The sequence below is a fragment of the Miscanthus floridulus genome, chromosome 16, assembly GCF_019320115.1.
Source record: "Miscanthus floridulus cultivar M001 chromosome 16, ASM1932011v1, whole genome shotgun sequence".
Classification (NCBI taxonomy): domain Eukaryota; kingdom Viridiplantae; phylum Streptophyta; class Magnoliopsida; order Poales; family Poaceae; genus Miscanthus; species Miscanthus floridulus.
Window position 1 is genome coordinate 25,494 of NC_089595.1, and position 121,896 is coordinate 147,389.

At 46.7% G+C, this 121,896-nt stretch overlaps 5 protein-coding genes and 1 pseudogene across 6 annotated transcripts; 2 read left to right on the forward strand and 4 right to left on the reverse strand.

The window, feature by feature from the left end:
- Positions 1–63,749: 63,749 nt before the first annotated feature.
- LOC136512935 (large ribosomal subunit protein eL13z-like) lies at positions 63,750–67,013 on the reverse strand. The gene is made up of 5 exons (XM_066506939.1): positions 66,852–67,013; positions 66,327–66,460; positions 65,583–65,716; positions 65,003–65,161; positions 63,750–64,182 (listed from the first exon to the last, which is right to left on the reverse strand). The coding sequence occupies exons 2-5, from the start codon at positions 66,433–66,435 to the stop codon at positions 63,958–63,960; spliced, it is 627 nt and encodes a 208-aa protein (XP_066363036.1). The 5' UTR covers positions 66,436–66,460; positions 66,852–67,013; the 3' UTR covers positions 63,750–63,957.
- Positions 67,014–69,728: 2,715 nt separating this feature from the next.
- Positions 69,729–70,412, reverse strand: LOC136514224 (small polypeptide DEVIL 8-like). The gene has a single exon (XM_066508201.1). It carries the CDS (start codon positions 70,308–70,310, stop codon positions 70,032–70,034), a length of 279 nt encoding a protein of 92 aa, XP_066364298.1. The 5' UTR covers positions 70,311–70,412; the 3' UTR covers positions 69,729–70,031.
- A 7,952-nt stretch (positions 70,413–78,364) lies between these two features.
- LOC136513547 (uncharacterized) lies at positions 78,365–79,186 on the forward strand. The gene has a single exon (XM_066507527.1). It carries the CDS (start codon positions 78,365–78,367, stop codon positions 79,184–79,186), a length of 822 nt encoding a protein of 273 aa, XP_066363624.1.
- Positions 79,187–81,230: 2,044 nt separating this feature from the next.
- Positions 81,231–84,830, reverse strand: LOC136511960 (E3 ubiquitin-protein ligase At1g63170-like; annotated as a pseudogene).
- Positions 84,831–87,722: 2,892 nt separating this feature from the next.
- On the reverse strand, positions 87,723–92,170 carry LOC136511903 (pre-mRNA splicing factor SR-like 1). Of its 2 annotated transcripts, XM_066505917.1 has the most exons (6): positions 91,949–92,170; positions 90,715–91,066; positions 90,208–90,288; positions 89,593–89,664; positions 89,322–89,450; positions 87,723–88,719 (listed from the first exon to the last, which is right to left on the reverse strand). In XM_066505917.1, the coding sequence occupies exons 2-6, from the start codon at positions 91,000–91,002 to the stop codon at positions 87,898–87,900; spliced, it is 1,392 nt and encodes a 463-aa protein (XP_066362014.1). In that variant the 5' UTR covers positions 91,003–91,066; positions 91,949–92,170; the 3' UTR covers positions 87,723–87,897. The 2 variants fall into 2 exon arrangements, with proteins under 2 accessions (XP_066362014.1, XP_066362015.1); XM_066505918.1 differs by lacking the exon at positions 89,322–89,450.
- A 19,273-nt stretch (positions 92,171–111,443) lies between these two features.
- Positions 111,444–119,502, forward strand: LOC136513012 (auxin-responsive protein IAA1-like). The gene is made up of 5 exons (XM_066507013.1): positions 111,444–112,043; positions 112,150–112,340; positions 112,419–112,533; positions 119,060–119,122; positions 119,243–119,502. Exons 1-4 carry the CDS (start codon positions 111,832–111,834, stop codon positions 119,106–119,108), a joined length of 567 nt encoding a protein of 188 aa, XP_066363110.1. The 5' UTR covers positions 111,444–111,831; the 3' UTR covers positions 119,109–119,122; positions 119,243–119,502.
- Positions 119,503–121,896: the final 2,394 nt, after the last annotated feature.

Here is a 121,896-nt window from a genome sequence, read left to right on the forward strand (position 1 = left end):
GACTTTTATGAGTGGTAGATGTTATCAAAACATGGCTACTGCACAAATTTCACATGCTTAGGTTTTATAATTTAATTACTATGAAAAAGACAAATCTTAATTATCAATAAACATGTAAGACCAAGATAAATATGAAACTCAATATTTAACACAAATGCATGGCCATATTATATGTTATTATGGTAGCACAACATCATACAAAGGTAGAGGAACAATATTTTTCATGTTTACACCTTCATAAAACTTATAACTTATTTAAAACCATTTCTCAAGCACTAAACAAGTTAAATCAATAAATCAATCATACTGTATCCAATGATCATGAAATTTTTACCACAACACACATATAGCATCAGTAGCCTACCATAAAAATTTCACATCATTTGGAGCACCACAACTATAGATATGAATTTATTCCTATAAAACCCTAATTAAATAAGTCCAGATATCATATTATGACTACTGCGTATATCTACTCACAAGGATTCCAAAACATCTTCATTTTCTATTTTATGATTTTCTATGATTTACTATGTATTTTCAAAATTTTAGCCGATTAAAAGCAATAAAAGAAAAGATAAAGAAAAACACTTTTGCATCGGGAACCCTGAACTTTCTAGGAATCAAATAAGTCCAGATCTAAAAAATCCTTCTCTCTAACGCTTTTGCATCTGGAACCAAGAATTAGTTTCTATTTCCTTTTCCTTCCCTTCTCTTCCATAGATCAAGCAGAGCACGGCACAGGAGGCTATCGGGGTCGGCCGATGGAGGTTGATTCCAGCGGTGGCTCGGCCGACAACGAAAGTTGTAGGGCCCCAGCTGGCCCAGCACTGGGCGCACCCATGGAGGGGGCTTGGCTTGGCCGAAGACGTAGCGTGAAGGGCCGGCCGCTTGCCTGCACGGCCGTCCAAAGCGGCATCGACAGCGGCGACGCTTCAACGATGACGGTGGCTGGGAAAGCAACGGCGTAGGAGCTTCTTGGATAGGCAGAGAGAATAGGGTGGTCGGCTAGGGCCGAGGTGGCACATAGGCAAGACATAAGCGATGGCAGGGAGCTCTGCTCCAGCGTCCATGGCAGTCACGACCGCGCTCAGCGCATGCGGGCGGGCAGAGGGGCGTGAAAGGGAGCTCGAGTGGGCAAGAGTGAGCGAGGATGAGGTAGAGAGGGAGCTAGGAGCTTTGCTACCATCCCACGTGCGAGAGGGAGAGGGAGCAACGTAGGAGCACATGCAGCAATGGTGGGGTGTGCTCTCACGCATGGAGGACGCATGGGCATTTCATTAGATAGCTGGTGGTCGATGGAGTGCCTAACTTCGGGTCCCAAAAACCGCATATTCCGAGAAGATTCGTACCTTAACCCCTGTATCAAGTTTGTTGCTCTCTTGATGGTCTACAGGTTTGCTTAAGTTGCCATGGTTGTTAGGGCTATGGATCAGCAGGTAATTAGGCCCTAGGTTGACACTATCAGCGGCTCAACAGCGATCATAAATGGAGATCAAAGCTCAGTCAAACCTGAGTTAACTTGCTCCAAACTTTTCCAAGTTCTCCATTGAATTAAGTCCAACCTATATTTTTGGACCAAATCAAGTTGCTTAACAAAATCACGAGAATGCAACTTGCCAACCTAATTGCTACTAATCCAAGATTTAGAATATTTCTAAGTTTAAAAACAGCCACAGATTTGATATTCCAGCACCTATTTGACTTGCTTACAAATTGATTTGGCTCTTGGTCCAAGAACAAAGTTTGTAGCACTCCACTTAGACTTTGACTTTGCTTAAAGGTCAAACTTTATAACTTGTTTCCAAACTGTTATTTAACCTTGGTCAAAGCGGTATCAAGATAAACCTTGGAATTAGGGTTTTCGACCGATTGAGGCATTTTCTTGACATTTGCTCGACATGAACCTTTCATGACTTTTGTTGTAGAGTTCAATTAGAGTCATTTGGGAAAGGTAGAAAGGTTTGGTCAACATCCCATGTTCCCATTCACCTGATGAAGCAATTCAAGAAAGGTTATAACTTATCATTCCATGTGACTTCTTGGCTCCAAACTTCATGAAAATTTTCCAATAGTCAATGTAGATGGAAATAGATGTGAGGCACATGAAAGGGTCACCTTCAACATTACTCAAGCCTACATTTGAAAAGGGTCAACATATAAGCAAGGTGTATTGTCCAAGTTCAAGTTGGGACTCAATTTCATAGATTTGACCTCAGCACTTCCATCACCACTTCAAAGATTTTAGACTAGAGCTCTCAATCATCACTTGACATAACTTACTTGAGCCCAAACTCGTTGCTTAACTTGTCACTAACACCCAGGGTGTTATAGCACCTACCACAATTCCAGTGTCTATGATCTCTAAGCACACAATGGCTATGTCACTACACTAAGTTACTGTGCTCTCAAAGACTAACAAAAGAGCCACACTAACCACTAGACCCGACACAAGCTTGCTCTCAAAAATAATTACACTAAAGAGCGAAGCAACACTAGAAATGTAAATGCAAGGTAGGGAATGTGATGATTATACCATCATGTAGAGGAATTGAGCCAATTAGAATGATGGAGCCAATCAATCACAATGAATACCAAGAAATCCTTGGACAAGATGACACAAGATATTTACCGAGGTTCACTTGCTTGTCGGCCAGCTAGTCCTTGTTGTGGCGATTCACTCACTTGGAGGTTCGTGCGCTAATTGGCATCACACGCCAAACCCTCAATAGGGTGCCGCACAACCAACATAAGATGAGGATCACACAAGCCATGAGCAATCCACTAGAGTACCTTTTGGCTCTCCACTAGGGAGAGGTCAAGAATCCTCACAATCACTACGATCGGAGCCGGAGACAATCACCAACCTTCACTCGATGATCCTCGCTGCACTAAGTTGTCTAGGTGGTGGCAATCACCAAGAGCAATAAGCAAACCCCATAGCGAAACATGAATACCAAGTGCCTCTAGATGCAATCACTCAAGCAATGCACTTGGATTCACTCCTAATCTCATAAAGATGATGAATCAATGAATGAGTTGAGTGGGAGGGCTATGGCTAAGCTCACAAGGTTGCTATGTCAATGCAAATGGCGAAGAGGGTGAGCTTGAGCCGACCATGGGGCTTTGTTTACACCAAAATTTGGGAGAAGAGCACGGGAACTCATAGGCTTCCAAGATTGTGCTAATCAAGAAATTGATTGAGTAGGAATTGATATCTGTCGGGTCGAATGCGACGCTAGGATCAGTTCTCTCCAAATGACGTTAGTAGATAACGATCACGAGATATGATTGGCATCGAGAAGATACATATCGGACTCTACAAAAAGGGAAAGATTAGAGTCCAAGTTACCTTAAAATAGGAATGTTCTCTTCATACCAAAAATTGTACTGAGTCATACTCGAGTAGGATTTATTTTTAGGCTCTGAGTATAAATACCAAACCCTGGCTATTGTAAAAAAACAACAATCAACCTAATATACAAGTCATTTACTTTTTTGGCTCCAGCCACCCCTTAGCAGTAGGAGTAGAGTAGATCTCGGCGAGTTCTTCAGCAAGTACGGCTACATCGATCCGGTCGACCTCCACTGCGACTCTGGTATAAGTTAGCTATCGATTCTTGCCTAGTTCAAGTATGGCTGCATCGATCCGGTCGACCCCCACTACATGAACTAGATCAAGGTCAAGTATTCGGCTCTACCTTAGAATGGCAGTCTTTGTTAGATTCATTAAGTTACCGATATTGCTTATTGCTTTCATTATTTATCTAAATTATAGCAATATCACTCTACCCGATTGGGATTGATCTAGATCGGCCTTATATCCTGTTTAGCCTATTGTTTGTTAATCTAAAACTGATCTAATCTGTACATTAAATGATGAGTTATGTTTTATCGGCTGTTTTACATCAATCTTGATCGTGCATAGCGTGCGGTTAAAACATGTTGCGTCTTGAGTAGATTTATTGGCTAGCGAAAACCGTTCCATGGCCCTTTATCACGGCCTATGTGATTCTGCCTCACACCCTACTATTAGCACCATGGAGTGGGGATCGTTATTCAGTAGGTCTATTCCTGATAAGGCATGACTTTAACTGTGCGCTATGCCTGAATCGGTTGTTTTAGCCGATATTGAGTGCTTTTACGAACAGTTCGCATCACGAGACTGTTGAAGTAAAGAAAGGCTGAAGGATGTGTTAGCCCCATGATCTTATTATTATATTATGGCCTGCATGATTCTGCCTCATGCCCCACTGATATTAGTAATGAGTTAGGGTCGTCGAGTCTGTTGTTATTTCTATGGCCTGCATGATTTTGCCTCATGCCCCCCTGGTCATAGCGATAGATGAGATCTACCATGTTCATTAGATTTATCTTTATTAAACGGTTAAATGGTGTTGAATTGTTTCTTTATATAAAAAGGAGTTCGATTGCTTGTAATCATTGGCTCAGCATAAACCAATCATTGTTGACATCTTATTGCCATTGAATAATATCTTCTCAAATAACGACATTTATCTTAAATGATAACCGATTCTTCTTATACAACCCAATGAGCTTTAACCAATTTATTCTCATGAATATGCTGGAATCAACTATTTAGTCGATCTCCTTTCATATCGGCTCTCAGAGCCGCACATTTGGGACTATCTGGCAACACTGGCAAGTTCTGCCCTTAATTACTGATAAGCTTTCTCTCCTTGTCAATTACAGGGTCAAATTGACTGGCACATCTCGCGAGGAGTGTGCAGGATTGACCATCCCTGCGCTGAAGCTAGGTGGATCTACAGCTCCATCGAGCAGACCCTTCTAGCTTGCTACGTGTGTCCTTGGCATGGGACAAAAATTCTATGTCGACACATGTTTCTGGCACGCCCGGTGGGACCCCACAATCATCATGGCGGTTCACAACAACAACGGCATCCTTATGCTGCATTATGAAGATCTACCTGATGGGGATAAGGGTATCATCAGCAAAGCTATAGAAGAGTTTCAGAACAAATATTTGTTGTCCTACACCAAAACATGTGACAACACAATTGTTCAGAAATTTCCGCTATCAAGAGTTCTACTATACGGGTAGACAGATATGACTGAAGATGAAGACATGTGTTTCTTTAAGGAAGTTGTAGACAAATCTATTCGTGATGCCATAACGAAGCTTTAATGGACATATTCCTCAATGCCATGAGAGAGGCGATTCATGGATTTCTAGTTGGTCAAGGCGAACCGGCTTATTACAACATTCTAGATCCATCGGCCCTAGGGACTAATCAAGTCAGTATCAGCCATCAAGAAGCAGCACCAGCTGCTAATGGTGATGTCCAGACAGTTCAGGGTTCATCTAAACAGGCTCAAGGAACTACTATGAATCAGATATAGTACAATCCTAGACCGTCAGTACAACATGTGCAATAGCCGGTGGGGCAAAGTCAAAACCAAGTGATCAATTTTGGCACATCAGGCCACATACCGTCGTTGGCTCAAAAAATAGAACCATCAATTCAAAGGATTCATAGGGATATAGATCCTTATGTCTACAATCAGAGACTTCAAGCAGCAAGCCAGCAAAGGACCCAGTAGATCGAGATCCACAAGGGTATCACTATGGCACGGATTATAACACCCTTCACATGATGCCAAATCTAGGATACCAAGGCACATGAGATTTCAATCCACAGATGGGTCAGCAGGTGCAAAGAAATCCAAATCCACAAGCTGATGAATTACTGCTGAGGGTGACCGAGATGATGAAGAATCAGTTCGGTCTGAAGCCAAAAGGGCTGACCTTTTCATACAAACGCCCATATCTAAAATGGTATGATTTGGTCGCTCTTCCAACAAATTATAGGCTCCCAGAATTTGCTAAGTTCACTGGTCAAGACAGTACAAGCACGATAGAACATATCAGTTGGTGTTTTGAGTAAACACCAATGAGTAAATTTGTGTTATTGCACGTCTGGCCCGAATGGTGTGCTGAAAAGACACAAGGTTTATACTGGTTCAGGCAGAATGTCCCTACGTCTAGCTCATGGCTGCTGCTCATGTTATTAGCACCAAAAAGTTTGTAGTAGGGGTTACAAACAGGCGAGAGAGGGACAATTTCCAAGTCTCTGATGGAAAGGTCGAATGGATGCTAAGAGCTTGGTTGCTGCTCAGCTATGTGTGATGTGATGCGTGATGTGTTAAATCGATCCCCATAGTGGGGTGCCCTGCCTACCCTTTTATAGGCCAAGGGGGAGCAGGGATTACAGATGGGAGAAAGAAGAAAAACCAGAGGCAAAGGAAGACCTTCAAAGATGCTAGGTCTACCTTTCCTCTGTGCCTACCCCGCTAACATGGTAGGCGATGCCAGGGATAGCTCCATGCTAGGTGCATGTCTGCTAATCCTAATAGGGCCGTGCTAGGCATCTGTCTGCTGATAATGCCATGTTCTGGCATTATCAGCAAGTTATCACGTCTGATCCCACCTCGGTGGACCAGGGTGTTGATCTATGGCCCTACAGGGAGCAGACATCGCAGTGACCGCACATCCATTACTGTAGGTGATGCGAGTTTCCTCTTGGACCATAGTGGTTGTCGTATGCTTCTGTCAGGATCCGTGCCCAAGGGCAAATGGTGGCGCCCACAATACTGTAAGACAAATGTCGGCGCCTACAACACTATTTGGACTCTGACATGCCTAGAAGGTCTCAAAGGGCCCTTCTAGTCATATTCTGATGGTACTATTCTGCAAGCATGCAGGGTATGGTCCTTGGTGTTGTGGTTGACTTGAGTGCCCTGCCTTAGCTGCGTGCGTATTTATGAAGGAGCGGCGCGTAGATGTCGGGCGATGCGGAGGCAGCCCTCGAACGTCGGGCAAGGCGAAGCCAGCCCCTAGAAGTAAGGTGAGGCAGAGCCAGCCCTCAGACGTCGGGCGAGTGGGTGTGGTGGAGTCAGCCCTCAGACATCGGGCGAGGCGAAGCCAGCCCTCGGGGGTCAGGCGAGACAGAGTCTGCCCTCAGACGTCGGGCGAGGCAAAGCTGGCCCTCGAATGTCAGGCGAGGCAGAGCTAGCCCCTAGACATCGGGCAAGGTGGAGCCAGCCCTTATATGTTGGGCGAGGCAGAGCCGGCTCTCATATGTTAGGCGAGGCATAGTCCGTCCTCAAACGTCGAGCGAGGTGGAGTTATCCCTCAAACGTCAAGCGAGGTGGAGCTAGCCCTCGGGGGTCAGGCGAGACAGAGTTTGCCCTTAGATGTCGAGCGAGGCGGAGCCAGCCCTCAGACATCAGGTGAGGCAGAGTCTGCCCTCAGACATCGGGCGAGGTAGAGTTAGCCCGTAGACATCGGGCGAGGTGGAGCCAGCCCTCAGGGGTCGGGCGAGACGGAGTCTACCCTCAGATGTCGAGCGAGGCAGAGCTAGCCCTTGGGAGTCAGCCTAAGGCAGAGTCAACCCTCAAGGGTCGGGCGAGATGGGGCCTATGGCCACACCACCCATCGAGGCAGAGCCCACCCTCGAGGGTCAGACAAGGCAGGGCCCAAGGTTTTGGTGGATGGACAAAAAGAGCCCGACAAGCAGTGTAGTCAAGCTCTTGATCACGTGGATGAATCAATGTTGACTATCATTAGCTCCTCCTCCTTGGGTACCCTAATATTGGTCCCCAATAGTAGCCCCTGAGTCCCCAGGCGATTCGAGTAGAATTGCCTGGGGGATTTTTTGACTTGCCAACGGGTGCGCACGAGCGCACCTAGTGGGTGTAGCCCTCGAGCATGCGGAGGAGTAGGATACTCCTTCGGAGGGTTTTCCAAAAGAGAGGATTCTAAGAGCCCTGGCCCTCTATTGTTGCCCACGGCATGCCCTAAAGATGGTGTTTTCTTCTTCACCGAGGTCAGACCCTTCGTGGGTACGGTCATGAGATTTGGTGGTTGTTTAGCTGGATAGTTTGATTGGGGTCCTGGTATCCTGTTTGCAGAGATTCGGTCTAAGAAAGCCTGACTGAGACTTAATCGTGGGCCGAGATGCCCGTGGCGCTCGTGCGCCTGGGAGCTGGCCTCTAGTGGGGCCTAGCTCTTTCCACCCTTTGTTGTAGGGGTGTTTGGAGTGTCTATTGGATCCATTAATGGGCCAACCATCAGACTCCTAGGCCCAGATGGGCCGTAGATGCACCTTTGATCCATATTCCTTTTACTCATAACGAGTCCCAGTCCACCCAGGGAGGCGAAACGTCCGGCGAGTTTCCTGGAGGAAAGGATAGGGATTGTGTGCGAGTATCTCATGGTGTGACATTGTGGTAGATGGTGGGAGGCATGGAGATCTAGGCAGATGGTTGGTTTCCTCGCATCCATTGCCCCTACAAAACCAAAGGGTTTGCCCCCAGGGTTTCATACTTTGCCTCCTTGCCTTCGCATCTGCAACCTCTACCGCCAATCGCCTAAGTTCTCCGCATCCATGTCTTAGCCACCATCGAGTTCACATCCACCCACCCCATCTTCTAATGGAGTCGTGGTGCCATTCTGATGTCACCCTCCAGCGCATGGAGGGCCTTATCCACCATGGCCTTCTCTACGCATGGACCGCCACTAAGGAGTGGCGGCTGCCCAGTGAGGAGGACGTACCGTTGCCACCCGACAGCTACGTCGTCTCGTTCATGTGTTTCCATAAGTGGGGGCTTGTGACCCCTGCTCACAAATTTCTCTGAGGGTAGCTACACTACTACCAAATCGAGTTGCAGCACCTCAATCCAAATGAAATCCAGCACATGGTGGCATTTGTCGCCCTGTGTGAGGGATTCCTGCTGATTATTCCCCACTTTGATCTATGATGGTACTTCTTTGCTGCCACTCTTTAGAAGAAATGGGAGAAGAAGTAGGAGCTGAGCACGCCGATGGGATGCGCCGGCATCCAACTCTGAAACAACCGGGTCAGTGAATTCTCACCAATGCATTTGTCAACCTCCAACAAGGGGTGGCATTCGCATTGGTTCTACCTCAAGAACGACGCAGCTGCCCTCCTGCTAGAGTTCACTGGGCGCCTAGTCAAAGAGGTCTCAGGCTCATGGAGGAAGTGGGGCATCCTAGAGAAGGACAAGAAGAAGATCTGAAACCACCTCATCACCATTCGGGTCCTGAAGGAGAGGGGCTTGAAGGGGTCGAGCATCATCGGCACCTACCACGCGAGGAGGGTGGTGCCACTGATGAGGCGGGCGCTTCCCCTATATGTGATGGTGCCTGGAGCATCATTCGATGGGACGGTGCTTGCTGAGGGGGTGCTCTCCCCCTCCGAAGCGGCACAGCGCATCAAGGAGGCGATGGAGTCTTGCTAGGATAGCACGGGCGCCCCCCTTGATTTTGTGTACCTAGTGCCGGGTCACCCCCTCGATGCGGCCGGAGCCCGGATACATCGTCCTGGTAAGTTTTCCCTTCCTCATACCTTCTCTTTAGTTGAACTCCTGACCCCTTGATACTGACATTAAGATTGGGGGATCAGCTGAGGGACCTCATCCTCAAGGATCACTCGGTTCCATTGCCGAGGGATCCGGCCATGAGGGCGGCGAACCGTGCTGAGGCCGAGCGGCAGAGGAAGGCGAAGGAGGATGAGAGGAAGAAGCAGCGGAAGCTGCTAGCACAGGAGCGAGGGGAGGAAACTAATAGTGACGATGATGATGATGACAAAGATGATGAGGAGGTAGTCGATGACACCAAGCGTGATGGCCTAGAGAGCGAGGACATGCTGACATGTACCCACTCATCTTTACAGGGGTCGGGACCTTTCCTGTTTTATGGAGACAGGCCGGACCGTTGGCCCGCCCTCAGAACAAGCAGGGGTGGGCGGATCCGCCGCCGCGCCCAAGGTGCCAGCGGAGGGGGGTGGCCCCACCACCATACCTCAAGACCAAGCAGGGGCGGGCAGATCTATCGCCATGCCTGAGGTGCCTATAGAGGGGGTGGCTTTGCTGCCATGCCCCAAGAGCCAACAGGGGTGGGCGGATCTGCCGTCGCGCTCAAGGTGCCGATGGAGGAGGGTGGCTCCGCTATCGCAACCCCTGATGCAAGGGAGGCAAGCCCCTCTGCCTAGGAGCAGGGGCGGTCTCAAAATGGCCCTGCCCCAATGAGGTAGAGCAAAGACCTAGGGGTTCATCCCCCAAACATGTCCTCCACCCAACAGCGCCGATATAAGTCATTGAGTCCTCTGTTTTCTCTATTTTTCTCTATTTTTAGTGTGACTTATGCCTTTTATTTCTTGCAGCGTTTTGAGATGGGGCAACTTTTTGGTGCTGGCGCCCAAGAAGAACGTTGCCCTCCAGGCGAGGCGGCGGCCGTCGGTCGACGTTGCACCCATTTTGGGCGGGAGCGATGCCGATGGCCTGTGGTGACGCCCGTACCCTTGGTGAGACAAGTGGACGTGGGGGCTTGAAGGGTGCCCTCATAGGTCACTGAAGAACCGATGATGGAGGCGGTGCCGCTACCGATGATGGGTCGGTCGGAGCTTCCGACCGCGCTCATGGTGCCGACCACTGCGGGTGCGATGTAGGTGGACGAGGCCCCGCCAACACATGCAGAGGTGGTGGCGGCCGTGATAGGTGGGCCACAGCCAGATGCCACCATGGCGGCACCCGAGGCAGTGGTGCGACCTACACCTCTGGTGGCCCAAATGATGGCGCTCGACATGGGCCGGACAGAGGGGGACACGGCCGAGGGGTCCCTGGGCATTGTGGTGGTGGTGGAGAGGACCAGCGGGGAGTCACTCCTAGCCCTAACATTGGGAGGTAGCCACTCTCCTGATCGGGGTGAGCCTCTGCTCTAGTGGACAGATCCATAAGACCCAACATCGACACTCTTCGCCCTCGATGATGCTGTTGAGAGCATGGAGCGGGAGAGTCTCAATGAGGGGATTTCGGCCATGCTTGAAGCTCAAAACTAGGCTAGGGGTGCCCTGCATGATGTCGTCGTTCCCATTGGCTAGGTATTCAGTTAATCTTGCCATTCTCACTCTTCTTTCTTCATGTATTTTTGTGTTCTAACCATCATCTTTTTTCAGTCCCTTATCGCTCACAGCCGGGAGAAATCCCGGTTCCTTCACGAGCAGAAGGAGAGCTAGGACCACCTCATTGAAGAGGCCCGACTGCATGGGGAGGTGACTACCTAGCTTGTTGCTACCCAACAGAGGGTGGCCGAGCTAACTCCCCTAGCCAAGGAGGCGGCTAGTCTCTGGCTACGGGAGGCTGAGGCCCGTCGGCATAAGGAGGAAACCGAGAAGGCGTTCGAGGCCCTATCGGCGAGGGTGCAACAAGATGAGGAGGAGGACACCAGAGTTAGGTGGGAGTGAGACCAACTGCTCCAAAGGGACGCTGAGACCTACCAGCAGATCATGTCCTTCTGGCCGAGGCTGAGAAGTTCACCGCCCTGGCATAGAGGGTGAGTCAGGATGTCGAGGCGGTTGCCCGACTGCGCAAGTAGTGAGACAAGCTGCTCTAGACCACAGGGAGGCTCTGCTCGGAGCATAGCATGTCCCACGAGGAGCATGACTAGGCTGTCCGAGAGCGTGATGAGGCACAGCGGAGGATCGGCTCCCTCTAGGCCGAGCTTAGAACCACGATGACCCAGAGACTGGAGGCCAAGAGCGTCTCTACCGAGCTAGCCATGGAGCTTGCCGAGGCATGGAGGAACCTTCAAGCGGAGAGTGATGAGCATAATCTCCTGAGCACTACCCTCAGAGTGGTCTGCGATGACCTAGAGGTGGTGTGGTCGGAGGGGACCAGCTCGCTTGCGGCCTGTGCTGTAGATATCATGGCGTGGGTGCGCCAACTTGAGCGAGAAGCTCTTCGCGTCAGGATCACCCAAGCCTTTGTGATTGCTCGTTCACATTACATGGATAGCATTGACTTGGAGATGATGATCCTTGGTTTCGCACCTGGCTATGAAGCCTCCAAGCTGGATGAGATAGAGATGGCGGTGGCTCATCTTGCGCGGGACCTAGCGGACAGAGTTGAAGACATAGTTCTCCCCCCGAGGGGCTAGTTAGTCAAATAGGTTGGATGCATGTTATGGTAATTTGTGAACAAGCGTCGACCCTTAAGTATCGCAAAAACAATTTCATTATTTCATTTCGTTTGATTAAACTTGTTTTCTTCCACTTTTGTATGTGAAAAAAGGGGTTAACGTATTCCAACCCTTCCATTTGTTAAGACCATAGGGCCTGAGGTGTAAGAGCAAAACTTCGATCGCGCTGGTGAGCAAAGACACCGTAGCCACCAAGGCGTAAGCTTTTTGTAGTCTGACCAGGGATGCTCAGTTGCTCATTTCCACAAACCTTGCCGCTAGGCTTAGCATGAGGAAGAGGTCTGATGCGGCAACTATTTTAGAAAAGGTGTACTTATACCTTTATCAGCCCTGAGCGAGATCCAACCCTTTGGCGTTGCTGGGGTCAGAATGTCACTAAAAATTGAGGAGAGGATAGTGAAACTTAGTAGGATAAAGCATCTCTTGTATTTGCACGTACCCCCTCCCTAGGATCTTAGCTATCATTCTACGATCGTGCGTTCGGTCTCCTCGCAAGTCCAACTTTCCTTGAGCCCCTGTGCATAGCGGGGATTTGGTCGAGGGTCGACTCATTTTTTGTGACTATCGCCCCGTCCGTAGTTTCCACAATTGGAGGGGTTGAGTTAATTCCACTTGCCTCAATGGCTCGAGTGACATGCTTGGTAAGCTCGCTAATGGGCATGTTCGAACAGAATCTGGTTCCGTCACTTGCGACAGGGTCAGCAAAGCCCTTGTGTGGCATTCCGTTGCTCCTTAACCCACCTTCCAGCAGATTCCCCCTCAATGGGGACTCTATGGGCTCGGCTGGAGGTTTGGATCGAACGAGAAGGTTGAGATGACCTTGTTCGCTTCTATGTGGGACGGGTAAAGGCCACTGGGGCTCATCTGTGTTTTCCCCTAGCTTTTGTTCGACGCGAGGCGGCCTCAGGCTCTTCACGAGCTAGCCTTCGAACCCCGTTCTCTTGATCTAGGATCAAGTGGCTTGAGCCCTTGAGCCCCGTGGGGTTTGGTAGGGGTCGGCCATGTTTCATGCATCACCCATCCTCAGTTTCCACAACCAGAGAGGCTGAGCTAACGACACTTGCCTCGATGGCTCGAGTGTCATGCTCGGCGAGCTCGCTAACGGGCACGTTCGATTGGAATCTAGGTCCGTCATTCACTGACGGGGTCGATAGAACCCTCATGTGGCATTCCACTACTTCTTAACCCGCCTCCCGACAGATGCCCGAGTCATTTGATAGGTTCAGGTGGCCCGTTGGCCTCTCCTCGATGGAGATTCTGTGGGCTTGGCTCGAGGTTAGAATCAAACGAGAAAGGTCAAGATGTCCCTGTCCACTTCTGAGCGGGGTCGGGCAAGGCCGCTGGGGCTCATCTTGGTTTTTCTCCCCTGGCTCTGTTTGACGCGAGGCGGCCTTGAGGCCTTTGCGGGCTAGCCTTCAAACTTTGGTCAGTCGCCGCTCATTGTCGAATAAGACAACTACCACTTTGTGACACGACGCGAAGCATTGTGATGCAGCAATTTCATATGCAATGCTTGAATGTATGAGATGAATGTATGTATGATTGAATGAATGAATGTATGAAGAAATAGTGGGGTCAATAATGTTACCTCAAGGGCATGAGTGATAGGTTCTAGGAGTTCTTACCGGATGTGTCCGCGTGGGGTTCGGGTCTGACGTTCATGACAGGGAAGGTGTAACCTGCATGAGCCTCCCATTCTTCCGTATCTGTCATTCGGCAGTGGCCCAAGCCGTTTAATCGACTTGGGTGACCTGACAGCATCTCCTTGATGGAGATTCCATAGGTAGGCCCTCCATACCCTTCCCAAGAAGGTGGAGGTTAAGGTTTGGAGTGTGGAGACAAAGATTTTGATCATGCTGGTGGGCAAAAATGCCGTAGCCGCTGGGGCGTAGGGTCCTAGCGGTCCGACCAGGTTTACTCAAAGTTTGCGCTCACACACCTTGCCTCTAGTTTTTAAACATAAGGAGGGGTCAGGCAAAGAGAATGTCTAGCGAATAGACAATTCCACCAGCCCCCGAGCGATGTCCGATCCCCTGTCATTGCTAGGGTCGGAGGCTCGGTATCGAAATTAATACGTAAAGTAAGTAAGGGTGCTTATCTTTCGGCGGTGGCTTGGAGTCGTTCGATCGACCTGGGCACCGGTTTTACCTCGATGGTAAGAGTGATGGGTTTGGAAAACCTCCATCGGATATGAGCGTGATCCAGTCTGCTCCTTACCCATTTCTCGTTAGTGGCCAAGCCATCCGATCAACTCGTGTTACCTGTTGAGACAAGTTTTTCCTATGGAAATAGAGAATGAGGACATCCTATGCAAGAATTTAGTTTAGGCAGATAAGCCAAGTGACGAGAACTTGTTATAGATGGACAAGCTTTTGAATTTTGGTGTAGCAAATGATCTCTTGGCTCTTCTCCCCTTTTTGCATAAAGAGTTAGTGTGTTCCGACCCTTTTCGTTGTTAAGGTCATAAAATCTTGGAGTGTGGGCGAGCCAATTCTAATTACCCTGGTGAGCAGAGATACTGTAGCCACTAGGGCATGGGTATCCTATAGTCTGACCAGTTATACTCAGAGCTTTCTCCCGTAAACCTAGCTCCTAAGTCCTAACATAAAAGGGGGGCAAGCATAGAAAATGTTTGCCGGATAAATATGCTCATATCAGTCCCTGAGTGAGATCCAACCCCTTGCCATTGCTAGGGTTGGATGTCACTGAAAAATCAGGGAGTTGGATAACAAAACTAATAAGAGAAAGTGTGCGTTTATTAAGGAAAAAAGCGACATAGCTGCTCGCTATTCCAGGCATTGGTGAAGATTTCGCCGTTGATGGTCTTGAGCTTGTAGGCGCCTGGACGGAGTATCTCTACAACCATGTACGGTCCCTCCCACGGCAGGGAGAGCTTGTGGCAGTCCTTGTTGCTCTGTATGAGGTGGAGGACCAAGTCTCCGACATTGAAGGCTCGACCCCGCACTCATCGGTTGTGGTACCGTCGTAATGCCTATTGGTACTTGGCCGAGCAGAGGAGGGCAACATCACGCGCTTCGTCCAGCTGGTCCATGGTGTCCTCGTGGGATGCCTTGGCTCCCTGTTCATCATGCGCCCTAATCCTTGGCACCCCATAGTCAAGGTCGGTTGGGAGGATGGCCTCATGACCGTAGACCATTGTAAGCATCTAGGCCCCTAGTTGGGTTTCGGTGATTAATGACAATACAAGATTACTATGACTAACGTGTGTTTTGCAGAGGCAATTAAGTTAGGTCATGGTAATGGATATCAATTGGGCAATCAAGGTTGTCATGCCCCTACAATGGAAATCGTTTTGGTTTTCAAAGGATGGACGACAAGGTTCAGGATGACTAGTTCTAAGTGTCGATTGGAGTTGGAGTGACACTTAGAGTAGTTTAGGACTTTATTTTTCCTTTGGACGTACTATTAAGGGGGGTATGGACGGGTAGCTTGACCTAGGTGAGTCTAGTGAGTTAGGTGTGGTGCACACTTGTTAAAACTAGCACTAGGTAGCTCCACAACAGCCCTATGATCCTATGGAGCAAACTTCATTCACATATGTTCGAGAGTTGGAAGTGAATGGAGGGTCAAATGCTGACCGGACGCTGGCTCCGGTGCGACCGGACGCTGGCCGTAGGGTCCGGTCAGTTCATTTGATCAAGAGACTACGTTTGGTGCGACTGGATGCTGGAGAGGTCAAATGACCGGACGCTGATGTCCAGCATCCGGTCGACTCCAGTAAGGTTCTAGAGAAGGGAATCTGCGACCAGACGCGTCCGGTCAGTGCTGACCGGACCCTGGGGGTTCAGCATCTGGTCGAGTACAGTAAGGTTCCAGTGAGGGTTTAATGCGACCGAACGCGTCCGGTCAGTGGTGATCGGACCCTTCCAGCGTCGGGTCAACACATTATCACTGGAATGCGGGTTGAACTAACCGGAGCATCCGGTCAACATGACCGGAGCGTCCGGTCACCCCGCAGAAGCTCATAACGGTTTGTTTTTCAGGCTGCCTTATAAATAGAAGCTCCACTCGTGTGTGGAGTCACTTTTGCTCATTCCAACAGCTGAGAAACACGTTTGTGAGTGCCAAGAAGAGCAAGGTCCTAGTGAGGTGATTGAGATTTGAGAATCCAAGAGAGTAGCCTCATTAGTGAATCAAGAGTAGCCAAGTGTGCATCCATCTTCTCATTAGGCTTCGCGTGGTCAAGTGAGAGTTCATGCTTGTTACTCTTGGTGATCGCCATCACCTAGACGGCTTGGTGGTGATTGGGAGCTTGGTGATCACCCGGTGGAGCTTGTGGGTGACCCAACTCAAGTTGTGAGCGGCTTTGGGTGATTCGCCATGACGGAGTGTCGAAGAATCAACCCGTAGAGAGCACTTGATCCTTGCGCAGATCAAGGGGAGCTACACCCTTGCGCGAGTGCTCCGACGAGGACTAGTGGGGAGTGGTGACTCTCTGATACCTTGGCAAAACATCGCCGCGTTCCTCTCTCTCTCTATTTACTTTGAGCATTTACTTTGAGCAATTCAATACTTGTCTTTACATTCATAGAATTGCCATACTAGAGTAAGTTTGGAACATAGGTTGCAAGTCCGTTGTGCGTTAGTTTAATAGAAACACTTTTCTAGGCACAAGGGGTTAATTGGGCTAACCTTAGGATTTGATTATTGCAAGAAAATTTAGAATTAGCCCAATTCACCCCCCCCCCCCTCTTGGGCATCTTGATCCTTTCAATTAGTATCGGATCCTTGTGCTCATGTTTTTAAGCTTAACCGCTTAGAGCAAGATGTCTCACGGGGATGGACCTCCTTCTATCTTTGAGGGAGATGACTTTCCATATTGGAAAATCCGCATGGAGGCGTACTTAGAAGCTCTAGACGTTGGTATTCTTAGAGCTGCCTCACAAGGCTTCCCAAAACCTCGGGATGCTACTAACTTACAAGGCGATGAGGTTAATTATGAAAAATGGAATGCAAAGGCTCGCAACACCATCTTTAGAGGCCTTTGCAAAGATGTGTTCAACCGCGTAAGGAACCACAAAGACGCCCATGCACTATAGTTGGATGTTTGTGCGCTCCATGAGGGAACCAAGAGTGAGCATGAGGAACACTATCATCTTGTGATTAAAAAGCTAAATTCATTTGAGATGCTTCCCAAAGAATGTGCTAATGAGATGTATTCACGTTTGAATGTTCTTGTAGAGGAAGTCAATGGGCTTGGACTTACTCAAATGTCACCATCCGACATTGTGAGAAAGATATTGAGTGTCCTCCCTATTGACAAATATGGGCATATTGTGACCGTGCTACACCAAGGTGATCTTTCCACCGCTACACTGACACAAATCTTGGGAAAGATAAATGCTCATGAGATGTACATGCACATCACGCCACAAGATGGCTCATCCTCTACCAAGAAGAAAGAGAAATACTTAGCATTCTGGTGAAGAAGATGAAGATGAAAATCTTGCTCTCATGGTGAAGAAAGCCGCCAAGATGCTAAAAAAGCTAAACAAGAGTGGCATCAAGTTCGACGGCAAGAAGAAGAAGTTCTTCACAAGCTCTAGAAGAAAGCCAATCTCTGAAATGGATTGCTTCAATTCTGGTGAACTTGGTCATCTAGCACATCAATGCCCCAAGCCCAAGAAAGGCAAGTTCAAGAACAAGAACAAGGGCAAGAAAGATGACTCATGTAATGAAGATGAAGATGAGAAGAAGAAGAACAAGCCATACAAGAAGAGAGATGGCAAAAAGAGGGACTTCCACAAGAAGAAGAAGAGTGGAAAGGCCTACATCATCGGTGATTGGCTCACGGACATTGATTCATCTAGTGGATCATCCGATGATGATAGTGACAATGAGAAGGTGGCTGCCATTGCTATTGACCTTTCATCTTCACCGCCACCATCGCCATCATCCTCTACACACCTATGCCTTATGGCCAAGGGTGAATGCAAGGTAACTAAGAATGATGATAGTAGTGATGATGATCAAGCTAGTGATGATGATAGCGATAGCGATGATGATGATTCACCTTCATATGATGATCTTGTCAAAATACTAAGAAAATACACTAAGATCATTAGAAAGAGTAGAGCTACAAATGAAAAGCTTGATGCTAAAAATGATTCACTCTTAGCAAAGTGTGACACATTAGAAAAGGCTAATGATGAGCTTAGAGAAACTAATGATGCTATATCATCCAAACTCAAGGAGCTCAAATCTTCTAAGAAAGAGCTTAAAGATAAACATGATAAACTTGAGTGGGTGCACAATGAGCTCATCACTAGCCACAACAAGCTAAAAGATGAATATACAACTCTTAAGATCAATCATGATACTCTTGTTATTGCTCAAGAATTTTTACCAAATGAGCCACATGATGCTACTAACCATGTTGTTAAGATTGATATAGCTACATCATGTGATGATTTGATTGATGAGAGCATTGAGAAAGGATCTAGTGGCAAAGGCAAGCAAGTGGTTGAGTGCAATGACTATGATGAATATGTCAAGCTCAAGAACACAAATGAAAAGCTCATGAAAGATCTTGAAGAAATGAAAAGCCACAACACCATTGTGCTAGAAACTCTTGATCATGACAAAGAGTTGATCCTTGAGAATGAGAAGCTCAAGGAAGAAAACAAGAAGCTCAAGGATGAGAAGAAAGATGATGCTCTAAAGGAAGAAAATAAGAAGCTCAAGTTGGAGAAAGAGCATCTCAAGATTGGGTTGAGCAAGTTTGCTAGAGGCAAGCACCTCCAAAGTGAGCTACTCATGAACACCGTCATGAAGATGGATAGAAGTGGCGTTGGATATGTGGCAAGTGTAGAGAAGAAGAAGGCTCAAGTTCAACAACAACAATCAAAGCCAAAGCCAAAGCCAAAGAGATGTTTTGAGTGTGGACAAGAAGGCCACTTTGCTCATGAGTGCCAAACTCCACCGCCACAACCCTTGCCCAAGCATGCTAGACCCTTTGCCTTCAATGCTCACTACATGCTTAGAAAGGACTCTAGTGGGAAGATGAAAGTCATGTTCTTAGGACCCCCTAACAAGAATAGGCCTAAGAAGATTTGGGTGGCTAAGTCACTTGTTGAGAAGGTGAAGGGCCCTCAACAAGTTTGGATTCCTAAAGCTTGAATCTCTTGTGTGTAGGTGAACTACAAGACCGGTGGAAGTCATTGGGTTATTGATAGTGGTTGCACTCAACATATGACCGATGATCCTCGTATGTTCACCTCACTAGATGAAGAGGTAGATGGACAAGAGAAAATAACATTTGGAGATAACTCAAAGGGCAAGGTTAAAGGATTGGGCAAAGTGGCAATATCAAATGATCATTCCATCTCTAAAGTGCTCTATGTTGCTTCATTGAGCTTCAACTTGCTATCCGTTGGACAATTATGTGATCTTGGCTTCCAATGCTTGTTCACCGAGAAGGAGGTTGTTGTATCCAAGGTAGATGATAATCAAGTGATATTCAATGGATTTAGATACAACAACTTATATCTAGTGGACTTTACCTCCAAAGATGCAAATTTGAAGACTTGCCTATTCACCAAAACAACACTTGGGTGGCTATGGCATAGAAGACTTGCTTATGTTGGGATGAGCTCACTCAAGAAACTTATGAAGAATGATTTGGTAAGAGGGTTGAAGGATGTGAAGTTTGAAAAGGACAAGCTTTGTAGTGCATGTTAAGCCGGCAAGCAAGTTGCAAATACTCATCCAACCAAAGCTTTCATGTCAACCACAAGAGTGTTAGAACTCCTACACATGGATTTATTTGGACCAACAACATATAAGAGTTTGGGAGGAAATCTCTATTGTCTTGTGATTGTTGATGACTATTCAAGGTATACATGGGTATTCTTCCTTCATGACAAATCCGAAGTTGCGTCTTGCTTCAAGAAGTTTGCCAAGAGAGCTCAAAATGAATTTGAAGTGAAGCTCAAGAAGATAAGAAGTGACAATGGAAAAGAATTTGACAACACAAACATTGAAGCTTATTGTGATGAAGTTGGGATCAAGCATGAAGTCTCCGCAACTTATACTCCTCAACAAAATGGTATAGTTGAGAGGAAGAACTGGACTTTGATCACTCTTGCAAGGACAATGCTAGATGAGTACAATACCCCCCAAAGCTCTATGGGCGGAAGCAATCAACACCGCATGCTATGCATCAAACCGCCTATTCCTTCAAAAGTTCCTTGGCAAGACACCTTATGAGTTGCTCAATGGGAAGAAGCCGGACGTCTCCTTCTTTAGGGTGTTTGGTTGCAAATGCTACATCTACAAGAAGCGGCAACACCTAGGGAAGTTCCAAAGACATTGTGATATTGGTTTTCTTGTTGGTTACTCATCAAAGTCCAAAGCATATAGAGTATTTAATCATGCCACCGGCTTGGTTGAAGAAACATATGATGTGGAATTTGATGAATCTAATGGCTCCCAAGGAGCACATGAGAATCTTGATGATGTAGGTGATGAACCATTGAGGGAGGCTATGAAGAACATTCCGGTTGGAGACATCAAGCCAAAAGATGATGAAGATGATGTACAAGTCATTGATCAACCTTCTTCATCAAGTGTGCCACAAGATGGTGAAAAAGATGAGAGAGTAGAAAATGAAGATACTCATATCTCCCATGAGCAAATGGTGGTACAAGCACAAGATGTTGATGCTCCACAACCTCCTCCTCAAGTGGTCAATAGAAGAAATACACCTCTCCTACAAGATCATCCACAAGATCTCATCATAGGGAGTCCATCAAAGGGTGTAATGACTCGATCTCAAAAACTTACTTCATTTATTGCTCATCACTCTTTTGTCTCTTGCTATGAGCCTGCCAAGGTAGAAGAAGCTCTAAAAGATCCGGATTGGATCAATGCCATGCATGAAGAGTTGAACAACTTCACTCGCAATGAAGTTTGGACTCTTGAAGAGCGACCAAAAGGTGCAAGAGTCATTGGAACAAAGTGGGTGTTCCACAACAAGCAAGATGATCAAGGTGTTGTTGTGAGGAACAAGGCAAGACTAGTTGCAAAGGGGTTCTCCCAAGTTGAAGGTTTGGATTTTGGGGAGACCTTTGCACCGGTTGCAAGATTAGAAGCCATCCATATCCTACTTGCATATGCATCACATCATGAAATGAATCTATATCAAATGGATGTGAAAAGTGCATTTTTAAATGGCTTTATTAATGAACTAGTCTATGTTGATCAACCTCCTGGGTTTGAAGACCCTAGATATCCTAATCATGTTTATAGGTTGTCCAAGGCACTATATGGGCCTAAGCAAGCCCCAAGAGCTTGGTATGAGCGCCTTCGGGACTTCCTCATTGAGAAGGGCTTCACCATTGAGAAGGTCGACACCACATTATTCACCAAGAAGCTTGATGGGCATATCTTCATTTGTCAAGTATATGTTGATGATATCATCTTTGGATCATCAAATAAAGACTCATGCAAAGAATTTGGTGAATTGATGTCGAAGGAGTTCGAGATGTCCATGATTGGTGAGCTTACATTCTTTCTTGGTTTTCAAGTCAAGCAAATGAAAGAAGGCGTCTTCATCTCTCAAGAGAAATACACAAAAGATCTTCTCAAGAGATTCAAGATGGATGAATGTAAGCCAATCAAGACACCAATGCCTACCAATGGACATCTCGACCTAGATGAGGGAGGTAACCCGGTTGATCAAACTCTCTACCATTCCATGATTGGTAGCTTGTTATATTTGACCGCATCTAGGCCCGACATCATGTTTAGTGTGTGTATGTGTGCTATATTTCAAGCTAATCCTAAGGAAACACATTTAATTGTCGTAAAAAGAATCCTTAGGTATCTTAAGCACACACCAAGCATTGGCCTTTGGTATCCCAAAGGAGCTATATTTGAATTAGTTGGCTATTCCGATTCGGATTATGCCTGTTGCAAAGTTGATAGAAAGAGCACATCCGGAGGGTGCCATTTGCTTGGTAGATCACTTGTGTCTTGGTCCTCCAAGAAACAAAATAGTGTGGCTTTGTCCACTGCCGAAGCGGAATACATTGCCGCGGGTGCTTGTTGTGCACAAATTTTATACATGAAACAAACTTTGCTAGACTATGGTGTAGTTCTAGAAAAGGTACCTCTTTTGTGCAACAATGAAAGTGCGGTAAAACTTGCAAACAATCCGATTCAACCCTCTCGCACCAAGCACATAGATATCCACCATCACTTTCTAAGAGATCATGTTGCTAAAAATGATATATCACTAGAAGGTGTAAGAACCAAAGATCAATTAGCGGATATCTTCACTAAACCGCTAGATGAGGCTACATTTTGTAGATTGCGGAATGAGCTCAATGTACTTGACTTTAGCAACTTCACTAAAAATTGAGCTTGTGTTGTCCATTGCATTCATTGTAATATACAACATGTTTAATTTATAGCAATGCATATAGGGCTTGTCTAACATGGTTAAGATAACCGCCGAAAAGCATGTGAAGAAGCTTAACCTTGGATCAAACTTGACAAGCAACTAGATTTACTTACAAGTATTGCATATGCATGGATGTTGTTTTTGTCGTTTTGTTCCATTTGCCCTCTTATTGCCTATTTTCTTAAAAAGAATTATAGCCTAAGGCAAAATATTTTGAAAAATATGAGGGTTTGAGAGAGGTCACTCACATCAGTCCCAATTGGTGTTTATTTGGATCTTATTCAAGTTGGGACTTGATTGGGAACAGGCAGCGCGGAGGAACATTGAAGATTTGCTGGAAAAGGGTGACCGGACACTGCACCAGACTCTGCAGTCCAGCATCCGGTCAGTTCACAGGAGGTGAACAGAAGCTGAAGGTGTGACCAGACTCTGCGTTTGTGTGTCCGGTCAGAAAGGGTTCCAGCATCCGGTCAATCTACATGGCTTTGAAGGCAACTGACCGGACCCTGCCTAGTCCGGTCATGGACCACTGGACGCGTCCGGTCACGATTCCAGAGGAATTGGACCACTCTGGAATCGACCGGACGCTGGGTGGTAGTGTCCGGTCGCTACCACCGGAGCGTCCGGTCAGTGGATCTTGTGCGACATCAGATCTCTTCTCACATTTCCTTATCTGTTGCATTGGGGAACCTTTTTAACCAAATCACCGTGTTGCTCTGGATCCATCACGTCGACTTCCTTAACCCTAGCCGCTGCAAGTCCCAAATTGCCGAAGAGCTTGCCGCGCTCGCCTCTACCCACGCCGCCGTATCCACCGTCGCTATCCCACGCCTCCTCCCACGTTGTGCCGAGCGCCTGACCTTGCAGCCGCATCCACTCCACCTTGCCGTGTCGCCGTGCCTCCATGAGCTCCTGCATCGCCGCCTCTTCTAGTGCTAGTGCGTGCTCCCATCCTCGCCGACGGCTGTCAGTGTCTCCCTGAGCCATTGCTCTCTTTTGGTCGACTGTGTTTTCGGTAAGGCAATGCCTTCAACCACATTGTTTTGTCTGTAACCTAGATCGATTTCATAACACTGATTTCAAATCACATCCAGGGCTGTCAATTCATTCACTGCTCAAAACCCTAACCCTAGCCAGTTCCGAGGTTTCCCCCACGTGACATGTCTCTTCTTTTCTCGGATCGCCAGTTCATCAGGTAGAAAGCCCGTCGTCTCAATTTCGTACCAACATTGCTTGCTTCCTAGGGTTTTCGCATCTATTAGATATATCATATTTACTTGTATATCCATCTATTCCATCGTGCAGCGAGTCAGTGTCGTTGAGGTGACAGGTGCAGTGGTCAGTTAACTCAGAGCCAAGCTCATGAGTACGGATCGAGGCCAAGCCTCAGGGGTGTCAGTTTGATAGTTGGTCTTATCAGCGGCAGTTTCTCTCTTGTTAGATCAGATGGCTCACACCAAGAACATTGGTGGTGGTCCAGGAGATGACGATCGGAGGCCCCCGCCTCGCTTGCCCGTAGGAACCAAAGGCAAGGCGACGAAGCAGGTTACATCTAAGAAGCGCAAGTACCCCGACGCAGAGACAGCGGGAGCAGCAGCAGTCACTGAGGCCATAGAGTGTGTCGAGAGAGGCGGTGCGTGCAGTGGTGTTGTCATTGTAGATCCGCAGCTCACACCAGCACAGAGGGTAGCAGTTGAGGAGGCTGAGCGTCGTCATGGTGGTCCACCTAGGACTGTCATGATGGCAGGACATCGACTGGCTATTGAGGAGCCTCGACTTCAGGGGGAGTCCCAGCAGGAGCCACAGCAGCAGCCCCCACCAGCAGAGCCTCAGCCAGCTCGGGAGACTCAGGAGGGCCAGTAGGCCGAGGAGACTGAGCAGGCACCCCAGCTACGCTACTCTGGTCGTACCAGTGCTACAGTCCACCGAGGCCAGCTACACAGCGTAGGGGTTCACGCCCACCGCCTAGACCACAGGGTCTGCCTCTAGTGGTACATCTTGACTTGAGGGCCGCCATGGCCAGGCAGGTTCGGCAGCTGAGGTTTGTTGAGTTTGAGGTGTGGTTCCCTCTGAGGAGGGATGAGAGAGCAGCTGAGGGTTTCTACACGCCACTGCAGGAGGATTTCTACAATACTTATCTCAATAGTGGGGCAGTGTTTAGATCTCAGAGAGTCTGCAGTATAGAGTCTATTGTGGCAGCAGCCAGAGAGCATATCCGCCCCTACTTATCATATTTACCGGGGCTGACAGATCTGATTGGCCAGACTGGACTGTATGTACCATCTTGGGTTCGGCAGTTTTATGCTTCGCTCTACGTTGACCCACAGCATAACTTCATACACTTTGCATTCAACAGCAGTGACTACAGGGTGATGAGTTTTAGGGCTAGGGAGATACTGAGGCTACAGGAGCAGCCTGTCAGGGTTACATGAGGTATGTTATGGACAGCAGGAGCCTCCCAGGCGTCCACATGGTGGTTTGGTGCCCCCTACAAACCTTGTGCGCCATTGTTTCAAGGAGCCCTTTGGTGAGGGGTCGAGGAGGAACCCCAGTGACCTTACTCCTATAGCTCGAGTGCTAGAGGCTATCATCAAGAGGACACTACTTCCTAGGTTGGGATACAAAGAGGGTCTGACTCGCCTACAGCTCTGGCTCCTTAATGCCCTGATGCAGCAGACCGTGTTTGACATTTGGGACCTCCTTCTATCAGAGATGGAGGATACTATAGCTGAGGGCTTCAAGGGTCGTAGGCAGCTTCCGTATGCACATTGGATCACTTTCCTGATGCTTAAGGCTGTGTAGGTTAGGACCCCAGAGATGGTTGCTGAGTACAAAGGTGCCACCACCCAGTTTCTAGCTTATAACATGGCACAGAGGATCAGGCATAGCACACCATAGGCACCCACAAAGCCCAGCCGTCGTCCAGATGTTCTAGAGTCAGCAGCTCAGCAGGACGAGATCATTAGAGGCATAACCGCTACTGAGGAGGAGCAGCTTGAGGCACAGTAGGAGGTGACAGAGTCTAGTGATAGCTTGGATGATGACTATCTGTCGATTCCTCATATGCCTCCACACAGACATGATGCAGAGGCCGGCAGTTCCAGCTTAGCTCCACCTACACCATAGACGGACCCCGCTTTGATTGCTATTCTTGAGCGGATGCAATAGGATCAGGCACGATAGGCTTAGGAGATAGCTGCCAACTTTGCACAGTTTCAGGCTCACCAGGACTAGTTCCAGCAGCAGCAGTAGCAGATGCATCAGCAGCAGTTACTCATGCAGTAGCAGCTTATGGGATTTATGCAGCATGTAGTAACAGCACTTGGGGCCCCACAGCCACAGTTTTCGCCCCAGCTTGCTCAGCCTACCACCACTACGATGACTCCAGCAGTACAGCCCAGTGGGCTTCAGAGTTAGGGACAACCTCCAGCTCCGTTTGCTTCTCCCATAGTTCAGGTGTCCCAGTGGTCGTCCTCGCCAGTGGTAGCCCCGCAGTTCACACCATATCATACAGGCTTCTCACCGGATCAGTCATCCTCGCTATTTGTGCCTGACACGTTAGTCTCCAGGAGTCTTGGAGCATCCTTCAGCGAGTTGACTGGCATGCCTACACCTCCACATATGCATACCGCCAGTCCTTCTATAGCAGCTCTTGTCATCGTGACTACTCAGAGGCTCCCTTCTTCTATCGCATCTTCAGATCCTACGACAGATATTCTAGCAGCTTCACAGGCAGCACCTGCCCTAGCTCAGACCCAGACCGCTTTAGCGATGCTTCCAGTCACAGAGGGTCAGTCAGTCTAGAGCTCAGGGTCAGATGATGATGGCGCCTAGTTTTAGCTTGACCCTCGTACCTCAGCGCCCGGCTCGTCTGCTGCAGCCCCGCCGACCGACCCTTAGGTTTTGGTGTTTGACGCCAAAGGGGGAGAGGGTTCGAGTATGTAGACTCAGGGGGAGTGACATTTAGGGGGAGATAGTTATCTATTATTAGCTTATTATATACATTTGGAGTTTTATTTGTGTGATACACTATTACTATTATGCATTCGTGTGTTGCTTTCATGCATATTATTATATCTATGTGATAGTGATATCTACGTGATCGTGATTTATGACATGTGTGCTCTCTACTTTGAACTCCTTTATGTCATATCACTTGTGCAATGCTCATTTGCCTTTGTTTCCGCATTTATACTCTGATGCAAATGAGCTTTGTTACTTGTACTCATGCTTAATTCATATCCTTTGAGTACATTGTGTTGGCTTGGGTCATATAAGCTTGCCTAACTCCTTTGTTCTTATTGACAAAAGCTTATATGAACCAAGCCCGTCAAAAACCTCACTCTTTCACATACTCGAGGTGGTATTGTCATCAATCACCAAAAAGGGGGAGATTGAAAGCATCTAGGCCCCTAGTTGGGTTTCGGTGATTAATGACAATACAAGATTACTATGACTAACATGTGTTTTGCAGAGGCAATTAAGTTAGGTCATGGTAATGAAGATCAATTGGGCAATCAAGGTTGTCATGCCCCTATGATGGAAATCATTTCGATTTTCAAAGGATAGACGACAAGGTTAAGGATGACTAGTTCTAAGTGTCGATTGGAGTTGGAGTGACACTTAGAGTAGTTTAGGACTTTGTTTTTCCTTTGGTCGTACTATTATGGGGGGTATGGATGGGTAGCTTGACCTAGGTGAGTCTAGTGAGTTAGGTGTGGTGCACACTTGTTAAAACTAGCACTAGGTAGCTCCACAACAGCCCTATGATCCTATGGAGCAAACTTCATTCACATATGTTCGAGAGTTGGAAGTGAATGGAGGGTCAAATGCTGACCGGACGCTGGCTCCGGTGCGACCGGATGCTGGCCGCAGGGTCCGGTCAGTTCATTTGATCAAGAGATTGCATTCGGTGCGACCGGACACTGGAGAGGTCAAATGACCGGACACTGATGTCCAGCGTCCGGTCAACTCCAGTAAGGTTCCAGAGAAGGGAATCTGCGACCAGACGCGTCCGGTCAGTGCTGACCGGACCCTGGGGGTTCAGCGTCCGGTCGAGTACAGTAAGGTTCTAGTGAGGGTTTAATGCGACCGAACGCGTCCGATCAGTGGTGATCGGACCCTTCCAGCGTCCGGTCAACACATTATCACTGGAATGCGGGTTGAACTGACTGGAGCGTCCGGTCAACATGACCGGAGCGTCCGGTCACCCCGCAGAAGCTCATAATGGTTTGTTTTTCAGGCTGCCTTATAAATAGAAGCTCCACTCGTGTGTGGAGTCACTTTTGCTCATTCTAACAGTTGAGAAACACGTTTGTGAGTGCTAATAAGAGTATGGTCCTAGTGAGGTGATTGAGATTTGAGAATCCAAGAGAGTAGCCTCATTAGTGAATCAAGAGTAGCCAAGTGTGCATCCATCTTCTCATTAGGCTTCGCATGGTCAAGTGAGAGTTTGTGCTTGTTACTCTTGGTGATCGCCATCACCTAGACGGCTTGGTGCTGATTGGGAGCTTGGTGATCACCCGGCGGAGCTTGTGGGTGACCCAACTCAAGTTGTGAGCGGCTTTGGGTGATTCGCCGCGACGGAGTGTCGAAGAATCAACCCATAGAGAGCACTTGATCCTTGCGCGGATCAAGGGGGAGCTACACCCTTGCACGGGTGCTCCAACGAGGACTAGTGGGGAGTGGCGACTCTCCGATACCTCGGCAAAACATCGCCGCATTCCTCTCTCTCTCTATTTACTTTGAGCATTTACTTTGAGCAATTCAATACTTGTCTTTACATTCATAGAATTGCCATGCTAGAGTAAGTTTGGAACATAGGTTGCAAGTCCGTTGTGCATTAGTTTAATAGAAACACTTTTCTAGGCACAAGGGGTTAATTGGGCTAACCGTAGGATTTGATTATTGCAAGAAAATTTAGAATTAGCCCAATTCACCCCCCCTCTTGGGCATCTTGATCCTTTCAACCATTAAGAAGGGTGTGTAGCCGGTGGCTCGACTGGGGGTTGTTCTTAGGCTCCAGAGTACTGAAGGAAGCTCGGTGACCCAGCATGCGTCAAACTTGTTCAACTAGTTGAAGATCCTAGGCTTGAGGCCTTGTAGGACCATGCCGTTTGAGCGCTCAACCTGCCCATTCGTTTAGGGGTGCGTGACGGTGGCCCAATTGACCCAGATGTGGTATTCATCGTAGAATTGAAAGAACTTCTTTCTAGAGAACTATGTGCTATTGTCCATGATGATGGAGTTTAGGACCCCCAAAGTGATGGACGATGTCGAGGAAGAACAGCACGGCTTGCTCGGACTTGATCGCGAAGATCGGCCGAGCTTCTATCCACTTTGTAAACTTGTCTATGGTGACAAGTAAGTGGGTGTAGTCTCTAGGCGCCTTCTTGAGGGGTCCGACCAGATCGAGCCCCTAGACCACGAATGGCCACATGATAGGGATTGTTTAGAGTGCTTGGGTCGGTAGGTGAATCCGCTGAGCGTAGTACTGACACCCTTCGCAGGTGCACACGATCTGCTCGGTGTTGGCTACAGTGGTGGGCTAGTAGAAGCCATGTAAGAATGCATTTCTAACTAGGGTTCTAGGCATGGCATGGTGATCGTAGACCTCACCGTTGATATCGCTCAGCAAACAATTCTTCTGTTCGATGGGGATGCAGTGCTGCAGGATCCCGGTGTGGCTTCGCTTGTAGAGTTTGCCCTCCACAAGAACAAAGGACTTGGTGCGACGTGTGAGCCGTCGAGCCTCCGTCTTGTCCATTGGTAGCGCATCATAGAGGAGGTAGTCAAGGTAGAGCATCCTCCAGTAAACCAGAGGGTAGGTCTCTATCGATGGGTCTTCTTCGAGCTCCATGACTTTGAGACCAGATTGAGCCATCAATTGGTCAATCACCGAGCCTAGATTGGACGGACTATCGCCACCTTGTTCTGACCCCTCATAATGAACCGAGGGCTTGTGTTGGTCATTAGCAAAGATGCCTATTTGCACCGGCTCTCGGCCTAATGCTGCTATCGCAAGCGCATCAGCCGCCTCATTGAGGCACCTTGGGATGTGATTGAGGTCGAGGCCGTCGAACTTGTCCTCCAATCAGTGGACTTATCGGTAGTATGCGGCCATCTTGGCGTCATGGAAGCTTGACTCCTTCATGACTTGCTCGATGACTAGCTGGGAATCTCCTCGAATGTCGAGGCATCGGATGCCCAACTCGATGGCAATGTGTAGGCCGTTGATGAGCACCTCATATTTGGCCACATTGTTGGAGGAGGGGAAATGGAGATGGACCATGTACCTCATTTGTACCCCGAGGGGTGACACAAAGACCAGCCCTGCACCGGTGCCCTTCTTCATCAGCGACCCATCAAAGTACATCGTCTAGTACTCTTGATTGACGACCGCTTGTGGCATTTGGACCTCGGTCCATTCCGCAACGAAATCAGCCAACACCTAAGACTTGATGGCCGTCCAGGAGGCATACGCAATGCCCTGACCCATAGCTCGAGTGCCCATTTCACGGTTCTTCCCGTGGCATCCTGGTTTTGGATGACCTCGCCGAGGGGGAAGGATGTCACGACCATCACCGGATATGACTCGAAGTAGTGGCGTAACTTCCTCTTGGTGATGAGGACGGCGTACAGAAGCCTCTAGATTTGGGGGTAGCAGGTCTTTGAGTTGGATAGGACCTCGCTGATGAAGTACACAGGGTGCTATACTTTGAGGGCATGCCCCTCTTATTCCCGCTCCACTACCAAGGCAGCGCTGACCACTTGCGTGGTGGCTGGAATGTAGAGTAGAAGGGGTTCTCCATTGATAGGAGGAACCAGGATTGGAGCCTTCGTTAGAAGCAGCTTCACCATGTCAAGTGCCTCCTAGGCCTCTGACGTCCATTTGAAGTGGTCAGCCTTCTTCAAAAGTCAATAAAGGGGGAGACCTCGTTTGCCGAGGCGCGAGATGAAGCGGCTGATCGCGGTGAGGCACCCTATAACTCATTGTACCCCCTTTATGTTCTGAATTGGGCCCATCCTCATGATGGCTAAGATCTTCTCTGGGTTGGCTTCGATACCACGTTCGGACATGATGAAACCAAGCAGCATGCCCCTTAGGACCCCAAAAAAGCACTTCTCAGGATTGAGTTTGATGTTGTTTGCTCAGAGTTTTACAAAGGTTTGCTCAAGATTGGCTATGAGGTGGTCAACCCATTTGGACTTAACCATGATGTCATCAATGTAGGCCTCAACGGTCCGCCCGATGAGGTCCTCGAAACACTTGAGCATACAACATTGCTATGTAGCCCCAGCGTTCTTCAGACCGAATGGCATGGTGACGTAGCAGAACTATTCGAAGGGGGTCATGAAAGATGTTGCGAGCTGTTCGGATTCTTTCATCGTGATTTGATGGTATCCGGAGTACGCATCGAGGAAGCAAAGGGTTTCGCACCCTGAGGTAGAGTCAACTATTTGGTCTATGCGCAGCAAAGGTAATGGATTTTTTGGGCATGCTTTGTTGAGACCTATGTAGTCAATACACATCCTCCATTTCCCAATCTTCATTCATATAAGAACGGGATTGGCTAACCACTCTGGGTGGTATACCTCCTTGATGAATCCGGCTGCCAAAAGCTTTGTGGTTTCTTCGCCGATGGTCCTGTGTTTACCCTTATCGAAGCGACGCATGCGTTGTTTCATCGTCTTGGAGCCTAGGTGGATCTTCAAGGCGTGCTCAGCGACTTTCCACAGGATGCCTGGCATGTCTAAGGGTTTCCACACAAAGATGTCTTTGTTGGCGTGGAGGAAGCCGATGAGCACGCTTTCCTATTCGGAGGAAAGTGTGGTACCAATGCGCACTGTTTTGCCCTCGGTGCTCCTAGGGTCTATGAGAACCTCCTTAGAGCCTTCCGCTAGCTCGAAGGATCCGGTTGACCGCTTGGGGTCGGGTGCCTCCTCGGTGACCTCCTACCTGAGGGCCACGAGCTCTCTGGAGGCGACAATCGCTGCGGCGTAATCGTAGCACTCGACTTCGCACTCATAGTCACGCTTGTCGATAGAATATCATCGGCAGTCCTTTGAGGGGTATCCCACGAAGGTAGATTGATCGGCAGAGAGGCATGTAATCACGAACAAGAAGGCAATAGAGACACACGAGTTAGATAGGTTCAGGCCGTCAGTATGACATAATACCCTACTCCTATGGTCTGTTGGTTTGTATTGGCTATTGTATGATATTGCGTGAGTTTGGAGGGGGACCCTGCCCGCCTTATATAGTCCAGGGGGTAGGGTTACAAGTCAGTTAGATCTAAGAGATGACCAAAAAGTAATAACAGATTACAGGAATCATGGGATCATACGTATCCAAACAGATCTCATAGTATCTTCAGGATATCTTCCTGGTGTCTTATGGGAGGTGCCGAGCAAAGTCGTGCCCCACAAGGCTTCATCTTGTGGGCTAGGCCACCCCTAGGGGTGTAGCCCATGTGGTTTGCCATGGGTATCTAGGATCGTACCCCCCATAGCTAGTCCCTGAGCGCCTTGTACCCGTTGTGCAACACCATCTTGAGCTTGTCCAAGCAAGTGCGAACAAAGCCGAGCAGTCAAACTCATGGACCGACCACCGTGATGAGTTGCCGAGTAGTTGTGAGCAGTTGTCGAGCAGCGTGAACCACCACCGACCAGTGTAACCCAAGTATGGCTTGCCATAAGGGTGTAAGGAGCTCAAGTTCAGAATCGAAAATTTCTTCGCAGTGGACCAAGTGTGCCTACTTAGAGTCTGACCACGAGAAAGGGAGATAGTCTTCTTCAGCTTCAAGAGGCATGGAGTCTTCTAGATTAAAGCAAACACACTCACCACAAGGTAAAGTGTGCCCACTTAGTCCATGAGCCTAACAGTAGATGACATAGTCATGTGGTGCCAGGGTCCAAAGTAGAAGAATAGTAAAAGACCAGTCGAGCAAGCAGCCAGTCCCTGGGTGTAGCCCTGAGTGAGGAAAAAGCACATTCACCATAAGGTGAAGTGTGCCCACTTCGTCCCTGAGCCTGACAATAGGTGACGTGGTCACGTGGTGCCAGGGTCAGAAATAGTAGTCAACTAAAATAAAAATCCCAAATGCGGTGAGAAACCGAGACATAATGCTAACGTAGTCCCCGAGCCACAAGAAGAAATCTTGGAGAAAACAAATCATAGAAAAAATACCAGAGTAATGGTTATACAGTAGTAATTACTGAGGCATAATAGTTGGTGGAGAGGTCGGCGAATATTTGGCGAGCCGTAACAAATTGTGGAGATAAATCGGCGATACGGGTCGTGGTTGTGTGAAAGCCCAAGTAACGGCCCACCTTGTTGTTGCGGAGAATTTGGAGAGGCGCAAATCGCAGGAACGGTTTCCCAAAAACCCTCGAATGCGAAAGGGTGGGGGTGCTTTATAACTGTGCCGTCACACCTCGTGCTCCCACCTTTGCCACTTTGCCATTTCATCTTCTTCCTTAGCCCTCGCATTTCTAGATTCACATCCACGTGCGCTTCCGTTGCCAGTCCCCATCCGGATCTAAGAGATGGCGCCGAAGAGGGGAGCTGTGAACCCAAAGAAGGCGAGCCCAAAGAAGCCGAGCGCCGGAGCTAGTCGTGATTAAGAGTGGGTGCCATCGTGCATGGGGGAGGCGAAGCTCAACAGATTGGTGGAGGCGGGCGTTCTTCTAGATCGTGTCACCGCCGAATGGTGGCCGGCACTCGGTGAGCCCTTCCTAATGCCTCATACCGACAAAGCTATAGTATTTGAGGACTACTTTTGGCATGGATTAGGTTTTACTATTCACCAATTCTTGAGGGATTTGTTGGAGTTCTAGAGAGTCAGTCTATGCAACCTCCACCCAAATACCATATTGCACATATCTATCTTCATCCATTTTTGTGAGGCGTATCTCGGAATCCTTCTCCACTTTAACCTCTTCGGCCACCTGTTCTAGCTGAAGAAGAGAGACGGCGGTGGTTCCAAGGTGGTCAGCGGAGTGTATCTTCAGCTACGCGATGGAATGGCGGGTGAGTACCTTACTATGCTGCTAAACATGTTGTTGAAGGAGTGGAACGCCAGGTGGTTCTACATGAAGCAGAGCCACGATGTCGTCCGCTGCGATGCCAACCACATCCCGGAGAGCCAAAAGAGCTGGTCGGAGATGCAAAGCAATGCTGATATGGAGCAAGTGAGGGAGCTCCTTGGCTTAATAAAGGACATGAAGACCAATAGTGGATTGGTGGCAGCGAGCTTTATAGTGCACCACGTCTAGCCCTGCTAGGAGAGGGCTCACACAGCCTTTGATTTCAAAGGGGAGAGCGACGATACCTGGGAGAGGACAGAGATGCTGTCGAGGGACGTAGTGCAAGAGTGAGCTACAGAGCTATTTGCTCCATTTGCCTTGTTCAACTTGCTAGGGCAGATGAGACCCTTTCACTACAAAAATCTGCCTCCTCAGGTAAATATCTCAAATGTGTGTTCCTGATGCTTTTTATCTTTAATCATTGCCAAGCAGTGGACTGATTCACTTATGCGAAGATCCATTCATAGGAAAGAGCGGTGTACTTCTTAGGCGTGCTGAGGGGTGATTGGCCGCAAGCAGTAGATGCCCGGCCACAGGCGCAACCCAAGGAGGGAGCCGTCAGCATCTCGTCAAAGAGTCTATCCCCGGAGTCAGAGAAAATCCAGGGGAAGAGGGCAGCGGCAAACGAGTTAGCCCAGAAGAAAAGAAAGATGGCGGGTGCTACTCCCCTCAAGCCAGGCGGCATCTCGCTTGGCGGTGACCAGACCACTTGGATGCGGAGTACCGTGATGTTTGAGTGGTCGGATGACGACAAAGTTCTAGTTGCACCTCCACCGAGCACGAAGGCGCCTCCGCACAGCATGCGCGCGGAGGAACAATCGAGGGGAGGAGAGGAAATCCCCCAACATCAGGCGATGGGAGCCCCCGAGTAGCAGGCAAGGGGAGTTCCAGAGTGGTAGGAGGATGGAGTCCCCGAGCAGTAGGCGAGGGGATTCCTGGAGTAGCGGGTGGAGGGAGTCCTCGACCAGCAAGCGAGGGGAGCCCTGGAATGGCGGGTGGAGGAGAGGCCGACGGCAGAGACCGCGGGACCTCCACCCCAAGACACAGGCATCGACCCTAGGGCCACGGCTGGGGGCTTGGGTAGGCAGTGTTGGTTTAGAAAAATCTACTAGAAAGTAGCTACATAAGCACCCTTGTCTTGGAGTTATTTGGTTGTCATATCCTTATCTTTTTTTGGCGATTGATGAGCTGATCTGATGTAGATCAAAGTGTATAGAGGAGTCAACCCCGCTCGTCTAGAGTGACAAGCAACCGAAGGATAGTCCTAGGGAGGAGGAGATGCCAGTAGACCCCATCTCGGAGTCCTCGGGTGCTCGGCGGCTTATGGAGGAGTCATCCGCCACTGCTTGTGGACTTGGCGGCAGCAAATAGTTAGCACCAACGGCGGACGAGTCGGCGACGATGCTCGGGGCGACGGCGAAGACCGCCGGGTCTTCAACGGTGAATGTAGGAGATGCTAGTGTCACGCCTAAGTCTAGGGCGGCGATGCTGGTGGTGCTCAAGGAGCAAACAACGCCCCCTGAGGTGTTGTAAAGCGTGGTTGGACCCGCTGCCCAGCCACAGAGCCACCCGGTGGTGACTCCAGCCGCGGTGGAGGAGGACGAGGTGGAAGAGATCGAACGTGAGGAATCTTGACCCCAAGCTATCTGAATGCTCCGCAGATGCGGTGATGAGGTGGTGGTTGTTGAGGAGGAGGACACCACCAGGGAGCTGAGGAGACTAGAGTCCGCCCTTACCAGCGTGATGAAACAAATCAAGGTCAATATTGCATCTATAATGTTGATCTTTGACGTTGGAGATTGTTCTTGTTCATAATCTTGGCATTTTTGCAGGGGATAACTCAGACTACCGAGTAGCGGTGCTAGCTAATAAAGAGGATGGAGCCCCTCGCTGAGGAGAATGAAAAACTCAAGGAGGGGATGAACCTTATGGAGAAGAACATCTAGAGGGCCCAATGCGAGCAAGACCTTGCTGAGTCCAATGCGCAGGACCTAGAGTACCAGAAGGGCATCCTATCCAAGCAGCTGGTGACCGTGTTCGAGTAGCTGCATGGCAAGTCTGAGCAGTTGGCCACTGTCTCAGAGCAGTTGTCGAGTGCTTCCGAGCAGCTGGAGTGGAAGTCCGAGCAGCTCAGGAACGTATCCGAGCAAAAAACAGGTATGGCATATCGGCGAATGTGCTTTGTATTGTTGAGTAGCCACATTTTTGTGATGACTATTGTGCTTGTAGAGCAAGATGCGGAGCTCGGCCAGCTGTGCCAAGCAGTCGAGCAACTCCAAGAGGAGAAGGCGAAGGAGTCAGGGCAAGCAGACAAGCTAGCCAAGGAGCTGAAAGGTGAGTACTTCCTGGTCAGAGTTACTGTTGAAGTAGTTTCCTTGCTTGATGGAACCTTGCAATGCTTGCAGACTACCGTTAGAGGGTCAAGGCACATATTGATGTGCTGGTGCAGGAGGCTAGGACCCAAAGGGACAAGTTCAACGCCATAGTCGCTGGAGTTAAACTGGTGCTCTACTATGTCGACCTGGAGGCGGCTCCTCAGCCCGATGGCAGGCCATCGTGTTCGAACACCATCATCCAGAAGTGCAAGGTGGCATGGGAGAACTTCAAGGGCTTCAACTGCGACACCATTGTTATCGCCATTACTCACGCCCTTGTGGTGGTTCAATCCCACTATCCAGCCATTGACCTTCAAGTAATAGGGGCTGGATTTGCCGAAGGGATGGGTGAGGTGGATCACTAGCAGCTAGAGGATGAGGTAGAGGACGTGGCGAAGAAGCTAGCCAGCGACATCGACCTATTCAGCGAGATGGACGGCGATGGCGAAGCTCAGTGATCTGCTCGAAGAGTATGCTGTAATAACCGAATAGAGTAGTTAAAATGCACAAGGGCATAGATAGACATTTATGTATATGTATAAATGTTCACATGTGCATGTTTATGCAGTTTGCTGGTATTGCGGTGAAAAAATCATTGTAATATTAACCCTAACGCAATTATACATAGTATAAATAGCGTCCGAGCAGTTAGTTCATTACTGAACTTTTTGGCCTTAGCTAGCCCATAGTCCATAACGTCAAGTGTGGAGCCCGTGCATGTGTAGGAGGAACAGGCATGACCAAGGAACCACAGCCGACCACCCATAACGTAGAGCACGGAGCCCATAGCACGTGTAGGGAGAGATCAGAGACTAGGTCTTCTCCATAGAGAAAGGAGCAGAACGTGTGCTGCTCGGTGGTAGGTGAAATAACTTGGAGATAAACGTGGTATTAGTGGCGCCCGAGCAGTTAGTTCTCTATTGTGCTCTTGGCCTTGGCTAGCCCATAGTCCATAACATTGAGCGCGGAGCCCGTGCACGTGTAGGAGGAATAGGCGTGACCAAGGAACCACAGCCGACCACCCATAACGCAGAGCGCAGAGCCCGTAGCATGTCTAGGGAGATATTGGAGACTGGGTCTTCTCCATAGAGCGCAGAACAACACGTGTGTTGCTCGGCGATCGGCAAAATATCTTGAAGATTTGGAGAAACATGGTCGGTAATTTGGAGAAACCTGTTCGGTGAAATACGTTGGAGATTTGGAGAAACATGGTCGACGATTTGGAGAAACTTGTTCAGTGAAAAATCTTAGAGATTTGGAGAAACATGGATGGCGACTGGAGAAACCTGTTCGGTGAAATATGTTGGAGATTTGGAGAAATGTGGTCGGTGATTTAGAGAAACCTGTTCAGCGAAATACGTTGGAGATTTGGAGAAACATGACAGAGCAGTTATGGCAATCTCATACTGGAGTTTGTTAAGGAGTAGCTTAGAGCTCGGCGACCGTAAGTGGAGATTAAATCATAATGGAGAAGAAATGGAGACAAATTATGGCGACCAAAACTTTATTCATCATGAAGTGGAGAATACATATCTGGAGCGTTTCAAGGATAGAAACGTATATGGTGCTCAATGTGCCATGAGTTGGGGACATTTATTCCATCTAAGTCACATAGGCGATAAGACCCTGGTCGGGTAACCTCTTTGACGACGTAAGGCCCTTCCCAGGGGGAGGAGAGCTTGTGCATCCCTTTGGTTTTCTGTTTTCTGTGGAGAACAAGGTCGCCGATAGCAAATGAATGACCTTTGATGTTGTGGTTGTAGTACCTCCATAAGCCTTCTAGATATTTAGCTGTGCGGACGTAGGTGATCCGGCATTCCTCCTTGGCCCTGTCGACGTCCTCTGTCCGAACAGCTACGGATTGCTCTTCATCATAATTTTCCACTCTAGGTGCTCGGAAGGCAATGTCCGCTAGTAGTATGGCTTCTGAGCCGTAGACCAAGAAATATGAAGATACACCAGTGCTACGGCTAGCTTGAGTGCGCAGTCCCTAGACCATAGCTGGTAACTCTTTGAGCTATCTGCCCAGATGCTTTTCTTCTTTCTGATATAGCCTCTTTTTGAGGGCATCAAGGATCATGCTGTTCGCCCGTTCAACCTGGTTGTTGGATCTAGGATGGGCAACAGAGACGTATTTGATGGAGATGCATCAGTCTTCGCAGAAGTCCCAAAAATGATGGCCAGTAAACATAGTTCCCAGGTCGATGATAATGCTATTCGGGAGACTGAATCTGTGGATGATATCTTCGAAGAGCTCGACTGCTTTCTTTGCAGTAGCCGAGATGAGCGGTTTATACTCGATCCATTTAGAGAACTTGTCGATGGCGATGTATACATATCGGAAACCACCTGGCGCTGGCTTGAAAGGCCCGATCATATCCAGTCCCTAGCATGCAAAGGGCTAGGAAGCTAGAATGGTCTGTAGTTCTTGTGCTAGCACGTGTATTTACTTGGTGAAAAATTAGCATCCTTCATAACATCGAATGAGGTCTTCTGCATCGGAGATGGCCATGGGCCAGTAAAAATTAGCTTGGAAAGCTTTGCCAACTAGGTTTCTCGAGGCCGCGTGGTTGCCACAGGAACCAGAGTGAATTTTGAGAAGTAGCTTCACTCCCTCTTCTTGGGTGATGCATTTCTGCAGTATCCCTTCCTTGGCACTTTTCTTCATCAAGTTATTGTCCAACAGCACATCATGCTTGCTTCAATGGATTAGGCATTCAGTTTTAGTCTTGTCGGTGGGTACTTCGGCGCTGGTGAGGTACTTGATGAACTGTTTCCTCCAATCAGGGGTCGGCGAAGGTACTGTAAGTACCAGCTGCTTAGCGGGGGGAATTTCCTAAACTTCCTTCTCTTCCTTAATGGATGGCACCAAAAGATCTAGAATGAAGGCCCCAGCAGAATCGTAGCGCAAGAGGAGCCTAACTTGGATAGTTGGTTGGTGAGCTGATTTTGATCATGTACCACGTGGTGGTACTCGATACCGTAGAACTTCCCTTCAAGCTTCCTGATTTCAGCGCAATGTGCATCCATCTTTTCACTAGAGCAGGACCAGTCTTTGTTGAGTTGGTTGATGACTAGCGCAGAGTCCCCATATACCATGAGGCATTTGACACCGAGCTCAATGGCTATACGGAGTTCGTGGAGACACGCTTCATATTCGGCGGCATTGTTGGAGGCTAGAAAATGTATTTGGAGAATGTATTGGAGTTTATCCTTGGTCGACGTGATGAACAGAATGCCTGCACTAGCACCATTGATGTTGAGGGCACCGTCAAAGTACATCACCCAGTGCTCGAAGCAAGTAGCGACGATGGGCTCTTAGATCTCGGTCCACTCAGCGACGAAATCAGTGAGCGCCTAAGACTTGATGGTAGGCCTGCTTATGAATTTGATGGAGTAAGTGCCGAGCTCAATAGCCCACTTGATGATGTGGCCGTTGGCCTCTTTGTTGCGGAGAATGTCCCCTAAAGGGAACTCAGTGACCACGGTGATCTTGTAATATCGAGTAGTGGTGGAGCTTGTGCGACGTAATCAGAATGGCATATAGCAGCTTTTGGACCTAAGGATAACGAGTTTTGGGCTCATTAAGGACCTCGCTGATGAAGTAGACCAGACGTTGCACCTTATAGGCATGCCCAGCCTCCTTGCATTCGACCGCAATGGTTGTGCTAACGATGCGAGAAGTAGCGGTGATGTAGATCAAGAGAGTTTTGTCTGGCCGTGGCGCTGTCATGATTGGAGGCTTTGTTAGGAACAACTTGAGTTGCTTAAAAGTTGTCTCTGCCTCCTCCGACCAGGAAAAGCACTCAGAGGCCTTGAGGAGTTTGAAGAACGATAGTCCCTTTTCGCCAAGGCATGATATGAAGTGGCTTACAGCAGCCATGCAGCCTGTAAGCTTCTGTATATCCTTGACACATGTTGGCCATTTTATGTTGCTGATGGTAGAGACCTTGTCGGGGTTGATTTCGATGCCACGTGCGCTGACAATGTAGCCTAGGAGTATACCGGATGGAACTCCAAAGATGCACTTTAAAGGGTTCAGCTTCCATCAGTACCTTTTTAGGTTGGCAAACATTTCCTCAAGGTCAGCGATAAGATTATCGGTGGTCTTGGACTTGACGACCACATCATCGATGTAAGCTTCGATGTTGCGGCCGATCTGTTGATTGAGGCACATCTGGATGGCCCATTGATAGGTTGCTCCGGCATTCTTGAGCCTGAAGGATATGGTGGTGTAGCAGTACGCATCGAAGGGCATGATAAATGATGTCTTGGTCTAGTCTTCTTCCTTGAGGGAGATCTGGTGATAGCTAGAGTAACAGTCGAGGAAGGAGAGCAGTTCGCAGCCAGCGGTGGAGTCTACAACCTTATCTATTCGAGGCAGATCGAAGGGGTCTTTAGGGCAGTGTTTGTTAAGATCAGTGTAATCAACACACATTCTCCATTCTTTATTCTTTTATTGAATGAGAACAGGGTTTGCTAACCACTCAGGATGATACACTTCTTTTATGAATCCGATAGCGAGGAACCATTTTATTTCTACCCTAATAGCCTCCTTCTTGTCTGGCATGAATCAGTAGAGTTTCTGCTTGATCAGTTTGGCGGTCGGCGAGACATTCAATGAGTGCTTGATCTTCTCCCATGGTACCCCTGGCATATCTACAGGTTTCCAAGCAAACACGTCGGTGTTGGCACATAGGAAGGAGATGAGCGAGCTTTCCTATTTGGGGTCGAGGTGAGCCCCAATCTTCATGGTCTTGGAGGGGTCGTCGAGACCAAGGCCGACCTCCTTGGTTTCCTTGGACTTGGCGGAGGCATGAGGAGGCTCCAGCAATGGGATCTCTAGGTCATCAGCGGGCACCGTCTTAGCATCGGTGACCACACTGGCCATCTAGATGGAGAGGTTGGTGGCTTTGGTGAGGGCGAGACTCTATGTCTCGCAAGCGTAGGCGATGGAGAGGTTGGCCCGCAAGGCTAGGACTCCTGCAGGTGAGGGCATCTTTAGCACCAGATGGGCGTAGTGCGGTACAGCCATGAACTTGGCTAGAGCTGGCCAACCAAGTATGGCGTGATAGGCGGTGTTGAAGTCGGCGACGTAGAAGTTGATGTGCTCAACGCGGTAGTTGCTTGCCATGCTGAACTGTACTGGTAGGATGATCTCTCCAAGCGGTTTGGATGCCTTGCTAGTACCACACCCCAGAAGGAGGAGTCTGAGGGTGTGAGATCTGTTATCCCTAGGCCTAACTCCTTTAGGGCTCCGATGAAGAGAAGATTCAGAGCGTTCCCACCGTCGATGAGTACTTTTCTAAAAAGCACTTTCTGGACAGTTGTGTCGAGGACGAGGGGGAAATGCCCTATGTAGGGGATGTTCACCCACTGGTCAGCCCTGCTGAAGGTGATGGGGACCTTAGACCAAGGGCAATAACTAGGGTTGGCGGTGACGTCTTTCGTAGTGACGGCGAGCACCCGTCGGGCGGCGAGCTTCCATTCTCTTCTGCTCTTGGTGGAGGCGAGGCCCCCGAAGATGGTGGTGACCACCTTGTCATGATCCTAGATGGTGTTGTTATTACCCCAGGTGGTCAGCGGCCTCTGGCTCCATCATTGGTGTCATCGTCTGACTTTTTGTCCTGGAACTCCTTAGCCAAACCGAGGCAGTCCTTCATCTTATGCTTGGCATTCTTGTGGAGATGGCACGGGCCATCGAGGATCTTCTTGTACTGCTTGTCGTAGATGCGCTTGGTGCGAGGTTCATTAACGGCGACGACGATGTGGTCTGGATGGTGGTGGCGATTTTGACCAGACTTGGATCCTTCTGGCCGATCACAGCCGCTGTCCCGATTATAGCTGCGGTCATCGTAGTGGCGGTCGTTGTGGCACCGGTCATCGGGGCGATCATCGTTGCGGTGAGTTGGGCAATGAGCGCCCACATCCTCGTTGAAGCGCACCTTGGCTTCCTTAGTGTTGGCGTACTGGTTGGCGGTTGTGATCATCTCGCTAATCCCTATGGGTGGCTTACGGTTGAACTTGGAGCGAAGCTCACGGTGGTGGAGTCCTCGGATGAAGGCGGTGATGACCTCAGCTTCTATGATGTTGGGAATAGAATTTCTCATCTCAAAAAAGCGTCTGATGTAGCTGCGGAGGAGCTCGGACGGCTTCTGGTAGATGTGGTTCAGATCATGCTTGGTGCCCGGTCGAGTGCACATAGCCATGTAGATGTCAGTGAATACCTTCTTTAGCTCTTCCTAGGATCCAATGGAGTTCGGGGCAAGGCTTGTGAACCAGTTCATGGCGCTTGGCGTGAGCATGACAGGAAGATAGTTCACCATGACACTAGTGTCTCCTCTGGTGGCGCGGATAGTAGTGTCGTAAGCCTGTAGCCACTGTGTTCGATTCATCCTTCCCTCGTAGGGCTCGACCCCAGTGATATTAAAACCATGGGGCCACTAAAGTGTTCGGAGTGCCCACATGAATGTTGGGGGCCTTTGGGGTTGTCGACGCCATCGTCTGAGCATTGCCAGCGTTGAGCGGCTCGAGAGCTGAGTCTAGGTTACTGTACTCTTGCTCGTACTCCTAGTGGCGGCGTACTTCTTCTTCATGGTGACCGAAGCGGTGTTCGTCGATACATCGTCGCACATCTTGGAGATTGTTGAGGTGCACTCGAACATCCTGGTCGACCTCCTGGTTGTGTTGGCGGTGATGTTCAATGCGGTTGCACCTAGCTCCACCCTAGAGGGGTTGTCTGTCATTGTGGTGCTAGTCGGTGAAGCAACTTGGGCAGTGATCGGATCTTGGCATGGCTAGTCGGTGAATCCAGCTTGTGGAGTATGAAGGCCTCTGATCCTAGCGGATCTCATTGACCTGGTAGTGCGCCGCTTTAAGCATGGCGGTGACCTTGGCGACCTTTGGTGTCTGCGAAAGGTGGGTGAGCTCATTGGCAGCCATGGCTAGGTTGGTGCTTGGGGTCTTATAGACGTCATGGTCGTCAACATGAACAAACTCGTTGTCGAGGTTGTGTTGGAGTTGGCGTGGCCTTCCTTGTGAGTCAAGCTATTGCTCGGCCATTGCAAGGGCAACTTTGTTTGCTCGGCACTGTGCTCGGTTGACATTCTGGTTCTCGTGAGCGGCACGTTCCTCCTCGGTTTCGCCATTCCAAGGGGGTTGTCGACGCTGACATTAAAGATAGTGCCGCCATAGAGAGGAGGAATAGGAAGTAGTTCGGTGGTGGTTTCGGCAACGGTCTTCGTAGAGCCCTAGGACTTGGAGTTTGAATTCTCCTCTAGGATGGTTTGGAGGGATGCTCCAAGGCATCGACTGACGTGCAGCATGTTGACGGTCGACGGAGGCTGGTCGGTGATCTGGTCGGTGAGAGGATGGACATCTCCAACCTGGTCGGCGAATTTGCCCCTTAGGGCTTCTTGGTAGGTGGCGGCGACGTGGGTGAGCCCGAAGGGTAGGGCGGTAACCCCTAGGGTTTCCTAAGCAGCCTCCGATAGATCTGGATCGGAGGGTGGTCGGCGCTGAACCAGAGTGTCTAGAGCTGATTCGGCAATGGAGAGGCAATCAGTGAGCTTCTGACCAACCTGATCGATGGATGCAATCAAATCATCATTGCTGATTTGCCTCCTTTGGTAGCGAGGAAGCGGGCGGCGAGTTGTCGATGAAAGCGACCTCAGAGGTGGTTCTGAGATTGGATCTGCAGTCACAGTAGGGATGAAAACGGATCGGATACGGATGGATACCACTGATATTACATTTGTTTTCATGTTTCTGTCTGGATTTGAATTTGAATACGGATAGTGTCAACCATGCCGGATAGGATACGATTGGATATCGACATCATAAATATGCGATTTAAATATTTGGATACGGATACGGTATCGGATGTTGAATATCCGGACTCGGATATGGACAGATCTGAACCCCTTTAAACGAATTCGGCCTCGAATACGGTCGGAAAATATCCGTACCATTTTCACCCCTGAGTCACAGGTGTTGGGGTGATCGACGCAGAATCGATCTACACTGGCTCGATGAGCTCTCCGACTCCATCAGCGTTGATGATCCACGAGCTCAATCCGACCATGAAGATCTGGCCGGACTGTGGGAGGGACAAAGAGCCTATGGAACATACCATCTTGTTCGACGTAGAAATAGCCCACACGCCCCTACCTGACACACCAACTGTCGATAGAATATCATCGGTAGTCCTCCGAGGGGTATCCCATGAAGGTAGATTGATCGGCAGAGAGGCATGTAATCAAGAACAAGAAGGCAACAGAGACACACGAGTTAGACAGGTTCAGGCCATATGACGTAATACCCTACTCCTATGGTCTGTTGGTTTGTATTGGCTATCGTATGATATTGTGTGAGTTTAGAGGGGGGGGGGGCTGCCCGCCTTATATAGTTCGACAGGCAGGGTTATAAGTCGGTTAGATCTAAGAGATAACCAGAAAGTAATAACAGATTACAGGAATCATGGGATCATACGTATCCTAATAGATCTCGTAGTATCTTTAGGATATCTTCCTGGTGTCTTGCAGGAGGTGCCGAGCAGAGTCATGCCCCGCAAGGCTTCATCTTGTGGGCTAGGACACCCCTAGGGGCGTATCCCATGTGGTCTGTCATGGGTATTCGGGGTCGTACCCCCCACAGCGCTGAAAGGAGGTGTCGATGGTGATGACCCCGCCTAGGCCCGGCATCTTCAGTTTGAGGTAGGTGTAGTTGGGGACGGCCATGAACTTTGCATAGCATGGTCATCCCAGGATGGCATGGTAGGTTCCATGGAACCCAACCACTTCCAAGGTGAGGGTCTCCATCCTATAGTTGGATAGTCCCCCAAAGGTGACGGGCAGATCAATCTGCCCAAGTGGCATGGCCTACTTTCTAGGCACAACGCTGTGGAAAGGTGCTCTAGTCGGCTGGATGTGTGCTTGGTCGATGCCCATGGCATCAAGCATCTCAGCATACTTGATGTTGAGGCTGTTGTCCCCATCCATCAATACCTTGGTGAGCCGCTTCATACCAACGATCAGGTCGACCACGAGCAGATATCTCCCTGGTTGCGGGACGCTCTCCGGGTGGTCGGTTTGGTCGAAGGTTATGGAGGACTCTGACCACCGAAGGAAGGTAGGTGTGGCCAGTTCGGTCATATATGTAACACCCTAGGTGTTATGCTTGCATAATTTCACTTGCATTGCATGAGCATAATCATCAAGCATTCATATATGAGCTTTTACATATGAAACATACAACTGAAACATGTGAAACATGCCCTATTATTTCATGTTTCCTTTGTGTATGCTTATGATCATGAGTGAATAAGTGTAAATGGTTGATATTGGTCACTAAAGCACCTTATCTACACTTAGGATGACTAATGGAACAATGTTCATGTAGATCACTTTATCTAATTAAGCTCCTAAGTGATGATATGCTTGTTGACCTAGGAAGTATTATGTGTAACCAATGTATGAAATGCTTGTGTGACCTTAGGAATACCTTAAACATGTTTAGAATGTTACTATGAACAACTTTGGTATTCATGACTAGGGCTAGTTTTGTCTCTAAGTCATAGTTCTAGTGTAAGTCATCATTTGAAAGGGGTATGTTTGACCTAGGTTGAACTATGTCATAGAGCCTTTGCATGGATGTGTACACTAAAGCAAAGTTGTAGTATTTGAGTAGAGCAACAACTTTTATTTTTGGGTCATAGGCTAGTTTAGCTCCTAACATGCTTGAATTTGGCTCACAAGAATCAGTATTTCACTGTTTTTAGCACTTAGGAAATTTTGCCAAGTCTTTTGCGCTAACAGTGTTGACGTACCCAACTTTGTGATGATTTTACTCCTTATTCGTTGAGAATTAGGCCTTGATCCTTTAAGAGAAATTGGAGATGGTATATAGGACAACAATTTTTGTTAAGATAGTTTTCGCTAATGTGCTATGGATTAGGAGTTTGAACATCATCAAATGGCGTTGCTAGGCCTCATCTCATGGATCTGATGGCCTGTTCGGCTGGCCATCAGTGGCCGACCGGTGCCAGGGCTTAGCCGCCGTGTGGAAGCCGCTCAACACCGACGGCCCGGCCGGTCAGGCCATGTTGGGCCACGATGCGCCAACACCCCTCTAGCGCATGCCTGTTCTCTCCCGTGCTCTCATTTCCCCTCTTGCCTCCTCCTTCGCTTGCGCCTCTGCCCGCAGCAGCGAGAGCTCGCCACCGTCGCCATTGCCGGCCACCCAGCTTGCACCGTGTAGCTCCTTCGCCACCGCCATAGTTCCGTCGTACTCCCACCACATCACCACACTCGCCGTCATTTCACCGCCATGCCACGTCGCCGTGGTCGGGCCTTCTCCGACCACCGCTGGTCATGCTAATGTGTGCGCTAGGATCACCATAGTTTGTAGGAGCTCGGAGGAACCCTAGATTGCGCCATCTCAGTCACCTCCGGCGGCTCACCGTCGACCGCGTCTGCCGCACCGCCATGACCGCCGCCGTCGTCCTTAGCCTCACTAATCCATCCAACTAGCTACACTAGTGCGTACGGGATGTCATGGGGAAGCTCATAGTGCTGGTGCCATCGCCTGAGAGCTCGACGTCGGCGAACTCCGACCGGTCCACGCCGGTCCTCTGGTTTTGGCTCACTGACGCATGGGCCCGACTGACTCAGGGACCCCAGCTGTCAGCGGCTATAGGGTTGAAAGCTAGTTCATTTATTTTAGATTTATATGCAAACTTTGAAAAATCATAAGTGGAGTTCTAGATGTCCAATTTTGGTGAACCAAATTTTTTTGGGTTCCTCTTGAAGTGTAGTATTTTATAAAAATATTAAATGTACAGTTTCTAGTATTTTTGTTGGTGAATAAAATATAGCTAGTTATGTGCTTTTTGCAGGTTTATAACTTTGTAAAAAGTGTAACTTGAGCTAGGGACGTGATAAAATTGTGATTCCAATTTTGCTAGTCTTGTGTTAACATGCTCTAGCTAGAAAAAATATTAAGCTGGCAGTAAACTTGATTGAAATATGATCTTTCTATTTATCTATTAATAAATGGCATTTTTTGAGGAAAAATATAGGGATAAAAAAACATATTGCTATGCAAATTTTTTGTACAGTAGTATGGCACAAATATGAAGCTAGAAAAAATATATAATCTGTTGTTTAACACTTTTCTATAGAAATAACTATTTTCACTAAAATAGACCTTGCTAGCTTGTCATTTTTTTCATAGAATGTTATACATGTGCAAATGGTATGAAATTTTCACAGTAATCTATTGTGAGAACTAGGAAGCTACTATACTTTTATGAGAATTTATTGTGCACATTTGGTGTATGTTTGTTATTTCCCCTCATTATTTAATTAAATTAATAAAGACATTTAAGTAATTAAATTGTGATTGACCATGATATTTTCTATGGTCCTTGTGATGCATAGTAATTGTTGATGTCAATACTAAGGCTTAGAAGCAATTAGTGGTATGCAACTAATTAATTATTGTTTTATAATTCAAATAAGTGGCTGCATGTATAGTTTTGATTGTGTGGATGATTTCATGTTGATAATGGCCTTTTCTGTAAAACTTGTTCATAACAAAGTTGTAGATAACTTAGTAATATACCTTGTGTTAAATTTTCACGGTCATAGGCCTTAGGGTTTAAGAGTTTTGGTTGTTAGAAGTTTGCTGTCCTAATTGTTTGCTCTCAGGACAGATTTGATTGACTGAATTGTTTGAGCTAGATAACTGTTGAATCACATCAAGGGTATTAAACGAAAGTTGTAGACAATTTCATAAGGTTTCCATAATATCCACAACCATATGATTTTGATGTATATAACTCTAGTTATGGTTAAAAAAGTAGCTATTGTTTTGTAGTTCGGTAAATCAATTGCAGAAGTGTTTGCTTAAGTAATAGAGAAGAGATATGCACCTACTCAGTAGAATAGGATGCACTTGTTATTAATTTAATACCATGCTATTGAAAATACTTATGAGGATGTATTCATCATGTTTTATCATATTATACGTGTCATCATACATGCATTCGCGATATCTTATTCCATGATCATGCATATAGGATCGATCGAGGAGATAACGTTGCTGGAATTCAACGAAGAAGAGGAAGGGGATCAGCAGGAGACTCCTCAAGCCATAGCTCTAGGAGAAGAGGAGCAAACTTCCAAAGAGCTCCCTGAGTGCCCTGATCACCGACCCACCTCCTTTCTCAAAGGCAAGCCCCGGAGCATTCTAAGTCTCCTAGTGTTTTACAAAATACTACTTGAGTCTTTTATGCTTGATACATTAGGTTATAAGAGTTGATTGGAAACACTTTATGCATGGAACTACCTTGTCCAGATATATACACCTTTAACCCTATGTAGATCCAGGATCAAATATATGCTTAGCCATGCTTAGACCGGTAGAAGTCGGGTGATTTCCTGTCACCTGCGAGATATAGGTGGATACCGAAGCACGGTTGGCTATATTTTCTATCATGGAAAAGAACCATGGGTAAAGTAAATGGAGGCCAGGCGGAGTTAATGTGTAGGTTGACTCAAGTGATTCTGTCTGTGCCGATTAAGGACCATACCATTGTTGGCGCTTCTGACAAGATTGAACGCATGCCTATCACTTAGCTAGCCATATAACTCGTTCCGACCGCGAAGCTAAGTAGCTCAACTCAAGCCAAGACCCGCTCTATTAGAGTGCACACTCCGGATGGTAGTAAGGATGTGCAGGGAGCCAGACATGAGCCCAAGGGTAAGCCAGGCCTGAACGTCCTAGCAGCTGGTTGTCCCTGATTGTGCGGCACTGGGCGAACTCGCAAAATGTGGACTTAAGTTGTATCAAAGGTGACCCAAGGTGACCGTTGATCTAGTCTGCCTAGGTTTGTGTTAGGAATAAATTCCTAGCTAGTTGAAATCGATTCGAATCGCCATCTCTCCCGGATAGTGAGAAACTTGGCTAGTCCCAACATTGTAGTAATTGTACTATGAAATGTGATGGTTCGGATAAACATGGAATTACTACACCTGCTATGGTTACTATTGCATGCTCTTAAATGATATACCACATGTTTGGCATTGGATAGTTGCTAATCTAGAGATGAATGGCGATAATTAACTTGATGACCTAAGTACAACTGTATAACTGAGTTAATCGCTTTTTATGCAAAAATGTTGTCAAGCTACCTCCACTTATAAAGCCTTGCATAATCCTTGGAGTCAATTTATTTTTGGTTTATGATGGGTAAGTCTAGCTGGGTACCTTCTCATACTCAGGGTTTTATTCCCATTGTTGCAGATGGTACCGTCTATCATGGCTATTGCAAGAACTGTTTCTATCCCGCCAGGGATGAGGAGTGAGCCTTGGGTAGGCATCTTTAATAACCCTTCTATATGCTTTTGTGGATGGTGATCATGTGTTGGCATTGTATTTGAACTATGTTGGCAAATGCTACTTTCAAACTTTAATTTGCTTTCGCTACTATCTATCGAACTTGATTTGTAATAAGTCTATTTCATACTCTAATGAATGAACTGTATCTGTGAACTTTATGTAACATGTGACATGTATGTTGAATCATGTATGATCTTGGTTGTATGTGGATCATTTATCGAGACCCATCGTGGTACTCGATGGACTACCGGGTTTATATGGGCTCAAGTATGACAGTGCGCCCACTTGTGAGCTGCCATTGTACTTATGCTCTTATAAATTGGTCAGTTCTATGATAGTATAGACCTCATGACGTGCGACCTTCTGACAGCGCTTGGAGTCGTAGGCCACCGATCCTCCGAAGATCATGAGGCAGCCATCCGGTGTCGGAAAGCCTCCGAACAAGAACTATTGTCGTCCGTGGTAGGGTCGGGGTCCTTCCCATGCTCCCCTTTGTTGGAGCCTTTGGACAAGAACTGCTTCATGAGGGCGCAGTCCTTGTACAGGTGCTTGATGGGGAAGGCATAGTTTGGGCATGGCCCCTCGAGTAGTTTTTTGAAGTGGTTCGGAGTGCCCTCCGTGGGCTTCTGACCACCCCTGCGGTTAGTGGCGGCCATGAAAGAGCCCTCGCGCCATTGCTTCTTGTTCTTCTTTTTGGCAGGACAGTTGGAGGCACCTTCGCCAGTGTACTCGTCCCACCTCGCCTTGCCATTGAGGCGATCAAAGATCGCTTCGACCGCTTCTTCTCCCAAGGCATGGCTGGTGGCAATGTCAAGGAGTTCCTTGGTGGTTCGCGGACCCTTGCATCCTAGCTTGTGAACCAGAGACTCATAGGTGGTCCTAGATATGAAAGCCCCTATAACGTCGGCGTCGGTGACGTTAGGTAGCTCATTGCACTACCGGGAGAAGCGTCGGATGTACCCATGGAGGGTTTCTCTGGCCTTCTATCAGTAGTTCTTGAGGTCCCATGGGTTCCCAGGGTGCTTGTATGTGCCCTAGAAGTTTCCCACGAAGGTCTCCTTTAGGTCCGCCCAACCTTGGATTCTGTTGGACGGCAGGTGTTCCAACCATGTTCATGCCGAATCAGCCAAGAACAATGGAAGGTTGCGGATAATAAAATCGTTATTATCTGCACCACCGGCTTGGTAGGTATAATAGAACCGACCAATTATACGAGATTAAGTAAGGAAATCTTCCGCCAAAACAGATAATTTCACAAACTTAAGCCCGTATAACCCGGTAGTCCGTGAAACCACGAAGGATTGCAAACCAATCGACATACAAACCAAGATCGTACAAGTTTAGCAATTACCGTCACATGTTACATAAAGTTCGCAATGACAGTAGGATACATTAGAGTTTAGAATATAAAGTTATTACAAACCAGGTTCAATCTGAAATAGCGGAAGCAAATAGTTTTCAAGTCACACACACACTTTTAGTTCAGATACAGTGCCAGTAGGTAGTCATTTCCAACAAAAGCATCAGAAGAGAGAGACACGGAGTGACCATTGCCCTTGGTCCTAGTTGTCACCCATCGCCGGGTATAGGCAGTTAATGCAATAGTCGTAGTACATTTGACCATCTGCAACAACAATGGGAACAACGCCCTGAGTACGAGAAGGTACCCAGCTAGACTTACCCGTCTTAAACCAAAATAAAGCGACACCAAGGATTATGCAAGGCTTTCTTTAGTGGGCTAGCTGACTTGTTTGCGAAAAGCATAAGCTATCATGAAGGAACCATTCTAAGTACTTTGCATCATCTTTATTTTGACCTATCCATCTAGGTAAGCACATGTACTATAGCAATCACTTGATTAACCAATAACATCCAGTTACCAATTTAGATTTAGCATATCCCATACCATCCAGATAACCATCATTGTTCCATAATAATTACTACGATGCCGTAGCTCGAGTCAAGTGCTCACTATCCAGGAGCAATGGCGATTCGAATCGATTCCTAACCAGCTGGTGATTTATTCCTCACACAAACCATGCTTCCCCTGCTAGGGTAGCTTAGATCACCAAGGACACTATTCAGGTAGCCGCGGGATAATCTGGAGCCACAGTACCCAGGGACCGCCCGACTACTAGGAATCAGGGCACACCTACCCTTGGGCTCACTCTTCGCGTCCCTATCATACCCCCCCATCAGCACCAATACGCGCACCCGTGTAGATCCCGGCCCGAATAGTATCACTAGCTTTGTGGTCAAAATGTACTTTATTCGGCCAGCTAAATATGAGGCATGCGTTCAACATGACAAGAGGGACGAGCAACGGTCAGTCCTTAATCGACATAGACGGAAACTAACAGCACCCCAGAACCCTGTCTGGTTGCCTCCAACTTTTTCCGTCCGGTCTCCAATTATCCATCACACATGGTAAATTTCAGGATATCATTCTTTCCATAGCTAAATTCTTCCAGTAACCACCTATAAATGTAGGTGACCAGATATCACCGATCGCTACCGGTCTAAGCAAGGCTAAGCAGTTATTCGATCCTGCCCTAACAGGGTAAAAGGTAATAAGGTAGGCAAGGATAGTAATAAATGCATCAACGGTTTCAATCAACTCCTACAACTTAATGCAATAATATATAAACTCATATATATAGAAAGAATTGCTTTTATAAATTAGGATACTTATAATGCTCCGGGGCTTGCCTCGTTCGAACGAACTAGGCTGATGATCCACGCACTCGGGCAAGTCCTCTCCCGGCTCCTCTTCCTCTAGCACCTCCTGTGCCTGGACTTCTTGTGGATCTATCTCGGTCTGCTCTTCCTGAACTACTGCTAGCAACTCCTCCAGCGATCCTATATGATGCAGATGTATGAGTGCTAATGCATAGGTGCATCGAAGAGATGACATGTAATGATCATGATACATGAAATGTAGATGAACATGTTTAACTTTATTGGTCATAGTAGAAGTAAAGCCCTTCTACAAGGTAGCCAACATCATCCAAGAACATGTACCACTATACTACTACTACAACCACTGTAATAACATGCCAAGTCACCACGGCAATCTAAGATGCTTCAAAGATACACCAAAGCAAACATTATTAACTAATCATGCATTAAAGAAGATTTGTTTATTTCATTTTAAACTAGGGCTACAATAGCAACATATATTTCTGGTGTTCATAAAAATCTGAGAAAATTACAGTAGCATAGTACTACTCTAAGTAGGCTACCATAAAATTTTCATTGCATTTAGATAAGTATAACAGCCTACACAAAAATGACAAGCTATGGTGGATAATTGAGCATGAAAATACTTTGTACTACTAAAAGTGTCAAACAACAGATTTGGTATTTTTTCCATGATCTTCATAGCATACAATCACTACACAAAAAGTTTCACCTACATGTATTATTCATATTTTTAGCCCTAGCAATTTTACAAGAAATCAGCAATTAATACACATAACCTACCTAGCCATATTTTTTCACATAACATGCATGACATATATTTTTCACAGAAAGTACATCTCAAGAATAGATGAACCAATTTGGAATCATATTTTTCTGATACATATAGAATTTACTACACATTTTACAAGATATCAGCAATATCAGGAATTAAATAAAGCTCTATATTAAAGTATCTCAAAAATGACATGCAATATTTTTATCATGTAGATCTAGTGACAAGGAACACAACAAAATTTGTTTCATCAATTTTGGAGCAATATAACTCGAGATATACATTTTACAAGCTTTGAAATCATTTTAGAAATCCTTTTCTTTAAAAACTGTAATTCCACCGACCCAAAACTGCTAGGTACACCCGGTGCAGTGCACCCAGAGGTGCTGCCACACCGGACCCGCGGTCAAGCCGGGCCCACGCGTCAGCCGGAGCTAAAGTAGGGGCCGTCGCTGACCGGCCGGCTTTTGCCGACGGTGAGCTAGCCGGCGGTGTGGTCACCACCAGCAGCTCACCCGCGATGAGGCGAACGCGGTGCACCAAGAGAAGGCACTAGAGAAGCTCGGAAGTGAGCTTGACGGCGCGCATGGTGGAGCGGTGGCGCGGCTTGTCAGCGGTACGCCGACTCCGGCCACGGCAAGGCACGGGGAGGCACGCACGAGGTTCGCGAGGGCAAGGCGGTGCTCACGCGCGCGAAAGAAAGGAGGGAGAGGAAGCGGAGCGGGGCTGTCCGCGTGGAGCCAAGCTCCGGCGAGGAGGAGCTTACTCCGGCGAGGGATTTTCAGCCGGTGAAGGCTTACCACGGCGAATCAACGCGAGCACTGGGTGCGCGAGGTGGAGGCGGAGCTACTAGCGAGATGGAGTGGCCTACGGCGAGCAGTGGTGGCCGGGCGAGCCGATTCCGACGAGGCAGCGCGGTGGTGGTGGAGGCGAGCGTGCGCTGCTACCGTTGCTGCTGCTGACCGAGTGAGGAAGTAACTGAGATGGATGAGGGGGAGGCAGACGCGGCGCGGCGGGTGTAGGCGCGATAGGAGGGGCGTGGGGCAGGCCGGCGGTGCCGCGCGGCGTGCTCGCCGGCGCATGGCCGCCACGCGGCGTGCGCGCTCTGGCGTGGTCGGGCGAGTGCGCGGCGAATGGGCGCGGCTCGGCGCTGAGGCAGGCCGGGCGAGTGGACGGCGTGCGCGGAGGCAGGCCGGGCCGACTTGCGGACTGGGCCAGGAAGCGAGGCGCGAGGCCCATTCAAGGTACAATGATCTTTTTCAAATTATTTTCTATTCCTATCCCAATAAATGTAAATTTTTGAGCAATTTCAAAGCAGTTTCAAACTTTGGCCCAAAAATAAAAGTTGCTCAAAAATTTATTCTCTACAACTTTGCTTTTAAGACCAAAGTCAAATTCCAAATAGATTTTGAATTACAAAATAAAAAATCAATATTAATTCAAAACCCTATTTTTGAAGAATTATTTTTAAAAGCAAAATTTGGCAAAAATTTAAATATAAACTTTGCTCCAAATTGTATCCTAAATATTTATAAGCTATCTTAGTGATCAAAACAAGAAATCATGGCATCCAAACATGAGCATGGCATTTCACATTGTTTTAAACATAATGAATTTCAATCAATTTAAGCACCACATGAAATGATACTTCATTTCTTTCGAAATGAAATGCATGAATGATGCTTATGCATGAGGTGATGATGATTATGCTCATGGGATGAAATGGTAATGCATGCTTAACACCGAGGTGTTACAGTAGGCAAGCCGATAATCCTCGAGCCATAGTCCGGGGTTCATTTCCCCAGAGTACTTCAGGATGTTGGTTGGTGGTCGGTACCTTGGCGGGAAGGCAGCGTTGAGGATGTGTTGACCGAAGGCCTGAGGCCTCGGCAGGCTGGGACTCAGGCTTTGATCCTCGCTGCTATCATAGTGTCCGCCATGGCGAGGGTGATAGCCATGGATAGCCCCCTCTCTCGGATCATCATGGGTACGCCTATGAGCGTCCAGGGTGTTGCGTGCGTTAGGGTTGCGACCGAGACACTAATGCACCAGGACCACGGCGCGCGGCCCACCGCTTTGTAGTGCCTAGTGGATCGACGTGTCCCTGTCAGGACGCTCTGAGAGCATGCACTGGCTGGCATCGAGCTCACGGTTCTGAGACAATGAGCTCTCGGCCTGCTACGCCGCCACACGCTCAAGCAGTGTGCGAATCTTGCAGTGGGCCTAATGATCCTCGGGCGCCGTGGCCTCTGGAAGGCCATGGAGCAAGGCCGCCATGGCGGCGATGTTCTAGCTCGCCCAGACGAAACAAGGGAGGGCTTCATCATCGGTGATGATCCTTCGATTCATGCCGTAGGCCATGGCGCGTGCACGCCCGCCGTCTCCGTGACACTCGATTTCTCGATCGAGCTTCGCTCATTCCTAGTTGAGCTGGAGCCGCGCTTCCTCAATCTCTTGGTGTCGAGCTTTTAGCTACTCCACCTGCATGTGAGGTGGGGCCGCTGTCTCTACCTTGGCCTTGTCGTCGAGGTTGTTCATCGGGGTAGTCTCCTCCTCGCGGATGCTTTCGACGTGTCCCTCGGGGGTACCTTTCATGAAGCATTCACGAGAGGGGTGATGGCTTCCCCTGCTAGAGTCAGAGGAAGAGGGTGACTTTGGCTCCTCTATGAGGAGGTCATGGAAAGACTCCGCGACGTGTTCGATCACCCCCACGAATTCGTCGTTCGTGGGAGGTGGAATCATGCGTTGTGCCACAAGGTGGCTAACGGTCCCCGCAGCATTGCGGAGACCGAACAGAAGCACTATCGGGGCACTCCATATGAGGTGTTTCGGAGAGACGGGTTCCCCTCCGGCGAGCCACGCCATATCATTGGCGTAAGAGAAGGTGAGGTGGTGTGGGTCCTCCCTGGATGGCTAGGGTCCTAGGGAGATGCTGAGCTAGCGCTCAAGCTTCCCATAGTCAAGGCCGATGGAGGAGAGAGGTTAGATGGTGGCGTGAGCCAATGCCAACTCTCCTCCCGCCGCGATGATAAAGTCCAGGTCCCCGAAGCGCACGTGTGCGTCCAGGACCCAGCTGATGCCATGACTAGCCATTCGTGGCCTGATGTTAATGTCGGGACGCGCAAAGATCTCCTACCTGGCGCGCCAACTGTCGATGTTTCGAGTAAACACCAACAAGTAAATTTGTGTTATTGCGCATCTGGCCTGGTTGGTGTGCTAAAAAGACACAAGATTTATACTGTTTTGGGCAGAATGTCCCTACGTCTAGTTCGTGGCTGCTGCTCGTGTTATTAGCACTGAAAAGTTCATAATAGGGGTTACAAACGGGCGAGAGAGGGACAGTTCCCAAGTCTCTGATGGAAAGGTCAAATGGATGCTGAGAGCTTGGTTGCTGCTTAGTTATGTGTGATGTGATGCGTGATGTGTTAAATTGATCCTCTTAGTGGGGTGCCCTACCTTCCCTTTTATAGGCCAAGGGGGAGCAGGGATTACAGATGAGAGAAAGAAGAAAAACCAGAGGCAAAGGAAGTCCTTCAAAGATGTTGGGTCTTTCTTTTCCTCTGTGCCAGCCCCGCTGACATGGCAGGCGGTGCCAAGGATAGCTCCATGCTGGGGGCATGTCTGCTGATCCTAATAGGGCTACGCTAGGCGTCTATCTACTGATGATGCCATGTCCTGGCATTGTCAGCAAGTTGTCACGTCCCATCCCACCCCGGTGGGCAGCACGGTGGACTAGGGAGCTTATCCGTGACCCTATGAGGAGCAGACGGTGCAGTGACCGCATGTCCGTTATATAGGTGATGTAAGTTTCCTCCTGCACCATAGTGGTTGTCGTATGCTTCTATCAGGATCTATGCCCGAGGGCAAATGGCGGCGTCCACAACATTGTAAGACAAATGTCGGCGCCTACAACACTATTTGGACTCTGACATGACTGGAAGGTCTCAAAGCGCCCTTCTAGTCATATCCTGGCGGTACTTTTCTATAGGCGTGCAGGGTATGGTCCTTGGTATTGCGGTTGACTTGAGTGCCCTACCTTATCTATGCGCGTAGTTATGAAGGAGCAGCGTGCAGACATCGGGCGAGGTGGAGCCAGCCCTCAGATGTTGGGTGAGGTGGAGCTAGCCCTCGAACATCGAGCGAGGCAAAGCTAGCCCCCAGACGTCAGGCGAGGCAGAGCCAGCCCTCAGACGTCGAGCCAGTAGGCGAGGCAGAGTAAGCCCTTAGACATCGGGTGAGGCGGAGCCAGCCCTCGGGGGTCGGGCGAGATGGAGTCTGCCCTCAGATGTCGAGTGAGGTGGAGCCAGCCCTCGAACGTTGGGCGAGGCAGAGTCTACCCTCAGACGTCGGGCGAGATGAACTCTGCCCTTAGATGTCGGGCGAGGTGGAGTCAGCCCATAGACATCGGGTGAGGCGAAGCCAGCCCTCAGATGTCAGGCGAGATGGAGCCAGCCCTCGGACGTCGAGCAAGGTGCAGTCCGCTCTCAAACGTCAGGCGAGGCAGAGTCAGCCCTCAGACGTCAGGTGAGGCAGAGCCAGCCCTTGGGGGTCAGGCCAGACGGAGTCTACCCTCAGATGTTGGGCGAGGCAGAGCCAGCCCTTGGACATCGGGCGAGGCAGAGTCTGCCCTCAGATGTCGAGCAAGGCAGAGTCAGCCCTTAGACGTTGGGTGAGGCGGAGCCAGCCCTAGGGGGTCGAGCGAGATGGAGTCTGCCCTCAAACATCGGACAAGGAAGAGCCAGCCCTTAGGAGTCAGCCTGAGGTGGAATCAACCCTCGAGGGTCGGGCGAGACAGGGCCTGTGGCCACACCGCCCACCGAGGTGGAGCCAACCCTCAAGGGTCAGACGAGGCAGGGCCCAAGGTCTTGGTGGATAGACAAAAAGTGACCCGGCAAGAGGTGTAGTCGCGCTCTTGATCGCGCGGATGAATCAATGTTGACGGTCATTAGCTCCTCCAATTCGGGTACCCTAATATTGGTCCCCGACACTTAGGTTGTATAGCTCCTTAGCATTAGTAGGGTTATGCTTAGGACCATACTCAGATAGGTGATACCTCATAGCCCTGTAAGGAGGCAAGAACCTAGGTCTACAAGCATAACCAGCATCCACTAGATAGAATTTCCCTACAAGGAGAGTGATGGATTGGTGTACAAGACGTAATTTTATAGTTTAAGATGAAATAGGCAGCTATGGGTAATGATGTTACCTTTAGGAACACTCAGCCCCCCATCCCTCTCTATAGCATCAGCTAGAACCAAAGCATCATGAGCAGACCCCTCCCACCTAGCCAGAACATATGTGAACTTGAGATCAAAATCAACAGCTGCCATTACATTTTGTGTACAGCTGCCTTTCCTACCCCAGAAGGGCCCATGCATGTGCCTAGGCACCCTTGCCAACACATGGGTGCCATTAATGGCACCAATACAGTCCTGAGATGAAGGATTAAACATAAGTATGGAAATACAGACCTAAACCCAAGATAATGGAACCAAGGTAGCCAACAGTTACCTAGAAAAAAGGGTTCCACCTGTGACTACATAGGATTTTGACATGTGTTGAACCAGATGGTGGTTTGATCATCTCAGCCCTTAGTTCCCCAATAGCATATAGAACCTGGTGGAAGTGCCTGCTAACTATCTCTATAGATCTCCTAAAGCTCTGATGGATAAATCTAAACCTCTGATTATGCCCAACCATATGGAGAAACATGGCAACTTGTTCCTCAACTGAAGAATTAATTGTGTCCAGAACTAAACCCCTCTGCCTAAACAAGTTGTAGAGTAAAAAAAGGTGCTCTACTCATCCCAAGCATGGCTATACACTCAACATCAGTTGAGTTGTAAATGAGAGAAAGATTCTTCTCCATGCGCTCATCTGCTTCTAACCTAGGGCCATAAGAAATGGGCTCATCCTCCCCCCTGTGCCTTTTCAGTTTGGATGAAACAAGGGCAACCATGACAACTACCATGGCAGTAGCTTGAAAAGCCATGGCACATCTTTGCGGCTGCAAATCCATCTACATGCATGTATGAAATATTGAATTCAAGTTAAAGCTGCCTTGCTGGCCTCTAAATGCATCACATTGCAGACATCAAACTGAACTAATGGACAGGGCTTCATGGCCTCGGCTGCAATGTGTAGAGCACAGCCACCCAGAGACTCCACCTCAACATCATCGACCAAATAAACCCTACAAAATCAGATCCTAAGCTCAAACCATGCTAAACAGTAAACCCTAGCTCATATATCTTATCATAATCAAATAATAGCATGGAAATATCATGAATTGGGACCAAGAACTCACAAATCAACCCAATAAACCATCAACAGTGGGATCCCAATCTCAGACCATGTCAAATAGTAAACCCTAGCAAACCCTAGATCATATGTATCATCATAGTGCATCAAAACATGGAAACATCATGGATTGGGACAAAGAAATCATATATTTGCCATAGAAACAACGCTATGAGCACTTTGAACATTGAAATCGGGTCAAGTGTAAATACTTCACAACGCTATGAGCACTTTGACCGCCGAAATTGGGTCAAGTGTAACCAACATTCAAAGATTTCACCTTGCTTTAGGGACGGAGAGGAAGCAGCCACGAAACAAGCCGGCGGCTTGGGGAGGAGGAAGCAGATCCGGAGAGGAAGAAGGCGAACGCTTGGGGAAGACGAAGCAGCGTCCACCACAGGCCCGCGTCCAGGCAAACAAACACCTAGCAACTAGCAGCACCACTCCTCTCAAGGAAGAAGAAGAAGAAGACGAGCAGCAGCACCCATGCACCGATGAGACGGAGGAGGAGGAGCCAACGCGAGCCACGCGAGGCCCGTTGATGACCTTGCCGCCACCACGCACCGTCGGACGAGGGAGGAGGATGCAACCGCACCGAGGACAGTGGATAGCATGAGGGATTGAGGAGCGGAGAAGAGGAGTGAGCGGCACCCCTCAATATAAAGGGAGGCGAAAACCCTAGCGGCGGGGAGGAGGGGGAAATTTCCGCGTCGTGCGTGAGACGGGGAGCGCCAGCCCGCCAACAGCCAAAAGGGAGCGCGAGAGGCTGAATCGAGCCGAGCCCGGGAGAAACGAGGGGGGGGGCGTTCCTCGGGGGCCTGGCTCCTAGCTGCTTTAAGCAGCGTGTGGGCCAGGCCCTAGAGGCGTCTAGGCAAACAAACAAGGCCCCCTGCACAGGCAAACAAATAAGGGTTGGCTATAACCAACCACGAGTGTTGATACTAAATCCGGTGAACACACTACCAAGGAGCTAGAATGCTTGGTAGAGGTGACCGAAACTAGCCTAGTCTGACTTTTTTTTAAAGCAGCCTAGTCTGACTTTTAGGTTGGTCATCGATAGTGTGTTGGCACATGAACACTACACGTGGTGCCTCTAGCGATGAGCGTGACATTCAAAATACGTCGTCGGAGGAGACTTATCGGGAGTGCGACACACAAGACATGTCGATGAGGTCTCTTAAAACCTGAAACCCCACACGTCCAGAAAAAGACCCTGTCAGGATACGCGGTGGCTATGGGCTACCCTAGCCTGATGCGATCGCTCTAGAGCTTCGTCGTTGTTGAACTAATGACCATCAGCAACAACGGAGAACGAGGAAGAGTAGTAGATAGGAAAAGTAGGATAAATTGTGTAGTAGATTGTTTTTTAATTGATTGAATAGATGGATCTCTCAATCGGTCATAATCCTCTCATAAATAAAAGAGATAGTCTTATTTCAATAAAAAAGTTATTCCACATGCAATTTATAAACTTTTTACGAGATATGATGAGTTGTTTTCAAAGAAAAAACATGACTTGAATTCGGACTGCCAAAACCTGACTCAGGCCGGTTTCGAAACGGAGTTTGGGCTAGCTTTTATTGACCGACATGGAGACCCTAATGTCAATTTGGTGGAAATTGATCTAAATTTGATCTTTTTGTTTCCACATGATTTTGTAATCCATGTTTAACTCGTCTGATCATATTTTCGACTCTTAACAACTAGTATCACTTTTCATTCCCTCCCGTGATCAGATAATGTTACATCTTCTAACCAAACACCATCTCCACCAGGCTCCCTGCTGCCGGTTGTGGCTTTTGACAGAATCAAGATGATTTTGTACGCGCGTGTACTGAGGTCATTACTTTGGATCAATATCCAATTGTCACCTTGCTTTCAACTACCTTGGCGGAAAAGGGCTACTTTGGTCAACATCCAACTCGATCTCACGTTAGGACTGTAATGGTGTAGAATTTGTTAGGATTGACTGATTGTAGTTTCTATCTTTTTCGCTACAATTTGCCTAAGATTCGGGGATACCGTGCATTCGGGCTTCAACAACATCCAACGTTCACAAATTGATCTCTCACAGTGACAGAGTTCACGCGGTGTGGTCTGGGTCTCTGCAGCAAAACATGACGTTGATGCTGCCGTGCATGGTCCTCCCTTCCACGCGGAACCGCGTCAGAAGTGCCATGAATTAAGCTCTGAAATTGCAGAGGAATAGCAGTAGTGAACAAGAACCGAGCCGCGTGCGCCGTCTCAGGTTTCCGCGTACGGATACGTCATACGTACAATCATCGTGGCATAATTCGTGTTTGAGCACTGATACTTTAACTAGAGTACTATATAGACGATTTTTTAAGATGTTACTTCTCTTCAAGAGACGACTCAGTTAAGAAACAACTCAAGAGATGTCTCCAAGAGGCTCACCAACTGGACTGCTTCTGGAAACATATCTTCAGAGGCAGATGATGTCACAGGCTGACTAAAATAAATAGACTATTTTTAGAGGGAATTATTTTTAGAATAGCGCCATTACCGAAAATGAATTCCAGAAAAATACAAGCACACGGACAAATTTCACCACGAGAAATCTTTCCACGCTCAATTTGCAAATGGTGCCAGTAATTAGACGTTTTTCCCCGAATACGCAAAAGATTTATGTATCATGGTAAAGAAGAAGAGTTTGAATCATACAAACAACGTGCGTCTATCGAGCGTCGAAGGAGGTCGACCTAAAACAGCCGTGTTGTACCATCCTACCAAAAGAACTCACTTTTTCAATATTATATAAATGAAAACAACCAATACCGACTGCAGCGGTGCAACCTAGGAGGCGGCCTTACGTCTTTTCAGCTGCCTGGACGAACCTTTTTCCGCCATCTGAGAAGAGCGCGTCCAATGCTTTGATATTGGACACAGTCAGGTTGCCGTCGAAGATCCTGTCGTTGTCCTTCAGTTACGACGAGGATGGGCGCTGATGGACCCTTGTGTTAGCTGAGATGGTGGTCTGCGCCACCCAAGGTGACGACCTGAGCGGCTGAGCCTAACCGTGCTCAGGCAGGAGTGGAGCGAAGTCTGTTGCCATCTGGGCGGGAATACCGAGGCGGTCACCGGCCGTCGTCCAACAGCGATGCTCGCCAGTAAGTAGACGTTGCGATAGCAACATAGCCAGTATCAGTGAACTCACATTTTGGGCTCTCCAAGGTTTATGTGACTGTGATGTGTGTTTTGGAGATAGAACAATCAACAAGACAACAATGGACGTGTGAAAATACCGATGTTGCTTAGATACCATTGATGAAGTAGTTACAGGCTTTTGCATTATGCGCATCACAACCCAAGCTAAGACGAGCCACAAAACATACCAAATCTATCGTTTGCTTCGTCCTAAACCAATTCGCCGCCACCAGCGCCACTCTTCTTCTTCTCGCCGAGGCCACCGTCTTCCCCGTCTCCGGAGGACTCCAAGAGACGGTAGTACCCTTGATCCTCGCAGAGTACCAAGACATAGAAACCGACGAGCACGACGGACGACGCCATGGCCCAGACAACGAGCACCAACGCGGGCGGCATGATCAGTGACACCCGGTAAGCGAACGCGCAGCTCAGTACGGTGGAGAGGACCCACACTGCGACCTGCAGACGCCGCCGTCTCTCGTCACGCTCACGCACGAGGCCAGGAGACGATGACGCCGCCGCCGCCGCCGCCGCCGCCAGCCGCTCGACGCGGCGGGCGCACCAGAAGAGCGCGGCTAGGTCGGCGTACGTGAAAACCACGAACGCCAGGTCGCCCCGTGGCCTGTCGTGCTCGTGCACCTGCCGCCGCGGCGTCAGGACCAGGCTGCACGCGAGGAACAGGCCGAACAGCAGCGCGGGCAGTGCCGGGAGGCAGTCGAGCGCGAGCTCCAGTGGGCTGCCGTCGTTCACCGTCGTGTCGTCGGACTTGTGGCAGGGCGGCGCCGGTCTGGAGGATGGAGTGACGTCACTGCGATCAGCGGCGGCCATGGCAAGGACAGAATCACACTAGCTGATGATCGATCGAGCTCAGAATGCTGCACAAGGAACCTGGTGGTGTTGAGTTGTGTGGCTTCAATTGCGCATGGCCGCAGGTACGATGGATCATGGTATGAGCAATCGGCTTAGGTATATTTATACTACGCGAGCACGCGACGACGCGCCTTCGAGTCGTCGAAGAGATTTCCCAACAATTTAGATTCTTCTGACGCAAACACGGATAGAATGGATAAAGCTTCACACCATCGACTACCTCGTAGACTCCGCAGTCTCCTCTTCTCCACAGAACAAGAGGAAAAGTCCCACAGCTTTCCTTTTGCTAGATGAAACCGCAACATTTTTTTTTTTTGGACAAAAAAAAACCTCAACAGTTGAACACCTTTGTTGGCTAGATCATTTGCGGAGCATGTTTTTGCAGCTGCAGGCAATCATAGATACGTATCATGTTACACCTGCATCTTAAGCTTCAACCCAATTTTCGTGAAACAGTAAATACCATACGTAGTACTCCTAAACATCGCTTTCCCCCGTCCACTACATAGCCAGATTTATTGATGCCACACAAGAAAGATATATGTAAGATATAGGCAATCTTATCAGAGAAGCCTCATGAAATATGAAGCAATTTCAGAAACGCACACATTGGCAAGAATCCTAAGAGCCATTAGATAAGAATAGCTGATGAGTTCGCCACCAAGTACCAGGTATCAAACAGTTGGGCAACAAAACTATAGTCTGGTCTCTATTCCCAGCAACAAAACAGAACTTAGAACAAGCACCTGACGGTAGTATCATCCACTAGCGACTGCATCAGAAAAAACAGGGTATCATCTACTACTGTCTACCTGCTTCACTTCTTCTCATCCTTCTCCGCCTCGGCCGCCTTCTTCTGGCGGGCACCGAGGTGTTTCTTGTTCATCCGCTCAAGGCGGAGCTTGCCGTACGCCGCGAACGACTTCATCTCGTCGGTAACCTTCACAACCTCAACTGAGCGCTTCTCACCACGAGTAATAGGCATGTAGTCACCCTGGACCTGGGTGACGGTGGCAAGCTCCTCCGGAGTAGAGTCACCAGCCTGCATTGAAGGTAGGTGATCAGGGATTAGAGGTCAAAAGCAAACAGGACGTCTTCAAGGGGCAAGGCTAGGGCTGGACAAAATACTCGCGGCTCACCAACTCGCTCGACTCGTGGCCGGCTCAGCTCGGCTGGACTCGGCTCGTTTTAACTTTTTCACGAGTTGAGCTGGAAGTCTAGCTCGCTATTTTAACGAGCCAGCTCGAGAGCTCACGAGCTGAAACGAGCTAAGGCCTATCAGCCCACGACCATGAATCCAGAATATGATGATGCTGACCTAGAAGTGTACACCTATTCTATTGTTATGTAATCCTTATTTTCAGCTGTTTCATATGAATTTTAATTTTATAATTGTTGTGGTACTTAAATGTTTGGATTGTTTTCCAGGGAGATGATGATGATGCTGACATTGAATCTAGTGGACTTTCCTAAGTTTGTGGTGGCAAGCAACTAGTTAGTATGCTGGAACTGCATGATCATGGATGGACCAGCTATGTTGCATGGTTATACTTTTGATGAACCTGATATGTATTAATCATGTATGGTTGCATAATGGTGGACGTCACCTTTTGGAATTAATGTAGCATAAACATTATAAACATGTGTCCTATTTTTTTTTGTAGTAGCTTGCGAGCTAAACGAGCCAGCTCGAGCTCGGTAACGAGCCGAGCCGAGCTGCCCCTCTAGCTCGTAATATTAACGAGCCGAGCCGAGCTGGCTCAGTTAGCCTAACGAGCCAGCTCGAGCTGGACCGAGCCGAGCCGAGCTGGCTCGATATCCAGCCCTAGGCAAGGCATTCAGGAAAATATTTCTACCCATACCTTGACCTTGCGAGCATGCCTTGGGAAGATAACCAGCTTGGCCTTGTACGTCTTAAGCCTCTGGACATTGACCTGCAGTCCCTCAAGAGATTTGTTCTTGCGGCGGTGATCCACAGAAATGCCAATGGTCGGGGCAAGCTTCTTTGGAATGCCAGCAGCCTGCAATCAATAAGATAACTCTAAACATCAACACCAAGGATGTAACACAATACATCGATGAAAAGTGTGGCTGGTCAGAAGGTAACTGGATGAGGATCAACGAAAAACTTATGTCAATCAAGCCACATCTGAAACAAAATGTAAACACCATACTGATACTCAGAATAGGGAAGGAAAAGTCCAAGCTACTTGACTACAAAAACATGCAAACATCAGCAGACTTGCCATCATGCAAAAGAGAACATATCAACCTCAGCTGAGCAGTTGACACAAAAAAATAACAAGTGCCATACAAATTGTATACATACAGCAGCAGATTGTTTGATACCAGAACAACAATGAACACAAACTAGAGCATTCAAGAAAGCAACATGAATCAAGAAAACTCAAATGGAAAGACAATAACAAAGCAATGCATCACCTTCAGCTCCTCAAGGGTAAAGCCTCTCCCAGCCCTTGACTTCATGTTGTACTTGAGAGTCTGGCATTGCACAATGGGGCGAAGAGGACCAGCAGTTGGGCGTGGAAATATCTTCACAGCCTTCTTTTGACGAGCTGCATACAGAACATAGCAGGGTCGAATTAGAAAGTTGTCAATAAGCATGAGAAAGATGAGGGGGAAAATTACACACAAGTAGTCAGTAAAGATGCAACACAATTGCAATTATTAAGTAAAGGGAACTTTTATTTTGATTCCTTCATTGATAGCACAACAGTGGTATAGCAAAGAAACCAGTGTACTGCAAATTAGATGCATGCAGAGGTCAATTAGCATCTTGTGGCATCATGATTGGCACTAGTGTATGCACTAAGTAACAAACTAACGAAGTAACAAGACACAAGGTGAAGGTGTTGTGGTATGAACAAGGAACAGCTAACTGGTGTTACAGTTTTCAGAATGGCAAACTATTCAATCATGGATTTCTTGTGTATCAATAAGGATACCATCAGTATCCTTTTAGCACTAGATGACCAACCAAATACAATCCCAAATGTACGAAATTGCAAGGAAACTAACACTTGCACAGATTATTGTCGACGATATTGAGAGAGTATTGCAATTTGCAGGGCAAGACAAACAAATTATCAGTAGAGAACTAAGTCTTAGAATTCAAGCACACAACATATTGGGATGCTGAAAGAGGGGAGGGAGGGAAGAGCTCACCGATGCGGCGCCTCTGCTTGCGGGCGGGCTGGTTGAACCACGTCTTGACATAGTTCTGCCAGTGCTTCTTAAAGTGCCCGTTGGGGATAACGTTGTTGTGCTTCACCATTTCGCCCTCTTCCTCACCTTCTTACCTGCATGTCAATGCAATAACCACCCACGCCATCAGTGACATGCAATAACCACCCACGCCATCAGATCAGAGGAGCCAGCCAAACAACAAACGAGAACAAGAAGAATCAATGAGCCGCCAAAGCTCCATCCTCGTTATGGCAGCAGGACGATCTCGAGCAGATTGCAACATCAAACGCAGGCATGGTCACTAGACGCACGTAAACACGCCAGGCACACCAATCAAGTGCATCCCATAGCCTACTGCTAACCAATCGATCCAGAAACCGAGGCCTTCGCGCAGCAAGATACGCGCGCGCATCGGCTCGTCACCCATACGAAACGAGCGCCCCATCCACTCGCAGAACGGCGCGGGGAACGGCGGCGCAGGGGGTAGACGGCAAGCGAGCGTACCTGTAGAGGAGACGCAGCGGCAGCGGCAGCGGCGGCGGCGGCGGCGGAAGGAGCAGAGGCTGAGGGGCGTGAGTGGAGGAAGGGGGTTTTGGGCTAGGGTTCCGTGCTTATTGGGGGTCGCGGCCTCGCGGGTGCCGCGAGCCCTAAACTGCACGGCCGCTGAGTAAGGGCGGGCCTAACGGGCCATCCTGCACGGGTGAAGCCCATACACGGTTGGGTGAGATAGCGCAATGAGCCAGTTAGCTGTGGGTTTTTTCTGACAAGGAAAAGATGATATCCCAATGGACCAGTTAGTTCTGGGCTTTCTTCGTATAATAAAGAAACGGCGTGACAAGGATTCGCTCGCACAGGCGAGGACCGTCCAGTGCCGCTCCGTTTCTCGCGCCGCTCCATGTCTCGCGCCGCTTGCCGCGTTGCTCATGTTTCTCGCACCTCTTCTTTCTTTCCCTCACGCATGCACGTGGGACCGCCCGTACCCGCTCTGTTTCCCGCGCACGTGGAGACCGCCTGCGCTCTGCTCCGTATCACGCACGCGGCGACTGCTGGGCAGCTTACCGCACCTGCTTACGAAACACTCGCTGCAACGTACATATAGAAACTGATGAAATATTTGAAATATACGCGTGCAACATATGTATATATCCACCGCAACATATGCAGCATTCAGATAAAATACTTACAATATACATCTAAAGTAGTTAAAACATTTTAAATAGACATTTGCAACATACGTGTATAGCCATTGCAACATATGCAACATCCATATAAAAATATTTGCAATATACCTCTGAAATATTGAAACACTTGAAACATATGTTTGCAACATATATTTTTAGCGCAACATATGGGCGGCTGGCACGACGAACTGGTGTGGCGGAGGTAGCCCTATGTAACAAGTCCGGGCGGGGTAGGCGGCGCAGTGGAGGCGGCCGCGGCAAGCGGATGGAAACAGACGCGGCGTGCAGGGTGCATGCGGGGGAGCGAGCTGCGTGGACGGAAGCCACACGGGCAGAGCGGTCCGTTCGGACGGACGGCGCCCGCTACGTATCATTATCGATAAGGAAAAGGCAAAAAGTTGTTTCTACCTTCGTTCTAGTCGAAATTTCCTCCACAAACTATAAAATCGGGCAAAATACCTCTCTCAAGTCAAAATGCTTCAAATTAACTTCCTGGTCCCATTAAAAGTGATTTTGAAGGTGGTTTGTCATTTTATACTGAAAAAGTTCAAGTAAACACCTAAATAAGGTTGTAAACTATAAAAAAATATCTCTAAGCCTATAAAAGTCTTAAGAAATATCCTTAGAGAAGATTAAGATATGATAAATCGAAATAAAATATTTAAAGACCATAAAAATATATCTAGAAGCTTCCATAAAATAGATTCATCTAAAAAAATGAGAAAACCTATCCAAAAATTTGAAAATTTCCAAGACAGTCTAATCAATGCCTAAACACATTTTTTTAAAAAAATCCACAACTAAAAAGCAAGATGCAACCGGTATGAATGTCATTAACAGTTAATGTATGTTGCATTTATGTTGGTTGCATCTCTTGTTTTTATTGTGAAAAGTTTTAGAGACACGTTTAGACACTAATTAGAATGTTTTGAGTTTTTTGTTTCTAAGTATTTTTTCCAGTTTTCTAAAGCTAAATCTAATTTATAGAAGCTTTTAGATATATTTTCAAGATTTGTAAATGTTTTTATTTGGATTTCTCACTATCCCAATCTATCTTTAGCATATTTCTCCGAAATCTATATCATTTTCAAATTGCTCTCTTAGTTGTGTTGTTTCCCTAGTCCAGTTCCCACGAAAAAAAACTAAGCCTGTGCTCCTAATAAAAATGTGGTAAACATTATGTTGCGTGTTGACACTTGAATATCGGTCCCATAGTTAAAGCGCTACAATGCTTGGAATGCAAAATGGACCGGAAAACATAGTGGATAACAAATACGCTTTTATGGTGAAAAAGTAGCGAGGTTTACCAGCAAACAAGTAAATAATAATTGTCATGCTTTTGTAACGAAGAACGGTTAGTTTTTGGAGCAGAGGAGCCATCTAAACTTCCACTCTGGAGGGACTTTGTTAGGGTGAGGATGTCAGCGGATTGTTCTGGGTCGACTAGCAAGACTTGGACGTCATCCTTGGTCATCAAATCGAGATACAAAGAGCACCATGAATGTTAAAAGATATTAGGACAAAAGAAAGTTAAAATATATTGGTTTTTTTTTTGTAGTCGGTCGTGATCTGCTTATAGTTATAAAGAATATGTGGTCTTATCCTGCAAGAGTCAAAATTCCAACTCAATCTCGGACTGGGCCATCAGAACCGGGTTAGTCATTTTCTATGGTATGAAATTTTACCGATAGCGTAATTTCTTCATCTAAACACCAATTTGGAAGTTCTATATATGTTTTTTTCGATCATCTTGACGAGAGAAACACAACGGTAAGGTCCATTCCCCGGTCTAGAGAAGTTTAAAAAGCCGGCTTAGCCCAAATTAAAGTTGGTTTCTGCTGGATGATTTTATCCATCCGAACTCTAATTTTGGACATTCTATGTATATGGTTCTTGATCGTCTTGCAAATATGGAGTCCATTATGCATTTTGGTAAAGTTACCAAAGCTAAGCTTGTTTGTACTGGAAATATGGGATCAGCCGCCTTTTGACAATTTGATATTCAAAACATCACCCTTTTCAAAAACTTCTTTTGCAAACGGGAGTCACAAGGAAGTGCAAGTTTTTTTGTGCAATCCCTCGCCAACAAAACACATGTGCTGACGAGCGTGGCAATTGCAGTTCCTGTGAAGTGCACGAGGGGATTTACAGAGGATCAGAGATGCATGGCACGGATTGCAGTTTCGTCGAATCAGAAATCTGTCATATTCGCGTCATTCATTCATGCCCAAACACACACCGAATTGAAAACCAGATTCCACCAGCATTTGATCATTTTCGCATTAAAACCTCCATCTCCCTACTCTATACACGAGAAACAGGTCTAGTGCGAAACCAGCGGCATGTTCGCTGGGTCGTAAACGATCGTAAATTTTCAGCTATAATAGTATTTTTTTTCTCATACCAAACCAACCAGCAATAATAATCCACGATCGTATACGATCGGCCCCTGCCGAACAGGCTGCAGGGCCCGTCTTCGCCCCTGGCCCGGCCCGGCCCACGCTCAGTCTGACAGGTCGTGCTCGTGCCAGCAGAGCAGCATGGTGACGCACCGGCGGAGGATGTAGAGCCGCGTCCGCTGCTGCTTGAGCACCGCGTAGCACCGCCGCCGGAGCCCCGCGCAGCCGCCGCCGCGCTTCCTCCGCCGCCGATCGAGCCGCGTCGTCGCCGTCTCCTCCTGCGCGCTGTCGCCACAGCGGTCAGCGGCGGCCGCCGCTGGCGCCGAGAGGTGGTGGTACTCCACCGAGCAGACGGAGGCGGAAGCGGACGCTGCGAGCTCCATGGGAGGAGGAAGAGGAACAGGAGTAGAGCTAGGAGCTTGGCAGTTGTGGCGCAGGTGAGGCGAGGCGAGAGTACAGGAAGATGAGGACGAATCGGGTGCAGATGGCGAGGTGGCCTGCTCCGGAACGGGAAGGGCGTTCATATAGGCCAGGCACGGCCGATGCCCCCGGGCCCACATGACTGCGACGGCTCGTTATCGGGAGGCCGACATGGGGAGCCTCCACTGACGATTCTGTCCTCGTTCCACCAAAACCAAACAATCATGCATGCATTTCACTTGCGTTGTTTATTAGTATGATCCATGACGTATGCGTACTATAGCGTCCGTTTCAGGTCATTAGGAAGAATTTGTGGCGTGATTAGATTAGTGTGATGATTGGGAGACATCCGTCCGTTCGCCGCACTGATACGCCAGGCTGCCAGCGGAGACGGTAGTAGTGCGCTAATGGTGACGTTCAGCTTGCTCAGGGGTCAGTCAGTTCAGGTAGTACATGGATCAGTTAGAAAAAAAAAGGCAGCAGCCAGCAGGTTCCTGACTCGGATCTGATGCATGCAGGCCGATTGGTGCATATACAAAACAAGAATTGCTTACATCAAGCCACTAATTTCGACGTGATGATTAAGACATGAATGAAATGTAGTCTTTTGGAAAAAGGGTGTAAAGGGGCTCTGTTTTCAAAAAAAAAAAAAAGCACTGACGGCGTACTTCGATAGCAACAGGTAGGTGACGCAAGAAGGGCACAAAATAAGCACTGTACTCTACTCACATGAACTTGGCTGCAAGCGGCCGGGCCGGGACTGCGAATGTACGAAGCTTTTGCTAACTTTTAGTAATAATGGGTATTAAGGTACTTCCTCCAGTCCCCAAAAGAATATAATTCTAGAACAGTATCATATTTTAGTATATTATTTTTGATCAATTATAGATAAAAAAGCATAAATATTTATAATATAAAATAAATATTATTAGATTAATTATGAAATATATTTTCATAATAAATTAATTTAGAGTCATAAATATAAATATCATTTACTAGAAACTTGATCAAATATGAAGTACTCAAAGTGGCACGCAATCCATAGTTGTATTTTTTTAGGGACAGAGGTAGTATGCAACTACAATTAGTAAAATTACTCTTAGCCAACTGAACTTTTACTACACATATTTTACTAATAATGGGTAAAAGGTATGCAACTACAATTAGTAAAATTACAGTATGTAGTCGTCACCTGAAATATATGTAGCTAGTACTAGCTTATTAGGCCCATCCCACTTTGCCATCTCAAAAATGTATTTTATCTTGATAAATGGAGCCATTTTAAATTATATGATAGGATCCTATTTCTAGGAGACGTTTAATACGCTTTGTGCTTGAATCAAGCAGTTGTGGCTATAGTTAATCGCAAAAAAAAATTGCTAAAACTTGAAACTGTAATACTAAATGGTCAAGGCATATATAAGTCATGCAAATAGAGGCCTACGATATCACATATCTAGATATGCATACTATAATAATAAAAATGAAGAGAAACCAAAACAGGCCCATGATTTGCGGTAGTGCTAGCGTCTGGACGTTCCGGAAGGACACACACGTCCTAGATGCCCACTCCGACTGCACGCCCACGCAAGCGTCGACTGCACGTACAGGTAGGGACCGCCCACGTCGCTCCCCCACGCCTCCCTACTAGACACGCCCCACTCCTCCCCACTCCTCCCCACGCTTTCCTCTTGCGTCGCTCCCCTGCTTCCAGCGCGCACGCAGGGACTGTCCACGCCACTGCCGCCATCCCCCTTCGCTTCCTACACGCATACACGTCGCCCAGCAACTACAGCAGCTGTGGCAGGCACATTGCAACATGTGCAACACCAGAACTACTTTTGCAACATCCAGATGACAAACACTTACAACATATCTCGGAAACAGCTGAAACACTTGCAACATACGTCTGAAATACTTACAAAAATGGCTGAAAACACTTGAAAACACGTGTGTAGCCATTGCAAAACATATGCAACATCCAGATTAAGCAATCGCAACATACGTATGAAACGCCAGAAACACTTGAAACAAACGCTTCCAACATGCACGTTATGCAACATACAAATATACTTCTGCAACATCCAGATGAAACACTTGAAACATAGATCTAAAACATCTGAAACACTCAAAACATACGTTTGTAACATGTGTCTATTGTCATTGCAACATATGCAATATCCTAGATCTACTTTTGCAACATCCAAATGAAACACTTGAAACATCTGTCCGAAACGTTTGAAACACTTGAAGCACGACATCGTCGGCAACCACGACCTACCTAGTGGGGAATTGCGGTAGCTAGCAAGGTCGGGTCAGGGAGGACGTCGAGAACAACAGCCCAACATACACACCAATACGCTGGAGCATAGATGACGACCTCCCCTCCTGGTGGCGGCGGCGTAGTGGTGGCGCGGTGAATGCCGTAGCCGTGATAGGCGAGGTTGGATGGTGTCGCGGTGCGGGATGGGGCGCAGCAGGAGATGGTCGTGGCAGCGAGGCAGAGTGGGTGTGGACGGACAGCGCATCGCGGCCGCGGTGGGTGCATGGCGCGGTGGAGGTAGCCACTGTGTGCGGATGGCGTGGTGGAAGCGACCACTAGGATCGGGAGTGAGGAAACGCTCTGGACTACGCGCACAAGTTGGGGAGGACCAGAGGCCAGTGCCAGTTGGCTGGGCCGATCCGCAGGATCAGTAAGCATGTGTCCGGGCGGATGGACGCGAGGGTGTAAGCACTTCCCTATGATTCGAGATGGACGGGTGATAACAAGAGGACCTAGTCACAGGTAAAAAAAATCCGGGGTAGCCGTGTAATTTTGGCCCGCAAGAGCGACAGAACGAGAGACCGGTCAATGCGCGCGTGGGGCTGCAGCATTCTGGCAGGGCAAGTGCGCCCGCAACAGGATCCGGCCGCGGCATGATCGCCATCCGCGCCGCGCATGCACCGTGTCCTGTGTCGTCGACTGCCTTATCCATGCACCCACACGACACGACACGAGGTTTAACGTGCGGGTCCGGCGGGCCGGCACACCACGTTCTGCTTCTGGCCTTTGGGTCGTCTCACCGCCGGTACGTGCCGTGCGTGCAGGGACCACACGTGCGATCAGCGTAGCAGCATACTTATATCACACGCGCGCGATCGGAGCCAGAGCACCACGTTTTCTCCGCCCGCCCGCACGTGTGTCTCTCGTTCAAACAAAGCCGCCCTTTGAAACGGTTGGACCAGTGGCCTGATTTTTTTTTCTTTTCTCAACACTCTTTATGCAAAGAGCTTCATGAATGAAGCTTCTAGAATTATTCTCTCACAATGAAATAGAGCAGGGTGTAGTTTTCACGACTTCACTCACACTTGTGGGCTTGCGTGAATTTTTGTGAGAGCGTGTTATAAAGAAATCTATTTGTCCCTATAAAAAATCTATTTGCCGAACGGTTCACCAAAACAGATTTAGTTTTCCTAAAAAAGTTGCTCGTGGCGATGAAACCTAAAAAACAACAACTTCACTAGTGAAGCTAAGCTATGTTAAATGGGACCTAAGTACTAGTGCTCGTTTAATTCCTTGGTCAGGGAGGCCTCACGCCTTAGCAACAGTCCAAAAATATTTACTATGATCTGAAACGAAAGGTTATTTCTAGTTTTACCACCAAGTCAAACGCATATCTACTCTTATAGCTAGATGCACTCATGTAAACATTATCTTCATCGCATTTAAGATATTGTTCGGTTACTATTTTGTTCTATCGCAACTAAACTTAGACAAAATTTGATAAAGAAAATAGCTGGTTCTCGATGTTTTGTTACCATTGACGTGTAACTTGATGTATCAAGCACACAAAATCCAAGGAGTATCACACATGACATAAATTTATATAGCTTTAGGTAAGGGGTGCGCCATATATATGGATGTTTGTATTGTGTGTGCGAGTCATATACTCGATCGGTTGTGAGTGGGGGATCACAACTATCGTCCATTTTATTGACTAGATGTACCGGTCAAGGAATCCCGACCCCTCCTTATATATAGTTTCGGGGCAAGTTTTAAGATATATTATGAGCTGAGCTTGATTGATTTACATGAATTTCCTAGCCCATAACAATAGGTGGAGGCATTTTCTAAATATATCTTGTTATGTTTTTTCCGTCAAGTCGATAAGGTACCTCCGGGTTAGAGTCGTCCTCGACCAGTTGGTCTAGCTCACTATGTCCGGAGAGCTAGTTATGGCCTTGGTAAAGGCACTCGGAGCCATGTAATTGACACTGCACATATGTTTTTTTTAGAAAAAAAAGGAATTTTATTTCGGCCTCTGCAAAAGGTTTGTACACAACCAATCCTTATTGCAATTTCAACCATTGACTGTTTCTATAAAGCTCACAAAAGCAAAACCAAGCAAGAAAAAGGAAGTTCCTAACTAAGTACTAATCCTTTTAAAAGACAACCACTCATGCTTGGTGAAGATCTCCATAGCTAAAGTCTCCAATGTGTGACAGGCCCACTTCGCAAGTGATCTGCTACTATCCTTTTGCAGGATGTTCGAGTGCAATGTATTACCCTAAAAATAACATGCAAGTAAGAGTATAATCTTTTTTTTTGGTTAAAAGTCCCATCATTTCTAAAAAGCTAAATAGGCCATAAAATTGTACCTGCTGCCATGCAAATTAGAGGACGCATATGTTGGCCTATGTGTAGAAACCACATTCTAGATAAATTGTCGACATCTATAGGAGGTTGCAATCCAAACGATATTAAAAGCTCTCCATATAAATCTCGCAACATGACAATCAAAGAAAAGATGTTGGATGGTTTCCTTATTGTCAGAAAAACAACATCAGTCATCTCCTTTCCAACGTCTTCTTAATGAATTGTCTTTCATTTACCCATTTTAGTAAGAACCAAATGAAAACCTTGATTTTAAGGGGTAGTTTTCAACTTCCATATTGATTTGTTTATAGGCAAGGCAAGTTGGTTAACAAGATGCTTATACGTCAATAGTACGGTGAAAGATCCTAGTTTTGAAAGACTCCACTTAATGGAATCTCGTTGGTCATCCAATTGCACAAATGCTATCTTTGTAAACAGCTCATTCCATTTAAGTTGTTTCTCCCAACTAATGCTCTTCTAAAAGAAATATTTAGGGGTGTAGAGCTGAAAACACTACCTACTGAAATGTGTTTCTTTCGACAAATGTTGTATAGAGATGGATATTAATCTTTGAGAGTATAGTTTCCAAATCATCTTCGAACCTAATTTGAGTATCATTATTATGAAGGTTAAAAGTGGAGAGAAGAAGGAAGCAATCTTTGACCTTCATAAGTTGTATAGCCATTTAATAAGTAAGCATACATTATGGGTTTCAAGATTAAAGATTCGTAGGCCACCTTGATCCTTTGGTAAACAAAGAATTCCCTATAATTTTTTATGGCTATCACCTTGACAAGGGAGACCTATAGAAGTCTAATTTCTTAAGAATGTCTTTTGGTACTTCAAAGAAAGACATCATAAACATAGCAATGCTACTCACAAGACTGGTCAGTCCACCATAAAACAGAAGCTTTTCTTTTTAGCTACTCAATTTTTTTTTCTAGAAACGATCTTCAACTTCTTTCCAATCTTTATGATTGAGCTTTTTGTGATTCATTGGCATCAGTGGCGGAGCTACAGGGTATGCCGGGTATGCACCGGCATACCCTACAATTCCTGCGTGAGAGCAAGTATATATACGTATTTGTTGCATACCTGAGTCCCTGACAGCCGAGCCCGAGCGTGCTAGCGGCCCCGAGCGAGAGGTAGGCCGTGACTCCGCGTCTCCGCGAGATCGCAAGCGAGCGTCAAGCCCAAGCGCCCAGGCGGCCCAACGACAGAGACGGATCCCGGGACAAGGCCAATATGGAATTACGGATCGAGGCGGTTCGACTTCGTGTCTTCGCCCTGCCCTACGCCAGTACGCCGACGCTAATACCGTAATACGGATCATACGGATCTTCACGCGTCGGCTGTCGCCCACGGCCAGTGCCCAGTGCCGTCATTGTCGTCCTCGTGACCTCCGACCTCGTGTCCTGTTTGGCCTACGCGCTGCACTACGGGCTACGGCGGTACCGGCCACCGGCGGCATCTAGGCGAATTTGTGATCACAATTGTTCGGGTGAGATTCAATCTTTGTTCTTTGGCTTTTAAAAAAAATCATGTGTACTTTAATTGCTAATTGCTTAGCTCTAAAATTATAGAATCATCTATCACGCAGCGAGGTGGAGGATTTTTCTCAACATCAGAGTCAATCTTGATTGATCTTTTGTTCAGTACTCATATCATGTGAGTGATCCATAATCGCATGTGAGAGTTAAATTGTGCAAGCGCAATTTATTTAATTATTTGGCATTGTGTTCTTTGTAATATTTATGCAGTTATGAAGAGAAACGGGAACGTTGCATCTCTTTTTTAGAAGCATGCAGCAAAGAAGAAGGCCGCGGCAACTGCTGCTACTTCTAATCCTGATTTGATTGAACCTGTGGTGGAAGAGCAGATTCATGAGAGAGTAGTTGAGGAAATTATAAATCCTATGCCACCGCCACAACCGTCTTCACTGCCACGAGTTTATGACACCAATCACCTTCCACATGATCCAGGTGAAAGACATCCTATTCTAAAATATCCTGTTAATGATCAAGATGCAATTCGAAGAGCATATATTATTAAAGGTCCATTCAAACCTTTTGCACATGATTTTCCAAAAAGAAAGATTTCAGATAGGGATCGGGGATTCAAGTATTGTTGGATGTATAATAATAATTGGCTTGAGTATAGTATTAAGAAGGATGCTGTGTTTTGCTTCATATGCTATTTGTTTAAGAAGGGTACTGGGTCAGACACATTTACTGTTGATGGCTGGAAGAATTGGAATATAGGAAAGAAAGCACTTCGCAAACATATGGGTTCTAAGGCACATATTGCAGCTCAAGAGAGATACATTGGCTTTACAAATCCTAAGGTAGCAATTGATTATAATATTGAGAAGTGGAGTGATGAGGATCTTCGTCTTTATAAGAAAAGGTTGACTTATTCACTTAGGTGTATCAAGTTTCTTTTGCATGGGTTGGCGTTTCGTGGACATGATAAAAGTGAAGAATCTAGCAACAGAGGGAACTTCATTGAACTTTTGAAATTTCTTGCCGGAAATAGTGAAGAAGTGAAGAAGTATGTTTTGGACAATGCTCCAGGTAACTGTACCTTAACTAGCCCAAACATACAAAAGCAAATTATTCACTGTTGTGCCCTATAAACTAGAAAGAAAATAATTGAAGAACTTGGTGATGAGCCCTATGCAAGTTTTAGCTGATGAGTCTAGTGATATATCACATAAAGAACAACTAGCTCTTTACTTGCGTTATGTTGATAAATTGGGAAGGCCATGTGAGCATTTTATTGGAGTTGTTCATGTAGATGATACTACCTCTTTATCACTTAAGGATGCAATTGAAGCTTTACTTGTTAGTCATGGCTTGACTATGACTCAAATCCGTGGTCAAGGATATGATGGGGCTAGCAACATGAAAGGAGATATTAAAGGGTTGAAACATTGATCATGCAAGAATCACCTTCTGCTTATTATATTCACTGTTTTGCTCATCAACTCCAATTGGTTCTTGTTGCTAGTTGCCAAGGGAAATACTAATTGCAAGACTTTTTTGATCAAATATCTATCTTGTTGAATATTGTTGGAGTTTTCTGTAAGCGTCATGACATGCTTAGAAATGCTAGGCTTGAGAATGTCAAGAAAGCACTTGACTGTGGTGAAATTGAATCTGGAACTAGATTACATCAAAAGATGGGTTTGCCTAAGCCTAGAGATACTCGATGGGGATCTCATTACAAAACTGTATGCAGCATCATTACTATGTATGAAGCAATCCATGATGTACTAGGTTGATCTTGGGGATGATCCTACATATAAGGATGATTGGACCAAAATACATTTTGTGACCGGAGCGTTTGAGAACTTTGAAGTTTGTTTTCTTTGCACACTTAATGTATATTATTCTTGGATATACAAATGAGTTATCTGAGTGTTTGCAAAGAAGGGACCAAGATATTCTTAATGCAATATCACTTGTTAATGTGGCAAAGAAAATAATGCAAGAATTGAGGTCTGATGGTTGGGATAATTTTCTTGAGAAGGTCACTTCATTTTGCGATAAACATGGTGTTGAAGTTCCTATTATGGATGGTGATTATGTTCCTTATGGAAAATCAGCAAGGAAAGCTCGTGCCCAAAAGCAAACCAATGATGACCACTTTAGAAGAGAAGTATATATTGGTGTCATTGATCAAATAAGTCAAGATCTTGATAATCGGTTTGATGAGATTAATATGGAGTCGTTGTCTTGTATGTCGGCCTTCAGTCCTTCCAAGTCATTTGCTTCTTTTGATGCACTGAAGCTACGCAAACTAGCTGAGTTCTACCCAAAGGAGTTCTCAAATAATAATTTGCTCAAACTTGAGTTGCAGCTAGATAATTATATTGATGCCATGAGACATGATGATAGCTTCAAAGGTCTAGACAATATTGTTGATCTCTCAGTTAAGCTTGTTGAAACAAAGAGGCACAAATTGTACGATATGGTTTATGAGCTCCTCAAATTGGTATTACTTCTACCTGTGGCAACAGCAAGTGTTGAAAGGGTATTTTCTGCAATGGTTTTTGTGAAAACAAAGTTAAGAAATAAGATGGGAGATAGTCTTCTGGATGACTGTCTAGTCACTTTCATTGAGCGGGATATTTTCTTTGAAGTTGATGAAGATGATATAATCAATACATTTATGTCCCTTCAAAAGTGTCGAATAAAATAGTCATAAAAATAGCATTGTAAGTCTCTAGTTCTCTTTTATGCCTTATTTCAATTATTGATATGGCTTTTGAACTATTTATACTATACTTAGTGGATGGTTTGAACTTTAATCCATGAATTTAAGCCTTATTGTGTTATTTAGTGCATATATACCGAATCATGTTGTCAATTTTATAATTATTACCGAATTGCTTAAATGGATTTACCGAATTGTATATGAAAATTTTTTGGCGGCATACCCTGAGACAAAATCCTAGATTCGTCCACTGATTGGCATGCCCAAATATCGGAAAGAGAAGAGGCCAATTCCACATCCAAAGATTTGTGAATATTGTCCTATATGATTCTTTGTCATGTGGTGGTAGGGCTAAGAGAAATTGAAGAACCAACGCTAAAGGGCTAAGAAATTGTAGCGGTTCAAGCTGTAGCGTGTGGCAATGTTTGATAAGCGAGAGCAAACAAATACCTCACATGCAGCACAATAAAACAAATTTACTGTCCACGTTTCAATGACACTTGGCCCCAGCCCTTGGGACCAATGTGTCGATAAGGCTTCGTCGCACAAAATGCTCCGTGCATGCACTGATCTGATGACGGGCAAGGTGTGTCATGTGTGTGGTGAGACTTGAGAGGTGAGCTGGCGGCGTCAAGAAACTGAAGCCATCCTGACGCCTGATCATGCATGGGACCTGCACTGCTCAATACTACTGTTGCGTAGTGGTAGCTACCGTTACTCTGTTCCTCTTTTTTTGAAAAGCGATGTCAGTGCTTCGGTTCTCACAGCATGATTTTCCTTTATTTTTCCTTGTACTTGTTTCCCTCCTCCTTCTTCTTCTTCTTCTTTTGTTGCTTCGATCTGCTGGATTGCACTGAGTTTATCGATTGATTGGCTAGGAGTAGGACAGAAGGAATGCTACCGAAGAGGAAGACATGGTGCCTGTCATGACCTGTGATGTCTGTCTTGTTTTGGTATAGCACCAGGCAAGCAACAACAATGATTGGGCCGGGGTTCTCCATCAGTTTCTGGTTTGCTTTGGCGGTGGAGACTGTATATATACTCTGGAGAGGCAAAAAAGAATATTTATGATCCACTTACTTCTGTATAATCACAATAAAAATACTAATCCTATGAACCTCGCTTATTAGTTCTTTTTCCTCAATGTTGTGACAGATTAACGCGCTATTTAATTGAACTACTACTCATAGCCTAATACAGTAACTAGTAGTTATAAATCCTCCAAGAGTCTTTCATCTTCTTGGTTGACAGATGGCTAGCACTACACACGATTTTCTTCTTCTGGCACTTCTGTGTCAGTTGGAAACGGAAACAGAATACAGTATCTTCACATCCATCGAACTGTTCAGCTCGTGAGGTGATGTGAACTAATTGTTTGAAATGATAGGTGCAGTGAGTTTGGATGCTCGGCATCCACAGCCAGACTTGTAGCATGCTGCAGCTGCACGCCGACGGCCGACGGAGAAGGGGGCACCACACCAACTCAGCTCATAGCTGTGCTGAGGCAGTGGAGGCACACACATGCTCTGTTCCTGCCTGCAGATGCAGCTGCATATCTTGGATCTGCTTCTAGGCAGTTGCTTTGCTTTGCTTGGGGCCTGTGCCAACACCTCACCTGATCAAATAACTGTCGTCCAAGTCCAATGATTCATATATCCAGCTTACCAGCTATATATGGAATCATGGTCCTATGTATCTGAACATGATCATTGTGTTGCAATGCAGGTTCCTCGTTCCTAGTGTACAATTATCGAGATTTGGTTGCCATCCACCCTCCTGATACGCAATTATATATCGTGATTCTGTCCCGTGCTTGCAATTGTTTGGCCGGTTCATGTTCAAATTTGCTCTCGACTCTCCTGTTTCTTGAGTAACTGACTGAGTAACTGAAAAAAACATCATTCTTGTGCAGCAACAGATTGGCCTATACAGAAGTACTACTCTACAAAGCGATCATGGCTATTTCAGAGACCAAACGCTTGATGCTCCAAGATAACTTTGGAGGGAACAAAGCTATAGGAGACACATATTCACAACAAAGACACATTTTTCAGTCAGGCGATTACTCACTGGATCATGTACGGACTCATTGATCGATCACATAATCTCTCTCCCACTATATAATTTACATGTTGCTCTTCTGGAAACCACACATAGGAGGCAAGTTGCTCTCTCACTATACATCATGGAAGCTGTGATAAAGCTACCGTTGTGACTTCAATATCGTTTCCTACCGTGTTGTCGCTGTGGCGGCGCCCAAAGCCAATGGCTGGGGGAGCTGGTCGTCGGGGCGACGTCGATCTCAGTTTTGCAGAGTGGGCACAGCGCATTTATCTTGAGCCATTTGTCAACACAGTCCTTGTGGAAGAAGTGCCCAGCAAGGGAGCAGCCGGAGGTCATCGTTGTCCACATACCTCGCCAAGCAGATGCAGCAAACCTGCCGACCAAAGGACGCGAGTCAGTTTTACATCATGCGCAAGAGGAGATATATATAGGTGTGAAGTAAACATGACGGGCGGGCAAGAGAAAATCTCACAGCATCTTCAGCAGAAACAGCCCGTTCCTTGTCTGTTCCAGGAGCAAAAACTCCACCACCAGCTTCATTTCCCTGCCCGTTACGAGGCTTCTTTGACTTGAACTTGTATGTGCCCAGGGCATTGATAACATCTGAAGTAGCACCTCTGTTTTCACTCAGATCTTCCCGGAAGCCCATTAAAGAGATTATGCAGGGTAGGCAGCAGCATATCAGCACACAGAGAATGAAGGGCATAGCAGTAGCCAATGCAGCTGAACGTGAGGAAGGCTATACACAACCTGAAAACATGAAGTACAGCATGAAACATCTAGATCAGTTGCAAAGGTACTGCATCATGGCAGGTTAGCAGCACACCTGTACAAGTTGGGTGCATCATGGGCAGAAGAATGTCCACCAAATACCCACACAGTTTCCAACAACAAACCATACAGCGAAGAAACAGTCCAGAGCCATCTTGAAGTGATCAGCGAAAGCTTGGGCCCTACAACAAGGAGAATGCAACTCAGAGAAAACTAACCAACAAAATATTTACGATTCTGATGGCCTTTATTATTGATCTAACATAGGTATACTGCAACGAAACCAGAACAATGGACTATAAAATGTTAGATAGGTTACTGCAATGAGTTCTTTTACTTGCCATGTGCCAAGTGCCAAGCTATTTCCATTTTTTTTTTATCTAACAGATCCGATCTGAGAAGATTAGTCATACTCCTGAACCAGGTCCACATATTATATGAACTGTTACTTCTTGTGGGCAAGGAAAGTAACTACAGAAGACCTCTGATTGCATGAAAACACATCTTGCCAGATTAATTCTCTTTGTAATACCAGTCAGGGCTCAGTGCATCATTTCGTTAATAGCTCATATGTAAAGTATTGAACCTCATGCAACTTATAGCATATTTCATAGATATAGACACTTGATGATGAAAGAAAGATCAATATATAAACAGAAGCAACAATGTATCTACAAGGTACAGTATGTTACCTTGGATTTGTGGTAACCGTATTATTTCTCGAGACTCCATTTGTGACAGTTACAACACCAGCTTCAGACACACGAGGTGGCGAAATCCCAGTAAAAGAATTACTTTCAAAGCTGTTGTCTGGAACGTAGTTCTGATTTGATCCTTGCACAGTGGGCAGCTGGTTGCGCTGGAGATAGCGCCAGTAAAGATGAGGAAGAGTTGCAATACAACCTATTGTATAACCAATGACCCACTCAAACAATGGAGCATGAGGATGTTCATTCCTTGACACAGACAGAACGCAGATAGCAGCTATAATCTGGCTAAGATTTACAACTAGTTCAATTGATATCCAGAAGCCAGTATTCAGACTTTGCTGACGGCGACGGCGATTATCATCTCTTCTTGCTATAGGAATATTCGGAGAGTTAGACGCAGCAGTTGTTCCGGAAGAACTTTCTGAATCACGAGGCAATTGATCCATGCCATCATTATTGTGTCGACGAGGTGTCGATGTAGAAGCAACATCATCCCTTGGGATGCCAATCACATGCTCCATGAGTAAAGGGTGACTACCTGTTTCACTTTCTCTTTCTGATTCAACAGGAGGAACATCCATCAACCAAGAGGTTGCATGGGAAATTACTGGTTGCTGTTCCAGAGACAGAGATGTTTTGATTTAAGATAAAGGTAGCAAAATGCACATTTTACAAGATAATGTACTTTTCTCTTCCCCTACAGTAGACGATCAGCTCCACTCCACCTGAAAGAAAAGGAATGCTTGATATCAATAAGCTGTTTAACACTTCAGCTATCTCTTTTTAGTTAAGGAAGTCGATATCTTTATGAAGATACTCATACAGGTAACAACAATATACTGCTAATATGTAGTATAGGCATCAAGATCGACCCAAATGGTTGCAAATTTTGTAACTCTTTTGTATCCGCTTTTGCAAATGTTGTATGTCATGCCAACTTTAGGAAAAATAAGGAAATATTTCTCGTTCATTTAAGCATCTTGAGATACGATATATTGTTCACTACAATACAGGATTGAAATGGCACAATAGACCAAGTGTCAAAATCCAGTTTCTCAGAGGTAGGTTTGAGGCTCATATGCCATATTCTATCCTTTAAGGTCACTGACCTTGTAATTCATCCTGTGTGGGCATGCAAATTTCTGCAGGAAGGATTCTCATTGATTTCTACATATGCCGTAGTTGTAGAATACTAAGATAATCCTTAAGGGATCCACAAGTTTAGGAACATGTGAACATACACTTCAGCTACAATTTTAACTTCAAAACCAAACCTGGAGAAGACCCTGAGTTGAAAACTCACATCGACAAACTCCACTGATGGAAGAGAATGCATTTCGACTTAGAATCTTAAGTTCTTCTCAAAGAATAGAACCAAATCAATCTTTGTATATGGTGACAACAACAATCATGCCTACCAAAAGGTCAATCAAAAAAATAACATGGTAATTTTGTCCTCCAAATGATTATGAAAATATTGCAAGAGAGAAGAACCCCTGGCGGCACAACAAAATATCTTGGCACCACATTTTGTCCACTAATTTTTAGTTCCACAAATCTCTACAGACTATCTAAATGCTAAGTCCACCAGCCAGCAATCCAAGCTAAGGAAGAAATTATCACATACTCCTACCTCCGAAGAGAAACGGAAAGCTCCCGACCAAGAATCGCCTCACAAACCACGGGCGGGGGCAGCTCCACCCCGGTCGCCCGAAAGATTCAAGAACCCGTGAACGACCAACGCCACCAAGAGCAAAGACCCGCCCAGGTTCCAGAACCAGACCAAACAATCACCTCGACGGCTTAAAGCCGAACGAATCAGCGACTATCTTGCGCCCAAGATTTGCAATAAACAACCGCAAAGGAAAATCGCCGGGGCGAGGTCGCGGAAGCTAAGATTGCGCCGGGGGCAAGGAAGGAACGGGTGCCAAACCCGTGGATCAACGCAAACGCGCTAATATAAAAGGAAAAAGATGATAAAAACACGGAAGCATCGCACTGGCGGAAGGGAAAATTTTTACCTAAGCGGGAGCTCCAAGACTTGGACTCGTCGTCCAGCGGCGGTGCGTCAACGTTTATTTAGATATATATATATATTTTTATTTTATTATTATCGTTAGATATAATCTTTTTGATTTTGAGAGAGAGAATCTTCCAACGGTGAGGATCTCGTGTGGACGCTCGATCAGGGGTTGTGGAGCGACACGTGGCAGGAAGGCGATGGCTAAAAAGGGCGGCTCGGTGTCTGTTCGGCGCAGGAGACGAGGCCAGAGGGGAGTGGATTTGCTGGGTCGGTGATTCATCAGCATCTAGTACAGTATAATAATGCAGGATTAGGAGTAGCGTTCCGGTAAATATTTTTCTTGTTTTTTTTCCTTTTGTCAGTGGCATTGCAATATAGGATTGGCCCCAACAGTTGAAAAACCCGTGGGCAGTCAGTATTGAAATCAGTGAGAAAAAACATAGTGCTAAAGTTTACCCGATTTATTAATACTCTCTCGGTCTCCAAATAGAACAAAATTCAACTTCTAAAGTTGTCTTTAAGCCAATCATTTTTAAATTTAGTTGAATTTGATGGAAAAGAGCATCAATGTTTGATGACACAACTAGATGAGTGATGTATCTAAATGATATATTTAATGTCATAAATATTAGTGTTCTTTTTTCTATAATTCAAATCGAGTTTAAAAAGATTTGACTTAACAACTCCGACTAAAGTGTCAATTTAATTTAGGGACCGAGGTGCAAGCACGGATGGACAACACCAGATGAGGCTGGATGGGTCAGATATAGTGTTAGGTCCCTGTTTGGTTACCCCCCTAAAAGCTTTAGGAAGCTAAATCTAGATAGAATCTACTAAAAGAAACAGAACACCAAAACACCCCCACTAAAAAACCTCCCTAAAAATTTTAGGAGGCTGGTTTTTCTTTAGGAGCTCCACCCCTCCTAAAACCTCCTAAAGTCCTTCCTGGACCCCCACTACCCCTCATTTATTGCCCCCTCCCTCTCTCTCCTAAAGAAGGGTAAAAGTGTCTTTGTTCAACAACATTTACTGCTTTTAGTCAGTTTTAGGAGGTGCAACCAAACACTCTTTTAGGAGGTTTTAGAAGGCTGCCTAAAACTTTTAGAACTAAAGTTTTAGAGGTTGGAACCAAACAGGGCCTTAGTCTTGGGGAATTCAACCTCGAATAATGTAGTCCCCGAAGTCGGTTAACAAGTTTTGACTAATGTGTTTTCAAAGCCACAAATTGTCCTTGTTGTTCACGAGAGAAGAGGCGTTGTGATAAACAAGTATTCGGCGGAGTCCAAACAGCGAAGCCGGAGACAAAAAGGCAAAGTCAAAGACGGAGGGTCAAAGGTTGCAAACCCACTTCACGTTGAAGCGAAGTCAAGGGAGAATGAAACGAGGCCAACTTGACTCCGGCCCACGAAGACACGTCTCACCTGGCTAAGCCTAATGGGCGAAGTAGAAACACAGTTCCAAATATGTAATGACCGAACTGCCCTTTTGAATAGAGAAGGCCAGACTTTTTTTTGAAACCGAGAAGGCCAGACTTGAATGTAATAGCAGATTCAGGGGTAGAATGGGGACTGTAATAGGATTGCTAGAGACTCCATCCCCTATAAATACCTCCTGACATGTATTTTTACCGGACATGAAATTCTTATTCAATAAAGTTACATTTACTCTTTGATGCTTGAGTGATTATTCACCAACAGTTAGGGTCGTTGATTGATGCAACAGGTTACAAAATGAACATCCTGTGAAATAACACGTTAATTTTTTATGGATTGGTATTCATATTTCTTTTGAAAAAAAAGAGAAGGGGTCTATATATATAGTTCTCCGAAGTAGGTCATGTTTAGCTTCTTCAGAAGCCGGAGCCGGAGGGGGTCCAGGCTTATTTGGCACAACTCGACTCTGGCTCTAGTAGCAACTTGAGCGGAGAAGCTCGACTAAACACTTATGAACCGTTTTGGGATAAACAGTAGAGGAGCGGTGACTCCTCAAGAGGAGGAACCATACCAACGGGCTCTTCATGGCTTCCTACACGCCTCCGGCCTGCAGGGTTTTGGAGTTTAAATTGACGAATGACATCACTCGCCTTCCACCAACAGAGATTACTTTGCTAAGCATAGCATGCCTGCCTTCTCGTATTTCATCCTACAAGCTTGGCGCACTTGTTTAGTGACATGTTGCCTTCAGATGATGCACCAAGATATTGATTCGAGTTGCGCACTTTCAGGTACAAGATGCTACCCTGATGCAGCACTGTCACCAGACTCCCCTGCTGGCAGCCACACCCAGAGAAGCTGGTTTGGGAGTTTTCATTTACAAACCGACAGGCGACAGCACGCATCTCCATCTTCATCAAGGCCGTCCCAGAGTCCTTCATGCAGAGGCAGCAGCCATACTCTAGCTACAAAGACTACAGTAACAGCACACTTGGGTGAAGCAAACTTCATATCTGACAATGAGGTACTGGTCAAATCGTTATCTCGTCAACAGACTGCGGTGCAACAGGATTGGAGGCTCAAGCCCCTTCTGATGGCCTTCTCATCCATGGATCTTCAAGATACACAGATCACAAAATGTGACAGCCCACTCTTTGACGTCACAAGCTAGAGCTTCTTCTATCTCTAATTTTGTATGTTCAAACCCCTATCATAGAGGATCCTGTCCGGTTCTGGACACCCTCCGGAATGTAATCTGGGAGAACGTGACTCTCAGAAGTGTACAAGTTCATGCATACCGCTCCTTGTATATAAAAAAAGTGCTGACCATGGTTGGCCAGCAGATCGAACGCGACTTGCGAGTATGACTTGCTTGCTTGAGTAACTAATGACCCGTCCACGCAGTTAATTCAGCAAAAGCGTAGGGCATTCACAGAGGCAGACCAAGATTTACTGTTTTGCTGTAGGCAATTAGAAATGCGGTGTAAGTTTCATAACGATGTAAAAAGAGTGCATAGGAATAACATACCAAACAACATCCATTAATGGCAAATGCCAATGATAACAAGTCAAGATACCAAAGTACCAGTCGCCCAGTCGGCTCTATCAAGTTTGGGAATATTAAGAGTATTTCCGAGAAGGCCTACAGAGAGGCTGGAACAGCAAAGTGGAAACTACAGTTTTACAGGTCTCAAGTTACCTCCATCGAGGGCCCCCCAGCCTGATGACCTCCTCAGCACATGAATCACGGTGAAGCTTTTCAGCATCACTGTCTTCCTTCTTCTCAGTTATGTCACCATACAAGTCCTTCAGCTTTGCTAGGTTGCTTGACACAGTGGCTGCCTTCTCTTTATTCGCATCCCTGAATGGGCTGGATCGCTGCTCATTCCTGCTCCGACTCCGGCTCCTGCTTCGGCTCCTCCTGCTCCTGCTCCTGCTCCTGCTCCTGCTTTGACTACAACTTCTGCTTCTGTGGTGAGAGCTAGAGCGCCTGTGCCTGCTACTTTCACGATCTCTTCTGTCATCCCGTCTTTCTTCTGAACGCCTGGACCTGCAGTACTCACGATCCCTGCTATCACGCTCATGGCGACGATAATCTCTGACATCCTTGTCACGGTCAAGGTCTCGGCTTGAATAGTACCGGTCTCTGTCCCGGTCTCTGTCATGGTCACGGCTAGAACGATCCAGTTCTCGGTCAGAACGATCATGGTCAGGACCCTCACGGCTACCACTGCGACGAGATGGTGAGTATGATCTTCGATGATCATCATGGGTGACTGTTCGCCGAACTGGGGATGAATCTCTAGTGGAAGCCCGATGTGGAGCACGCTGTCCAAAGGAAACTGACAGAGAAGCTTTCACTGAAGGAGGACGACGTGCAGTATCTTCTGATCCCTGACGACTGGAGTCTCCAGTTGCCCCAGAAAGCTTAGTGGGCAATTTCATCTTCTCAAGATTGGCTGTAATCTGACGAGTTACTGGGAGAGGAATTCTTGGCAAAAGACTATCAAAGTAGTACTGCGTCATGAAAGGAAAACAAAGCAGCACGCTGAGAAGTAGTTTACACTAGAGATTGGAGCAGCTTAAAATGAACCATTAGATAACATCAAACGATGATATAAAATAATTCAAGTCAAAGGCGATGGTACATTAAGTGAAAACCAACAAAAAAAAACATAAACAATAGATTTTACTCCATGCAAGATACCAGTCAAGGGAAATTTTGAAGAAAAAAATATAATATGTTATGGAACCATGACTAACTGACCAAAAAAGTAGTACCCTTAATTAGCATATAGATTCCTATAACTTAGAAAATGTTCACATACATTAACATATCTGAAATCACCATGACATAGACAAGTAATCACATATATATAAAAGTACTGCTCTGTAGATGGCTATAGAATAACTTATTCAATGGCCACTTTGAGTTACGATAACGACTACACTAATTCACAAGATACTGTAACTCCCTCCTAAGTGATTTACTATAATATTATGGAAAATATCATCATGAGTTATAGTAACATATGCATCGTAAATATGTACTCACTTTACCATTAATTTAGTGCAAAGATTATAGAAGGGCGGGCCTGGTGCAAGCGGTAGAGTCTTACCGCCTGTGACCGGAAGGTCCCGGGTTCGAGTCGCGGTCTCCTCGCATTGCACAGGCGAGGGTAAGGCTTGCCAATGACACCCTTCCCCAGACCCTGCACAGAGCGGGAGCTCTCTGCACTAGGTACACCCTTTTTTTTTAAAGATTATAGTAAATCAAGGTGGCCAGCAGAAAGCCAAAACTCTAGGAAGCACATGAAAACGTGGGCACAGAACTGATCAGAGAAACAGTGTGCTTATTTCCATTCTGAATGCAGAAGTTACGAAACAGACCTGTCCAAGTATAAGATCACGCACATAAACACCCATGGTTGTCTTGCGGCCATTAGATCCAGGGGAGAACTCCTGCGCCACAAGAAGAATTGCAAATGATTCAGCTCTGATTCATACTCAACAGTTCCTGTAGCACATGACATTACATGGAGACTCAACCATTCCACATAGATTATGTCAAAGTGCCATAGACAAATAGTCAACAATAATAACAAATTAAGTAGTCCCAATCAAGCTGGGGTATGCTAGCGATGCAACCCAACAAGAATTACAAACCAAACAAAAAAGAAAGGAAGAAAGAAAACAAACTGCTAATTATAAAAGAAGCAACATAGCACAAATCATAAATAAATGTTCCTTTATATATTTTTCCTCTGTATATTACCCTTAATCAATCTACTTTCAATTCAATACAAGTCACATGGCAATTACAGATCTACAGTGGAACATTCTTATATCAAGTTGACAAATAATCATTCTCCAGGTATCAAATGGAAGTCCTATAAAGTGATGAAAGAGTACAATAATAGCAAAATTATGTGGTTATTTACTTACAAGTTTGAGGGCACAAAAACATGAACAAGCAATTAAAAAAAGGAGGGAAAAGTACCGTACCTCATCATCCCTCAAATAGGGCTCATACCACGCCCACAGAACCTTTGGGTCTGCAACATACCGAAGATACAAGAAACCAATCTGCACCAAATAGCGTCAAATGGTCATTCGCCACAAAATATTTTATTATTTAACAGGCAAAGTAAAGACAAACAAAAAAACAAAATGCTCACAACTCCAAAGCACAGACTGGTACACTATGAACTTCTTGCAAACTTTGTCATCCCCGTGTCCTAGGACCAAGAAATTCAAACACAAGTCCATCCAAAGAAACAAGTTGTAGGACTGTTAGTGGCTATAACCAAAATGTAAGCACAAAATTATGCATAAGTGACTCGCAAGGAATGTAAGATTTTTCATTGCAAAAAGACCACTGAAATAAGTTTTATAATCATCCTGATAAACATCTGGGTTCATGCACTAACCGCATGCCTAATGAATAGATATGGGGCCATGAAGCAAGACATTCAGCATCAGCAAACAGAAGGGCAGGAAACGGAAACTTACAGCTCTAATGTATGGGGAGTCAAAATGCTTCAACAAACCGTGCATCTGCTTGACAGTAAGCTTCATGGTGAAGAACTTGTATAGAAGACAGAATGCAGTGGAGGGGCCTCTGCAATTGCCAGTCATCCAAGGCTCCACATGTTCGACAGTGTTGTAGATCTCATCGATGACCTCATGATAGGTCTTCAACCTATAAAGCTCCTTAAAGTAATCAGAAGACAGAATGTTCATGCGAAGAACCTTCTCCATCAGCACATCAATGGGCTTCCCTGAAGTTTGTATCTCCATTGTCCAGAAAAATTTTCAATTTCAATCACAAAGATCAATATGGTATTTCCAAAGTTTATGTAACCTGCAAACAGCGAAGTCAGGAGATAAGAAAGCTATGGAAAAAACCAAGGAGCGAACAGATAAATTTCTGCTAAAAGCCTAAAACAGTGGGGTGCGCATATACAGAATTACAGATCATTTGTTTCCAGAGAAGTTAAATCTAGTGAAAAATTGTCCCTTTCCTCGACCTATATGGCTGAAACCACCACATTGCATCGCATTATCCGAACATGCCAAACCTAAACTTGTGTCGATTTCCACTATGTTCATACTAGGGAACAGAACAAGCAACAAAACCATATTTACATTCATATCAAAATCCAACTCACAGGTAAAAGGATAACATTCTTTTCACAAGATCCAAACTCATATATACCTCATGGTACACATCCATTTGATTGAATTATCAATTACACAAGGCCTATATAGTAACCTGCATAACCCAGTTGAGCATGAATAGCCTACAAAATTTAGTGAAATGCTCAGATCTTCCACTGTAATGATGATTCTGCATATAGCACTGTAACCCTAGCCCAAATAAACCACACGATTCCTTCACCGTTTACATTGGTGGTGCTGCTGCTGCATATGTTTGTGTAGCCCTAACCCAACGAAACCTGTCAATTCGATCACCTCTTACGATTCTAGCACAACAAAAACCACAAGTGCGTAGCGAATCAATTCGACCAGAAACGGCCCGACTCCGTAGCGGATTAAACGCGAGCAAAATTCTTACGAATAAACCGCTATCGTCGCAGTACCAATCCACACGGCAAACAAAATCCGCAGCAGAACGGGCGAGTGAAATCCACCACGGCGGCTACTCACGGCTCGATAGAAGAGCCCGCAGCACGGCACTGAATCCTACAGCAACCCATCCAAAAGCAAGCTAGGGTTTGCTTACCAGCAAAAGAGGGAACTCGTTCCGGGTCCGGACGGATCTTCACGGCACGCCGGCCGGCCCGGCTGAGAGGAGGTGGTGGAGGAGGAGGAGCAGGGCGACAACGAGGGTGACGGGCGAGAGGAGGACTCCGTCGAGGTCGGTGGCTTGCTCGGCTTTTGGCGGAGGCGTGCGCGTTCGCCGCAGCGTCCGCGAGGGGAAGGGTAAAGAAGAGGATTATTCGTTAGGGCCGCGACGCGAGGCGGCCAGGCCAGGGTATTCTAGACATTTTCCAGTTCAGTTTGCTCTTTTTTTTTTAAAAAAAAAGGAAAGAGAACAGAAAACGGTGGATTTCACCGGGGTTTTTTTTACAATTTTTTATTTGAATGATAGACTGCTCTTTACAGCGGCATTTGACTTTACGAATTAGTGCTGCGATTACGAATGACGGCATATTAGGAGGGTTCGTTCATTATACACGTGAGCTGAGTGCAGTCGAAACTTAAATTGTACACCAACCTTTTCAGGAAAAAAAGGGCACCAAATCATCGACCGTACCCAAACTGAATCAAGCCTCCGAAGCGCATGGGTGATTAATAGATATTTGGTTCGGCCGGGCCGCTCAAATCAGAATCATCCGGTCCTAGCACCAAAGCTCATATGAGTGTTTTGGTTGCATCTTCAATTCGTGTCATTCGTCACCTAGTCATTCCATTTAGTAACTCATACAAGGCAAGAATCAATTCGTTCCTAAAAACGAAGCACGACTTGACACTGTGTGTATGCAATGAACCAGGTGCCGGATGGAGTGAACCCACGAGCCAAACATGTTGCGATTGATTATCCAATCACTAAAGTAGTTGTTCCAGAAGCGCAATGTATGTATATGTTTTAGATAATGTCGATCCTATGGATTTTATGCATTGAGTGTTTATATATACTATCACATATGGCCCTTGCTTTGCAACGGGAAAAACAAGTCTTGCTAGAATTTTTTTCCTTTAGTCATAAGGCATAAAGATGTACTCATAATGATACCATAACTTTAACTTTAAGTTTCCATGTTGTTAGGCAATATAAACGACGAAGAACAGCGGATCAAACACAGGGGACATAAGATTTTAACGTGGAAAACCCTCCCAAGGAAGAAGGGAAAAAACACGGGCACCAGCTAGCAAATCTTCACTATATCGGGTAAGGTTACAAACATCGGAGATTTACAACTTTTCTTATCCCAAGACGACGACTTACATGAGGTATATATAGAGATGAAAAACCCTAATAGGTGACGCGGCCCAAGCCTCCCGGTGACGGGCCTCGCTTCGCTTCGGCAGAAGTTAGTCTTTATCTTATATATAACTGAATTTGGATCACAACTCAACAAACTCCACCTTGAGACAAAATTTCTTCTTGTAGCATAAAATGAACCTTCACCCTAAAACAACAAATAAATATTTCCGGTGCCAAATAGCCTCTTGGGCTAAATAGTTATACCAACTAAGCTTGAGCAAAGCTCAAACTTAGCAACAGGAACTGGCTTTGTCAATATATCAGCAGGATTATCATGTGTGCTTATCTTGCATACCTTCAGCTTACCTTACGCGACAACATCGTGAACATAATGGTATTTAACATGTGCTTCATTCTCTTATGGAACATCTGATCTTTAGCGAGACATATAGCACTTTGACTGTCACAAAATAAATTAATGTAAGACTCATCTCCACAAAGCTCAGCAAACAAACATTTCAATCAAACCGATTCTTTACATGCTTCAGCAACAGTCATGCATTCTGCTTCAGTGGTAGACAGGACAACAATGGGGCTGAATGTTGCCCTCCAACTCACAGCACAACCATCAATAATGAACACATAACCTGTAAAGAGATCTCCTCTTATCCAAATCGGCAGCAAAATCTGAATTCACGTAGCCAGTGAGTCCCTTATCAGTCTTGCCAAACTTCAAACAAGCATTTGTTGTGCCACGAAGGTACCTAAAAATCCACTGAACAACCTTTCAATGTTCTTTACCAGGATTAGCCATGTATCTACTAACTAAACTCATAGCATATGATAAATCAGGACGAGAGCAAATCATGGCATACATCAAAGAACCAACAGCACTAGAACATGGAACTCTTGACATGTGCTCAAAATCCTCATCCGTACTAGCACATTGTAAAACTGATAATTTAAAATGAGGAGCAATAGAAGTACTAACAGACTTTGCATCATGCATGTTAAAACGATGAAGAACTTTCTTAATGTAATTTTGCTGATTAAGAAATAACAACCCAAAATTTCTATCTCTTGTAATCTCCATACCTAGAATTTTCTTAGCAGCACCAAGATCATTCATCTCAAACTCACTACTCAATAGTTTCTTCAACGTAGTGATTTCTTTCTTGCTCTTGGCGGCAATCAACATATCATCAACATATAACAGCAAATATATAGGTGATTCATCAACAAATTTAATGTACACACAGCTATCAAATTCAGACCTCTTAAAATCATGTGACATCGTAAAAGAATCAAACCTTTTATACCATTGACGAGGAGACTGTTTCAAACCATATAAGGACCTCTTTAATTTGCAAACATGATCCTCCTTACTAGGTACTATGAACCCTTCTGGCTGGTCCATATATATCTTCTCCTCGAGCTCTCCATGTAGAAACGCAGTCTTTACATCTAACTGCTTAAGTTCAAGATCTCGCATAGCAACAATACCGAAAAATGTACGAATTAAACTATGCTTTTACAACTGGAGAGAACAAAAAATTTCATGTATATGTATATGAGTATATGTTATATATGTATATTATATTGCATATACTTTGTTCAGCAGCAGAAAGGCCCAGACCTACAAGCCCATGCGGTGGCTCCTTGCAGAGAGCGGCGCGGCGACTTGTCGACACTCTCCCTGAATTGCCGCATACTGGTAACACCTCACTACTTCTACGTTTGACCATGATCTGAATTTTGAATTTTTGATCTATCTTTCTCGAATTTCTCATCTACTTTTATACCTGTAACCATGTTAGTGATGTTTCTCTAAAATTCTATCCTGGTATTTACTTTCTGTCGCAATTTTAGGTCTAAGCGCTATGTGTTATACTGAGAGGGATGTCTTGGATAACATTGATCTCAACATTGCTCTCAATGATTTTGCATCCAGAAATGGCAGAAGCTATTTCTTCCAACAAGCCTTGAAGAATTATTTACTTATTTGAGGTAATCATAATAGCCATTTTATTTTTCTTTTAGTTTCTTCTATTATAAAAACATCGTGTTTTATGAACTATATATACGTGCCGCTATCTACCTCATACTAATACCAGTGTACGACTTCTCATGATCATAAAAGTGGGGAAAACAATTAGCCTAAAGGGCCCTTGCTTTCCTCGTATTGCCCAAGGGCCATAAAATCTATAGAGCCGGCCCTAGGCGCCATGCCGAAGTCCAGTGGCCCCCCCGTTCATCTCCACCAATGTGCAGCACGAGCAGCACTACTTACCCGTGTTTTTCATGTTTTGGGCTGCAATTGCTGCTTTTCTAACATCCAATTCGAGCTACCACCAGCCACTCTCCCCTCCTATTCGAAGCAGCAAGTTCAATCCTTTCTGTTCCTCCCTCATTCGGTCATTCCAATCCACCGCAGCATCTTCTATCTTCTCTGCTCTTCCTTCCAAATCTAACTAAACAGCAGCATCCAATTCAATATCATCCTGTTGCACGTGGCGAGAGTGCACAAGTTAACTAATATGCAAATTTGTAAGTATATTATGGATCTTATAATTTTTTTTAGAGAAAAAGTTTCCCCTGCTTTATTGAACATAAACCGTCATAGTCATTACAGCACAGCGTAATGGCGCGCCCGCCTCAAGGACCTATATGATCAAAAGCAGAATTGTTTTCAGCGTCCATCGACATCACAGGTTCAGGTCTAAGCGGAGTCACAGCGATGGAGACCGAAACCGAAGGCTGACATCCCGATATTGGTTGCCTTAGCGGACTCCAACAGATTCTTGGTGGGCGTGCAGCTTCTAACTCCATCCTCTGGATTATCTGATCCATCTTCTCCCCATCCGCCTCCGCGAGCAATGGCTTCCAACTTCTCAGCGTTTTGGTTATCCACAGCACCAACTCCTTCAATCCTGACCAGGTCGTCCCCTGAAAGCACAGTTTATTTCGAGATTTCCATAAACACCACAAAGCTGCAGCAAAGATAACATTTGTCAATAAATGTTTCTTGTTGGATAACCAGAAAGTAGCTACAAACTCATAAGACCATTCACCACTTATATTAGTAATTTCAACAAGGAAGGCCCAAAGAGCTTTTGCCACACAACAATCAAAGAACATGTGGTGAATAGACTCTGATTCGGAGCAAAATAAGCAAGTGTTATCAAATACCTCTCTCCTTTTAGCAAGGTTATCCCTTGTGAGCAATTTGTTCTTAGAGAGTAACCATAAGAAGATTTGAACTCTAGATGGGATTTTCAGTTTCCAAACTACATGCACAAACACAGGTTTAACTCCATGGTGACTAATAACAGCATATAGAGACTGAACCGAGAACTTTCCATTGGAGCTAAAACTCCAAATAATTTGATCATCTTCACCATTTAACTGCATATCTTCTACAATACTAACCAAATCATACCACAAGTTCATAAGCTGATCATAGACAGACCTCCTAAAGGACAGCATTAAGTCTTCACCATTTCATACCTGATGGATGGTCTTACCTTGTTGCTCACAAATCACATAAAGAGGCCAAAACTGGATGGCCAGGCTAGAGTTCCCGAACCAATGATCTTCCCAAAATCTGATTTTCTTCCCATCACCAACCTTCCACATTATCCCCATTTGTGCTGCTAGCAAAGCCCAGGTCACACCTTTCCACAAGGGGGACAGCTGGTTTCCCAAAGGGCAGCAGATATTAGGTTGATTAGTTTTATACTTAAATCTGAGATTTTAGTCCAAATAGCATTTTTACTTAAACCATATCTGAAAATCCATGAACTAAGCAAGGCCAGGTTTAGATTCCTTAAGTCAGGAATACCTAAACCACCCAACTCCTTCTTTTGGGCAACTAATTGCCAATGAGCAAGATGGTATTTATGATTGTCTTCATTATTATTCCGAAAAAAACGAGCCATATGAGAGTTGATCATGTTACAGCCCATTTTGAAAACTTTATGATTGACATTAAGTAGATTGGAATGCTTGCTAAGCAAGCTTTAAGCAAGGTCAACCTACCAACATATGATAAAAGTCTCCCCTTCCAACCTGAAATTCTTTTAATGATTTTATCAATCACATGTTGAAGGATCTTATAAATTTTCCGGAAAATTAATAATGTCTTAAGGTGATATGTCTTACTGTTATAATGTGCATGCTAAAATATGCTAATCATGTTATTGGGAGCAGCTTAAGATACTGAACCTATTGCTGATTGCTTGCGATGTTTTCCAATATCATACTAAAGCAGTTTCTTATGCCTTTTTTTTTAAAAAAAAAGAAAGCGGTTCCTTATCACCTGGATGTTCTGAATTTCTATACCTTCAATTGTATACTATGTGAGCAAGGCAGCTATTATGGTATTTAGACACTGCTTCTTCTTTTGACCCCTTAACTTCTTGCTTTGCAAAATTGCTTCGGTTTTAGAAATTGGTTGATTCAGTGTAGCTTGCCTGCTTAAATATGAGGTTATTTTCCCTCCATGATATCACGGTCATGCATAAATATTTCATACCTGCACAATAACTTTTTATTTGTTCTTGAATGAGAGTAGTTTCCAACTTTCCATGTCCATATGCTTCTAAGCTTTAGTTTTTTTTTTCACTTTTTACAATCACCAAGAAAGTTGAGCCATGTACATGACACATGAACGAGGAGCACCATTTTTTAGATCAAGAACACTATGCTTCAGAAAAAAAGTGACCAACCATTTTCCTCACATTCAGAAAAAAGAAAATCTCGTTTCTTTGAAAATGTCCCTTCATTGACCAGGGTAACCACTGAAGTTGTAAGTTGAGCTCGGCAAGTTTGTAATACTGTGGCAGGGAAACATGCTGTCAAATACATCATTTCACTCCCTTTATTCAAATTAAGACCTATTGGATATTTGGATACTACTAAAGTTCCAAATAGAGTTTTGACTGCAATTTGTTACCATTTATTACCCATGATTATCAAAGGCATAAGACAAGAAATGGATATATTTTAAGACAACTTTACTTTTATACATCCACATGTTTATCCTCATGTCTGCTGAAGTGCTATAACTACAGCAATTACTTTACTAAAGTCAATTTTGATAATAACTTTGGCTTAACCAGAGACTTCTCTTGTGTATATTAGATATAGCAGGAGCTATGCTCCTATTTCTTTCTTTTTCTTTTTGCATTTTAGTGCTTTGTTATAACACTGGACTCAAGTAGTACCCATCCAACGTATACTAAAACCTTTTGTACATGAGTTCTCACAAATACTCAAAATGGTCATACACAAGTTCTAACTGCATTGACAGTTGTTAATTATGCAGATTTTAAAAGACAAGAAAGAAACCACCGGGGCTCCTTTTTCAATACTGTTGCATAGCATTTAGTAAGCTTTGCCGAATTATACTAGTAGGGTAGTTCGATATTTAGGCTACAGACATTTAGTTTTCCTCACTAAAATCTCATCCCATCAGGTGCTACAAAAGATAAGCTTATGAAACCCAGGCACCGCGCCTCAGGTTTTCCAGTAAGTAGCTGAAATTTGTAACGTTTCTTATTAAAGTTATACTTGTCTCCATTCCCACCAATTTCCTTCTAGTTTCATCTATGGTTTCTACAAGTTAGCAATAAGTGGCATTAGTAAAGACAATAGCTGTGCCTTACTCTTTACCATCACAAGATCCTCTATATAATCCTAGTTGAACCCCAAATTCAAAATCCTTAGTTATAAAGAAACCAAAATCGTCTGCCACTGCTAGTATCTATCCTATCCAAGTCAAGGAAGCAAAAGAGCCCGACGTGTGGATGCATCAAAGTGAAGACTTGCATTGTGAACATAAAAAAAAAGAATAAGACATCCATTGGGCTGTTTTAGTGGGCTGTTTTCTCCAGCCCAGGACATTGGCACAACATCTCGGGCCGTTGAGGCCCTGTACTGTGAATCCCATTTGCTAACTTTGATCTGATCCGATGTGCATGTCAGCATGTGTGAGTGAGCATCACAGGTATGGTCCGGGATGGAGCTCTGCAGGCTGCCCCGCTGTCCGCTGCAGCTGCAACGAGACGAATGTTACTATTATTACTGAGTGGTGTTTGCATCACTAGTGCAAGACTAAAGTTTAGCCTCTAAAGTTTAGTTCTGTTGGGCTGTTTAGATTCATGGGCTAAACTTTAGTCCTCTAATCTACGATGGCTGATTTAACCTCCTTTAATTATCCATGCACGGCCATGCATGCGAGCGGCAAGGGGTATGGGGCGTCCAGCGCCCGTCCCGAGAGAATTTAGCTCAATTAGGGCCTCTTTGGGAGCAAAAGATTTTAGCCCAATTTTGAGCCATTTGCTCACTTTTAGCCTTCCTGTTTGGATCTCCATGACAAAAAATTTTTTTAAAAGTGTAGGACTAAAGTTTTACCATGTGATCTAAACATAGCCTAAACAAATTATATTTCTGAATTCTGACGATGATGCTCGTTCATTTACTGGAACCGCCATATACCAACATGAACGGTTTGCTGTATCAGCTAACTGCAAGTGTTGACTCCATTTCTTGTGCGGTGTTCCCACTGAGCAGAACAGAGCAAATAGACTAGCTCAAAAGTCTTCCGTTTATCCGTAGTTTGACATGAACAGCCAAAGGAATTTAGGCCGTGTTTAGTTCGTGAATTTTGAGAATTTGGCTACTGTAGCACTTTCATTTTTTATTTAGCAATTGTTGTTCAATCATGGACTAATTAGGCTCAAAACGTTCATCTCGTAATTTCCAACCAAACTGTGCAATTAGTTTTTTTTTCGTCTACATTTAATGCTCTATGCACGTATCGCAAGATTCGATGTGATGGCTATTATAGCACTTTTTGAAAAAGTTTTTTTTGGAACTAAACAAGCACTTATTAACAAAAAGGTGCAGGACAGAATGTAATCCTAGGACTGAGATAGCAGCAGCAGCACTGTCCGGCACTTGAGTGGCAGCAGTTGTATTATGCAGAATGCAAGCTGCAAAGCATTGTCTTGCTGTGCTGCAAGGAAGCTGCACTGCACTGCAGTCTGCAGAATAAGATACGCCCGATGAAGCATTGTCTTGCTTTCGCTTTATTTCTGCAAAAGCACAAGGTACTCATATCCGGGCGTTCCCTTTTAGCTTTCGCTTTTTTTCTGCCGTCTTTTTGCCTCTTTGGTCTGGGACTTTTGGGTCCAAGCCCCTCGAGCATATATACTCGCAGTCGCATATACCACTAGTACTACTACTTATATTTTCGCAAGCCTTGTTGGATGAATTGTGCATGCTGTCCCTTGGCTTGGCCCTACGCCGCTACATGGCAATATCAAGGTAAGTATGTTGAGCAACAAATGTTAACCCAGCCGGTCGAGCTGGTAATTTTCTTACAACACTGTTAAGGGAACACTTGCTAAATTAAACCTACGAGCTTGTGTATGGGTGAGCAATTAACAGATGTGTGCCCATCCGATCGAGCTTGTATTAGGCGATTAATGCGCTAGCAGTGGCAAATTTAGGGCTGTTTATTTACTGGGGTCCATCAATTACGATAGATAAATGTTATAAATTCTCTACTAAAGCATCATTAGAAATCAAGAAAAATCTATTACAAGTAATAAAGTTGATCCCAACCGACAGTGTTTTCGACTAGATTCGCCCCCGTGCGTTAGGGTTGAATGCTAAAGGAAAATTGCACTGACCTTGGCAATATATTTGGCATGATATGGCTTGAGTTACAAGTGGATAGACCATATATATATATATATATATATATATATATATATATATATATATATATATATATATATATATATATATATATATATATATATATATATATATATATATATATACCGGTAAGCAAAGCTGATTCAACTCTGATGCGTGTAAAAATATTGCAAGTAGCAGGTTCTTGGCCGGCCGGATGGCAGCATGTGGATGTAAACAACGTATGTTTCGCTATTAGATCTCCATGTGGGCAGGCAAAATGTACATCGAACTATCTAAAGAAGAGAAGAACAATAGAAGATTCTAATATTGACCTACTCTACAACTGGGAGTAATTTTGTCAGGCACCTTTTGTTGATGGTACGGTATGGTAGATTATTAATACACAGGCGATGGATGGGAACATATAAAAGAGGCGATTTTTAATTAAAAATTATACATATAGTTAGGCAAAATGGATATTATCTATCTAAAATATATTTATTAATTAATATCCAATCCCACGCAGCTACGCCATCATCATATCGTCAGCTCTGTTCGCCTACAGACAGACAGACAGACAAGCTACTCCTGTAGTATATTGCGTTTTTAATCGTTGAAATAAACGGGGCACAGAGTGCTGGTCTGCTGGATTCTCAATGATTAGTCCAACCGACAGGCCAGGAAATCAGCAATGCTGTTGCTGTTCGATTTGATATCTTCGTATACGATTTCTTCGTGGAGTCTACTCCTAGAGTTTTTTTTTTCTGAAAGTGTAGTTGGTGCTGGAAGACAAAGATAATAAAAAAGCAGCTAAATCGAAGGCGTCCTTGAGTAGTTCCACCGATGAGAGGAGGATGCAGTCTTTTAGCAGACAATCACTACTACACAAAGTTTAATGGGGCGGGCCAACCGTCTCCGATCAAAGGTCACGGTTAATGGAGGATTAATGGCGCCCGTCTCCAAAAATAAATTAAAAAAACAAAAAAGAAAAAAAAACCCGAAGCCCAAACCGGGCCTAGGCTGCGCTCCGCCGCTGCCGCCATCGCCGTCGGGGAGCTCGATCCGCCGCAGGCCAGTTCAATCTGCCGCAGGGGAGCTCAATCCGCGCCGGGGGAGCTCAATCCGCCAATGCATCCGGGCATCGTGGTGGAGCCCGCCACTGCCGGAGGATCCACCCGCGAAGAGGTCGGATCCGGTCTCCCTGTGCGCCGCCGTCGCATGAGGATCCGCCCGCGCCGAGGCCGGATCCGCCCACGCCGGGGCCGGATCCGGCCTCCCTGTGCGCCACCGTTGTCGGATCCACCCGCACCGGGGCCGGATACGGCCTCACCGTGCCCCACCGTCGCCGGATCCGCTCGCGCGGGGGCAAGATCTGGTGGAGGCGTTAGAGGAGCGCCGCTGGATCTAGTGGAGGCGGTACATCCGTCACCACGCCGCCGCTCGCACAGGGAGAGGGAGGGAGGAGTGCCGCCACGCAGGGAGACGGAAGGGGAGCGCCACCACATCGGGAGAGGGAGGGCGCCGGGAGAGGGAGGAGGGAGGGCACTACGCTCTCGGGAGAGGAGAGCCATGCGCTCGGGGAGAGAAGGGCCGCGCGCTCGGGAGGGATGCGCCGTGCGCGTCAGGGAGGGAGAGGAGAGGACAGGGAGTGTTGGAGTGAAATGTGAGAAACCCTAAGTTACACTTATATATGAGCCCGATAATATGGGGTTTGCTGGGCTCGGCGCTGGGCCATGATTTTAGGGGGCGGGCCTTATAGTGTGCCCGCCTCTAAAAATAGATTTACGGAGGTAGGCACTTTAAGACGACCGCCTCCGAAAATAGAGGTTTTTTTAGGCGGATGCATTAAGGTTGTAGCGGACCGTGACGCCTAAGAGTGGGGGGGGGGGAATTAGGCAACTTAAAAATCTAACTCTAAACTATGGTCTCTTTTTCTAACTTTAGCAAAACCTATGTAAAAGATAAACTATCTAAATGTGCAACTACGGTTTTGCTAGTGTATTGCTATCTCTACCGCAAAAGGAGTAAAGCATTCAATGTAAATGCGGAAGCTAAATAGCAAGCTAGAGATATGCAAACTCACGTCGACGACTCCGGTATTTTTATCGAGGTATCGAGAAGCGCGCAAGCTTCCCCCTAGTCCTCATTGGAGCCCCTCGCAAGGGCCAAGCTCCCGATCGGGTAACTCCGTGGATAGTCTTGGGCCTTCCCCACATGCAAGTGGGTCTCCAACGTGCCTTCCGGCAAGCCTCTCCCGGATGCTCCCCGCCGTCTTCACTATCAAGCTTTCGGCCGAAACGCCGCGGGCCTTGTTCCCTCCGGTACACGGTGGCGGCCACACCACAAACTCGGTTGGTGTGATCTCGCAAGACTACAAGCCCCTCCGATGTACAACAATGGTGCTCGCAAGCACCAAGTGGTAAGGGGTATGCAAACCTCACTAAACACTAGGCCTAAACCTAGAGCAAGCACATATGCGGTAGTCTAATCAACCTAAGCATTTCGCAAAGCACCTACGCTAATCACCTAATAAAATACTAAGCACTATGCAAGTGGACATCAGTAAAATGGTGTATCAACACCCTTGGTATGTTTCCTTAGCTCCACACTTGTCATTTGGCCGATTGGGGGTTGTATTTATAAGCCCCACTGAGAAAGTAGCCGTTGGGGATGAAGTCATGCTTTTCTGCCACTGACCGAACGCTGATCACGTCCTGACCGGACATGTCCGGTCGTCCCGACCGTTGGAGCCACGAACAATTGATCGGACGCTGCCAGCGTCCGGTCACATGCCACAAGACGCGTCCGGTCGCAAGTTCGCCGCTCTGGAACCTCTCTGTACTCGATCAGACGCTGCTGTCCTGCGTCCGGTCGGTTTGCCGTCAGCGTCCGGTCACTTGCTGAGTGTATTGCCGGACTGATGAACAGTGCCATCGGTGCGTCCAGTAGATTCACTTGTTCAGCGTTCGGTCACTGCTGCTGACGCCTGCTGTTGCCGAGCCACTGATCGGAGCGTGCGGTCACTTTCTTCCAACGTCCGGTCACTTATGTGAGCTCGTTTCTTCACGAACTTGCGTGCGGCTTGGTTCCTATCTTCATGCTTGGACTTTGCTTGATATCTTGGGTCTTCTCTTATGCTCCTAAGATCTTGCTTGAGGTGTTGATCATCGGATCATCATGTCGCCTTTGTCCAAGTAACGTCTTGCATCCTATTGAACTACAAAATAATCACTTACAAATTCATTAGTCTAATTTGGTTGTGTTGGTCATCAAACACCAAAATCTAAAGTAAATGGGCTTAGGGTCCATTTTCCTTACAATCTCCCCCCTTTTTGGTGATTGATGACAACACGACCAAAGCAAGCAAATAATAAAAATTTTGAATTTAAAACCTATCTACTTGCTAGGATGCAATGCAAGGGGCAAGATTATATGATATGAAAAGATACTACTTGTAAGACTACATAAAAACTCATCTTGCCCTTGCAAATGTCCCCATGTGGTATTATGGATTTAAGCCTTACTTTCTACAAATTCTCCTCATTACATAGGCTAATCCATAATCCACTATCCTCCCTTTCTCGGACCATTACTATAAATTAAAGCTTGCTTTTGGTCCTCTAAATTCTCCTCCTTTGGAATCAAACACCAAAAAGAAAAACATTAGTAGCACAAGGGAGGGTCAAACTTTGTGATCCTTTGTGTGTAGAGTGAAATAGATCACAAAATTTGACTCTTACATTATATAGACTAAGCCCCCCTAAATATGTGCATACATATGATAGAAGACAAAGCATATACATAATTGGCAAAGTATTGCACAAGAGAATTTAATCTATATAATGCACGGAGAAAGCATATAAATATCAAAATGAAATCAACATGATGATATTGGTTTTGAAATACCACATGTAGAAATCAATTTTATTTCTACCACTTGCAATCGGTGGTGGATTTTTGAAGTATGATGCTTAACTCCGGGGACTCCATTTTCCTTCCAATGAGACTACTACACACATGATAAGCTTAAAAATGTGTTAATCTCAAAGCATCCAACTTGTAGAGTAACCTCCCCCTAAATTTATGCACACAAGTATGGAATACTTGTAGGAAACATGCACATTGATTTTAGAATAAAAAATACCACTTGAAAGATGTCATCATATGAATGTGAGAGCCATTTTCGAAGGCGATATTCGGGAGAAATTATCTATAATTTAGACTTTGGCACATATTATATGAACAATTGAAGGACAAGCTATGTGCCGTGCTCCTAAATAATTTTAAACCATGTAGGATTGCTCCAAGGAATAAGAATGAAACCGAGCAAGCCTACCATATGAAATACCTAGTGTATGCATGACAAAATATATAAGAATGCAAATGCAAACCTAGACATAAAGAGTAACTAGATGCTAAAAGATACCAATTATAGGAAAATTTTAAATCTAATACCAATTGAAGTAAATTGAATCTAGTTACCTAACATGGGGGGGATTTGGGTCCATAGTATTCACTAACCCACTTGGCAATGATTTTATCCATCATGATGCACCCCATGAAATGCATCCATACTTTGCCAAGTCTCTAAATTCTCCGAAGTCCATTGGACTTCTCACTTCCCTTTTGGGATCCAAATCTTCTTGGTGCTCTTCATGTTGGATATGATTTCTTTTGGCACCCAAAAGCATTTGACCCCATTGTTGGCTTGCTTGTTCACCTTGATAGCCACCACCTTATCATTTTTCTTCTTCTTCAAGAGATAAGGTGTGGAGGCCTTCTTGTCCACCTTGTTGGTGTAGGTGTTGGAGAGCTTGCTTGTTTGCTTTTTCTCCTTCTTCTTTGCTTCTCTCCCATTCTTCACCTTGTACTCATAGGACTTGTGGCCTTCCTTGTGGCACACGTAACAAACCACGGTTTTTCCTTCATCAAGCTTCTTCACTCCCTTGACGGTGTTATCTTGATGAAGTTGGGCTTGCTTCGCCTTTCCTTAGACTTGAGTCAAGTGCTTTGTGAGGCGAGCTACTTCTTGCTTGAGTTGTTCATTCTCCTTTGCAACCTCTTGTGTGTATGTATCTACAACAACTTTCTCAACACAAACTTGGTTGCACAAAGGTGAGTCTAACCGCAAATCATTACAAGAAGTAGAGGCATCCTTTTTAGACATGTTAATGATAGAACTTTTCCTTTTAGATGCCTTGGTAGGAGTTGTGCTAACGGCTTCAAGACTAACAACTTTATTAGTTAGCTCGTCACAATGTTTGCACATAGTTTCCATTTTAACAAGCAAACTTTTATAAGCATCTTGTGAGCTAGCTAACTTTTCTTTTAATTTTTTATTTTTCTTTACAAGTTGCTCATCATTGATTGTGCATGCATTTGTTGTTGCATTAGCCTCAAATCGCTCAATTTTAGTAGATAGTTCAACATTAAGATTAGCAAAGTTCTTATATTGTTCAAGCAAAGTTTTGTATACTTCTTGTGAACTATCTAGCTTTTCTTTAATCTTTCCGAGCTTCTTTTGTTGACTAGTGCAAACTTTAGCATAATTAAGATTTTGTTTCAAAATTTCTTCATAAGAAGGCATTTCATCATCACTATCACTCTCACTAGAGGATGAGCTTTTGTTACCTCGTGCCATAAGGCACACACGAGAAGAGCTTGATGATGAGTGCTTGCGCCCTCGCCTCTTGTGATGGTATTCTTCTTCACTTGAAGAATCATCCCATGACCTTATTGATGTGAGGGCTTGGTTCTTGCATGCCTTCTTCTTTGTCTTGGGTGTGGGCTTGTTTAGACAAACTTCCACAAAGTGCCCCAACTCTCCGCATCCATAGCATCCTCTCTTTCTTTGCTCGTTTCTTTGATTGGTGAAAATGAGATCTTGGATTTGGATGGGCACATCCTTGACATTGAGCTTTTGGATCATCTTCTCCACCTTGTTGATTAGTTTGATTGATTCTTCATCAAGGTCGGAGGTGGAGGAGGAAGATTGATCATCACTTGAATCTTCATCATCATCATCATCATCCTCATCTTCTTCTTCATCTTCACTTGAGGAGCTTGAGCTTGAGCTTGTCTCAACTTTATTGCCCTTCATCTTCTTTTTCTCACCACAAGCGAGAGCTTTGCCTTTGCTTGATGAAGAGGCTTCTTCTTGATCCATCTTTCGTGACATTTCAAATGCCACAATCTTGCCAATGGCTATGGCTGGGGTCATGGAGCTCAAGTCCTCCATGTTGTGAAGGATGGTGATGATGCTTGCATATTTCTTTTGTGGTAGCACGGAAATGATCTTTCTCACGATGTTCGCATCATCTAGCTTTGTTAGTCCTATTGAATGGAGCTCATTGATAATTAGATTCAAATGAGAATACATATCACGAACAAGCTCATCATCTTTTATTGTAAATGAATCATAATTTTATTTAGCTAGACAATATTTTTGCTCACGGATATTAGATGTGCCGTCATAGAGCTCTTGGAGTTTTAGCCATATTTTATGTGCCGTATTTAAAGTGAACACTTGGTTAAACACATCCATGCTAAATGACTCAAACAAGCATTTTTTTGCTCTAGCATTGAAATAAATTTCCTTTTCATCACTCTTCGTGGGTTTATCGGAATTCTTAATGGGTTTCATCCCATCTCGAGTGACTCTCCAAACTCCCAAATCAACCGCCTCAAGGTAGCAAGCCATTCTAGCTCTATAATAGGGGAAGTTAGTGCCGTCAAAGTGCGGAGGCCTAGAGGTATCCATCCCAACCACTCTAAATAGCGTCGGCTCAACGACGGTTAAGCCAAAGGTCCAAATTGAGCCAACCGGCTCTGATACCAATCGTAGCGGACTGTGACGCCTAAGAGGGGGGGGGGGGTAAATTAGGCAACTTAAAAATCTAACTCTAAACTATGGCCTCTTTTTTCTGACCTTAGCAAAACCTATGTAAAAGATAAACTATCTAAATGTGCAACTACGATTTTGCTAGTGTATTGCTATCTTTACCGCTAAAGGAGTAAAGCATTCAATGTAAATGCGGAAGCTAAAGAGCAATATAGAGATATGCAAACTCCCGTCGATGACTCTGGTATTTTTATCGAGGTATCGAGAAGTGCGCAAGCTTCCCCATAGTCCTCGTTGGAGCCCCTCGCAAGGGCCAAGCTCTCGGTCGGGTAACTCCATGGATAGCCTCAGGCCTTCCCCACGCGCAAGTGGGTCTCCGACGTGCCATCCGGCAAGCCTCTCCCGGATGCTCCCTGCCGTCTTCACTATCAAGCTTCCGCCCGAAACACCGCGGGCCTTGTTCCCTCCGGTATACGGTGGCGGCCACACCACAAACTCGGTTGGTGTGATCTCGCAAGACTACAAGCCCCTCCGATATACAACAATGGTGCTCGCAAGCACCACGTGGTAAGAGGTATGCAAAACTCACTAAACACTAGGCCTAAACCTAGAGCAAGCGCATATGCGGTGGTCTAATTAACCTAAGCATTTCACAAAGCACCTATGCTAATCACCTAATAAAACACTAAGCACTATGCAAGTGGAGATAACTAAAATGGTGTATCAACACCCGTGGTATGTTTCCTTAGCTCCACACTTGTCATTTGGCCGATTGGGGGTTGTATTTATAAGCCCCACTGAGAAAGTAGTCATTGGGAATGAAGTCGCGCTTTTCTGTCACTGACCGGACGCTGACCACGTCCTGACCGGACATGTCCGGTCGTCTCGACCGTTGGAGCCACGAACAACTGATCGGACGCTGCCAGCGTCCGGTCACATGCCACCGGACGCGTCCGGTCGCAAGTTCGCCGCTCTGGAACCTCTCTGTACTCGATCGGACGTTACTGTCCTGCGTCCGGTCGATTTGCCGCCAGCGTTCGGTCACTTGCTGAGTGTGTTGCCGGACTGATGAACAGTGCTATCGGTGCGTCCGGTCGATGCACTTGTTTAGCGTCCGGTCGCTGTTGCTGACACCTGATGTTGCCGAGCCACTGATCGGAGCGTCCAGTCACTTTCTTCTAGCGTCCGATCGCTTTTGTGAGCTCGTTTCTTCGCGAACTTGCGTGCGGCTTAGTTTCTATCTTCATGCTTGGACTTTGCTTGATATCTTAGGTCTTCTCTTGTGCTCCTAAGATCTTGCTTGAGGTGTTGATCATCGGATCATTATGTCGCCTTTGTCCAAGTCACGTCTTGCATCTTATTGAAATACAAAACAATAACTTGTAAATTCATTAGTCCAATTTGGTTGTGTTGGTCATCAAACACCAAAAAATCTAAAGTAAATGGGCCTAGGGTCCATTTTCCTTACAAAGGTGCCCGCATCCGTAGATTGATTTTAGAAGGCGGTTATTTTTTGACCACCTCTGCTAATAAAAACGACCGCCTCCGTTAATCGGCGGGTATTTTAGGTGGCGGTTGAATTTTGTGACCGCCTAGGTTAATAAAATGGCACTGCCTCGCAAAATCATTTGTGTAGTAGTGAACGACCTGTGTCGTGGCAATTAGCGGTACCGAAGCACGCCGTCTTCTTTTTGTGAAAACTCTTGGTTAGGAGAGGGCGGTAGGGGCGCAGGACGGGTGAGAGGTGGGCGGAGCGGTGCAGCGGTGTCCTCGCTACCGGGCTCGCGCGATGGTCAAGGCCAGCTGAGGAAGGTGGCTAGGATTAGGGTTTAAGCTTTGGGCTCTCCAATGACCTCCGGGCCTAGATGGATGGCCGGGGGTGGTGGGTGGCCGGACGGCGGAGGCGGTTCATGGGCAGCGAGAGACAAAGTAGCGGCGGCGGCGCTGGCCGGGCAGTTGAGGACATCCGGTGGGCGGGGTCGTCGGTGTCGTCGGTAGGGCAAGGGATGGTGAAGCTAGAAAGGGCATGGTAGAAACGACGGGGGTGATTGGTGGGCGATGCAGCCGGCAGCAAGGACGCCACTGGTCGGGGCGGTGATGGCGAGGGAGTATGGCTCGACGAGGAAGAAGAAGAATAGTAAGGGGGTGTTTGGTTCCTACAGGAAAATTTTAGTCCCTGTCCCATCGGATGTTTGGACACATGCATGAAGTATTAAATATAGACGAAAAAATAACTAATTGCACAGATTGTGGCTAATTTGCGAGACGAATTTTTTAAGCCTAATTAGTCCATGATTTGACAATGTTGTGCTACAGTGAATATGTGCTAATGGTGGATTAATTAGGCTTAATAAATTCGTCTCGTAAATTAGCCTCCATCTATGTAATTAGTTTTATAACTAACTCATATTTAGTTCTCCTAAATAGCATCCGAACGTCCGATGTGACATGGACTAAAATTTAATTCAGGAAACCAAACACCCCCTAAACCACGCTTTCGAGCACACGCGCGTTGCTTAAAGCCTCGCTGGAAAGGCAGCTGCACGATGCAGCTTGCGCTTTTGTTTCACCTCCGCATGCTAGATGGACAGATGGTAACTACTGCATAGGAGTACACGTGAACCTGAACAATAGGATCGTCAAGGAACACAAGGGGAGGAAAAAGGAAGGCAGTTATTTTTCCTTGAGAGCACGTGTTTTAATGTCTCTGAATAAATAGATTTGTAGAGTTATTTTAAGTCAATTTTTTAAAAATTTTAATCGATCTAGAAAAAAGTCAAGATTTAAGACATCAAATTGAATATATGTCACAACGTGCTCGCTTTATGTTGTAGATGTAATTACTATTTTTTTAAGATAGTTAAACTTAAGATTATAGGAATTGATTTGGGATAGAGGGTGGTAACATGGTGATCGTGGATGGTTTCTTTTTGGCAAAAGTTTAGCCCTGTCCCATTGAATCTTTGATACCAATTATGAGTATTAAACATAATTTAATTACAAAACTAATAACATAGATTTAGGTTAATTTACGAGACGAATCTATTAATTCTAATTAGGCCATTTTTAACAATGTAGTGCTACAGTAAATATTTACTAATTATGGATTATATAGGCTTAATTGATTTATTTTGCTAATTAGTCTACTCCTGTGCAATTAATTTTATAATTAATTCATGTCTAGTCTTTCAGCCTGTTCGGTTGGCTGATTCGTATCGTTGCTGGTTCGTAAAGAAGTACTGCTGGCTGATTTGTGTGAGAGAAAAATACTGTTTCAACTAGAAATTTACGATCATTTACGACAAGCCACGGCTAAACGAACCTGCTGTTTGTAGTCAGCAAACAAACCTCCCACCTTAGCCCGTGTATCGTCGATAGCTTCACTGCTGGGTGGACGACACGACGAGCTTCCGTTGCTCAGCGATCCGGGTCCGGCCGCAGCGCAGGCGTCGACCACCGTGCGTCCGTGTCCGTGCCGTCATCTGTCATCTCTCGGGGAAAGCGTGCGGGTGCGGCAGAGGAAAGAAAGCGAAATCCGGTCCCACGCCGGCCGCACGCAACCACAAATCGCAGGCAGGACAGGAGGAAGGGAGATGCGGCACGGAAGTCCAAGGGACCCTGCCGCCCTGCGGCCGCGGCGGGGGGACACGCTCCCGACAGCCCGGTACGGCCACGCGCGCCACGCTTTATCGCCTGTCCCCTCCGACCCGGTACCCTTCTCCCCCTCCAGCTCCCGGGTTACGCGACGGGCGGACCCGCTCCCGGGTCAAACACGCCACCAGCGGCCAGCGGCCAGCGGCCGTCGAGTCGCGGACGAAGCGGCGGCTAGCTGCAGGCTGCAGGGTGAGCTGAGCGGCACGGTGGCCAACCGGCGGCATGCATGGCCCACAGTCCCCACACGACTAGCCGTCGCCCACGGATTGAACCCATGCCGAATGACCGGTAGACCAGTGACCGCACCCGATTCCCGCCCACCTATAACCACCTTCTCCTCCAGCCTGCCCCCTCCCGTCCCGATCCCGTCTCGCCGCCTCGTCACCGACGGAAAGAGAAAGCCGCCGGCCGCACGCGACCGGAGTTGTAACCACACCAGACAAAGCCCCAACCCCCTCTTCCGCCAGCCTCAGCCATGTCGGAAGGCCCGGCGCGGAGCTCCACGGAGTCGTCCTCCGCGGCGTCCTCGGGGCTCGACTTCGAGGACACCGCCCTCACCCTCACGCTGCGCCTCCCGGGCTCCGACCCCGACGTCCGCAAGCGCGCCGCCTCCACCTCCAACCCCGCCGCCGGCCGCGGCAGCAGCAGCAGCTCCCCGCGGGCCTCCGAGGCTCCGCCGGCCCCCAAGTACGTACGCTCGCTCGCGAGGGACGGACGTAGCTACGCTCGTGGCGGTTCGTTGATTTTGGGGGTCGATTCGGGTCTGATTCGTTCGTTTGGGTTGGTGATCAAGGGCGCAGGTGGTGGGGTGGCCGCCCGTGAGCCGGAACCGGCGGAACGCGCTCCCCAGCAGGGGAAAGTTCGTCAAGGTGGCCGTGGCCGGCGCGCCTTACCAGCGCAAGGTGGACCTCGAGGCCTACGCGGGCTACGACCAGCTGCTCGCCGCGCTCCAGGACAAGTTCACCTCCCACTTCACCGTCCGCCGTGAGTGCATCGTCCGAACTTTTCTGCTCTGCCTTGTTCCTTGTTGCCTGAGCATGATGGATGGGTGGATATATGCAGGCCGGGTGGGGAACGAGGAGATGGCGCTCGTCGACGTCGTCAGCGGGGCAGAGTACGTGCCCACGTATGAGGACAAGGACGGCGACTGGATGCTCGTCGGGGACGTCCCCTGGAGGTGAGTTTTCACTCGGGCGCCTTCCTCGCTATTATCACTTCTGCTGCTACAAAGATAAAGATCACATCGTTTAAATTCATCTAGACAACTTATGACTATGCTCATGGATTGGTGCAGTGTTGGATCAGAGTGTGGTGACATGTGAAATCTGGAATTCATAGGTTTTTTTTGTGCCTTTTAATGAAACATGTGTGAAAGCGTAATAGGGATTGTGGAATACGCGATGTATTACTCAGGAGCCAATGTTGTGTACATATATAGGCACGATGGGGAGCCGGGTACGGCAGGCCCATGGGCCGTGACACGTTTACAATCTAACACTCCCCCGTAGTTGGAACTGGGAGCACCGCGAACATTAAGACTGGACCTAAACTCCACAAAGTCGGAGTCCCTTGGTGAAAATGTCAACGTACTGGGATGTCGTAGGGACATGTAGAACACTAACTTCTCCAAGGGCGCCGCGGTCACGAACGAAGTGTGATCAATCTCCACATGCTTGGTCCGTTGGTGCTGAACGGAGTTGGTGGACAAATAAACGGTACTGACATTGTCACAGTACACAATGGTAGCTCGTCGAAAGAGGTGAATGGAGCTCATGAAGGAGTTGGCGCAACCAGCACGCCTCCGCAACTCCATTGGCGACAGCGCGATATTCGGCCTCTGCACTAGATCTGGAGACTGTTGACTGACGCTGTGAAGACCAGAAGATCAAATTGTTGCCCAGAAATACGCCGTAGCCAGAGGTGGAACGACGAGCGTCGAGACAACCGGCCCAATCAGCATCAGCATACACAGTCAGATCAACAGGCGAGGTGCGAAGAAGGTGAAAACCAAGATCCAGAGTACCCTTGAATATAGCACAGGATACGCTTCATGGCGGTGAGGTGTGGCTCTCTCGGGTCATGCATGTGAGGACAGACCTGCTGGACGGCGTAGGCAATATCAGGACGCGTGAAGGTGAGGTACTGAAGGGCTCCGGCAATGCTGCGAAAATGTGTCGGATCGGTCATCGAAACACCATCAGCAGATATCTTGGCGTGAGTATCGTCGAGTGTGCTGCAAAGCTTGCAGTCACGCATACCAGCACGGTCCAAAATATCCCGCATATATTGCTTCTGAGAGAGAAATAATCCATCAGCTCGACGGTCAACAGAGATACCCTAGGAAGTGATGAAGAGGAACCATATATGTCATAGAGAATTCCGCTGGAGAGCTGCTATGACGTGCTGAAGAAAACTATGTGACGAGGCGGTGAGAACAATATCATCCACATAGAGAAGCAAAAATGCTATGTCGGCGCCGCGGCAGTAAATGAACAGGGAGGTGTCAGCCTTGGCCTCAACAAACCCGAGAGAGGTGATGTGACGGGCAAAACGACTGTACCACGCGCGAGTTGCCTGCTTCGGTCCATACAGTGATCTGTTCAGCCTGCACACATAGCTGGGTCGGAAAGAGTCAACAAATCTAGATGGCTGCTCACAGTAGACAGTCTCAGTTAGCGTCCCATGGAGGAAGGCATTCTTGACGTCCAACTGATGGATCGGCCAGGAGCGAGACAGAGCTAGTGTAAGAACAACTCGAACGGTAGCTGGCTTGACAACTGGACTGAAAGTCTCATCGTAATGAATCCCAGGGCGCTGAGTGAAACTTGTGACGATAAACCCATTTACCGGTGACGATGTTCACACCAAGCGGACAGGCAACCAATGTCCAAGTATCGTTAGCCAGGAGTGCATCGAACTCGCCCTGCATCGCTGCTCGCCAGTTAGGGTCTGCCAAGGCGGAGCGGAAGGTCTTTGGCATGGGAGAGAGTGTCGCCGTATGAAGATTCAGGCGATCGACTGGCTGAATGAAGCCAGACTTGCCTCGAGTCCGCATGCTGTGATTGTTGACCACAGGCACGATGGACTGAGGCCGCGTAGCGGCGGTGCGTCCAGCTCTACTGGCAGCAACCTAGGACCGAACGTCCACAGGGGCAGCAGAGCCGGATGCCAAGGAGCCGGTGGCGCCACCTGGACCAAAGCCTGGCTCGATGGTCGGTGGCGCACTGGGTGCAGCCGCACTGCCCGAGCCAGAGGCGGGCAGCGGACTGGGCGCGGGCGAGGGGGCACCGGGCACAGGCGATGACGCCCCTGGTGCCGGTGCATGAACGCCAGGCGCGGGCGCGGACGACTGAGGCGCGCCGGGAGGAGTACCTGCAACCACAGCACTAGGCCCAATGGGCATAGTGGAAATGTCATCATCGTTCAAAAAATCCAAGGTGGCGGGATCCAAGGGTGAGGTCGACATCTCAAAAAAGGGGAACAAGGACTCATCAAATATCACATGACGAGAGATAATGATCCTTTTGGAGTGGAGGTCGAGACATCGATAACCCTTGTGATCGGAGGAATAACCGAGGAACACACACAAGGATGAACGAGAAGATAATTTGTGCGGAGCTGTGGAGGACAAGTTTGGATAACAGGCGTAGCCAAAGACCCGAAGGTGAGTGTAGGATGGATGAGTGCCGTATAGAGAGCAAAAAACGGTGTAAGGCAGCCGATGGTCGTAGTGGGGTGACGGTTAAGGAGGTAGGTGGCAGTATGGAGGGATTCAACCCAGTAGATCGTGGAAGGCTGCCCTGGAAAAGAAGAGAGCGCACAATATTATTAATAGTGCGAAGGGCGCGCTCGACTTTACCGTTTTGCTGAGAAGTGTATGGGCACGACATACAAAGGACGACGCCCTATGAGAGGAAGAATGTGCGGGCCGAAGAGTGATCGAACTCATGGCCGTTGTCGCACTAGATGGCCTTGACAGGAGTGCCAAACTGCGTGCGCACGTAGGCAAAAAAAGTTAGAAAGCGTGGCAAAAGTCTCAGATTTAAGGCGAAGCGGAAATGTCCAAGCATAGTGGGAGCAATCATCAATAATAACGAGATAATATTTGTAACCCGACACGCTAGCAACAGGGGATGTCCAAAGATCACAATGCATTAAGTCGAATTTATTGACAGCTCGAGAAGTAGAGGTTCCAAAAGGAAGACGAACATGACGGCCCAATTGGCAAGCATGACATATGTGATCACAGTTTGGGTTTATTACACGGAATAGCTTGAGAGCTAATAAGCTTAGACAAAGCATCGGAGCCGAGATGACCGAGACGACGATGCCATAGGGTGGAGGTGGAGGCAGTAGCGGCGAGTGAGGGTGTGCTGCTGGTGGGCGGGAAGAACAGGTAGAGGTCACCCGTGCTATTGCACCTGGCGATCACGCTCCGCGTTTGTAGGTCCTTCACAGAAAGGCCAAAAGGATCAAACTCAATGGAAACAATTATTATCTGTGGCGAACCGGCGTACAGAAATTAAGTTCTTAATAATGCTAGGTGACACTAAAACATTATTGAGAACAAGAGGACGACGCGGTGCATTAAAAGAGAATGAACCAATGGAAGTAACGGGCAGCAAGGCGTCATTACCGACAATGATAGATGAAGGACCAGACAAGGAGGGAGGCCGAGGAGAGGAGAGAATACCAGAGTGGGTGGTCATGTGTGAACCGGCACCAAAATCAGCATACCACTCGGTGGGGCTAGGTGGCAGCGTCAAAGACATCGTGTTGAAGTTGTTGATGAGGGACGCCTGCTCCCAAGACCCTCCAGACATGGGGTTCCATGGCGCCGGCGTCGGTGGTGTGCCTGATGAAGAAGCCGAGGACGCCATGGAGCCCCTCCCCCGTACGCGAAGCCTGGGGGCGGGGCGAACGACGGCGCGAACCCTGGGGGTGGCGCCGGGTAGTAGGGCCCGGGGGACGACACCATGTTGAACACCAGCTAGGGCTGTTCGTACGCCGCGGGCTGGGGGCGCAGCAGGTGACCAGGGAGGTCGCCGTAGCCGTGAGGCCATAGCTGCACGGTGTCGGACGGCGCGCCGTGGGATGGAGCATCACCACGGGCACCGCCGGGTCGTGGACCGCCTGGACTGCCGCTGGACTTGCCGCCGCGTCCACGACGGCGGGAGTTGCGCGATCCGGAGGAGGCGCCGGAACCCGCGGGTGCCGGTGCTGTCGGGCACTGCTGCGTCGGCGCTGGTGCTACAACCAGGGCCTGTGGCGCGGCAGGAGTTGCGTCGTCGTTGGTGTCGTTGAGGTTGATCTCCTCCAGGAGCAGGAGTGTACGCGCCCCGTCGAACGTGGGGAACGGCCGCTGCATCTTCATGTTGGACACCATGTGACGAAACTTGGCATTGAGGCCGTGGAAGAGGGTGAGGACCAGCTGTCGATTGCCGATCGGATCGCCAAACTCGGCGAGGGAGGCGGCCATCATCTCAAGGCGGCGGCAGTAGTCCGTGATGGACAAGGCGCCCTGCTTGAAGGTGCGGAACTCGGCCTCCAGTAGTAGGGCGCGAGACCCGCGCTGCCCGAGGAATTCGTCCTCGAGGTAGAGCCATGCCGCGCGGGCGCCAGGTTCCCGGATCATCAACGATTGTTGCAGATCGTTGGACACGGTGCCGTAGATCCACTTGAGGACGCAACAGTCTATGGTCGACCAAGCCGATCGGTCGGGGTAGGAGTCGTCGGAGAGTACATGAGGCTTGAGGTTGTACTTGCCGAGGATGATGAGGAAGAGGGAGCGCCAGCGGCCATAGTTGTTGGCCGGTTTCTCCAAGGTAATGGGAACCAAAACCTTGATGTTGATGATGGCGATCGCCTGCGTGTGCAGGGTGGCATTGGTGGCTTCCTTGGCAGCGAGCTTCTGGTTGAGGGCCGCATGGGCCTCCTCCTCGAGGCGCTTGGCCTCGGCAGCCCGGGCGGCGGTAGCAGCGTCGTCGTCGCTGGGGCCATGACCGGATCGGCAGCAGCAGCAGGCAGCGGACCGGATCAGCAGCGGCAGCAGATGCCGTGGCGATGGGATCAGCGGCAGGCAGCGGCAGGCGACGTGAACAACAGCATGCAGTGAACCGGATCGGCAGTGATGGGATCAGCGGCAGGCGACTGTGAATAGCAGCATGCAGCGAATCGGATCGGCAGCAGCAGCAGATGCCTGGCGATGGGATCAGCAGCAGGCAGCGGCAGGAAGGTGGCCCGGTGAGGATCTCAGTGACAGGGCAGTGGAAGGGCCGGCGACATAAGGTCAGCGGCGGCTAGGGTTTGCGGAAGCGGCCGTGGGAGCGAACCTGTCTGTGATACCATGAAAGCGTAATAGGGATTGTGGAATACGCGATGTATTACTCAGGAGCCAATGTTGTGTACATATAGGCATGATGGGGAGCCGGGTACGGCAGGCCCATGGGCCGTGACACGTTTACAATCTAACAATGTGCAAGGCACCTTCGCGAAAAAGTGGTTAAATTAAGTAGAGTTAATGATCGATCTGGTTGGTGGCAGCATAGGACACTCTGGTAAATAGGGCTTAATCCCCTCAATTAGAAATTTTGATTGTTTGTCGGCGAAGTGTTCCACTACTGGCTAGGGAATCATGATATATATGGGGGTCATTGTTCTCACTGCTACGAGGTATCACTTGGGTTATTGGTTGGATCTTACCGGTATCTGTTGGTCTTGAATCCATAAACTGCAGAATTTAACATTCTTGTCTTGTAGTTTTATTTGCCCTGTGGATCTTGGAGCCTCTTGGGATACAACTCTAGAATCCAGCCTCAAAATATTTGATCTGTAATTATTGGCATCCGCGATAAGGCCTGTAAATCTGGAATAGTCTCTAGAAAATGTAATCGACATTAGTTACTAGTTCTGTTCTAAATGCAATATGTTTCCCTTTATTTGCTGAGATTGAGATCTTCAAACATATGTTTAACTCAATTTATCCAGCTTTCTAACGGTGGGCAGACAGTGGGGAAACTGTTCATGACGGTTTACTATTTGGGCTGGTGCTCCCATTTGAATTTTTTTATCCAGTGGCCGCTAGTAGCCTAATGATGGGAGTTCCCTTGCTGATTCTTTTGCATCATATGCTTTTCTTACATAACTAGGCTCAACAGACTTTCCTTTTCTTATTTCTCAAGTAACTGACTCGTTGAATAGCTTTGATGTATTTGTCTCGCCACAACTAGGACAGCATGTGCATATAGATATAAAAAAAGAAGGAATCAAGTTGATTGAAACTGCTTTGGATGAGGTTGCACTGCTTGCTTGTTTTCGGCATAACCTTTTGGGTTAAGGCTAACATTGGTAGTTTTGTTTGATTGTGCCCAACCATTTCTTTTGCTTTTCATAATATCTTTTGACAAACGTTAGATTCCAGCTAGATGTTAGGAGTACTTGCATAGGTCTAGGAGATCAGATTCCTGTCTAGGGAGTTGGAGCATGCCTCGAACCTAGCTGTTACTTTTCCATGTACATTTTTTTAGTTAGATTTCAACAAACCAGAGCATCACAGGAACATTGAGATGGCTTGAGGTTGAGGGATATGTTCTTTACGCATACTCCTTTTTTTTTGGGCAAAATATTCCCTCAAAGTTGGAGACTTTGAGTCCAACAAGTCATCCTAGATGATTCTGACCTTCCAGCTTTATTTCTGATTACAGAATGTTTGTGGAAACCTGCCAGCCGTCTTCGTCTGATGAAAAGCTCTGAGGTGGTTGACTTAGGTGCGTACTTCCAATCTTCTGAACCTCGTTTTGTAGAGCTGTTGTGGTGATTGGTTGGCCACCAGACAATTGCCTCCAGCAGTTTTCCTGGATGAGTCTAATATTTCCTATTCTCTGCAGCACCGAGAGCTGCTGAATGAAGAGCATGTCCACACTCTTTTGCTACAAACTGCTTCAAAGGGAAAATGGCCTCTTTTGCTTGCTGAGGCAGTGAGGCTCTTCGTGTGTGTGTCAGAGAGAAACGTGTACAGCCATCGACTTCTACTTTCAGTCTTTTCTGCATGTTTTTTGCTCTTGGTAGACTGTGTTCGATATCTCAGTATAGAAGCCACGTCTCTCAAATATATGATCATAATCATATTCATATGTATTAATGTATACCCATTTACCAAGCTCTGATCGAAGGTGCGATGCACCATGATTCGTTGCACATACCACGTAGAATTCCATAAGCACTTGCCGACAGAGCAAGGCAGTGAGGTTGAAGCTTTGATCTCCGATTGATTATATCTGAGCTGTATGGGAATGGCATAACGCTACTGTTCTGTGCCTCGAAAGTGCTGGCTCACACGACAACAGTAGTGCATTTGCTGGTAGGTTGCCAGCGTCGGCCGCAGCGTGCCGTGCCGGTGTAGCGTGTACATCGTGATTGCTACATCATACAAGTCGGGACCCGTGAGCACCAGGCCGCGTGCTACTGAAGCCTTTTAATATAACTGCCAAGTTTGTTTTCCGCATAAACATGATGCACGCTGAGCTGCAGCTGTCAGAAAACGACTGTTCCCTGAAAACAGATTCCGCTCCGGTGCTGAACTGCTGATGCTGATCAAGCAGCGGGCTGTGCAGGCCTCCCTGTTCTGTTGTTTTTCCTTGATGAGTGCAGGTTGCCACGTCATCTGCCACGACGGATGAAGATATATTTTATTTGGCTTTTGATTTAACGCAGCAGCAGGGCACAAGCACGATCGGTGGTGGCCTGGCCTGGGCCCGGCTCATTGGTATTTTTCTTTTGCCTGTTCGCTGGTTGGTTTCCCAACTAGGTTTGGACTGACTGGTACTGGATTTATTGTGAGAGAAAAAACTACTGATTGGTAACTGATCTAGGCTGGCTGAAACCAACCAACCGAGAGCTGTTCGTCTCCTTTTCGCTTTGTGCGATCGTGCGTGAGCTGTCGAAATGGGCTGTCACCGCTTTGCTCAATGGGGGGTTTGTTCGGTTCGGCAGCGATGGACCAACAACTGCAACTCAGTGCTGCTTCCTTCCCTGTTTTCCGGAGGATAAATTCCCCTAAAAATAAATTGTAAATTATTAGCATATAAAATAAATCAAATAAAAGAACCTCTGAAGTGTGGCTAGGGCTTAGGTGTGGCAGCCATGTCTACGTTTGCCCATGATGCATTGTCGTTTTGGTAAACTTTTTCTTTTCATTCAGTTTTATCATGTAGGGCTAACCCCTTCTTTTTTCCTTTTATCTTATATAAAGTAATAAAGGAAGAAAAAAGGTTGGCATTCCACATTCCGTTGTTCATTTCGTATTTTCGTACATGGAATGGTACCCAAGGATTTAAGATGCTTAACTTGGCTCACAATATAAATTGGTCGTTGTGTACTTGTACACTCTAAGGTAAAAAGATGTGCGGGTCGTTTTTTTTTCTGTTTCCATTGTCTCTCAGCTTAGCCATTGCAGTATTATATTCAAAATCTTAGCTTATAAACTATCGGTGCAGAAAGTGGCCAACACGTAAATATTTATAGTTTTACCGTACGTTGTGATCAGAGGTGGCCTAGCACTCAACGACACATGGTTTATACTGGTTCAGGCAACGTGCCCTACGTCCAATTTGAGTCGGTTGGTGACTTTATTCCTGAGCCCAGGTGCTCGAAGTTTACAGTTGGGTTACAAATGAGAAGGAGAAAGATGGGGGTACAAGAGGTCCGGTCGGACTTCGGTCGGAAGGGCCGAGAGTGACGGAAGCCCCGCTATGAGCTAAGTGTTCGAGCGTGTGCTTGTGGTTTGAACTTGGCGGTTCTGTTGTTGTGTACTAGAGAACTTGATCGATCTAAATGAACTTATCTGTTGGAAGAGAGCGCATTTCCTTTTATAGATGAAGGGGATGGCCTTACAAGTGAGAGGGAGGGAGTATGTTCGCTGCTAAGTTTTGCTGCCCACGCGGAGGGTACAAAATGATGGTAGGCGTCCACAATACTGTTGAATGTCAGATGCAAGTGGGAGGTTGCGTCGTTTTCGTCAGGTATGGTAGATGTTGGTACCTGCTATACTGTTGATGCCGAGAGGCATGTAGGGGGTTTTACCATGTTCGTCTGACATGGTAAATATCGACGCCCACAACACCGTCGATGCCTCAGAGGCACGTGCCGTATTTGTCTGGTATGGAAGTTGATGGCGCCCACAACACTGTAGGAAAAATATCGGCGTCTACAACACTGCTTGCGTTCTGTCATGCCAGGGAGGTCGTAGGGTACTGTCCTACAGATGTACATGGTACAGTCCTTGGTATTGCGGTTGACTTGAGTGTGCTGCCTTACTTTCTCCGTCTATTTCCTTGTCCTTACCAAGCGGGCATCCCTGGTCGGTTGGTCCCAGTCGGCTCTGATTGCGCCAGTCGGAGAGGAGCCGTAGGTAGGGGTCCGGTGCATTTCCGGTCGGAGAAGCAGGTCGGAGTCGGAAGTGGCATTTTGGCCAGGCCCTTCGTTCGGAGAGATCGTCCGGAGGCGAGCTGGAGACCGAAGAGAGTGCTCTAGTCGGAGAGGT

Bases quoted from the DNA above. Each gene is read 5' to 3' on its own strand.
- LOC136512935 (XM_066506939.1), bottom strand. From the start codon at position 66,435: ATGGTGAAGCACAACAACGTTATCCCCAACGGGCACTTTAAGAAGCAC. The intron at 65,717-66,326 runs GTGAGCTCTTCC...TTCTGTATGCAG, and splicing joins CAAGCAGAGGCGCCGCATCG to CTCGTCAAAAGAAGGCTGTG. The intron at 64,183-65,002 runs GTATGGGTAGAA...CCTTCAATGCAG, and splicing joins GGCATGCTCGCAAGGTCAAG to GCTGGTGACTCTACTCCGGA.
- LOC136514224 (XM_066508201.1), bottom strand. From the start codon at position 70,310: ATGGAGCTCGCAGCGTCCGCTTCCGCCTCCGTCTGCTCGGTGGAGTAC.
- LOC136513547 (XM_066507527.1), top strand. From the start codon at position 78,365: ATGTATATTATTCTTGGATATACAAATGAGTTATCTGAGTGTTTGCAA.
- LOC136511903 (XM_066505917.1), bottom strand. From the start codon at position 91,002: ATGGAGATACAAACTTCAGGGAAGCCCATTGATGTGCTGATGGAGAAG. The intron at 89,665-90,207 runs GTACGGTACTTT...CTTGTGGCGCAG, and splicing joins CCTATTTGAGGGATGATGAG to GAGTTCTCCCCTGGATCTAA. The intron at 89,451-89,592 runs GTCTGTTTCGTA...TTAAAAAAAAAG, and splicing joins GTGATCTTATACTTGGACAG to GGTGTACCTAGTGCAGAGAG.
- LOC136513012 (XM_066507013.1), top strand. From the start codon at position 111,832: ATGTCGGAAGGCCCGGCGCGGAGCTCCACGGAGTCGTCCTCCGCGGCG. The intron at 112,044-112,149 runs GTACGTACGCTC...TTGGTGATCAAG, and splicing joins GAGGCTCCGCCGGCCCCCAA to GGCGCAGGTGGTGGGGTGGC. The intron at 112,341-112,418 runs GTGAGTGCATCG...GGATATATGCAG, and splicing joins CTCCCACTTCACCGTCCGCC to GCCGGGTGGGGAACGAGGAG.